Raw genomic sequence first — 135,662 nt, 5'->3', positions numbered from 1 at the left:
AATGGTTGTTTTGGAGTCTTGTCTGAAATGTAATGATTTTTTTTTTTACTAAAAATTTGACATTTTAACTAGAAATAAGACAAATATTCTTGTTAAGATTTTGAGTTTTTGCAGTGTATAATAACTAGTGAAATCGATCATGTTGTTCTGATTTGCATTTGTAGTTATTCTATATTAAGTAATAGAATAATCAATACAAATAGACACAGAGTAATTCCATAAATGTATTTAAAAAACAAACATTTACATTTTCCCTTGAAGCCGAGGTGTGGCGGCTGCCGTACCTTGGCCTACCCAATTGACGCCCCTGCTCTCTTCACTGGCTCCCTGTTAAACAAAGAGTAGATTTTAAAGTACTTCTTATTATCTTTAAATCTATGAATGGCTTAGCTCCCTCCTACATAATTGACATGCTCACTGAATACATACCTGACAGATCCATCAGGGGTGTCCAAAGTGGGTCCTCGAGGGCCGGTGTCCTGCATGTTTTAGATGTGTCCCTTTTTCTATCAAACCGTGATACAAGGAGCTTGGTCATCAGAACTATCCAGACTTTGATGACAAGTTGGTGACGACCGTTAATTAGAATCAGGTGTGTTGATGCAGGGAAACAACTAAAACATGCAGGACTGCGGCCCTCGAGGACCGACTTTGGACAGCCCTGCCTTAGATCATCAAATATAAGAGTCTTCTCATCATACCTAGAATTCACACTATCTGCTCATGGTGCTTTCAGTCACTACTACACTCTCTGGAATTCCTTGCCGCAGGAACTAAGGTTTGCTCCAACAGTGCCCTCTTTCAAAAGCAGACTAAAAACTCACCTTTTTGCACAGGCGTTTGAGTAAACTACATGGTTGGCTGGGTGATCGCACTTTTGTTAAAATGGAATTATGGTTGTTATTGTTGTTTTTCTCTTGACATACTTTTGTCTGTTTCTGTTATTGTAAACCTGTAATTGTGTCTGTTTATTTGTTTATGTATTTGAGCACATTGATTCCATGCTCATCATGTGAAATGTGCTTTATAAATACATTTGCCTTGCCTTGAACAAGACTATTCACTATGGAAACGGTTTAAGTTTCTAAATCTTAATCAAATCATGTGTAATTATCAATAAATCACCACAGAAAAACATAAAACCCTGTTGTTTGCATGTGTTTTCTTTTCTTCCTACGGATTGCAACTACAGCTTGTTTATTTTCAATTTTAAATGGTCTAATTTAATAGTCAAATTGTACCCTATAAAAGGAAAAACCAAGAAACGTTTTAAAAAACTTAAATTACTATGTAAACACAGATTTTATTTATTTATTTATTTTCAAGAAGAGCTCAGTAGGAAAGAAAGACGAGTCATAATCATGAAGTTTTAGAGAGCTCACCTGTCGGCTCCTGCGCATCAGCTTCTGGACTGAATCAGAACCAGAACACTTTATTAACCCCAGATGGGCAGTTGTTATTTTGTGCAGCTCCAACTCCTAAAAAGAGAAATCACCAAAAGTAGGCAAAAGAGTGTCTTTGTATATGCGCATGTGTGTGTGTGTATACAAAGACAAACGTATTAATAGTTTGTATACCTATACACATATGTTACACACATTGTACACTAGGATATAGGCCTATTTTATTTGTTATATTATGGTGCCGCTTTACTTAGATAGGTGTTAGGTAAAGTGCTTTTATACAATTTTGCACCATGATGTCTGACTAAAATAAATAAGTAAAAGTGATGGTGGAGATGTGATGAGTTCGGTAAATTCCGAGCGTCTGCCGCTCCGAGGGAGGAGCTGTAACGTCTGATGGCCACAGGCAGGAGTGACTTCTCGTGGCGCTCTCGCCGTGCATCCTGGGAGAAGGAGTGCTGAAAGTGCTCCTGTGTTTAGCCAGCACCTCGTGAAATGGGTGAGAGATATCAACCAAGATGTGCTGCACCTTGGCCAACACCCTCCTCCCTAACACCACCCACTCCAACAACATTACTGGCCTTACGCATCAATTCACTGACGCCTGCTATGAGCCTGGTGCCCTAGTACACAACAGCAAACATAGCACTGGCAACCCCATGTACGGCAGACGTTGAAGGAGCTCAGCCTCCTCAGAAAGTAGCTTTGGCCCCTCTTGTAGACGGCGTCACTCTTTCTTGTCCAGTCCAGTTTGTCTTTACTCCGAGGTATTTATGCCTCCACCGTGTCCACAAAGACCCCCTGATGGGAACAGGGCTCACCGATGTTTTGGTTTATCTCAGATCCACAACCAGTTCCCTTGTCTTTGTCAGGCTGAGCTGTGGATGGTTTTTCTCCTACCACGTGGCAGAGTTTTTGACCACAGCCCTGTACTCAGTCTCCTCACTCTTGTTGATTCAGCCAACGATTGCAGAGTCATCAAAAAAACCTCTGAAGATAGTGTAGAGGGCGAAGAGGAAGGGAGAGAGGACAGTTCCCTGTGGGGCCCCAGTGTTGCTGACCGCTCTGTCTGACACACAGTGTTGCAATCCCACATACTGTAGATACTGTGGTCAGCCAGTCCGGTAATCCACAACCCATGGGACACAAGGCATCCACTTGCGTTCCTGTGAGTTTCTCGCCCATAGAGCTGGACGGGTCGTATTGAACGTCTGAACTCGTCCAGATGGGTATAGATGCGGTTAAGCAGACAGATGATGGCGTCCTCAACTCTCAGTCTGGCCTTGGATCAGTGAGGGACCTGATCATTGGCCTAAACTGCTCCCGCATTAGCCTCTCCAGGGTCTACGTCAGGGGTTGGCAACCCAAAATGTTGAAAGAGCCATATTGGACCAAAAACACAAAAAACAAATATGTCTGGAGCTGCAAAAAATGAAAAGTCTTGGAAGCTTTGGAATGAAGGCAAATGGAGAAAGGCGAAATGTCGAGAAAAAAGTCGAAATGTTGAGAAAAAAGTCGAAATGTCGAGATTAATGTTGAAGTACAATCTCGAGAAAAAAGTCGAAATGTTGAGAAAAAAGTCGAAATGTCGAGAAAAAAGTCGAAATGTCGAGAAAAAAGTCGAAATGTCGAGATTAAAAAGGAAAGGAAAAAGGAAGAAAAAAAGAGAAAAAGGGAAAAAAGGAAAAAAAAGAAGAAAAAAAGGAAAAAAAAGAGAAAAAAAGAAGAAAAAAAGGAAAAAAAAAAGGTCAAACATTTTTAAAAAAAAAGCTCCAGGGAGCCACTAGGGCGGCGCTAAAGAGCCGCATGCGGCTCTAGAGCCGCGGGTTGCCGACCCCTGGTCTAGGTGATGTGCGAGGTCAATGCCACGGGTGTGTAATCCTTGTTATACATCACATTTAACTTCAGAAAAGTTGTACCTGGTCCCTAAGGTGATTCTGGGTGGCTTACATGTCCATGGAGAAGGAATATTTAACAGAGATTTGATTCTAGTTTTAATTATGACACTTTGCTTCTGCTCAAACGCACTAATCAGATTCTCAAGCCCTGTACGACCCCAGTCCTATTAATTACGCCCAGTCTAATGGAAACAAATACAAATCATGTTTTTATGGGACTTATACACCTCTGTGTCAGGAGCATCCACCCAGAGGAGTGAATCGTGTTGTTTTTATAGAGTTTTCACTCACCGACCATGCTAATACAAGAGTAGAGCCAAGGAAGGAGTTTTATTCTCGTCTATAATTTCACAGTACAGCCCCTCTTCACAAATCTTACCACTTCCCCTCTTCATAGTCACAATGAGCAGGATAAAAGCCACAGAGATGAGCCTGTGATTGAGACTAAACATTTGAAATACAAATGAGCGTCTGCTGATATTTCTGCAGCCGGCCCTGAATGGAAGACGAGAACGCAGGGTGTAGCATTTTGTGTCCATCCAACTCACATCACCAGACATTACAAGACCAGTAAGCTGAGATAATATAACCCCATTTATAAAATGAGACAGCAAATCAAATCACTCTCAGCCTAATCGAGAGGAGTCGTGCGCAGCAGAGCGTGAGCTCTGTTCCTAAAAGTCAAATAGGGCTGGACTAACTGGAACTTGAGCATCGTCTTGACAAAAGAGGCGGATTTTATTCCACCTCTGAGTCATTATCGCGCAAAACTTCTTCAAGTTTTTTTCTTCACAAGAAATTCTTCCTTGTGAAATGCGACACCGATGCTGATACACACAGGAGAGCTGCAGGCGGTCATCATGTGTTTGGTTAGAGGCTGGAACAGTGTGTGGAAGTTTCACAGTTTTTGGTGGAAATAAGTGGTTTAATCTGAAATCCAAACTGGATTTTTTTTTTTTATTGCATTTAGCCATATGGATGAGAATGAGTGACATAATGTAGGATATTTGGAGTCCACTTTTCCTTTTCAATGACAACCAGGACAGTGAGGGAGAAGTGAATGAAATGGTCAAATCAATAATATTACAATAAAAGAATGGGGTATTTGCAAGTAAACCAAAGCAATGCTTTCTTGGAGGGATTTCATAGACTTCTGCTTTCTTTTTCCTCATCGGCGCGCTGCTCTCTCCACTTTCCTCCATGATCTCCGGGGATCATGTATTATGCAGTCTCAGAAATAATTTAGCAAAACTTCTGCTTTTAAAAGCCTCCTCACTCGACCAAGCTGTTTCACTTTAATGTAAAAAGGCCTCTGACAAACAGTCTCCCAACTCGTGCGGAGGGTCACGCCAGTCGACGAGATGCAACCAGTCAGCTTATTTTAAATGGGCTTTTCATTGATCCCCACTCAGATAGGACTCAAATGATTTGTCCCTCGTTTGTCGGTGAAAGCCCAACTTGATTAGGCCTGATGGGGGAACATCAACATCATGTTTTTTTGTCGTTTTTCTTATCTTGTCAGCTTAATTAAACCAGTGAGTGAGAAAGAAACCCAAGTACAAAGTGTGCCGCATCAGCAAGTCTGAAATCAGAAAAAGGTATTCTAAAATAACATGGGATTTTTTTTTAACATTGAGGTTTGCAATAGTTTCCTGTGGCAGGATGTCAGCCATGGCTGCAAGCAGCTCGGCACCACCCCCCTCCAGCTGCAGCAGCTGGCAGCTTGAGACGGATGGATCTGCCATCGCTGAACCTTCGGGCCTCCAACCCGCCGGGTTCACCTTTGCTGTTGCAGCCGTCTACCAGATGAATGAAGACGCCGTGAAGTCCTCCCTTGTTTCACATTCAATAGTTCACTTTGTTTTGCCAGTTCCTCCCCCGCTGGCTTTACATCTCGTGAGCAATGTTCACAGCATCATGTTGTTGCTGTTTCCAGATCCACGACATGATACCAAGACAACAGTGAAACCAAACATCGACCAGTACACTTTTATCTATAAATTGTACGAGTGAATGACGAGATGTGAAAGAGCTGCTGGGGACTGGAGGGTGTGTCTTCCTTAGCTTTGTAAGCGCACTTCCTGTGCTTGCTCATGTGTTTATCGGTACAAAAGGAACTGAAACCGTGAGCGGACAGCGTTCTGTGTTTTTCTCAGCTGTGCTGCTTCTTCCTCTGTAGTCTAAATTCACATTTCAAATAAAATGTTGTCTTCACCACAAGAAAAACCCCCACAACTGGCTCTTTACACGCGACGGAATGACGCTGTGTATCATTTTAATCCCTTGTCTAAAGAAACACATATATTTTCACGGATGATTAAAATGAATATTGTTCATTATAGTGTATTACATATCAAATTAGCAACCTGAAAGTCCCTCAAATAACATCTCAAATGGGGAAAATTTATTTTTTAGTTTATATTCCCAAATTGAGTTACCGCCTCTCATTAATGGCTTACATCATCTTGACACACGTTTTAAGCTGATTCACACTAATTTAGCTTTACATACATAATTTGGATTGGATGGAAGCTGAATGAATTGATCTGATGTAATTTGATGCCTCATGTGTTCATATGACACAGTCAGTAATATATGATCGTACTTGATCTCATAACTTGGAAATATGTGCCATAATAAAATGATGTTTATGTGTTTTGAGTGCAGCAGGAGTAATTCACACACACATTCACAGATACATGCTGTAAGAGTATGATATGGGGATGACTGAGTACCATTTATTGGACTTTACTGACATCTAGTGGTGACTTATGTGAGCCAGAAAAAGCATAAACTCACACAGCAATACTGCTTAATGCCGGTTGTAAAGCTGCTGCAGGTTGTCGTCGGGGTTTGCTTGGGACGCACGCAATTACTTGAAAGTGCAAAGTGAGGTCAACATGAGCAATTAAAAACAAGTGGAAAAGATGGAGAGAATTAACCCCCCCCCCCCCCCCCCCCCAAAAAAAAACAAACTAAAACACACACACACTCAGGACCCCATCATGTGGTCATTATCGGTGTGACTGAATCTCAGACTATGCTCATTTCTGTGGGAGGTGGGTGTTATGTTTGACATGTTTGATACCTTACTGGGACCTCTGCACCATCCCCAGAATCAAAGCCATCATGATAAAAAAACATTTCTACAATTAGAAAATTCTTAACAATAGGTACGATAAATAGAAAAATAAATTAAAGGTACAATTAAGGTACAAAAAATATATTAACTGGAAAACGTTTAAAAACAGAATTGGAGGTGTTTTTAATTTTAATATACAGGACTGTCTCAGAAAATTAGAATATTGTGATTTTCTGTAATGCAATTACAAAAACAAAGATGTCATACATTCTGGATTCATTACAAATCAACTGAAATATTGCAAGCCTTTTATTATTTTAATATTGCTGATCATGGCTTACAGCTTAAGAAAACTCAAATATCATATCTCAAAAAATTTGAATATTCTGGGAATCTTAATCTTAAAATGTAAGCCATAATCAGCAATATTAAAATAATAAAAGGATTGCAATATTTCAGTTGATTTGTAATGAATCCAGAATATATGACGTTTTTGTTTTTTTAATTGGTATTACAGAAAATAAAGAACTTTATCACAATATTCTAATTTTCTGAGACAGTCCTGTATAAAAAACACTTTCAATAAATACAAAGAAACTAAAAAAACAAACATATATATATTTATGTGTATTATTTCATACATAATGGCATCAAGGGGATAAACCAGTGGTTGTAAATAAAATAAAATGTGGAGGCCATTTTTATATTTGTAAAGCTCTTGAAATATTATAAAAATGGTGCTTACAACAATTATAATTATTGTTATAAAAAATCCCCCAATAAAACCAAAAAAACTATTATTAGTTGTTAAGAAGTATAAACTATGACTAGAGACCAAAATTGAATCAGTTTTAAGAAAGAAATGAATGTGAGGTAACTAAGTATTTTGGGGGCCAATGTGATCTTTTATAGTTGAAAAAACAATAATTTCATGCCTTATTTCAATGCACTTGGATGCTTTTGAGCAGAGTAGTAAGAGTAGCATCAACATTAGGGGGGCAACAGGGAGGCAAGGCTCCAGCTGCCCTCCCTTTCCCCCCTGTAGATGCGCCCCTGGATAGAGTCGATCAGGTTCCTACAGACTAATTAGGGCCCTTCTAACTTTGGCCGAAGTGCAAACGCTTGTTGCCTTTCACTATAATATTTATTCCATTCTAACTCAAAAATGCTTTGATTTTCATCGTTTTGGTCCCTGACAAAAGTTTACACACCTTATCATCTCATAATAGTCGTAATTGTTTTAACTCCAGAATGTTCTTTTCATTGTGCTTTTTACTCCAAAAGACAATAAATAAATAACCATCTTTGGTTCTTATGCCTCTTTGAGGGACAATGCTGCAGGAAAACATCTTAATTACAATCTAAAACAGCACTCCTCATATGGCAACTCCATTTCAACGCTCTTGCAATGAATGCATATTAGTATAAGAGCAATAACCTGGTACTTACCTGACCTCTGGGATCCATCTCACCTGAAATTACTCTCACCAACTCACATGCATTTTAGCCCTTTGACGCGGTGGTCTGCACATTAAGTACAAGTATTTAAAATAAGCCAGGAAAGCAGTACACTCTAATCAGCCTTAAAAACAAGTTTTTCATCTGAGAACGCAGGCAGAGCATTCCTGACATTTGAAAACTGATAATGAAAATCATTTAAGCGGTAACTAGTCACATTTTATTGAATTCCATGCAAATTAAATTTCCTTATCTTCCCCCAGCATAACACGAGACCCAATTGGCATTTAAACATCCCCGAGGCGCACACGCAGACGCACATGCAGTGCAGTGCTTCTCACGTCCGCCAGGGGGCAGAAACGAGCCTGAGTGAACCCTTCACACTCACCGGTTTTCACGGACAGATATTGATTGAGTATTTTCTACTTTCACTGCATTTGAAAACAAATAATATTAGGAAGCAAAAGTCTTACAAAGATGAATGATATATTGCTGTGGTTTCATGTGCCTGACAATTTCACCAAAGTCTGTACAGCTTAGTATTTTTGTTACCTGCTTTAAAAGTCTGTACAGCTTAGTTTTTTTGTTACCTGCTTTAAAATTCTCTTGAAGTTGCTTTTTTCATATGAAACGTGTTGTATTGTATAATACTGCAATATGATAGCATGTGATCATGTAAAACTACATATTTGTTAATATTCGGTGTGTGACATAGAGGGTAGAGGAGGGTTGCCCTCCAACCTGGAAGGACGCTGCGTTCATCCCCAGACTCAACACTAACACTTTCCGAGCCAAAGTGTCAATGGGCAGGACACTGAACCCCACAATGCCCCCGTTGTCCCCCAGTTACCCAAAGTGGCAGTCTAAAACCTGAAAGAAAAAATTAGGAGGGTTGGGTAGTTTTTCCCCATTGATACAAAAAGTGGATTCGACCAACCACCAGATCCAGAAGCTACTACCTCTGGACGCCACTGGATAGAGATACAAGCAATAAGACAAATCAAATATGTGACAAAGCAGAGTGATAACCAGACGGATCTCAGGAAAAGATGTAAAAAGGACAAAAATGGCATGCAGTTAAGTAGGAACACGTTGGTTTTGCAGTAAAACCCCTGTTGATCTTTGATTTTTTTTGTAATTCTGGAGACATCCTGATTGCTGAATAGTGGCTCTTGGGGCTTATCTTCAATGTATCATCACTCTGCCCCATTGCAATTGGCTTGGTACGGTTTGTACCGGTGGAAATGACCGTTAAGGACATTCATTTCAACAGAGAATGTTCGCACAGTGGATGTGGCTGGCCAGGCTAATCAGACATAAAGCTGGGTAAAGGGGTAGGCAACCCTGGTCCCAAAGAGCCACAGTCCTGCATATTTTAGATGTCTCCTTGCATCACCACACCTGATTCTAATTATTGGCCACCATCAGCTTCTCATCCAGGTCTGTACAAGTCTCTAAATGACACAATCCTTTGCACCATGTTGTGATGAAGCAGGGAATCACCTAAAACATGCAGGAGTTTGGCTCTCTACGACCACGGTTTCCTACCCCTGACCTATGCTAAATAAATATGCCAGACACGATGACCTGCTGTGGCGATCTCTGCAAAGGGGGAAAAAAAAAAAGACAGAGAACAAAAACAAAAAGGTAACAATTTAAAATAATTATCCGTTCTTCAATTTGTACGTTGAAGCTCACAGAGGTCAAAATGCATTAAAATGCAAACCTCCACTTTAATAAACATGTTTAACCGCATACCCACATCCTCGCTGCAAGGTACATCCATCAGTTATCTATATACCGAGGGCAAATTATCACTTATTCATTTCAATAGCAGAAGCCTACACGCAAATTTCAACAACATAAGCAATTATTTACACACATTTGATAAACCATTCAGTATAATAGCAATATCGGAAACATGGATTGACAGGGAAAAAGGTGAAGACTTTCAACTAGAGGGGTATGAATTCAGGTATGAAAACAGAAAAAATAAGGGTGGTGGAGGAGTGGCTATGTTCATTCATAAATCCTTAGAACTCAGGGTACTGGAGGAAATGACAACTGTGGTTGATAATTTACTTGAATGCTTGACAATTGAACTTTGCATGGGAAAAAATAAAAATGTTATTGTTAGCTGTATTTATAGAGCACCGGGGTCAAATATGAATGCATTCAATGAGTGGATGGAAAGCACATTCTCAAAAAGAAGCAATAAAACAATTTTCGTATGTGGGGACTTCAACATAGATATATTGAATCCCAATCAACATCACACTACTGATGAATTTATAAATACAGTACACAGTATGGGTCTATGCCCAAGAATTACCAGACCTAGCAGAATAACATCTCATTCTGCCACTCTCATTGATAATATTTTCACTAATGACATTGAGAGCAAAACAATTAGTGGATTGCTAATCAATGACATAAGTGACCACTTGCCAGTGTTTACAGTTTATAATATCAATCACAGTATAAGATCAAAAAAGCAAACAGTATCTAGACGAGTGAAAACGGAAGAAGCCATTAACACTCTTAAAAAGGAATTAGTGGAGTATAACTGGGAAGTGATTTACAGAGAAAAGGATGTAAACCGTGCATATAATGAATTTCTGAGAATATTCTCCTCATTGTATGATAAGCATTGTCCAATCAAAAAATACAACCGAAAATGCAGCACCAATTGTCCTTGGATTACAAAAGGTCTACAAAATGCCTGTAAAAAGAAAAATACACTTTACATAGATTTCATAAAAAAGAGAACTAAAGAGGCAGAATATAGATATAAAAAATATAAAAATAAGTTAACCACTATTATAAGAGCAAGTAAGAAAGATTATTATAAGAGGTTATTAGATGATAATAAAAATAACATTAAAGGAATATGGAAAATATTAAATAATATAATAAATAGGGGCTCTAAACATAATAGTTTGCCTAACTATTTTATGGATAAGGATATTAAAAACTATAACATGAAAGAGGTGGCACACAGCCTCAATGAGTTTTTTGTAAGGGTGGGACCTGACCTTGCAAAAGAAATCCCTGACTCAGGTACATATGATGAATCCGTGGTAGAGAGGAATCATAACTCATTATTCCTACAAGCAGTGAATGAAAATGAAATTTTGAGTGTTGTTAAGAAGTGTAAGCATAAAGAGTCTACTGACTTAAATGATATTAATATGTCACTAGTTAAAAGCGTCATTGGGGGAATTTCAAAGCCCTTAACATACATCTGTAACTTATCATTTCAAACTGGTTCATTCCCTCAAAAAATGAAAATAGCTAAAGTCATACCTCTGTACAAAGCTGGAAACAAGCATCAATTCACAAACTACAGACCTGTCTCCTTGTTACCACAATTCTCAAAAATTCTGGAAAAACTCTTTAACAATAGACTGGATTCATTTTTAGAGAAGAACAGAATACTTGTGGAGAATCAGTATGGGTTTCGATCAAACAGATCTACATCATTGGCACTAATAGAGGCAATAGAAGAAATAACAAATGCAATAGATCGCAAACAGTATGCCGTTGGGATATTCATTGATTTAAAAAAGGCTTTCGATACGATCAATCATGAAATACTAATCAAGAAACTGGATAAAATATGGCATCAGGGGAATAGTGTTGGATTGGGTGAAAAGTTATTTAAGCGGGAGACAGCAGTTTGTGAAATTGGGTGACTGTGTTTCTCCATGCTTGGACATTGCATTTGGGGTACCCCAGGGGTCAGTTTTGGGCCCTACATTTTTCATTTTGTACATCAATGATATATGTCAGATCTCTAAGTTATTGCATTTTGTGTTATTTGCAGACGACACTAATATTTCTTGTTCCGGGGATAATTTACAAAAGCTACAAGAGGATATTACCATAGAAATTAACAAACTGAAAGAATGGTTCGACAGAAACAGATTATCATTAAATTTGAGTAAGACTAAAATAATGTTGTTTGGCAATTATACATTAAATACTAAGGTAATAATAAAAATAGATGGAGTTGAAATAGAAAGAGTTAATGAAATACAAATTTTGGGAGTAATCATAGATCATAGAATCATAGAATCAACTGGAAATCACACATCAAACATGTACAAAGTAAAGTATCAAGAACCATTGCCATTATAAATAAAGTTAAAAAGGTCTTGGATCAGAAATCACTCCACACTCTTTATTGTTCCCTGGTCTCACCATATTTTGAATACTGTGCAGAAATCTGGGGCAACAATTACAAAACATCTCTACAGCCATTAACCATTATGCAAAAAAGAGCAATAAGAATAATCCACAATGCTGACTACAAGGAACACACAAACCCATTACTCCTGAAGTCCAAAATACTCAAATTTATGGATATTGTTGGCTATCAAACAGCGCAAATAATATTCAAATGAAAAAAAATGATCTGTTACCAACAAATATACAGGAATTATTTAGTATTCATGAGGGAAGATATGGTTTAAGGGGCAAAAGTCATTTTAATGTCACATTAATACGCACAAACAGGAAAGGTTTTTGTGTTTCAGTCAGCGGGGTGAGGCTATGGAACAAGTTTTCAATGGAATTAAAGCAATGTCCAAATATTAAACCGTTTAAAATAAAATACAAAGATATTATTTTTCAGAGGTACAGGGATGAGCAAAATGCTTGGGTGAAATGATACCAGTGTTTATTTTATTTTATTTCATTTTTTTTATTTATTTATTTTTATCCTTATTTTCTTACACTAGTCAGTAGCTTATGTTGCTACAATGTTTTTATTGTCTTGTTTGTTTTTTTTTGGTTGTTTGTTTTTCTCTTTTTGTCCTATATGCAGTATGTGTCCCTATGTATACATGTATGTAGGTACTAGTGTGTGTGTGTAATTATTGTGTATAGGCAATATTATGTTTGCATAATGTTATGTTCGCATGTGTTAGCTAGTCATATTTAAGGAGAGGGGGTGAGAGTTTATAAGTTTTACTTCTTCTCACTCCCTTTCGAATATGTACTTTGTTTCGTCTCATGTTAAGACGATTGTCTTATTTCTTTCTTTTTTTATATGATTCATATTCGAAATAAACACCACTACTACTACTACTACTACTACCATCTCCAGTCTTGCTCAGGGTCACGGGTAAATGCTGTTCATGGTACCCTTGATGCTTGTGTTCTGTACCCAGTTAAACTGGGTTCATTCTTGTTCACGTCGCATCATCTGCACATCCAAAAGAAAGAGAAAAAAACTACCAGGCATCTTCAGATTTAGTTAAATTTATTTATAAAACTTTATTTCATTATTTTCAACTCAACAGCTGTGTTTCTTGGAAAACCTCCAAGTGATAAAACCCAAACCACAAACATGGTACAAACATCAAACGACACACAGCGCCATCTACATTACTGAAAAATACACCGTCTACAGTGGAACCAACGATGAGATGGACGGTGACGAGGGGCCGCAGAACCGCCCACGGGGCCTGACATTTCCACGAAGTCGAGGAAAAGAAGATCAAGAAAAAAAGAGTACAGAGGACATGAGAGAGGATTTTTTTTTGTTTTAAATATTGTGGTGCTGCTGGAGAATTTGAACGACATAAAAATACATAAATTCTTTTCTGACCTCAAGTTGCAGCTTAAAGCTGTGAAGGTTTTTTTTTTCACGTAAATCCTCCTAAAGCACTTCCATTTGTTTGGGGAATTCCAAAGAGACAATAATAAAATAAAATCATATGACGGAAAAAATAGATTCATTATCTTCTCCATACACGGACGACTTTCTCATTGGCGACACTAAACAATTCCTTCCTGAGGTGCGAGACTGTTTCAGACCTTCCAACGCGAATGAGTCTGAGCCACGACGAAACAAAGTGACACAAGTCGACAGGGGTTGTGAACGCGCTCGTGGGTCCGCGTGAGCGTGCAAAGCTTGACGCAGACACACGCGGAGGACCAGGCGCACCGGCCACATGTACGATCCTTCTCCACCCCGGGAGTCTACATGTGAGGGGTTTCAAGCATGAAAACAGCTGGCGAGAGTTAAGCCGTGCAGCGAGGATCTTCTCCCAGCACATGTTTACGAGAACGACATCCACACGACCACAGAACCATCAGTAACAACGCGCGTCGGCGGAATAAAGCGAGGTAGCATCGATGAAGGGGGGACCTGAGAGGACAAGCAGGCAGCGCCGGGTAAATGCTGACATTTGCATTTCTGTGTACAAACAGAAGACGGATAGCCCTGTGAGAGGGAGGGAGGTGCATACACTCCTCTCCGTTACAGCTGGTGAACAAATCAGAACAACGAAATCTTAAGCCTATGCTGATGTGTGCGCCGTCAGTCTGCCGTTAGGTTAGTGTATACGCGCTTCCATAACTGACAAGCGATGACTCGAATGATGTTCTTCAGAACCAAAGCAAAACTCTCTTTAAAGTCTTTTTTTTCTTCTTTCTTTTTTTTTTGTGTCCAAGAACAGGATCGATGACGCAATCAGGTAAAGATAACCCATTTACAAAGCAGGAGATATAAAATAAAATCATTCAGCTCCTAAAGTACCGTCACACAGTAGTATAGTTTTCAAATCACTTTAAAAGAATTTGAAAATGCATGCGCGTGTGCATGAACAATACTTCTTATCCAATACTTCTTCTTTCCTTGTTTCACAAAACTGTAACATTGTAGGTTTATTATACCTCGCCTGTTTTACAAAGACTCAAATGGACACAAACTATAAGAAATCACGGACGTGCACGTTTTCATGCCGAAAAGGAAAAAAAATAAAAAATAAAATAAACGATCACAACCATTATTAACAATTTCACATTATAGCAATATGATAAAATGTGAGATGAGAGGAATTAAACCATGTCAACATGAGTAGGGGTAAGTTTGGAGGCAGGACTTGTTTTGTGGTGTCGCATGTCAAAGGGTCAAGGGTCAGGACTGCTGGCCGCCCCACTGGCTCTCCACAGGCCGTCGGAGGAGCTCCTCCACATGTCTCGCCACATCCATGGTGTCATCCAGGTCAAAGTCTCCGTCTGGATCCAGCATCGAGTCGCTCCTGCCGCGGGGCACAGACACAGGCACACTCAGACCGGCGCATCGCCGACAAAACACACGCAGAACAGCTCGCACTGCACGTTTCCATTAGACAACCTACATGGGTGGATATATGCCGTAGGAGTGATGGTGATTGACAGGTGCTGGGGAGGCACCTTGATCCATATAGGTTGGGTTTCCAGTGGCTGGGTCTGGATTAGGGGTAGCAAAGCTGCACACACAAAGAAAACACAGATGTAAACCTAGGTTAAAAGCCCACGAGGCTTTGTTGAGCAGTTGCCCCAGCAACCGTCCTCAGCGTGTTTCCCAGGCCTTTGTGCATCATTACAGCCGCTCTCTCCGCTGCGGGTGAACCGACCGAGGAGACGGGCGGGCAGCACGGCTTGCTAACTAACAAGCCTAACTCTAATGATGAGTGGAGGAAAAGCTCACGCAGGAACCCTGGCCACCCTTAATTTGCCTCATCCAACTGTAACAGCTAACTAATGGCTGATCTGAATTCAGGGTCCAGTATTTAGTGATTACCTCTAAAGGCTGCTTCAGAGTCAAATCCGCTGTGTGTGGATGGAGGAGGAGGAGAAGGAGCTGAGAGACATAACAGATATGGAGGAAGAGGAGAACAAGGATGGATGGGAAGCTGGGTACTTACTCAGGCACCACTTGTTTAATCTGTGGCTTCACATAACCATCCACCGCCTTGGCTGCAAAACAAACAAGCGCAGGAAGACAAAATAACTCAAAGAGCCGTCATCCATCAGCGTCGGAGACAACTCTGAGCCACGGAAGGCTCCGCAGCTGTGCCGTCAATTTCTGGGAGACAATTCAACAGGGCGCTGCTTACAAAGAGGCGGGGTGTAATATTTGGAGAAGACCTCATCCTTGGGTCGGTCAGGGTAGAGGAACAGGAGGTGGTTGAGATCGCTGATTCGGTCAGCCAGAGAGCGGATGGAGAAGTCTTTGGTCGTGTAGGGCATTAGGTTCCACACCATCCTTTCCCCTGCAGGGACACAGAAATATCAAGCACAGCAGCAACACCATCAAAACCATCCAGATTGAATTTTTTTTTATTAAAGAGCAACATTAGAGCTGATTTAAAGGTGTCAATCTGACCACCTGAGACGGCGGGCTTCGTTAAATAAGTCACTGGAGTCACTTTGGAGGCATACTGCTAAATAATAAACTGGATCTTAAAACAGCTTCATTCGTTTTATGCAGGTTCCTCAGTGTTGTCGTCTGTCTTGTTGTTGCAGCTGGTTGTCGAGGATACCATCTTTGATGCTTTTACGCAAAGATGCTGCCAGCACACCAACTAACACAAACTCATTAAAAATGTACCTCCCCCTCACCGCTCTGATCTGTGCTGATTCACTAAAACTAATAGGATGTGACGTTTTGTTGTACCTGCTTTGTTGGGATTTTCTGCCACCCATGCGATTGTGATCCCTCCGATCTCAGAGTCACTGAAGCGCAGGAGGAAGGTACCGTTGGGTTTGGACATCAGCATGTCCTGAGCCTGCTGCTTGTTCACGAAGCCCAAGATAGCGCTACAAAGAGAGGGGGATAGATAAAAAAAAGAGAATTTCAGATTTCTCTAATTTTACTGGCATGAAAAAGTCCAGAAACTGGGGCTTTAGTCAGGTTTGCTAATGGGAACAACAAAAAATTGATTCACACAACATCAACAGCAGCGCACTTTTCAGTTCATAAAATTAAAAAAAAAGGAGCTGCTTTCACAAAATTTATGGCCAAAGATTGAAATTTGATGGGAATAAAAACCCCCAAACCCGCAGCAGCTGCTTACCCATCATTCCAGTGTGGTTTCAGATGCTTCTTTGTGAGTTCCATCACGCCATCAAACCACTGCCAAAACGTGAAATTCCTGCCGGGGAGGCTTTCCTGTAGAAGACAGAAACCTTGAAGAAAGCATTTTCACCAAAGCATGTGCACGATTCAAGCGGACATCTTTAAAGAGGTTTTCAGATTGCATCGAGTCGAGAACTCTCTCCTCTGCCTTTTGAACTCGCCCCGGCTGCAGTTATGATGAACAAGCTGCACGTGCTGCGTGGCTTTTTGCAGACTGCATGTTTCATGCATTTGAGAAGTGGCTGAAACGTTAAGTTCCCATTATCCATTAAAAATAATGGCGTGTACTAAATGTGAGAGCGTGTCCTGTCTTCTGCAGCTGCTGAAAACGATGCCTCCAGTATTTTTCTAAGTGGAGGAAACCAGCCCGTTGAGATGAAGATCTACCGATGAGGCAGTTTCGGTCTAATGAACCACAACGCAGTAAGAAGGAGGCTCCTCTTTTTTTTCTTTAAATGCATCTCTAAAAACAAAAGTCCATTTATGAAGACTGATATCAACAGATAAGGAGATTGTTGCATGCTTGCGCGGAGGATCACGGGGGCGGCTGCTGACCCTGTTAAACTGTGACCAGGTCATGGTCATGCTCCGGTAGTCGTCGGGGTTGTTGCTGGAGCTGCTGAAGGCCTTCTGGGCCAGGAAGACCAGGTTCTCCTCGGACAGGCCCCGGTTGCTCTGCACCTCCGCCTTGTACTTCATGTTGATGGCATCGCACAGCTGCGGCCAAAGCACTTTATCTGGCACGAGGAAAGGCACCCGTCCCTGCAAACACAGAGCAGGCAGCAGAGGATGTCCGTGAGCTTTGCTAAATGTGGTATAAAAAATAAAAAAATGCAACCATGAACGCTTAAATAAAAACATGAACTGTAGTGATGTGATGCATGGCTTTCATTCACACGGGCATCGACTCACCGGCTCTGCAAAAGCATTGTCCCACAGCACAGTTGCTGTGGCATTATTGTCTTGGCTACCGTGAACTATCACCACTACAGGAAGCGAAAGCGTCTGTTCAGAGGAGAAAAGGGCCGTTATCAGATTTAACTCCAAGTATGAGTTTTAAGTCGTCATAAAGCTGATGTCTGACAAAAAGTTTGTTTGTGTAACACACACAACTCTGTGTTGTTATACAGTACATTCAAACATTTCTGTGTGTTATATATCTGATCTGTGCACCTCCTTACCTTCACTTGGAAGACGAGCTCATTGCTTCCGACACTAAACTGGGACTCGAACAGAATGGTGAACTTCTCTTCCGTGACCGATTCTGCTCCTCGTCTGTCCGACCGTTTGATCCTCTTTAAAGACTGCGCAGAAACACCACGAGTGAGAATGAAGCGGACACACTGATGCTGTGATTGTACACACGGCAGAAATGGATGCGTGATTCACTCTCCGTAACCGGCGTTATCCATGCGGGGCTCCGGAGGACTGCTGCTGATTACATTTATGACATAACGAGGGTTTCTACTCTGGTTCAGGCCGAGTCTGACGGGTCGCCCGAGCTGGCTACCAGTCACCAGACATCAGCCATGTATGCTGCGGTACGCCGCAAACTCAACTTCCTGACTTCAGCAGTTTCAACTCATTTATGTTGCAGCTACGTTAAAACCTGATGTAATGTTTCAAAACACTGGAACTGATGTTTTGCTGTCTTTATTCATTTTTTTCTCCCTGGTTCCACTAAGACTGCCTTGTTTTCACTTTGCACACACACAGTTACACAGACATACACACCTGCTCACTCACCTACATACTCACCCCACAGTTTTGGGGGACAGATAATCGCAGTAGTCTAGTCCTGATTCAGTTTTAGAGACCTGAAATGGTTGCTGTTTGTGTCTCTGCCTGTTCTCGTGTCTGTTTGTTTGTTTTCTCTCCTGCAGATTCCAAACGCTTGTGTTTTCCTGTGTTTCTCTCATTTCAGACTGGTATCTATTATACGACGGAGTATTAGGGCCAAACTAAGACAATAAAAAATTGGAAATTACGAGAATAAAGTCGTAAAATTACGATAATAAAGTCATAATGTTGCGAGAATAAAGTCGTAATAGAATAAAGTCGTAATATTACGAGAATAAAGTTGTAATATTACAAGAATAAAGTCGTAATATTACGAGAATAAAGTCGTAATAATTACGAGAATAAAGTCGTAACATTACGAGAATAAAGTCGTAATATTACGAGAATAAAGTCTTAATATTACGAGAATAAAGTCGTAATATTACGAGAATAAAGTCGTAATTTATGAGAATAAAGTCGTAACATTACGAGAATAAAGTCGTAATATTACGAGAATAAAGTCTTAATATTACGAGAATAAAGTCGTAATATTACGAGAATAAAGTCGTAATTTATGAGAATAAAGTCGTAATATTATGAGAATATAATTTATGAGAACTCTAACAGGAAGAGTCTTCTCCCTTTGTTAAATTGAGGAATATTGAGCATCTTGTGAAGTTATATTTATATATTTATATTATATTTAATATTACGACTTTATTCTCATAATATTTCGACTTTATTCTCAGTTAACAATATATCTGCTGATACACAAACTTGGACAGATCATCAGTGTTGTATCCTGGACTCACTGGGTGTTTCGGGTCTTGCAACAGACATCCTCATCCAGGCGACCAAATATATTACGACTTTATTCTCGTAATATAATGACTTTATTCTCGTAATTTTACGACTTTATTCTCGTAATTTTATGACTTTATTGTCATATTATTATGACTTTATTCTCGTAATTTCCATTTTTTTTGTCTTAGTTTGGCCCTAATACTCCGTCGTACTATTAGTATTAGAAAAAAAAAAAAAAAAAAAAAAGCCCTATGTACTGTTTCAAAACACTGCAGCTGCACCTGATGTTTTACTGTCTTTATTTATTTTTTTCTCCCTGGTTCCACTAAAACTGCTTTAATCCCTTCAGGGCATGAAGACGGGGCTCCCGGATCTGTCTAGTGTGGCAGATGAATGAGGGGGGGTCTCCATGGATTTCTTTTTTAAATTTTCAGTGGCATTTTCAATTTCAATTTCAAATTTTCAGCTGGGTTGAGATCTGGGGAGCGTGGTGGCCAGATCAATGAGCAGTTGTCGCACAACTGACAGCTCGGGGGGCTCAGCTGTTGGAGAGAAGCATTGGATGCAGGATGCTTCAAGTTTTGGCTCGTTGTTTGATCCTTGAATTCCCAATTTCATTAAAAAGACATTTCTCACCTTTTTTGGGGGGAGGGGGGGTCAGTAGTCTATATTCTTTATAGTCTTTATTTATTGAGGCAAAGGAAGGCAGTAAGGGGAAGGGTGAAATATGGAGAGTTTTGCCATTTTAAGCACTTTCTGCAGCATACGAGGCGTAAAAAGTATTTTATTTTACGTTCAGACTATTCTATACTCGCAACGTTAATCTGTTTATCCAGACCGTCGAAACCCGACTCACCATGTTCCTGAAATGTGCGCTGAGCGTGCCTGTAGTCTGGTGGTACTCCATCACACAATTGTTGTTGAGAATCTCTCCGCTGCTTTCACTGCGGAAGAGAGACGATTACGGGGTGAGTTATTCAGCTCTCCCGTCTGCCGCGGTGCGCTCCGGTGCCGAGAGTGATTTATTCCCCAGATTACATCCATGTATGGCCCCAGATAACGTTCACGCTCATTTACTGTTGCGGTCGGAGAGCGGAGCTACCGCTATCTTCTTCACAAACACCAAGCAGATGCTGCAACCTCGCTCTCAGCAGGTGAGAGCGACCAGATGATGGTCCAGCTGTTGCACCGGCCCACCCCTGTTCCCACCACCTGCTGAGCTGACCCGGTGAGGCTTCTGCAAGCCAGGAGGAACGTTGAATGAAGTTATAAAACTGAGTACGGAGGACGGAGTTCACCCTGAGATCCAACCGCCCTGGCCAGAAGTCATAAAAGGCTCCATCAGACTTACTTCCTTGTGTTTTCATTCTTCAGCAGGGCCTTGGCTTGTTGCTCACTGATGATGGTGGCTTTGACTTGTGGAGGGTTCATGTGCACATTTAACTTCCCGCCAACCAGGAGGCGGACCGTGGCGGCAAACTTAGTTTGGGTTTTGAGAACCTGGGGAGGCTGCTTCTCGATGATGAACGTGCTGTGGAGACAAAGGAAAGGAGTTAACCTGCATTTCTTAAAGCCAAACATCGTGTTAAATTGCAGGTGCGTTATGTGATGAAGCCCAAATCAGTAGTCTCTGCTTGCCTCGTATTACAGTTACAGACACCTAAAACCTGGGATTTCATTGTGTGGTAGCCTGGTACACATTCCTCCCCCTGGACAGGTCGGAAACCCACCTCAGGACCACACGGAGACCATCAGTGAGTTTATACTCACTCCTGCGGAGAATCTAAAAATGCCAATCCCACACAGGAACCCATGAGCCTCTGGTCTCTCGTGAAACGGGTGCGGTAATCTTCTCATTCAAGATAAACTTCCACTGGTACAGAACGTACCAAAGCAGTGGTAACGGGGCAGAGACGGGCTTCATGCAGTGACATGAGGATCCAAAACCTACAACCAAGGTGGTTGCAGAATCGCTAATAACTAGGGATCAGGTTTTTTTGGCGCCGATCCGAGTCATTTGACTTTGAGTATCTGCCGATACCCGTCCCGATCCGATACTTTCGTTACACATTAAAAGAAAATTAACAAATGCAAAATAGACAGATCCAGGTTGTCCCCTATTTTTATTTTAATCACCTTATTTCATCATTTTGCACTTAAACAGTGCAGTTCTCTTTGAGGCAGCTTGAACAATCAAGTTATAATAATGCAACTATTAACTAGTAAAATAGTGCAAATTTAAACATAATTTGAATTAAATAAAAACAGCAGCTCAAACTAAAACTCAAACTTTATTGACTCACTTTACGTGACACAGCCCACATTCCTCACCCCCACCTCCCCCACAGCTTTCTTCTTATTAGCAGCGTTGTCATGCAACATCATGTGGACCCGTTGCTTGTTGGTACACCAGTTGTTTAGCCTTTTTTCCATAGTTTGTTTGATGCGCTGAACAAAATAATGAGAATAAAATATAGATCCGATCCCTGATCGGGATGCAACGTTCAATTTCGATCAAGTCTGAAACATTGTGATCAGATCGGGACATCCCTACTAATAACCCTTTGACTCAACAAGTTTTCAGCGCAGCAGTGACAGCAGTCCTCCAACGGCGTTCCCACCGCTCTGCACTCGTCTGCTCGCTGCTCTGCCAGGGTATCGTGCTTCATTTCCCTGACTGGTTGCATGCCCATCCCATCCGGAGCCAGTCATCCTCCAGAGGAGCCAGACTAATTCTTCGTTCTGAAGACGGTCGGCCAGCCAGTACGTGTGCCGCTACAGACTTTACCCACAGGCACGTTTCTTTCAATCTAATAAACGTACCAAGAAAACTGCTTTCAATCTTCACATCTATGTGTCTAACATCACCTGTTGCAGACAAAAAGCTGACGCGATCCAGTGTGCTGGTCCCATTCTAGTCTACTGGAAAGAATATGAGCTGAATAAACCACGGCAGAGGAGTAACTGTGGGCTCTGAGCCATCACCAACTCCTCCAAATATTGCATGCAAACTTTAAAGGATCCAAGACAAATAGATATCTATCATACTTGTTTTGACACGTTGGCAGTAGGTCACGTTAACGATCACTTCGGTAAACCCACCAGCTTAACGAGAGCTTTCTACCAAAACGATCGGCTTTCGTTTCTCTGTGGATGACTTTTGACTGAACATGAAAACGTTTGACGTCACATCAAAACGAGCCCCCCTCCAGGCTCATGGGGAGCGTCGCTGTGAACCTGGACTAAGTGGTTGAGAAGATGTCCCTTTCTGAGGGTTTTTTTTGTTGTTGTTTTTACTCTGTGGTTGGGAGGGAGTGGATATGGAGAGGATGTTGAGGAAACATAAGCTGCGTTTGAGCTGCGTGTGATAATAATGCATTACTGTCTGCTCCACAAGCTTGTCAGTAGCCTATCAGAAATCGCCGTGACAATGACATGCCTCCTCAGTGTGCCGTCGGTCCCCACGGGGATTATCTTTTAGCAAAGTGGCAGAGGACACTGTCAAAACCTTCAGAGCACTTTTTCTCAGAGTTGCTGAGGGGCTGAAGAGCAAGAGTAGATCTTCCCTCAGGGACTGCAGTAATGGACTGAAACAAGCTGCACGTGTCTCCGCTCTCCTTTAAATTCCTGCACAATACAAGTTCTTTTGTCTCCGTAGATCTCTTCGGGCGGATTCGAACTCGTGTCCTCGCACTGTCGGCACATCTGCGGCCGCGGCTCTCTCACAAATCCCTGACGGGTTACAAAAACACAGGTCTGTTTGGCTACACTGCAAATGGATGCGCCGGTTGCTCCTTTACAAACAAACCGCCTGCTCGGTGGGAGTAATACAACGCACACTGAGCCACGAAATCATCCGGACTATTAGTTTATAACTAAAGTAACGTGCTCTGACTTCAGCAGAAGTTCCCTGTTACCAGCACATCAACCAGAGAAGGCAACATTTCAGCGTTCCTCATGTGGATTCAATCATTACGTGGATACATCTAAATCTAATTTTGGACAGAGATGATATCTCCCACTCTGAGTGTGTGTGGAGGACTTACTTGGACAAAGATGTCAGATTTGGTCAGGAAAGGGAAATGCCCTGGATATGCTAAATAAACCCTCTATGATGGAGAATGACCTCTTAGAGTTTTAAAGGAGTTTTGAAAAGAAAAAAACACACAGGTACCCACCTGGTGACCAGTGCTGAGATGATGTCGGTGATGGTACTGTTGAGTTCATTGAGCAGCTCCTCAATCGGTCCGGGGATGGGGAGCTGCTGTCTGAGGTGCTCTGCCCTCCGGATCTGCTGCCTGTTTTGCCAAATGGTTTCTGCCAGCTTCTCGCACCTGACGCGTACCCAAGGCCACACAGAAACACACAAAAAAAAAGTTAACCTTTGGAGAAATGTGTTCTCAAAGTTCACGTTACAAAATAACAGCGTGATGTTGCATCAGGGAGTAGAAGTCACTGTGAGATATTCTGGCTCCTCTCTTCGTACGTTTTTTTCTCAGAAGACACGACGAACTTAAGAAAGACACTGAATTGTGACTCAGTGCCAGCTGGTAAAAGAGTCACGAGCTGCGTTGCTAGTGTGGGGTGGGAAACAAAAAAGAAAACTCACCAGGACTGAAGGATGTCCAGGCCTCCCTCCGGTGGGCCTCCGTTCCCCGCCAGCTGTTGCCGTCTCTTCCACTGGATCAACTCGTCATCCAGAATGAGCGTCTGCTGCTTCCTCAACAGCTGCAGTGTTTTCTGGTGCTTCTCTGCCAGGTCCTGCTCACAGGGACGACACGGGGAAGGCGTGAGAACCAGGCGGATGGGCGTCCGTCCGCGCAGACACACGCAGCCACTGCCGGAGCGACGGGCGCTACTGGCTCACCAGTCTGTACTTCTGTAGTGTGTTGGCCTCTCTTGTCAGCCAGGCCTCCACGGTGGCTCTCTTGCTGAGGAGGGCCGGCTCCCGGAGCTGCCGGTCAGCAGGGGGCAGTGTGGCCAGGCTGGTCAGCTGAGCTGAGGAGGGTGTGGACCAGTTTAAAAAAAACACACACAAAAAGAGAGGAGGGAGAGCATTTTACCTGTGCACTTACACCCTATGTTATACACCAGTTTGCTCTTGTAAAGCTTCTCTAATCAGACGTTTATTGTAACTCTTGCCGTAAAGATTTAATAAAGTTAATTTTGTCCATGGCTTTACAATTTAACTTGCTGATTCTTTTCGTCGGGCAAGAATTTCTTGTTTTTTTAAATACCTGACATGTTTCTTCGATTACTTCCACCTTCATCATTCATCATCATTTTAAATACCTGACATGTTTCTGCGATTACTTCGCCTTCATCATGATGATGAATGATGAAGGCGGAAGTAATCGCCGAAACATGTCGGGTATTTAAAAAAACCTAAATATTCTTGCAGAAAAGCTTTTGGGTCACAGAAACCCTAGAAATGTGTGCCTAAACTCTAGAAATCTGTGCCCTAAGAGCATGCGTTATTGTCTCATTATATACAGTCTAAAATAAAGTATGATGTTGAAAACACTTTTAAACTCTGAATAAACAAAACACTTTCTGGAAAACACCCGTTTAATCGAGCTGCGAAGCACCTGGGCCGTGAAGTAAAGATGGCTCGTTTTCCGATTTTTCCGATTTTCAAACCGGGCAGGTGCTCATTCGACGGTTAAACCATCGCAACAACGACATGCAGGCCCCTCCGCTCTTACCCTGGATGCGGAGGCTCTCCTGGTACTGGATGATGAAGTACTCCTGGTTGTGCTGGAGCTTGCGCAGGTCATTTTCAGTGTCTTGGGTGAGCAAGCGAAGCTCCTCGAAAGCCTGGTTGATCTGCTGGTATTTCTGAGACATGCTGTCCATCATCCCGCCAACCGGAGAGCTCGACTAACAAGAACAGAGCGGGATCGATAGGGAGGGAGGAAAGGTGAGGTTTCAGAAGTGTGATTGTTTTTTTTTTTCCAGAACATGTTAAACGCTCATGCTTGGAAGAAAAGGGCTGATCACGATGATTGTGAAGGGAAGCGAATGGTGAGCTGAAATCTGAGACAGATCTGATGCATTGGGATCCCCGACCCCACCTCCCGCCCTTTTCATGTTGCATTTGGACTATTTGACGACAAAATCCCCGGTGACTAAATGAAAACATGGTGGAAAATGGATGTGCATGTGCAGGGGGGGGGGGGCTGCACGGTCACTCAAGGACCGAATCAAAGGTTCGGGCTAAACAGGGTGAAATTCAGTCAGTCTAAATATAATCCTCTAATAGAAAAGGCATGTTGACTGAAAATCAATTCACATCAGGAGTTGCTGAGAGTCAGATGTTTTACGCACTGATGGCTTTATGGTTATACAACTCAGTGCAAGTTATAAACCGTGAAATAGTCAACCCCCCTTTTCTTTTCTCTTTGCCCCCCCCTCATATGGCAGCATTATAGAGAGGAAAAACTATTTGAGTAAGGTATAGCATTTATAAAAGTCCTGTGGAATCTGTGGACATGCGTTGGATGAACAGAGGGAACAGAGAGTTGTTCCCCGACTGCTTGTTTCGTCATTCAAGACGGGGGTGTGGCTGGTGCACAGAGGTGTTTCCAAAGGTGATGGCTTGTGAGTTAAATATGCAACGCAGACTTACATTGGTGGCCTCTCTGACGAGCCGCTGCTCTGTGTAGAGGATGTGTTTGATACATCGCACCAGCTCCAAGGGACAGCGATCATACGTGCTCTGAAAGATTAGGAGCACATGAGCCACGTTAGGGCCCGTTAGTCCCTGTTAGTCGCCAGCGAGCGAAGCCGCCGCCGTACACGGGACACAGCAGTTTAGTTGCATCAAAGGAAACCGGCTAAGTTCTGGAGCCAGCGTTTCCGACATGCTAAAACCCATTAGCCTAATGAAACCCGGCACGGCACGCTTCAGGGGCATGACTTGGTCATGTACACACAGCTGAGTGCTTCATGTCTTACCGCGGTATCTTCTCTGCTGATAAATCATTTATCAAACTGGTGGTTCACATTTTGGTTTCTGCATGCGGGCCAAACTTTGGTTACGCATTGAAGCGAAGCAGTTTTGAGTTGAAACAGAATTTGTGCAAGATGCAGTTCATGTTAGAACAGGAGGAAACAGAGAAGTGTGAAAATAAAATGCTGTTCGTCTGAGTAGTTCCAGGTGGGGGCTGCACTCCACTTCTTTAGCAACAATTCTGTTCGGAACTTCGATGGAGAATATTTAGCCCAGGTAGGATGGACCAACTGCTTGGCACCTCCGTCTCCTCCGCCCCTTCTCTCCATGTCCCGTTGGTGTCATCGGCGGGGAACCAGGAGAGATTCGCAGAAGTGGTGAGGTTCAAATCTGACACCACGGCTCTCAGTTGGGTGTGTGTTAAAGGGTAAGACTCTGTTTACCAGTTGATCTTTGCTGTTGCCCACACCAACTGTGGGTGCTGAATAAAATCGCAGATGTCAGCGGCTGAACACGAGTTTCCCTCCGTAGGGAGCCTGGTCTCTCCCGTAGAGAAACGGTGAGAAGTCCAGTCATCCGAGAGGGACTCGGAGTCGCTGCTCCTCCACACCGAGAGGAGACGGCCGAGGCATCTTCGGGCATCTCCCCGGGGAGACGACCAGGATGCCTCTGGTCTTCTCCCTGGGGAGTTGTTCCCGGCCCGTCTAATCGGGACAAGGCCTCGAGGGAGACCGCGCGGAGAGAAGAGAAGAGAAGAGATTTCTCTCGGCTGGGCTGGAAAGCCTCAGTGTCCTCCCAGAGGAGCTGGAAGAGGTGGCTGGGGAGAAGGTTTATCTGGGCCTCTTTGCTTAAAGACCCAAATCTGGATATGTAACCAAGTATAAGTAAATACAGTTTTTGGCTGTTTACAAAGTTAAATTTACCCGGGTTTCTCTGTGGGGTCCCTATCCACAGTTTTATTTAAGTGCAATCTGCATTTCTTTACTCTTCCAAGAGGCTTCAAATAGCATTTTATGCTGCTCTGGGGTAACCTTAAGGTGTATTACTGCAAACACAACTTCTGCTCCAACTAAAAACCACCTTGATTCCCATCGTTTGAGTCCCCAACAGAACTTTACACTCCCTGCCATCGAGCAGCGTTATTTACGCTCCAGAATTCTCCTTTAAGTGAATTTTTTTTCTTTTATCACCCTGAACATCACATTTCGGCAAAAGAACTTTGCACAACATTTAATTCCCTCTGTTTCTCCACCTGGTTTTGGGGAAGCGACAAGACAAACAGAGGAGCAGACATGGGAGCCGGATGTTCGACCGTAAATAGCAGCGCTGGCTGGCTACCTCAGCACCCACGTGGGCCGTGGTCTTAGTTTGTTTTCTCTTTTTAATCAGAAAGGACAGACCTGTTCTCAAAACACTTTGGACTCTAAGAAATATTGTAAGTTAGGCGAATGAGCCGCACAGTTGTGCATTCATAACACTTATTTTGCTTGATGCCGAGCGGCCGAGGCGTTCACTGACAACGGGGTTACAGTCAGACCATTCAGCGTAGGCAAAGAGAAGGGAACCAGTTTTTTCTTAATGTTTAGTCTCCTTGGACTATGAGACATGTATAAATGTGACAAAAGACTGTCAAGTCTCTTTCACTTGTATTAAGAAACATCTCACAGGCATCCGTGAAGTGATACACAGCAAAGTAGTGTGAAAAAGGTTTTTGGTTTTTTGGTTTTTAGTATTGTAATTATTATTATTATTATTATTATTATTATTACCCTATTATTATTCCCTTCAGGAAACATGTACCGGTAGCTGTTTTTTTTTGTATTTTATGTCTTAATTGCATATGTATATTTTATTGTCTTTTATATGAACCTTATTTGTGCTGTCTTGACCAGGACTCTCTGGAAGAAGAGATCTTGTATCTCAATGGGACATTTCCCACATAAATAAAGGCTAAATAAAAAAATAAATAAAAATATATATTTTTTTAAAATTCTAAATCATGTTTTTATGCGTTATCACTCTTTTGAATCATTCATTTTCTCTCCCTTTTGCTGTAAACTGATTTTTTTTTTTTTTTCAAGCATCTTAAAAGCCTTGAACGACTTCATGTTTCTGGTCTTTTTGATGTACGACTTGTCAGGCGTCCTGCGTGTGCCGATTATGTTTCACAGTACGACATAATTGTGAGCGCCCGCGCCACAAACTAACACTCGACTGAGCAAATTCTGATTGCACTATTGTTCGAGTGGAGAAAGACAGTTTGAGTGTTTTGAATCCGAACGTGAACGCTGTGTGCCGGGTATAATTGCCGCCCTGTTGTCTGGAACATGTGCCGTTTCGTTGTTTATCAGGTAAACAACGTCAATACATTCAATGAATGGAAATCAGTCCAGCAGAATCTGCCCAACTGTGGCAGATATGTACTTATAATCAAACTCAACACCACGTAGAAGCCTTGGTTATGTCTCAAACATTCAAACCTCACGCCGATGGATTTTTAAAGCTCTTCACAGCCCTCGTCTTATCACAGCCTGGTAGAGGGTTTTTGTTTACATAGGTTGCAGGCTGGACTCCAGTCCTATCTGGGCTATCACTGATAAGATACAGCATTCTTCTGAGGATAAAGCTTTCATAAAGAACGCACCTTGAGCTGGTTGGCGTAGTGTCCCAGTTTGATTTTAAGCAGGAAGCCATCCTCTCCGACCTGGTGCTCAGCTTTGTTTTGCAGCTCCTGTATGAGGCTGTCCAGCAGGCGTTTGGCCTTGAACTCTTCCTGGGGGTTCTCCAGGTCTATGGCATCCCTGACGATGGACATTAATACATACCACTGAGATGAATATAACATCTGGAGCCAATGCGAATAACGAGAATGAAGCAAACGAAATGCAACAGAACTCACCAGAGCTGGCCCTCTATCCAATGGGACAGGTAATGTCGCACCTCGATGGGAAAGTGTTGACCGTACAGCGACTGCATCTGGTGCAGGGCATCTCCCTGAAGCTGCTGGGCCTGGATCCACACAGCCATCTTCAACACCCTGAAGCTGCAAAAACAACGTGGTCATTTAGAGGAAAGTCCGAAAAACCGATAAAAGATGAGAGGAAATAAATGCACGTTAAATGATGAGGGAAAAGTAGAAGAAAACAAAACCACACTTTTAAAGTCATATAAGTGAAGTAATTGTGATATTCTCTGCAGAAAATGTGCTTCATCTTAAGGAATAATGACCATAGGAGCATCTACAGTCAGGGTTTAAGGAGTTAGGAGGAGCATACAGAGACATGCTGAGTTCTTTGTGATTATAATGATTTTAATAAACATGATAAACTGCAAAAATAGAGCATAGAGCAGCGGTATTGTGCCAATGTTAAACAGAAACACAGTCTAAAGCGTTCAAAACTGAAAGGGCTCTCAAATGTGGAACACACTGCCAACTGAGATAAAAACAACAAGATTTTAAGGTTTTTACTAAAAATGTCAAAGACTGGTTGAAGCAAAATCTGAAATGTACGCATTTTTAATCACCTGTAACCGCTAATAGGGTGCTCTCTTGCAAGCTGAGAATTGTAAATAGGATATAGCTTTGCATGTTGAAAATTGAATTTATTTTTGTATTCTTTTTCTCCTTTCTTTCGTTTTCTTTTATTAAAAGCCTAACTAGGGACAGGAGATGGAAACTATCAATAGCTATACTCTCTGTATGCAGAACATCAGTCACATTGGCTTGTTTGTAATGAGTGAATGTGATCACATGTAAACCTGCATTGTCCCTATTTAAAAAAAAAATCACCATATTTGATGTAAATCTTAATGATCTGGTTCCTCCTGGTTACACAAATGGCTTAGAAAAAAGATTCGTCACAAGTATTTCTTTTTTTCGAGGAAGTCCAGGTGAGCTTTTAACTACATTTCAAACCCTTATAACCAAACTCCCAGCCGCGTTGCCTTCCCTGCTACGTCAGCCCTTTTGTTCTCCCTCTGCGACTGCAGCTCCGAGCTGCTCGCTCCTCTTTGCTCTGAACATGTCGAGCGTTTAGACAGGCACACACTACAAGGCTCCGCGTTGGGTCACCGACACTTGTTTCCAGTCAACACACCTACTCTCCCTTTCTCAAAAGTGGCACAGTCGATGTCAGTAAAAGACAGGCAGAAATGAGTGTGCGGGAAGTTTGTGGTCTGTGTTTGTCACTGTTTGTGTGCGTTTGCGTATTTGTAGGTGCTTGTGGTGTCAGTGGTTCTAGCTTGACGAAGTCAAGTCAAGCATCGTTTGTGTATCAACACACACACACACACGTAAGCGAAGCAAACCTACTCATAGCTCCTTTACATCAACACAGTTATTAAGAATAGGAAGTTTCTTCTCTGTGTAACTGACTCTTTCACTTTTTTTTCCTCTCCCTGCAGCTCATTTCCTTAATCATAGCTCTGCTTTACTCTGTCTACACGACTCACAAGGCATTCTCCAGGCTGCTGCCGTTGCTGAATTAGGGGTTTCCTTTATTCTTCTCTCTTTTAGACCCCATTTCCCCTTTAAGAATGGAGCGTAGCCAATAATCGAGGCGTGCGCACAAGTAACATTCTGTATAAAACCGTAAAGAGACACATTTTGCAGAGGACACCGTGACTTATACATGTGGCCTTCAGCCGTCTGTCTAATAATTGAGCCACATGGGTAATAAATTAAATGGAGAAAAAAATAAACTCCTTTCGCTTTCATGCAATCGTGATTAAAGGCTGTATGTTGTGTGTTTGTGTGTTAAACAATCCTCCTTTCGTAGCTGGGCTCAAATGTATATAAATACACATTTGGGTGTGTAGAGTATTTGCTGGTGCAGCAAGGTGAAATAAGCTGAGAAAAGTATTTACGTCTTTAGACACTAATCCTGACAAGGCTATGCTAATGCTCCTTCACCCGTATCACTTTGAATGTGTCCTGGACCTTAACCCTTGACCTCCCAGATTATTCACGCCCACTGGAGACTGACTTTTGATTAAAGTATGATTTTCAAAAATAAAAGAAAAGCAGCCGGCTGAAGTGGCCGAGATTTCCGCGGACAGGCTCATCGCTCCGTGTGCTTTGATCCACCAGTCTTGACAGATGGCTTCGTTAAACTGTGAGCAGAAATCACCGCGGCTGCACTTGGCAGTTGAGTTCAAGGGATTTGCAAGTGCCACGCAAAAGGGAACTTGCACCGATAAAACAAAGGGGAAAAAATCTAAATAAAAGCACAGACAGTCTGAGTGATGCACAAGCCAACAAGGACATTGTGGAGTTACAATCCACAATTTATGGGATATGAAATCTAAACTGAATACACACCAAGTAAATATTGCTTTAGATCTATAATTTCTAATATTCTTAAAATGATATATTCTCTTCATCCCTTCCCAAGGCCAACACTCTTATCTGGAGTTTGAACTGACATAGAAGAAATATTTCACTGCTTTTATGAAATCGTAAACGTGTCAGACGGCCGGTTGTTTGAGGTTAAAACTGCACAAACGCAATAATAAATCCTCTGTAGTCACTTCCACGGGCATGGACGCGAACGCTTGCGCGTTCTGCACGATTGCAAAAATGAATGAAAACAGCATCAAGATACAAACCCAAAAAGACGCCAAGTGAAACTCGAATGTGCAACCTCCACATTTTTATCTGAGGGGGCATCAGCAGCAAGCATCAGCACTTGAACTATTAGCTGATTGGAGGAGGAGCAGAACAGGAAAAGCAGAAAAAAGTTCTGCAGCAGGTCTTTCTGGGACACCCACTTGTAGGTTGTAGGATCAGCCGGCATCACGCAGACACACAAACAGGCCCACACAGAGGAGCCGATGCTTACGGCGTTTGTTGTGAGACGGCGAGAAGCGCCGGTGTTCACTCGCCTGCCTGCTCCTTTTATAAGCAAAAAATGCAGGCTGCAGGTGCTGTTCGCTCCCCATCACTCCCGCCGTTCTCACCTCCAAGAGGGAAGTGAGATGCTTCCCGGCATTTGCTGCACTCTGTCCTCACTTGTCCTGAAGTGAACCTCATACACACTGAGGAAGTCAGCAGCTTTATCTTTTTTACTTTACTACACAGACAAGAAAGTCTCCACTTGGCAGCACCTTCCTCATATCATCAGTGATCTCACCGATGTGTAAGACGAGTAACTTACTGACAATCCGCCTTACCTTCAGATCTGTGTTACCGTGTAACAGCAGGAAACTCTAGAGTGGAGCGGCAAAAAAAAAAAAAAAAAAAGGAGAGAGAGAGAGAGACAGAAAACAAGAGAAAGAAAGGCAGAAAAGAAAGAGAGAGAGAGACCAAAAGGAGGAAATGAGTCAACCATACTCAAAGCTTCTGAGGAAGCTTTCTATTCTCACAGGGACCAGAACGTTAACAAAAAAAGGCTGGAGGGTTGCGAGGAGGGTGAAAGGGAAAGTCCGGTGAACAGATTTCTCTTTATTCCCGTCCCCCTCGGACGTGTCAACATGCTAACTTGATTTATGGAGATGAGCAAATTCTTCCCAAAGCCACGACATACACAGACAAAGCTCTCTCAGTGATACTGCGGAGGACTGTTGAAGATGCAGCTACTTAAAAGACTTTTTTGGATAAACAACAGAGGCCATAAAGATATAACAGATATGGATATGAAACTGTTGCCTTTGTAAATGTGTGGGGATTGGGGGGGGTGGGGCGGCAGGCAGAGCTTTTCTACCAGCGGCTTTCTCTCTGGTTGCTCATCTTGAATGCAAAGCCTGTTCACAAAACACAGAAGTTGTAGAGAGCATTAAATATATATATATATATTTAAACAAAAAATCTTCCAAAAGCTTCATAAAACCTGGTAAACAGATATTTAAAGCTATTTGAGGATGATTTTAACTTCACATTTGCTTTCTTTTCCTCACAATAGAAACAGAAAGTGATCCACATAAGAAAAACTTTCTAAAAGGAAAAGTTACAACAATAACAACCTGAGCTCTCTTTTATTAGACTATAAACTTTAGTTAGGGAGAAAATAAAAGCAGTTTTGATATGTGTTTGCAGTAACGGTGCTACATCAAAATAAACTGCTATTTTAAGCTTCTGACAAAAGCCCCCAACGAAAGTTTACTCTCTTTCCATCTAATAACAGTAACAGGAATTTGGCTTTAAGGGTTTGGATGAGACGACACAAATCCCCCCCAGATACTCTCTAGTTTGAAAAGTCACTTATTCTTCTTTTGACAACAAAAAAAAGGGAAACCCTGGATCTTTTTGTGAGCTCTTTCCAAATTTGAATAGAAAAGCTAGATGTGATACATTTTCTGTGAAAAAACAAAAGTAATCTCCTGAGACTGCTTTGTGCTCAGTTTACTAATGTTTCATCAGTTTAGAGGAAACATATTAACAGCCTCTTTCTTTTTATCAATAAATATGCTTGACAGACCTGAGGCTATTATTGCCGGAGTCGCCTTCGTTTCATTCGCCGCCGTTATCGTTTCCCCACTCGGGGAGCGCATGGGGGCAAATTGGCACATTAGGAATGACTAACTGAAGGCAGCAATTAACTGAAGACAAATTAATTTCCGGACAAATGCTTATATTCTTATTCCTAATAACTTATCTACTTGCTTTTAGGACACAATGATTGAAAAGTTGAAAAAGAGTTGAGTGTTAAAACTAATGGAACGTCACGTCGGTGGAAGATGCAGAGGCTCTGAAGTTGGGTTTATGACGGTGCTCCATCCTGGATGAACTCTGAAAAGGTGGAACATCAGGAACCCACATGCTCGCAGGACAATGCAGACAAAAATGTAGCTTTATTTATTTGACTATTTTGTTGCTTTTTATTCTTCTTTTTAAAGAGGTGTTGTGTGAATGATGGATGTCTGTTCTTGCCTGCGGTAGACAACCCTCACGGTGCCAGGGAGGAATCCTAACAGGGAAACAGCTTCACATGCTAAACTTGCCATTGATGACCGAAATGGCGCTAAACGATAATCCCAAATGATTAGTCTTGCATCATACAATTATTTACTTTGTGACTGAATTTTGAAGAGCATAAATTTTGAATAGTTTGACTGAGTTGCGACACAGTCAGGGTCCACATTGCAGAACATTCATGTTGCAACACAGTGTTGTAATGAACACCATATTACACATACTTAACAAAATAAAATAAAAAATACACAATAGAGCATTTCTTGAGCCACTATGAAATTTATGAAGTCTGAATTGATTTATAAGAAAATCAAATCCTATGTGGCCCACATTCTGAGTAGCTGTTAGCCTAGCTCCCCACGAGGAGTTCCTCCCTGCAGGGGGCTGATGTAAGATTTTTCTGATCAAGAGTACACATTCCTCACAGAGGGCCCAAATATTTGTGCCACGTCCTTGCATACAATCCTCTTTTTTGATCAGGTGTAAATATGTTTCACCAGCCACACCTATACCAAAGATATAGAAAGTCTTTCCTTCCAACTGCTGTTAGACTCCACAACAAACGCTCTTAATATTATCTCTTATTTTATGTTATTGCAAACTGCCATTTCCCCATTGAGGGACAAATAAACGTTTACTTATCTTATCTTGTCTTTAAGCTTAGTCAAAAATTACATTAATATTTTCTTCCTTACTTTGCATTGACAAGACACTTTCAAAAACAGCGCAGGAGCTCATCAATTGGCATTAAATGTATTGACAACAGTGAAATGGTCCCATTCATGCCAAAACACAAGTAATGGCCCTTTCGCACTAGTATCACCTCAGCTCGGTTCTACCCGCCACGGCCCCGTCTTGCGCTTTTGCACTAGGGGCTGAGACCGGTAGAGCCGCCCCAAGCCGATACTTTTTCCGTAACCATTCTGGCGAGGTTCTAACCGGGCTGAGCCGGGACTATTTCTGACGTCACCACCCTCCGCGCCACTGATTGGTCGGGGGGCGGGGCCGTCAGACGTTTGAATCAGGAAGCGGGAGTCAGCGCGAGCGCAACTCGCGGCTCGCAGCGATTTTATTATAAAGCGCAAAACGTCTGTTTGGTGATCCAACTCTGAGGTGCAGATGTTCATAAACCTGGTGGCTGAGGAGAGAATTAAAAAAGGGATGTAGACGGGCTGTTTTACTCTCAGCCGCTCGCGGCTCCAGCTGATTTCTCATCAGCGCCGACATGAACAAAGCGGTTGCGCAATCGAGTATGTCACAGCAGCTTCACCCCAACCCCCCCACTTCTCACCTGGCTGTGGAAAAACAAACGGGGACAAAACGGGTAGAGGCGGGTAGAGGCGTGACGAGCCGAGTCGGGCCGAGTAAGGACTAGTGCAAAAGGGCCATAAGTTACCGTTAAAGGTCCCATACGATGCAATTTTGATCCGTTTGTAATGATTACATATCACAATAGTAGTTTGACTTTGATCGTGACTAAAAGAAGACTCACTCTTAGATCGTGTAGCTTTAATCCCCTAAATCTTCTACTCTGTGTGCTGTGGTGAGCCCCATGCTCCTGTTCCTCCACGCTCACCTACCTAAACCAATCAGGCATGATGCAGCCAGTCACGTGCCACAGTGTCAGGAGAGAACTGGAGGATATTTCTGACTCCATGTGGGGGTATATATATATATATATATATATATATATATATATATATATATATATATATATATATATATATATATATATATATATATGTGTGTGTGTGTGTGTACACACACACACACACACACACACACACACACACACACACACACACACACACACACACACACACACACACACACACACACACACACACACACACACACACACACACACACACACACACACACACACACACACACACACACACACACACACACGCGCGCACGCACGAAAGCTCCGGGAATGCCTGCCCTTTCAAAACTTTTATTTCAATCGTGTTTCTTAACTGACAACTACAAAACTGGGGAGGCTATATTAGATTTCAAGTCAATTTTGAACTTTTGAAAGATCAGGAAAAGGATAATAAGGGGCCTTTGTCTTAGCTAGAGACTGCTGGCTGCAGCATAGACGAAGCATTCGGTCACGTGACCCATTGGTTCCGGAAGACCGGTTTTGAAGCCCATTTTTCCTTGTTCAAGGCGCAGCCAGGTTGCCCAGCAAGTTGATGGGAACACCTACTGTATGTTAATCAATCAAGTTAGTAAGATCAAAAATGACCGCCGCGTTAAGCTGAGGCTGGGTTCGTAAAAGTGGCTGGTTGCTTCGTTAAGCGTGGTAGCGTGTAAAAGTAAGTACAGACCCTGCAGATCAGACAGTTTGGTAGTTCATTCCACCATCGGGGAACAATAGAGGAGAAGAGTCTGGCTACTGATTTCATGCCACGATGAAGCACCAGGCGTCTTTCACTGGTTGAGCTGTCGAGAGGGAGTGTAGTGGTGCATGAAGTAGTGAGGGTATTGAGGAGCCGTTTGGGTAATTGTTTGGTAACCCAGAAGCAGAGCTTTGAACTTGATGTGCGCTGCAACTGGAAGCCAGTGCAGAGAGATTATATTATTATTACAGACGTGCATTAGTTCCCTTAACTGACAAAGCAAAGGACAGACGAGTGATGGGACAAAGGTCCATCTGGAGGCCAGTCAGATTTCAGCCCTGGCCAGTCCCCCAACAGCCACCGAAGCACCCGCGAACCTGGTTCTCCAAAGTGAGAGCGCTGTGGCTGCTGTCTATTGCACATGACATATAAACTCAAAGCATGAAAAACACACATACAGTACAGACTAGGGGTGGGCAAAAATATCGATATGGCAATATATCGCGATACTTTTCCAGCCGATTCAATATCGATATTAATAATTTGAATATCGATTTATTTTTTTTTTTTTTAAATATTTTTTATCCCCGATTTATTCCCATTATATCACCCAGTGCTCCTACCTAAGTGACAGTCCTGGGCATTGCCACTCTCTACCAACCCTGGGAGGGCCCTGCACTGAGCTCAGGTTTTATTTCACGTTTTATTTCATTTTATAATTTATTTTTTATATAACACAATTGCCTGTCCTTAAAAAATGAAAAATAATGGACAGAGGTTTATTTATTATGGATTTATATCTATACTGACTGATCACTGTGCCTGTCCTTGGTTTTAGTACCCATCTTTCTTGTGTTTATTATCATTTGCCACATAATTAAAGCAACCTCATACTAAATTTAATGTTAATTTCATATTATGTAAATAATATGAAAAACATATACAAATATGTTGTAACTTTAGCTTGTATAGTTATAATAAAACATTGTTTTGACTCAGTTTGTCCCATGAATTGTCACTATAATCTGATGAACGTGCAACTCGGATTTTAAGATCCATCACTATCATCTGATGTACATATATACAACTTGGATTTTAAGATGTGTAATGCATTTTTTAATTTTTCGGTGAACTATGTAGAATATAATAATCGGGATATCGCATAATCAGGATATCGCAATGTGTATCGTATCGTGGCTCAAGTATCGTGATGCGTATCGTATCGCAAGGTCCTTCCCAATACCCACCCCTAGTACAGACCAAAGGTTTGGACACACCTTCTCATTCAAACAAATGGGGACGCGTGTCCAAACTTTTGGTCTGTACTATACATATTATATGGAGAGTGAGAGAGAGAGCGAAAAAGGAAAAGGGGGGGAAGTGACTGGCTTATCAAGTCTTTTGTTTGGTTTAAAGTGTGGTTTAACCCACTTACTTACACCCACGCCAGAGTTGCTCAACTGGCCGTCATCACAACAAATGATGAAAGGTGATACAGCGATGAAAGAAGAAAGTGCAGAATGTACTGAGGAGGATGAGTCGCTACTTTTCAAACCGTTTTCCTCATCTGATTATTTGCTTTTTGTCTTAAAAGGTTAATCTCGCAAATAGATTCTGATAGTGTCAACCGAGCTTGGGGACTGCGTCCATTTCAAGTCTCTTATGCTAAAGGGCAGCGAACTCTGAGGCTGCTTCATATTTACACGTCACATGTTTACTATTCACTACCTTACAACCAGAACCAGCTGAGTACACGACTTGTCACTCATCCCCAGTATACTCATCCACCCCAACATTATTGTATGCTGGTCTGATGATGAGTCCAGCCGTCATTTCACTGAGCCAGTGGGCAGAGGACCAAAGCTCAGTAAACAAAGCTCCAGGACTAATTATCTTATCAGATAGCTTATTAAAACTCAAAGTATAATTTGACTCAAAGCCAGGACACACAATCAAATTCTTTTACAGTCTCATGAAACAGCCGTCCAGCTACATTTTACAGATTCATATTAAATGGAGAGGATTACTGAGGCGGTAACATCATTAAAGATGGTCTTTGGATTGTCCTGATGAGTCTCACATGTTCAGTAATCTGTTTCTCTTCCCATAATCAAAACTGGGAAGCACTGTTGACTCAGTTTTCTTGACAAAGTGCTGCCACTCGAGAGGAAAAGCCTTTTAAGTCTTCACAAGAGCTTACAAACCCCAGCTGGCTGACTCACTCGTCTTCACACTCTCAGAGAGCGGAAAGGGACGAATAAATAAAGCACAAATGAGGACAAAAGCCCTGCAATAAAGCCTGCATTAGTGAAATTATAATGGATCAGTTATTGTGTCAGTGTGAGAGAGGCGCTCCAGACCAGAGTCTGCTGTGTTTATATTTGAACCGCAGAATAACATATCTGAGGAAGGTTTAACCCAGGTGATCTCTGCAAGCTTGAGATGTTTCCCAAACATCTCATGCAGGCCATCAGTTGTTGTGAAAGCACACGTACAGCGAACGGTGTGGGCAGTTAAAGGATCAGATCTAAAACTAACACCCGAACAACATGAAAGCTCTGAGATTGAGCCACACACATAGACAACCATCAGTACTTCAAAGCTTTGCACACCGGTTGGGAATTTATGTGCAGCAGCGGGTGTTAGGTGACACAGCAGCAATTTACACATGCTCCCTAAACGCACCACCCACAGCCAATCAATAGTTGTGAAATGAAAAACACAACATCCAAACAAAACATGAGTCCTTCATTCTCAATAGTTTAAACTCAGAACTAAGGAGTATAAACCTGAGATAGGCTTAGAAAACTGAAGAAGGCCTACATCCATAAAACTATTTGACTTTTACACCAGCCCACCCATCAGAGATCATCAGTAGCCAGTAGTCTCTTATTTTCAGTGCCATTCTTTCGGAAAAGAACGAGAATAACCTTGGCATCAACTTCAAAGCCATTCTCACACCAACACATATTTTAGCCGTCCACTCTGAATTTACTGCAGACTGCAGAGCCAACAGATTTTTTTCCCATCCTTTCCTTCTGTCTCCGTCTCTCAGACACAAAAAAACGTTGAAGTAATTTCAACACTCATTTCAGTCAGCTGATGGACTGGCTGTTGGGTAAATGCTCCAGTTTTAGGTTTTTTGTTGCTTCTTGTTCATACGAAACAGCATCAGATTCGGACTTCAAGTTAGTCAGTGTCTCTCATCCCCAGTGAAAGGTATTTTCAAAAAAGGAAAAACTGAATGTCTTTCTGATGGAGCCGTTCTGTGAAATTATGACAAATCTTTGAGCTGGTCGGGGAGTGGGGAGTGAGGGGCATTGCAAAACTTTAGCATTCTTAAAGGAAACAGGCTCAAAGAGGCAAAAACAATAAATCCATGATTTTTTTTTTGTCTTTATTTTTTCAGGTCCTCTGAATGCACTTGAGGTCCAAATGTCCGTAGTTAAGCTGACTGTTCGACTTCTAGCTGATGTGATAATGTGAATATGTTTGGTCTCGTGCCATTTGGTGAGAGCAGTTTAGGAGATGTCCGTCAAACCTGGGAAACCGTCACGTATTTGAGTTTTGTACCATTTTATCTTGAAAGTGTATTTCTTGGTTTCTTAAGTTCCCGCTTGACTTTCCTTGAACCATCAACCCTGTGTCTCTTCAGCCCTGTGAGCTTATCATCCTTCTCCTCCACCCTGCTGGTCCGTCTGTTTTTGCATCCCGTTTGTTTGTCTGTCTTCCCAGTTGTCATTTGGCTCATCTTCGTTTTCCTGTTGAGGCCTTTTGTGATCATTTTTGGATTCTTGTCTTTTTGCTTATATTGAAGAGTTGCTCTGCCACCTTGCCACCTCTTGCATTTGGGTCCTCCAACTCGACCCATAACAGAAATTGTACTGTGACTCCGGATATTCAGTGACACGGTGAAAATCCAACATCTTGATCCCCTGACAGACTCTATAACTCTGCCTATCATTGCTTTTGGCCTCTGGACTTCCTTTGGGAATTTTTCTCATTTCTGGAAAGCTACCCCCCAGAGTTAGCTACTGCGATACGACCCTCATTCATTTTTCATGTGATGGCTCCTTAAACGGTTGACAAGATTTCCTGGAGCTATTTTCAGCAGCATTCGTAACACTTCTGGAAACCGCAGTCACGGTTTTCCTGGTGGGATATTCCTTAATGCTAAAGGTATATAGCTAATGCTGTCAGACAGCATGCACGCCGCTGCTTCACCACATGGCGATTCAAAACAGGAAGTTGCAAGGCACTGTTGTCTAACTTCCTGTGCCGGCTTCTTGAAAGTTACGCGGTATCACATGGTGCGTAGAAGTAAATACTCGCAGAGGCCGATATCCCATATCCAGCAGAATTGGCAAGTATTTCCAGGGCTAGTATCAGAACAGGGAAAACTCAGTTATGCCGGTAAACACACCCTGAAAATGTGACTCCAAGTAGGTCGAAGCAGATTTTTGGAATCTACAAAAATATTAGTAATCAAAGCCAACTTGAGCATATAGCAATGGGGGGGGGGGGTGTCAAAACTTTTCAATAAATCTCTTTCTATAAATTAGTTCACAAAAATAAATGACATGGTTTAGATAAACGCTTCTGAGATTGCTCTGCCATTCAAACACAAGTAGCCTACAGTCAGCTTCACAACAAGGAAAAATAAAATTCACATACTCCTCTCCTGACTGACTTGTTCCTATTACCTTCAATTGCGTCTCAAAACAATCGTCTTTTAAAGCCCAGCCGAGAGGTTTTCGGCATCTTTGTACATGCTGGCGTTTATCTAACTGCAACACTGAAATGAAGCGCACACGCTCGTCACCCACTCTTTCCTCCGAGGAAAACTGCTATTCATCGGCGCTTCCTGTGAGGAAACTGAAGTGCCACCCACCACTCACAGCCATCGTACCCGCGACCACAGAGAAGGAAGGTAACAAACACAGATGTGACGTGATGCCGCAGGTACAGTTGGGCGAGTTTTCATTGAATCACACTGATGTTTTTGATTCATAAACAGGATTCAGAACTGTCTCGGTGAGCTCATCAAAGGCTTTTGGGCGGATCGTAAAGGTCTTTTTACGTCACGCTCTTGTAATGTCAGCACAGCCTTGACGAGGAAATGTACATTCCTAATTTTCACATACAAAGGTGTCCTTTTCAAAAAAATTATTGAAGAAATATCACCAACGTGAGGCTGCGTGTGTGGATCACAAAAGCAAAACACCCCTCAGCTGTCTATGAAAGAAATTGTTTGATCTCTTGTACACAACAGGAAGCGCTCATTTACAGTAGTCACCTGTGTGGCACAGACATACTTTTAAGATACTGCCTCCTTTTAAAACTCTGGCCTGCGTAAATCGTCTAAATTAAGTTATTCAAGTCAAAGCTCCATCAAGGTTCTTTCAACAAAGATTTGAACCTGTCTGAGGCAACAAGCTTCCAGCATTACACCTTCCTGTTTGCTTATTTTTACGGGTTTCACTCGGTGCACGATGCATTCAGAGGGTTTGAAGGGTCCTTCAGATTTTTCAAATTGTGTTTCAGCCTCGAATCTCCTTTTTTCAGAAAGGCCTTCCTGAGGCATGCTGCAGTGATCCCGCACATTTGACAGGAAGCTTGCAGGTAATGAGGTGATGCTGACTGCCTGTTTGCCTCCACACATGCCCTTGGGAAATGTGGTTCAATAGTTCAATCTGTCTAACTAGATCAGAGGATTTTAGCTTCTCCAAGTTGCTGAAGTGTGTTTTGGCAAACTCCCGGGAGACTGTCATGTGCCTTTTTCAGTGAGCAATAGCTTGGATGTGGCAAGTCTATTCATTGTATAAAGACCTGACAGGTGCAGCACTGAATGTTGTCTTTCTGTAATGTTCCACGCATGTATACGAAGGAAGGACCAGGCTTTTAGATACCTGTCAGACTACGGGCCTCCTTCCTGGATTATTAAGTTGGGCAGATCTGGGAAACTTATATTTATACTCGAGTATATGGTCAGTCTTGTAAGCTAAGAGTCACCACAACAACGTTAACATCTTCAGCTGATGCTAAAATCACATAACAGTTCCCTCCCGTGGTGACTCCGCAGGAGGCCGTGCCCATGGAGGGGGGGTGCCCAACTGAGTTGGTTTGGGAATCTGTTTGGGAATCTGTTTGGGATGCCTCCTGAATGACCCCCTGGTAGGGCTGTTCGATTAATCGATTTTAAATCGTAATCGCGATTATGTAATTAGAACGATGTTAAAACGTGAAAATCGTAAAATCGATTTTTAATTTATTTTTTATTTATTTTTTATTTTTTTAACCTTGTCTGCACACATATTAATGATTGATACCATATTAATGATTGATGGAAATACCTCTCAATACCTGCGACAAGTGCCCCATTGGAGAGGCTCTTTAGTGTAGGAGGGGGCGTTGGAACATGCCACCGGGCATCCCTCAAGCCAGATGCCGTAGACTGGCTCCTGTTCCTTGCAAAAAACTTGCAAATGTGAATAGCAAATGTAATGACTGACATTACACACCTCTACCTCCTTCATGGGTTGCATTATTATTTAGCATGCAAAAACCCAGTTTAGTTTAATTAGAAAATGTTTTATTTAATTGGAAATATAACTTACTGTATGTTTGCAAGTGCTGATTTGCTGATTTTTTTTTTTTTCAGAGATAAAACTTTATATTTTATTATATTTTTTAAAACTTTTTTTCAACTTATTTTACAGAGTTTTGCACTTTATTCATTCATTTTTGGTTTAATAAGAGCAAAGTTTGCACTTAAAGCCCAATGGGGCAAATGTTCAATAAAAAAACAGCATATTTGAAATCATTTCTTTGCCTTTTGTCAATTCACAAAATAATCGTAATCGTAATCGAAAAATCGGATTTTGAGAGAAAAAAAATCGAGATTTTATTTTTGGGCAAAATCGAACAGCCCTACCCCCTGGTGAGGTGCATCGGCCAAGCTAGATGAGGTGACAAGGGAAGTCTGGGTCTTTCTGGTTAGGCCGCTGCCACCTGCAACCCGAACCCGTAGCAGGGATGGATGGATGGATGGATGGATGGATGGATGGATGGATGGATGGATGGATGGATGGATGGATGGATGGATGGATGGATGGATGGATGGATGGATGGATGGATGGATGGATGGATGGATGGATGGATGGATGGATGGATGGATATGGACATGACATGCTGCAGTTCTGCTACTCACTATCCAAATGTAATGAAAATTACAGAGCAAAATGAAGAAAAGCCAGAAATTTAATTTCAAAATCTAATATTCAGAACCCTAATAGAGCAGTAAACAACCGCTTTCTGCATGGATACATTGGAGTGTGATATACTTCCCACCAGGGAGCATAAACACCACTCTTCCTCTGTGTGGGTTGTATTTCAAGATACTCTGGCTTGTGCCGAGGCAACTGGAGAGCTGCACCATATTAGTGCATGCAAGTCCTTTCAATAAAACCTGCCCCGAGCCGTCAAACCTCCAGATTTCACTCCATCGAACAAACCACATTCTGCAGTTAAAAAGACCAGATTGGACTGTTTTTTCCCTCCATCGCAGAATCTGCAAAGTGCCAGGATGGCTCCAATTCAGCACTTGCTTATGCTACGTTTACTTTAGACAGCCCTATTGTTTAAAACAGTTATTTTCCAAGGTTATATACATACACATTGTAAATACATTGTGCCTTTAAGCATTCATTTAATGTAATGCAAATACAAGAGAAAACACAATGAAGCTGTATTTTTTCTGCTCTGAGCTGACTCACTGACTCTCTGACCTTTGGATCATGGATTTAAGTTTTCATTACCACCAGCAACAATATGGCAACACAAGGTGGTAGTTTTCCTTAAGAGATTTAAGAGATTTTTTCTGTGAGTAATAATCATTGCATTAATATTTTGAATTACATTTGCACCAATTTTCAGTCTCAAGAGTAGGTCCGGAAGAGTAAGAGAAAGCTAATCAGTTACAAGGGAAACACACTTAGATAACTATCTTTGACCTATTATTGGTATAAATGTTAACAAAAGATACCCTAAATAAACAGATTGCTTCCGCTCTTCCTCGTGTCTCAGTCATACTGTCATACTCCTCTATCCTCCTCCCTCTGTTTCTCCCACAGTCCAGCTGCTCCATGGCAGAGGCTATGCATTATCACACCCACCCAGAGCCAGCGTTTATAAATAACATTTCAGAGTTTAGCTGCAGAGGGTAAAATGAAGCCCATAACTTACTTATGGTTTTATGTCCAGCACACATAGTTACATCACATGCTCCTCGTGCATTTGAGGATATTTTTAAAGACAGAGACAAAGCACTTTTAAAGGCTGCTCAAATATGTCATCTGCTGTTGTATTTGTGACCAAAAACAGACATCAGAATTCACTGCAAACAGGCAGGAAACAAGCGACTAGGAAACCTGAAATGAAGAAATCTGCAGTTCCTCAACTGACCACTGGAGGCTGGCTCCAAATCCACCAACCCCCGCAGAAATGAACATTTTTACAGCTTGATTCAAAGAGCTGACTTGTGTGCTGGGAATTAGAGACCTTACATGCTCACTTACACTCATTCCTATTTTAAAGATAACATGTTTTGTTGCACTGATAACTGTACTAACAGACTAAGTGGCCGGTTGGTTGGCGTGAAAGGGAAGAAGCTTAGCTAAGAAGCAGACAGCCGGGGAAAATCGGGCCAATTGATCGCAGCTTGCGATCCCCCGAGCCTACGTCATAGCTGTGTCCCGGCTCCTCCAGCGCAGACATCCCCAGGCTGTGGTCAGTTCTGACGTCACCACGGAAACAACATTTGAAATGAGTAATGTCCGATTTTAAACAAGGACTGTCACTCCAAATGGGCGGGACCCTCACTGTTGAGTGGTGGGACTTTATTTGATCAGGATAAATGTAAGGTAGCGTTAACTAGCACCGCAGCTCAGCATGGGCTAAGCTAATCTGTGGTACCTGAGCTACGGTGGGCGGGCTCAAGGTGGCCTCCAGGTGGCCTGCAGGTTTGCTCGTTTTGCCCATTGACTAGCGTTCCCACCTTTCAGAAATAGAAATAAGGGACACCCGATTTCAGCAGCGCAGGAGCCAAAAAAAAGCCCCAAAACTTCTAAACTGCATAAAAAAGTGTTTACTTATGAAAAAACAAAATGCTTTGATTTAAAGTTTAAAGTGCTTTAATAGCATTGAACTTGCATGACTGTACAGACAGCCAACCATACTAGTAACTGAAATATCCTCCTATTCTATGTATGTCCACATCAGCCCAGATGTAGAATATAGATACAAGTGAAGAATATGGTGTAAAAGTTAAATTATTTCAATAATTCAACTTGAATATGGTGTAAAAGTTAATTTATTTCAATCATTCAACTAGAAAATAGTGTAAAAGTTAATTTATTTCAATAATCCAACTAGAATATGGTGTAAAAGTTATTAACTTATTTCAATAATTCAACTATAATATACAGAGCGCAGCAGGTCCTGTTGTCCTGCCACAAAGATTTTGCTGGCCTTAATGTTTCCTGTGTTTTATTTTGTTCATTATTGCTAAATTTAGTGTTGATGTGTGTGTGACAGACTTGTCCATGGGGCGTTAATGAAAATACAGGACAACATTTTTTCTCAAATAAAGAACAATTCCGTATTTTACGGGACGGGTGGCAACCCTACCATTGACCCACTTATGAATGAATCAGGGTGGGACAGAGTCCCTCTAGCCGATGGCAACAACACAGCACCTGCCTTCACTTAACGTTGAACACGTGCACCGCGGTTGACGCCACTCGCCACAACACTGAGCGGCGTGAAAACGGCCAGTTGGGCCCTTTAGAAAAATATAATTTTGCTTACAGGACAACAAACAAGAAGAGGAAAAGGATGTTGATAAATCCGTTACACCTTAAAGACCGATGGGCCGGTTTCTATAAACAAATACAACTGCTCAGTAAATCTCCCATTTCAACATTCACATATTAAACAGGTAAATGTTAGCGACCAGCAGTGAACCAGCTACGAAGTTAAGAATAAGTGCGTATATTGGCTATGGCTTAAACATTTGCATGTGAGCTAGATGGTAAAAACCTCAACAGTTCAGTGACGTTAACTCAAAGTTTCGGCTTCAGCACATCAGGGCTCCTTTTCAGCTCAAAATGAGCGCCAAAACACCAGAAATTCTGCAAATTGCCGACCAACCTCAGTGCAGGGCCGTCCACGCTCATTAAGAGAGTATCTATCTGGTATTGAATATGTTCCCGGGTATCAAATTTGACATTTTAGCATCTTGCCAACCCCACTATGGCTTAAACACATCTTATCAGCTTTATACACAAATACACAAAGAATTAGAAGAGGACATGGGAGACTGGTTGTCACAGAGAAGCACATGACAAAGATTTAAAAAAAAAGTGCCATAAACTCTAAGGGAGGGACGGATGACTACAAGAGGGTCTTTATGCTGTCCAACCTGCCTTGAGGTCATGTTGCTATGCTCCAGCCCACATCCCATCACGCTGTCAACATGCAGAAGATCACTCATTAGCCCCACAATGTGATTGTGTGTGTGCATGCACATGCATGCTCGCTTGTCCTTTGATGACACATGGCTCATGTTTTGTAACACATTTGAATGTGGAGAAACTTCAATTAAATGTGTCTCACAAGACTAAATGAAGACCAAAAAAAGGAACACATTGACGGGTAAATCGCATTAGGGGCTGAACATCTTTGTCCTGCAGGCTCTTCCCATCAGCCAGCTTTCGCTGTGATTTCTCCACGCAACAGGCTAAACAAGAAACAGAGCTGACTACTGTCACCATCACATTAGCACATTAGCCAGATGAGCTTATTTTTGAGCGGTCACCGGCAAATGAACCAGCATTGTGTTGGAAACCACTTAGTCAGATTCTGCATCTGGCAGAAACGGGTAAATTGTGTGTTTTGCGTCTTGGCTTATGGTGGAGTGTGAGTCCTTTTAGAAATTGAAGATAATAAATGATTCACTGAGATAAGAATTAAAATAATCGGATTAATGGCAAATTGCTGCATTAAGAACACATTCACTAAATAGCTGCTATAGTAAATGATACCAGCCAGAGAAGAGATCAATTTATAGACAAATGCAGGATATTGGAATATAGTATAAGATGAAATATACAGTAAATTCAAAGGTACAACATTACCCAAACACCAAAATTAAATACAAATGGTTTGTTGATGTTATTACAATGTTATTACAATATTTACTAAAGAAATAAACTTAAGCCGATAGAAATAATGATTAAAGAAACTGATTGACTGGTGGACCTGACTGAAGGACATGTGTCACTCAGTCTGAGGAAAAAGCTTGCACAACAGCAATTACTGTACAGTACGATCAAAAAGAACAAAAAGAAAAGAAAAAAACTACCTTGCACATGCCCCCAGGTTGCCAGTTCCCCACAGCGCCGATCTGGAAGCCTGGGGGCTTTCTGTCTGCCGGCTTTGATGACGAGCAACAGCAAATAAAAGGAGAAGAATATCTCTGACAGGTCTGATAAAACCGATCTCACACAGGTGATCAATGCACAGCGGGGGGATTGTGTATTCACTGTCCGGACTGGGTAACGGGGTCAAGCTGCCAGAAATAACGCTCCTTTCAACTTTCAAAAGTCAGATACTGCGAGTCCCCTGGAAATGACTCTTCCCAATTTGCCCTTTCAACCCGTTCAAAGCTTTTAGCAACGTAACCAGACGTCAACAGAGTTTGTTTGGGTGCTAAGGAAATAAAACTTGTATTTCTGCACTGATTTCTGGATATTTATTAGCACGCTATGTAACCTGTCCACACGTTCAGAGATTCTTGCGTCATTACTCAAAAACGTCTGCTGTAAAGCGGCCGTACACAATCAGGCAGAATATGGAAGGACGTTCTGGTCACGCAGATCTGTCATCACAGACCCGTTTCTGGAGTCACAGGAAGGACGGTGAGATCCTTTCTTTCTGCCTCTGAAGGAATAGCTTACGTGACCTTTTCAAATCTCATGGCCTGCTCATGAAAAGATTGTTTCATATGGGCCTTTAGATGTTTGTTCTCAATGTTCAAGGCTGATCAAATTCTCATGGCAAGAAAAATCCCCCCCCGGGTTGACTATTTTAATCTGGTAAAAGGCCATTTACTAAGACTAACAAAAGAATATGTTGTCAAACTGTAGATCATCTAGTTGCTTTTATACATAATTCTCGTTCAACTGTATTGGATCAGCTAGAAACATCCGGTGATTATAATATTAATCACTTGGATGACCTGGGATGACAGCACCAGAGAAATCAAGGACTTCTGAGATGAGTAAATCCAGTAAATGTCTATAGTATCGAGGGGCGCTTTAGAAAACCATCACAGAATGAGCAACAGGTCTTTGCAGTCAGCTAAAAACAAACAATATCAAATTTCCCAGTTAGTGAAAGTCAATTACTTAATCTTATCAAGTCTGAGGGAGAAGTAGTCTTTTGATTATTTTAGATGGGCAACAGAGAAACATGAAGAAGAGTTAAGGTTTGTGTAGAGTCTTTGTGTGGAGCAAACTTAAAATAAAAGTGCAACCACACCTCTTTCTTCCTGCTCTGACTCCATCAAGAGAGCAGCTGAGTCTCACAAGAAACTGTTAAAGAATAGTCTTTAACATACCAAAACACAAAGATCCACACTTATGGAGGTACATCAGCAGGAACCACGTGCACTGATAAAGCGTCTTTAACTGTCAACCCTGACCATTCACAAGTGGGAGATAAGTAGAAGCCTAAAAGAACCTTGGAAACTGTTTGGTCAGATGGTTGTCGATCCTGTGGCCTCTGGTCTGGAAGTCAGCGAAGTAACATAATCCCCACCCAACCCGCCTCCATCCACCCCCACCTACTTGTTCTTCTCAGCATCCAAATCAACAGTGTCAAACATTTACAATGTCAAGTACCTACTGTAGTCATAGCGACATGCATGACGGTGATATTTAATGCCATGTTACTGCATCACTCTCTCTCTCTCTTTTTTTGAAGGAACTGCAGGTTTGCACCACTTTGACTTTCCAATAATGGCATATGCATTTTAGAGTAACTAGAGGGATAAAACTGAAATTATAAAAAAAATAGTTGGGGAGAAATATTTTTCATTGATATTATCTTATTGTTTTGAGGAAGGTACGACTCATCGTGGAAGTAAAATCCAACTTTCACTGCAGGAGAAATATTTCTCCTCAGCAGCAGAAAACCACAATCACAAGGCCGCTGATCATGGACCGCACTGATGAATGCAGAGATATGGCTTTTTTAAAGCTTTTTTCTTTTCCTTTTCAAATGTTATTCAATGTAATGTGATGTAATGTAATATTGCAAGGCTTCAATGCAAAGTCACTTCTCTGCAGACAGGGCACTTCGCTGCACACGCAGGGACAGTGTGCATCGTCTCAACCGCGCTCTTTGTCCAACTTATTTGAAATTCCCAAGCCCCCTTTTAATTGGATGACATTAGAAGTGTCGGAGTTAGGAGAGAAACCCAGGAGATTGAATGCGTGCAACATTAGCCACCAGACATTTAACAATGTGTCAGCCAAGTGTGTATGAGAGTGTGAGACCACTCCACTACATGCCCTCTTGTGATGCCATGCCAGTTTATCACCAGACAAGCATGAGGAGATTATGATTAGCCCATCACGATGGGATGAGAAGAACTGGGAGGAATGGAAAAACTCTTTAATTTAAGAAAAGGCTGTACGTTATATATCTGTGTTAGTAACTGGGGCTGTGACCGAGCAGAGGAACCAGCGGGCTGACTGACATGAACTGGAGTTAATCACGCAGTCTCACACTGGATGACACTATCTGACCTAAAACTGTAAATTAACACTAAATGCAATCCGTCTGCCATACACTGACGAGAGAAACAGTACACAGCTGCCTGGGATGTGATTCTACTACAGGAAGACCTTGAGCGTGTGCCTGTCACTTTAAGAAACGTTATGAAGAAGTACAGCCGCTGCACGCTGTTTCTGGTAAAGAGGAGACTTCCTTTACAAGTGATGCTGTGAGACACTGCTGGACTTTTGTAATCATGTTAGTGCAAAAGACTATTTAAAGATTAGGTCCTCTGGAGGGAAAAACTGTGCTTGCATAAGACGAACACGTTATGACACACATACACAAAAACAAGTACATACAATGAATTGTGTCAATCATAACATCTCAGGGAGAGAATAAACGCCTCCTGCGTCTGTGTTCAGCGAGTTCCTGCCAGTGCATGGTCCTCAGCTGGGCTGCGAATCTCTGAACCGCTTTGACGAGACGCTTAGCAAACACTATCTAACCAGTTATCACACTTTACACCTCAGCTCACACGATCCAAAGCTGGTCCCATGGAGTACGAGCTGTTGCAGCATTTGTTTAATCACACGATCATACAAAGCTACTGATAGAAACAGTCAGGGTGCACGTTCCAAGCAGTGACCAATCACTGTTTTTGTGTGTGTGTGTGCATGTTTATCATAAAGCAGCAGATGAAAGCAGAAGGTAAGAGCTGTAGCGATAACTAGCTAGAGCCAGCTGCATTATCACATCTTTTTATTTCTTGATGCTATCACTCTATAATTAACACATTAGCCTTCTTTTAAAAAAACAAAAGAGATACACACACACCAAAAATCTGCTGAAGGCTCCTGCCATAGCGATGTTAATTGCTATAATAGTTTTTCTACAAATTAACTGATTTGAAAAATTGAGCTTTCTTTCAGGGGCCTGTCTCACAAAAGGAGGTTCAACAAACTCTGATTTAAGAAACTCAGAGTTTTCGGTTTCAGGAAAGGTCAATCAATGGAGCTCAGACTCAGTGATTCACCACGACAACGCCAAGTCAGTGGAAGTGATCTTCCTATTTCAGTTCCCCAACTGAACATATTATTGCAATCGTATGATGAGTACAAGCACATATTCAAACAGAAGTGCAACACGGCTACTGCGGCGAAGGAACAAGAGCTGACGCTGGAGAATATTGTAGAGTGAGTGAAGGTTCAGACGAACTGAAATATTTAACCACTGTTTCGCATTAATGACAAATGAATGTAGTACATTGTTCTCGATGTCATGTAGACGCAATCCTGGTGGAGTTGCCTAAAACACATTTCAGACAGGTAACTCAAACGTAACGTAGAAATAAAGAGGTCCTCAGATGAACAACATACGGAGCATATTGCGTGTTACACCATGTATGTTACGTTATCAGTCTCTGAAACTGCTTTTCAGTTGAGTTTAGTCTGGACTTTGTGTGGACCGTTGCAAAACCTCCACTCTTTCCTTTCACAGCCATCCTGCTGCACATTTGGACAGAAAATCCAATCCTATAACTGGCAGCAGTTGTGCACTTTTTCAAATATATCAATGAGCTTTCTTGATGCTGACACATCACAACCTGTTTGGAAATAGCCAGAAAAGGCCGCTTTAATAAAAACGGTATCTTTCTCACATTATTACAAGCTTGTTTTTCTCTCCTCCTCCTCTCCGTTATTCACCTTAATGACAACCCACTGAGCTTTGTTCCTCCCTCCTGGCAGTCGAATTAGGCCTTTGCCACATTTCTGCAATCGTACACTAAAATCTGCATTTGTTAATCGATGTCTACGCAAATTGTATGTGTGCATTCATGCGTGCTGTTCTCAAACAGAGACCCAGTGGATGACATTATATAATCTCTGGCCCCGGGGAGGCGGGGGGTTAAATGTGGACACAGCCTCCAGCTCAAACGAGGGACGGCAGGAAAAACCAGCATTTTTGAAGCCGGGCCTTTCTGGAGCCGAACTCCGGAGCCAGAAAAAACCACCGAACCAAGACGAGAGTGGAGAGGGGAACCAGTCGCCGCTGTCCGGCAGCAACATCCATACGCAGCCCATCGGCACCTACAGATCATGTCTTTACCTTTGGCCTGAAACGACTCCAACCAGTCGAGAGGACATAACGAAAGGTGTCGTTATCCAGCAGCAGCGACTACTTTTTAGAAACGAAAAGTAACTCGTGAAACTTGTAAACCTTTCTTGGACTATTTTATTCATAAAAAGAGTGAGTGTTTATAAAAGATAAACATGTACTCCACTGCTTTTTTATTTTTTTGCCACAACCACAAAGAAGCATATTTTTCCAGAGCCACAACTAATTATCCGTATTATCTAATGATATATCCATTACGGAGTGTTTTTCTGAACCACTAACTTAACGAGAACCCATATATTTGTATTTCTCATGACAACTTTACTCTGAATGAAATCTTCAAGATGATTTTATTTTTTCATTTTTTTTTATGTCTGGAAAAGAATTACATGAAACTATTATTAACGCGTTAGTTTCAAGGCTATCAGTTAACTTTAGGTTGCAAATGTAAATAGCTGCTTTGCCTTTTGTGATAAACAAACGTCTCAAATGTGATTAATGAGCATTTCTTCAAAGAGATGATGCGTTTCTTCGTGGAAAGTCTTGTGAAACTATTCAAAGCCTGAACTGAATTACATCACTCACTTGGATGCCGGGGCGGGGACGATTTTCTGTCAAAGTTTTCAAAATAAAATTAATTTTAAAAATAAAATAAAACAAAGCACAGAAATCACAGCAGGATGCCAGAAAATGACACATCTATCACTGCTCCATCCGGCATCCTGTTTGATACATTTTCAGGAATAAAATCTTAATGTTTTTTTTTTTAAATTTCCATCCTTCACTTCTGAGCTCAAAGGAAATCGAGTCAAAGCAGGCTATTGACAAGCGTTGTTTCTAACCCATGGTTATTGAATGAATATCCAGCAGAGCAGCTGAACAACACGCTCTGGGATAACAATGTGCAGGAAACATAATGCCTATTCTTGAAAAAGAAAAAAAAATCTGAAATAATCACCCCGCAAGAAGCTTAACCTACATACAGCCTGAATTGGAAACCATGCAGCAGATCCAGATGAGTAAGTTCACTGTGTTAGCTCAGGGCATTTGGATACTTGTCATTAGGTCTTGTTCTGATTGATTTCTAGGGAATGGTAATCTGAAAATGCAGACTTTTTCCAATGTGTGGCTCAGAAACCCCAAATACTGTCAAATGCAAGCAGGATAACTTAAAATACTGAATATGATATAACCTTCAAATACATGTTTATTCATTTCCATACGTTACTCTTCTTCAGTAACACCTACATAATTACCAAAGAGAGACAAAGATCCTTATGAAAATGATGCCAGTTCGGTCAAACTGGCATATCCCTGTTTAGACTTGAATTACTTTCCTCAGCTGGTGCAGCAGAGTGGAGCGTCAGCATTGAAACTCGTGTTCAGAGTCAGCACCCGCTGCAGGGGTCCCCAGGCTTACTGGCAGGGGGCCCCTAAAGAAAAGAACCAGCCAATTTAGTGCCTGACACATACAAAGACACACAAAGACTCTCATACTTCAGGTTTGTTGATCTCACAGTTGCGTGCACACGAAACAAGACTGTGCTTCTTGTACTTTGTCATGAAATTCTCCATATTCTCATTTCCATTGTGAGAAAATGTGTCAAATGACTGAAGATACCATCTACATTGATTTCTATAAAATATACGTGATATATGCAAGAAGTATTTATCATGTTTTTATGTTTTAAAACATATCCACAGCAGAAAGTTTAAGCTAAGCACCTTTACTATCTGCTCTGACCAATCATTCGCTGCCCTCAATTACCCTGATTTTCCCAACTAAGCACTTCGGTGAGACATTTTCTTTCCTCCAACATTATCTTTTGCAATGGCTAATAACTTGTGGTACAAACAGCATTTTTATATCAAAAATGATTTAATAAGAGATAGTTATGTCCCTTCATGACTAAAGGGCAAGTACAGAGCAGCTTTTGCACATGTTCAGTTATCCCAGTGACTGATATTTATAGCAGACGACCATGATCAGGGACAGTTTTAGATATTACTATTAAAAGAACAGGTTCACGCACTTTTGTGCAAGAAGTCTTGTGTCTTTTAACAGTTTATATGCTTCAGGTTACAAGGTTTAATCTTGATACAAAATGCTCTCCCATTCACATATCCTCTTGGTTCCACCTCTGTAGAAGCTTTATTCCACCCTGAGTGAAATAGGGGTGTGAGGACGGCTAGTTTTATTAACTCTGCCACAAAAATTGACACACTGGCTACTGCTTGAACCCTGGTTCTGTGCTTAGCAACCTTGAGCGGTTTCCATCAACTGAAGTTGGGCCATTATCTTACTTCTGCTGAAGCCGGCCGGCATCTCCATCCTGCAACTGAGGTAGCACCACCAATATCGCCAGAAACTGAGGCTAGCGGTACTGCCTGTGTCCTGAAAGGAACAACCGTGTAGAAATTTTTCTTTTACTTCTTTATTGCATTTTTTGAGGGTTTTTTGAGTGACTACAGATATTAGAGACCCGTTGCTGATGGTGGACCTTGAAGTAGAGGAAAGGGACAGTCTTCAGACTTCCGAATGCTGCAACGCTTTGTCAAAGTGCACACCGAGGAGGGAATAGCGCACCTTGGTGCGATCAGTCAGTGTGGTTACATGCAAATCTACAGTAAATCAAGCTATTGGCAACAATCCAGCTAAAGATTAAACTGGACATTCAGAGAAATCCAAGTATACATGCGCGAGAAGACAATCGATTATTGAGTGAGGTGCGTTCGTCTCCGTGAGGCTAGGTGGCGCCACATGCACTTTCCCGTTGGCGTTCTTCTGGGAACAATTAGTAAACAAGCACGAAGGACGACAACAACATGCGAAACAATGGACGCTGATGATGCAGCAGCTCTGTAGATTTTATACATACTAAGCGTGATCATGTTGCAGGTAAGATGCAGCAAAGTCTCCCTCTTCTTCTTCTGGTACCGTGTTGTTGTGATGCCGTTACTCTTATTATTCCTGCTCCTGCGGTGTCTTCACTTCCGGGCAGTCAGTAACTCGGTTCAGCGTGGGTTGCATATACATGCCGGAATAACTCGAATTAGGACCGCATTATCTGGCACTAAAAACTCAATCTCAAGAGCTTCAGTTCGGCCCAGCTAAGGTGTATACATGGCTTTTAAAAATTCGAAATCGGTTGGATTAAGGCAAGAATTCGACTTTCTGTTATTGCATGTAAACATACTGACTGTCAATGCACAGCTGGAGAGCGCAGGCTAAATGGAGAGGGGATCTCCAGTGTGTCTTTATGCTGTGATAACTGTGTGAATATGGCAAATGACCCTATTAATCAGAAACCTCCACAGAAATATGCTAACTCCCATCTCCGTCCAGTTCCAGCTTCATTGTCTCTCCAAAGACCATAAGGGACACACATGGAGCAGCGAGGGGGGGCTGTGGATTCCCAACAGGCTTTGCGGGAGGGAGTTCTGGGCTGTAATGAGCTCTGATGGGATCCTACATCAGGGTGTAGTTTACACATTCCTGCAAAAATGCAAATTAAGAGGCCCAATCATAAATACCCTGAACTGAATGCTGAAGTTTCGCCTTAGAGTAGCTACTCTCTGATCTTCAGAGGCCATGGAAAATGATACCTTAGGGTAAGTAGTATGACATAGAAAAGGTAGTTTGTCCTTACAATATTAGGATTTAAAGTTTGTACAGGCTGGAAATAGCAATTTTTCTATATTAAATCTGTCAGCATGTGTCTGTGCACTACAGCTGTGCCAGCAGTCAGAAATCTCACAGGCAAAAACAAGACGCTCCTGTTGGATTAGAGTGACGGGATTTTAACAGCCCCCCGCCATCACTGCATATTCATCCATTTAATGGCAATGCTTTACTTTTAATCAGTTCAGTTCAGTTTATTTGAGTCGTGCCAGTTCACACAAAAAGTCAACCTGAGGCGCTTTTTATGTTCTGAGATCAACTCTGCTTATCAGAAATGAAAATATGTGGAGATTTTTAGCAAATCGATTTATCATCTTTATTAACTATCTGACTGCCTCTTTAAGTTTCCCTGTCAGGGATTCCAACTTTTCCTCTCAGGGATCCACTTGGTCCCACCGGCTCTGTTTAGACCTGGTATTAACATCTGCCCTGGGTGATCTGATCACATATGGACAGACTTAATGAGTACTCTTACTACTATAACATACAGTGCATATTATTCATCTGTTAAATAAACAGACAGAAAAGGTGTCCTTTTTTACTTTTTCTTTGTGACTGGACACAGTTTTGTGCATGGCTGCCTCCCACAGGTACAAAAGATACAAAATAGGGACAAATGTAAGTAAGTAAGTAAGTAAAGTTTATTTATATAGCACCTTTCACAGATATAAAATCACAAAGTGCTTTACATTTAAAAAAAGGCACACAAATTAAAAGATATTAAAAAGAAAAGATACCAATAGTATACATATATATAAAAACCTAGATAAAATTAACAAGGTACAGAAAACAGCACTGGGCTGGCATGTTAAAAACATAGTCGCAACGCACAATTAAAAACATAGCAGCAACGCAGAGACACAATAAACGGTTAACCAAAAGCCTGTCTGAATAAAAACGTTTTCAGCTGCTTCATAAAGCCTTCACAAGAGTCCAGAGAACGCAGTTGTGAGGGGAGAGCATTCCATAATTTTGGCGCAACAGCTTGAAAAGCACGGTCACCTCTGGATTTGTAACGAGTTTGAGGGACAGACAGTAATGATTGGTGTGCTGATCTAAGAGCCCGATTTGGCGCATAAGGTAGGAGGAGGTCAGCGATGTATTTTGGTGGTGGTAAATGTGTGGATTAGATTCAAAAATTATGTACTTGCTAATTCCCACAAGTGACCACTTGTGATCAGATCAATCAGGACGAATGTTAATACCAGGTCCATTGTGTTGACATGCCCAGTTTATTTGCCTATTTTTTGTGTTTCCTTTGAACGGCGTTTTGCAAATGGGTGTAGGTATCCTGAAATGTCGTCCCACAATACTTCATAACTCTCCTGCGAGACTTGTCATCAAAACAAATAAGAGGATTATTTTGAATTGAAGAAGGTAGACGGACACATCGTTAGTTTTGGACAAATCATTGGAACTGCTGCTACCGTTGTTGGGAAAATAGTTGGCGGAAGACAAAGGCAGCTTGTGATCATTCAAGCGGTCACATGATCGACTACCTACATCCAGTGCTGCCAGAGATGCCCAACTGCAAATAAAGTGTTTCTGTTACATTTTTGCACTAAACTGGACAACCAACACGTCTGAAAAACCACCTCATTCAAGCATGAAAAGGTCTTTGTGATATTTGAGAGTTTTCTTTTCAAATTCAAGGTGTTTCCATTGCAGGTTTTCCTTTGCGATATTTAGGTTTTGTGCAAATCTGGTGGTAATGGAAACTCACTCAATGACACTGGGTCAATTAAACAGAGAATTGAAACGCAAAGCTCATCTCCTCTGAATGCAGATATTCAAAGTGAATTTCAGGTTGCAGAGTAAATCTTGCCTTTTTTATTATCCTTTTAATTATTATAATAATAATAATTATTATTATTATTATTTTATAAAAAAAAAGGAAACAGCTGATGAGAGTAACAACAGCAAAAGGATGTAACAGGTAGAATCTATATTTGAAAGACGAGTAACTGGGGAGACGAGGACATCCCCGAGCTACTCAGCCTTGGAGCCTCGGACGCCATAAACCACCGTATGTCCAAAACCACAAAAGACGGTCCATTGTTTGAACAAGTGGAGACAAAAATGACAAACCGGGGCTTTACCAGAAGCAAAACCCGGCCAAGAAACACTCATCCCGATGTTCATCCATCCTTGTTTTGAAAATTAAACCTGTCTGACAGAGTATAAATGGGAACAATACGTCATACTACACGCCCACACAGTTAAAAACGCATTCATCATCCAGCGATTATAGCGGGATCCAGCTAAAAACGCCTAAAGGGTACCCAGTGAGCCAGGGGCAGGTTTGAGACCGAGGCTTCCTCTGCCCCGTGGTGGAGCTAGTAAGACACGGATCAAACACGTAATGCAAACATCAGCGATGAACTCTGTCCCTGCTGCCTGTGAGAATGAAAGACAGATCTTTATTAATCTACCAGCTGACACAATACAATATTCCACTGACGGAGGTCAGCCGATGGCCTGCACCACCTCTCTGATGTTGATAAGGCAGCTCCTTTCCAGTTTTTAATCCCACAGTTTATCCTGCCATTTATATACAAATATCTTTCTACCGTGTAACACGGCATAATTGTCAGAGAGCGGTTGCCGGGCATATGTAAGAGGATCTCGCTGCATACCCCCGGCTGGTGCGGACTTTGCCTTCCAGCAGGCGTGTGGAGATAGGACGAGACCAGACCAGACAACTACACACTGCACAAACTCAATATCCACGAGGAGAACGATTGGACACATGCAGCCAGATCGATGCTATAAATCAGACGGGAAAAAAAAGAGACTATTTTACACAAGTACATTAACACCATTCAGTGTTACACTTGGTTTTGTCAGCTTCCTCTCAGCTGCAAGAGTCTGTTTGGCAGTTTGAACACTGCAAGTATACCCAAAAGTGTGTGTGTGTGTGTGTGTGTGTGTGTGTGTGTGTGTGTGTGTGTGTGTGTGTGTGTGTGTGTGTGTGTGTGTGTGTGTGTGTGTGTCGTGAAGCAAATAAGGGTTATATGTTGTTTCAACATCTTTAAACTGGTCTGATGACATACAGGTGGGAATGTTTCTGTCAGTAAAGGTTCGTGCCGAGGATCTCGGCTCTGTTGTCTCCTGTTACTCTGCCAGTGGCATGGAGTCCCCGTTTTACCTTTTCCCGACACTGATGCAGGCAACTTTCGTGAACTGTGTCCTTTGATCTTTCTCGCTTGTCATGTGTCAGAGGTCAGATAGCTGCAGTTTCTCAAACACAGTATCTAAGCCCGTCACCAGAGCTCTGGACCCATCCCCCCGCCGCACCGATGCTCCCCTAAGCATAGCCTCCCCCTCTTTGCCCACACAAACATACACAAACATACCCCACTCCCCTTCATGGCGAGCTCAGTGCTGTCAGTAAAGGTCAACTCCACCTTTACCCCACAGAGGTCTTTGCCCCACAGCACCAGAGCCTTTGCACATAGAGAGAGGGTTTTAAAGAACTGAAAGAGCCTGCAGCTGCAATCTATTGTGCCAAAAGCCTGCATTTATTTCTCTTTATATCGCTTTCCATGATACAACCATTAACTGAGGATCACTGGTGCCAAACATCTTTTAGCTTATACCATGTCAAAGAACTTCAAAAGCTTTTTTTCATTTACAAAATTTTCATTTTCATAATTTAAAAAAGCTGCAACGAGACATGAAGATTTCTCGTTCATTTCCTTCACAGCCTTTTGAGAAAAAGTTTTGAAACAAGCGCCACCCAGTCCTCTTAGACCCCATAATTTATTTGATTTAAATGACTACGTTTACATGGACAACAATAATCTGATTATTGACCTTAATCTAATTAAGATAATATTCAGATTAAACCATTTACATGATTTGCCTTAAGAATATTCACTTCATAATCCGGGTTTACATGTTAAAGAGCAACGTTAGATTGATGGGATGTAATACGTCACTACCAGGGTTGCTACGGCTGGTTATTACGAGCGACTTTGGACTTTTGATTTGATTAAATTTTGAATTTGATTAGATATTCCTTTATTGTCCCACAATGGGAAAATTCGCAACCTTTTTGGATTTTTCGGCACTGTAGCTTGTTTTAGGTTTGGTAATATTATTCTTTTGCCTCAAGGAGAATCTCTACACACGGCATCGGCCCGAGCTCGAAAGGCAACAAGCAACCAGGAAGCACGTGAAAATCAATGCAACATATGGCCAGCTCTTTATGATGGGGCCTTTAAATCTCACACTTTGTACTGTTACTACTGTACAGGCACTACACGCGCCTCACTCTCTCTCCTCCCTGACCTGATGCCCTGGGCCATTCCATAAGGACTTTCAACTGTCAATTTTATAAATCAATTCCATCGTTTCAAAGGTCAAATGACTTGAATTCAGTTTTGCATAACGGATAGTTTATTTGAGCAGAAGGACTGAAGGACGTGTTAGCTGCCACTGTTGTTCAATCACAATAAATAGAGCTAATTAATTTCTTTTTTTTTTGCTTATTTTTCTCCATATCTGGCAACCCTGGTCACTACGCCTTACGTTGTCCACTCCCTCCAGAAAATTAAATAACACTAATATGTCCACCAGTGAAAGGATCCTTTATATCCTTCTCATTTGTTAGTTCTTTTTTCAGACAAAAACATTTTGGTTATTTAAATACTTTAAATACGTTTTGGCAATTCTTTGTGTCACAAGATGGTGTGTGTGTGACCCGTCATTTATCAGCTGATGTTAAAAAAGAACTAGCTAATGAAATTGTAATCTAAAGACAAAATGAACTTTATTAAATCATGATCCTTTATATCGTTTATCGTTTGAGTCTTTTGCTTCAGATCGACATCGGCAGATTCGCTTTTTAACAGCAATGGATCGCTGTACTGTCATTCTGAAACTTTTCTCCACCCCCACAAAGATCTCAGCAGTACTGGACGAGGATGAGAAGTAAAGACTGGTGGGGAAAAAGTTGACTCTGTGGAATTTATTGGTGACAAAATGCAGTGAAAACGCCAACGGGATCTCATACTTCAATGAAGGCGTTTACATGACTTCATCATGCGGCTATGATTGGCATTGGCATACTGTCTATTTAATTCCCTGTCTTGTTTGACCTGACTCAGCCAATAAACCTGATTCTGATTCTGATACAGCACACACCTTCATGTGATTATTGCTTAGTCTGATTAGATTAAGGTTACAGTTTATATAGCAGAGTATTGTCTAAATCTGATTGGATAATTGTGCTCCATGTCAAATTTACGGGCTGATGTACTGTACCTATGATGAGCATGTCTGCATGTAGTTGCAAATCGTTAACAGCGCCAACGGAAGTGTCCCGTCCTCCAGGTGATGTTTGAGAGCTGCACAGATCTACAAACACAGGTGTACCAGAATAGGAGGAGCGGCTCAGGTTGGTGTCGTCTCAAAGACAAGCAGACGTGTTGATGATCAGCACAGCGCAGCTTGTTTACAGTAGCAACACGGCCCATGTGAGCATCCGCTCACATGACTATCTGCTCGGTTCAACTATAAGTCGCATCATTTAGCTCAGATCAAATGAGTCATTAAGAGCAGAAATGTCACGTCTCAACAATAAGGGAAACCTTCACAGTTTACACAGCACAAAGATCCAGAAGGACAAGCGTACGGCTCCCCGCTTGATCATAACAGATCAACTTACTAACCTGAAAACAGCTTTTATTCCTGAGAATAACAGAATATGAATATAGACGTGCAATTTATGACCAAGTCATTGCCTTTTGGCAAGATTATGCTTCTTTGCACTTGAGGACAACATATTGAAAATGTGCCAAATGAAATTAACCTCACGATAAAGTGAACTGATCCATCTGCTCTAATTATCAACTGTATTCACTTCACTTTCTATTGGTAACCCTGTTCATTACATTTCCTATTCATCTGTAAATATCATTCATTTAATCTTTTCTCATCCATTTCTCTCAATATAAATTTTAAATCTCCATACATTTCATTGTATTTATGTCTCCCCATTGATTGATTTTTCATTTCATATTTTTTCAAATTGTACAACACATTTTCCCCAGTTATAGATGCATTTATTTTTTTGAATGTCATTCCAATAACTAAAGTAATATAACTTTTGTAATTTAGTGCATAATTGCTTCGTGGATGAATCATTTTTCATAGTCCCCAAAGGCTGCATTTACAACTCTTTATCTTTGCATAAAGCTTCATAGTAAATTTGTGTGAATGACATGTTGTTGTGTAATGTGTGCAGGGATTGAAGTCGAGACACTTGTTCTTCAGAACACGCTCAGACGCTGGATGCCAGTGATGTGCTGAAATGAGCCGCGGTGGTCCTGCCCACATCAAAAGGACAGAAGAATCCGGCTCAACAAAAATGTTCCTCCATACCCCCAGGATTTAAAAATACTGCTCCTGAGAGCTTTAATAGACTTCTTCTCCAGAGGTCCAGCTGCCTCCGAGCTCTTAGGATTACCGCGACCCGGATGACTAAGAATCAACACTAAAAATATTGGTGTTAAAGTCGTGACCGAAGGCAGACTGTCGGCAACGTCCTGACCACGTCTGGTTTTGGCCTGGACAGACAAACCTCTGGACCACAGAGCCAAATCATCGACAAGTGACTCTTTTATCCATTCAATAAATAGCATAGGTATGGATAAACAACAACAACACGTGACATACCATGTCATTATTTAACAGAAGCTGAGTCAAAACGCAGAACCAGTGAGTGAAAAACTCTTCAGCAACGATGGCTCAAAGTCGTCGTTTTCTCATCAGTCAGACATCATCAGCCTTTTTACATCACCGTAAATGCATTTTGACCTCCATTTCAATACGGTGTTGCCCCATATCTCCGCGGTTTACAGGCATTCGTTACGTCTCTTTGCACATGACCTCCGTGTCGCCTCGATTCTTCTCCGTTTCTGTTTCTGCTGAGGGTGTGTGGGGTCGTTCCCCATGCCGCTTCAGCCAACATCAGCCAGGCTTCGGGGACGGATGACCTTGCATTTGACTCCAAGCTACATTGGTAAATAAAGATGTTCGTTTTTGACTCAAAGACTTGAAGATGCCCACATCCTGTGGCTTCAAAAACAAGCACAAAACATCAAACCTCACAGTTGGTACGAGGCGTTTCCAGTGATGTGATGTGTTTTGTTTTTGTCAGACGCGGCGCCGCCCTTTTTGGCTAAACATCAGCATTTCGTTCTCATCTGCTCAAAGGATATTATTCCAAAAGTCTTGTTTTGTTCACACTTTGATGTGTTATAGAGAAGCTGCTTTTCTCCTGACAAACAACAAACAAGCCATATTTCTACAGTATTTTCCCTACTGTACAGTCATAAACTATGTCTGAGATCTTAAGCTCTTGCCTTTTTTTTCTTCTTTTATATGGCTTCTGTGATGCCTGAACTTTTTATTCTTCACTTAACTTTTAATTTACCAGGATGTCCCTTGAGATAAAATCTCTTTTCGAGGGAGACCTGGTCTAGAGGCACACCAGTAAAGTAAGTAAACAGAATAAAAAAACGTACATACCATTAAGACGTCATAAAGCCATCGGTATTCATTAAAACCAGAAAAATGGTACAGGAGACCGCAGCCAGACGACACTTTGTAAAAGTAAATCAAATGTTTCTTCAAATTAATTCCTTTGTGGTTGGAGGTTCAGCAAAACATAGAAAAAGTCCCAGCATGCCTCACAAATGCTAAATCTAGTCCTGTATCACGCTAGAAGAACCTTGGTAACCGATGAAAATGAGCCATGACAACATGCGTTGAATAAAAGACAATTGCTGTTGGGTGGTACAAAGGTTCGCTCTGCTGCCTCACGGCCAGAAAAGTTCTGGTTTGGATCTTGGCTGGGGACTGTCTGGAGTTTGCAGGTTCTCCGCGAGTTTAAAAGCAGTCAGTTTAGGTTAACTGGATACTGTCAAGTGTCCCTGAGTGCGAGTGTGCAGGCGTGTTTGACTCCGCGCGGTACCGCAGTGGAACGGCAACCCTGCCTGCCACCCGATGACAGCCGCGACAGTCTCCAGACCATCGGCGACCCCGACCGAGGCGCTCAGAAAACAGATGGATGGAGTTTTATTGTTATCAAACAGCTTAGTCCAGGCCTGTGAATTCAGACGAAGAAACACTACTCCAGGGCAAAGAGGAGCAGAGCAGATACGCTAGACTGAGAAGCGCTTTCAAAAGCCTCACATACAGCATTCTCTGTGGCATAAAAGGTGTCTTTCACCGCAGATAAAACTTCTTCTCTACTTATAGTCCAGTAGTCAAAAAGTGCACTCTCCTTTCTTGTAACCCCACCTCTCTGTACGTATTTAGACAATGCACGTGGCTGGCTCAGAAAGCCAAATGCATTGAAGAGGTTGCAGTGGACAATGCAGACAACAACAGATGGGGTCTAATAGTCAAACATGTCAGACAGATTAGAGGAGTGAAGGCTGGACAGCTGAGCTTACGCTGCACTCCTTTTTATAGTTAAACTCCTTCATCACAGTCCTGTAGGTTACATGTGTTTGATCTTACTGCCCAGGATGGCAACAAAGATAAACCACTTTGGGCCCCTGAGCAAGGCCCTTCCCCCTAATTGCACGCCAGAGTCAGGAGCAGCACAAACGCCTTAAGAAAAGGGCTGAACTGAATCTGTGTTGTTTTCTTAAGTGAAAATTTGGGATTTGAAAGTAAAATCCGCACCGATGAAAGTAAATTGAAATAACTTTTAAGACAGCAGGAAGGCAAGCGAGACTATACTTGTTTTGTTCGCCGGAGATGTTGTGCCCAGTTCATCTGAGAACCTTGTTAGGCAGACGCTGCCGTGGGCGCGGATGAGCTCAGGGGATCAATACGGGATAACGGCAGCACAAATCCCAATCCTGACTTTGCATTATATTGTGCAAGTGCCTCTGCAAACAAGAAAGAAGCACAGAGAACATGCACTTCCCCATTCCTGTGGCGCATAAAAGAAAGTAGCAGAAAGGGAAAGAATAGTTGCACTCTTCTGAAATAACAATACAAAAAACAAAGCATTAGTTGGATGAAACGAGACGTTTTTAAATCATACTTTCCTAATCCAACACACTTTCATCCACCATCTGCAGAAATATAAATTAATAAGAAGCTTGAATAATTAAGAAATCTTTTTTCCTCTCCTTTTTTAAGCCCTGTTAATCACTTATTAATCAAATGCTCCTTAAAGAGGCCTTGCAGAAATCAGATCTTCTCCCGGACACAAGGGAACGTCAAAGACCTCAGTTTAGTTGTTTAAAACCGCTTCGTACATACTTACGCGGGCAACTCGTTACGATGGATCTGGTGACTTTATTCAATTGTTTTAAAACTGCTTTAGACACGATCATCCTGGAGAAAGAATAGGCATTTATTCATTAGTGAGGGATCCATCGGTTTGATCTAATTTGGTGTAAGCCTGTTACGGGCTTGAAGATGCAACAGCACCACTGAACGCTCGTCCTGCTCGACTGAAACTGCAGCATTGCGTTAACTACGGTGCTGTTGTGCATAAACTGAAGAAATATATACATATATTATTATAATGGTAATAATAAACTGTTGTTTTTTGACAAAATCATTAAACCTGCATATATGTCGTATATAGCAAATGAAATTGAGTATAATAATCATAACTAGAAAATTTCTGGAAATTTTGATATGGGCATGCCCTACCGCCCATTCGTCCCCTCTCGCTGCTTTGGTTTGGGGCTGTAGTGGTTGTGTTTAGGGTGGTTCTATGTCAGTTTGAGGTGTTTTTACGCTTGTATTTAATTAATTCCTGTGCTCCCAATAGTTATTAATGGGGCGCGCTTTTTGGCATCTAGCGTTGCCACGGTAACGCTTTTGACTGAGAATAGTAATGCCCATCGAGGCAAGATGGAGACGCATCTAACGATGTATGCCGTGCATGGGTGCACGTTCCGGTTCAGGCTACGTTAACGGATAGGTTTTTTTTTTCACCATGGTACAAAACCCCATCCGAATGAATGGGGCCATTTGGCCTGGATTTTGACATAAAATTTCCTTAAATCCCAGCTTCATGAAATTTGAGTATGTTTAAGTCCACAGCGTGCCGAGTCAGGGGACATTTGTACGATGTCTCTACGATAACCTGTTGCCTAGCAACAAGCGTCCAAATTCAAACAGAAATTAAAAAAAAAATGAAAGGTCAATATCGCGAAAACTGTAGTAATTAGCATAATAAGGTTGTAGGGTCCGTTAGTGCCAATGGGGCCGAGTGTTTGAAAGTTTCAACGATGTCTCTACGATAAAGTTCGGCCGAGCAATAAGCGTCCGAATTTTCGCCATTTTTTTTGCTTTTTGGCGTCTAGCGTTGCCACGGTAACACTTTTTACTGAGAAAAGTAATGCCCATCGAGGAACGATGGAGACGCATCCAACGATGTATGCCATGTATGGGTGCATGTTCCGGTTCAGGCTATGTTAAAGGATAGGTTTTTTTTTCACCATGGTACAAAACCCCATCCGAATGAATGGGGCCATGTGGCCTGGACTTTGACATAAAATTTCCTTAAATCCCAGCTTCATGAAATTTGAATATGTTGAAGTCCACAGCGTGCCGAGTCGGGAAACATTTGTACGATGTCTCTACGATAACCTGTTGCCTAGCAACAAGCGTCCAAAGTCAAACGGAAAAAAAAAAAAAAATGAAAGGTCAATATCACAGAAACTGTAATATTTGGCATAATGAGCTTGTACGTACCATTAGGGACAATCGGGCCGAGTGTTTGAAAGTTTGAACAATGTCTCTACGATAAAGTTCGGCCGAGCAATAAGCGTGGGAATTTTCGCCTTTTTTTTTGCTTTTTGGCAACTAGCGTTGCCACGGTAACCCCTATTACGGAGAAAAGTAATGCCCATCGAGGCATGATGGAGACGCATCCAACGATGTATGCCATGCATGGGTGCACGTTCCGGTTCGGGCCGTATTAACGGACGAAAAAAAGTGCGGAATAAGAATAATAATAAGAAAAGGGAAACCTTTTCTAGATACTAATATATCGCCTTCATTTTCATGTTTTTCCTCGTTTTTCCGGCCGTGTTTTAGTTTTTGGGGATTTTTTTTTTCCACATCCGAGCGGGGTCATGCTGTACACCCGCTGGTGCGCAGTGGGACTTTTGCGACTTTAGCTTGTTAGCAACATTGCCTTTTGGGCCATTCTGGACGATTGCAATATGGTCATGCCATTACTTGGCATGCCCATAATAATAAGAAAAGGGAAACCTTTCTAGATACTAATTTAACGCCTTCATTTTTCAGGTTTTCTCGGCCGTGTTTCATTTTTTGGGGATTTTTTTTTTCCACAACAGAGCGGGGTCATGCTTTACAGCCGCTGGTGCGCAGTGGGACCTTTGCGACTTTAGCATGTTAGCGAAACGCTAGCAACATTGCCTTTTGGGCCATTCTGGACGATTGCAATATGGTCATGCCATTACTTGGCATGCCCATAATAAGAAAAGGGAAACCTTTTCTAGATACTAATATATCGCCTTCATTTTCATGTTTTTCCTCATTTTTTCGGGCGTGTTTTATTTTTTGGGGATTTTTTTTTTCCACATCCGAGCGGGGTCATGCTGTACACCCGCTGGTGTGACGTGGGACTTTTGCGACTTTAGCTTGTTAGCAACATTGCACTTTGGGCCATTCTGGACGATTGCAATATGGTCATGCCATTACTTGGCATGCCCATAATTAATTAGTCCTCCATCTTCCATCTTGGCCCAACAGAGCAGAAGTTGTGGTCAAAAAACTGATAAACAGGAGTGACACAGTGGCAGACTGCTTTCTTTCCTGTCTGCCTCCCGTATGTGACATCACAAGCAGTTCACATCAGGTTACCGTACGTACGTCAGCACAGAAACTCCAATGTAGTGACAAATGTTAGGTTAGAAAATTATTGAAATAAGTGACAAAAATTATACTTTCCTTTAACCTGCAACATACAGGACTGTGTCAGAAAATTAGAATATTGTGAAAAAGTCCTTTATTTTCTGTAATGCAAAAATGTCATACATTATGGATTCATTACAAATCAACTGAAATATTGCAAGCCTTTTATTATTTTAATATTGCTGATCATGGCTTACAGCTTAAGAAAACTCAAATATCCTATCTCAAAAAATTAGAATATTCTGGGAATCTTAATCTTAAACTGTAAGCCATAATCAGCAATATTAAAATAATAAAAGGCTTACAATATTTCAGTTGATTTGTAATGAATCCAGAATGTATGACATTTTTGTTTTTTTAATTGCATTACAGAAAATAAAGAACTTTATCACAATATTCTAATTTTCTGAGACAGTCCTGTATAAAACAACCGGTTCTTCTATTAACCTGTTGCTGCTTCAGATTATTATAATTCAACACTCTACCTGCATGCAATGAGAGTATCTTCCTTAAAAAATGAGCTACCCTAACCTGCTTTCAAAACGTGGCCAATTAAGATATTTTTTTACGCCTCCAGGTTCAGAACCGATCCACATTCACGGCCGTTGGGGCAGCAGTGGCTTTTGTCATCCCGGGGTTTTCTTATCAGTCGTCTCAGACTCGAATTACGCTGCATCTCAGGTTTGGAAATCCTGCGAGAGAGTGCAAGGGTGTGAACATAAGCCAATAAGGATAAAGAGACGAGGACAGAACTGCACTTTTCACAGCCTCAAAAAAGTGAGGTCATTTCTTGTGAATATGAATCAGGTTTAAGTATTATTGCCGACACTTGTCACCCACTGAACTGAGATGAGCAATGACACAGGACGGCAATCAAATATGTAAATTCTAAAAAAAATAAATCCATATGCAACAGGCTGCCTCTGCGTGTGTTACGCACCTGTAACATCTTATTGGACATAACTGCACTCCAAACATTTCAAAAACGTTATAATCTATGGGAGTCTGCAGTTTAAATGATATTGCCATAGACGTTATATTACTGCATTTCACGTATTCATATTAGCTCAAAGCTATCGTTTTCACTTTAGATGCCAATTCCAGCTGACACATGTTGAAGGCAGCGCCCACCCGGGTCCGTCTGTGTGTGAGAAACCACACTGACTCCTTAAGTAGGCCAGCGGGTCACCTAAATAGAGTCATGACCAACAGTGTGAATGTGGCTTTGGCACTGAAGTATAAATAAAAGGCTTTGTGCATTTGTTCCAACAAGCTTGTCAGGAATGACGCGAAGGTGTTCCCGCTCCTTTACTTGCGACATGCGATGCCAGTCTGACCACGTGCATGTAAACATCCCTTTAAGTGGTTTGTATTTGCAAATCACACTAAAGGACAACTTTAACTGTCATTAAAAGGGAGCTGAGCGTCTTTTGAAAACACAGCAAATGATTTCATGATCACGCTTCCTATCAGTGCCTATACTTGCTGCGCGCAGCCCTCACTTAAGAATTAAAGCATCTCTTCCCTTATTTCATGTTTGAAACCTCACATGATGCAATGTTCTTCAGGGCACAGATGAAGCCGCTCGTTTACATAATCCATGCATGAGAAACGGAGCATGACTCGAGGCCTGGGGCATTAATAAGAGATGCAAGTCGTTGTCCAGTGTTACTTCCAACACCACGGTGACAAAATTCTTGGTAGATCAGCTTCCAAACCGACAAATCCAACATTCTCCAACAAACCGGTCTTGAATGAAATCGTGTTATAATAGTCCGAGCTTTTAAGCAACGAATGTGAAGGTTCTCAGTCAGCTACAAAGATATATTATGGGGTCAGCTTACTTTGGATGGAGAGGGGGGCAAAACTACAACTCACTCTTTCATTATATTCCCCAACTACTTGAGGAAATCCCTAAAAATGGCAACGTATAGGTTACTGACAAGCTGGTCTTCACTACAAATGCTCAGCTGTATGTGTGTTTAACTAAGGCAAAACATGGCGAATCGCACATTGTTCAAGGGGTCAGAATTTTCAGTCATCTATGCCTAAGATGAATGTAGAAGCCCGAAGACATGAAACAAGCACGATACTTTAAAGCCTTTCCAGCCAGGCCCGGTGCAACGGCGCCAGAGCAGAAAGTTGTGTTTCCTTGTGTTTAGGCTTCCAGCGGAGTATTTGGTTCACATGAGAAAATCTTTATCTGCTCCAACGGAGCTGAGAGCAGACGTTTGATCAACGTGCGACGCGTCAGAGGGAACTGTGCTCAACTACGTTCATACTTTCCTGATTTGCGTCTTCTTTCATACGCTGCCAAACACTCATCTTAGAATATTTGTGCTATTCTTGTGCCGCGGAGATAATAACCAAAAGTCTTATCACGCTTCTCAGTGTCTGGGAGAGCTGGCCGCCATCCCCCTCCCATCTACTCAACGCAGTGAGGAGAATGCACTCAAAGTTGGGCAAAAGATAGACTGAGAAGGAGACAGGATAACAAAGACACTTTTTTTTTTTTTTTTAAACGATGCACGGTGGCCAAAGTTAATGAAAATGCAAAACAATAAAACCCTGCAGAAGTAATTGGCTGATGAAAACCAAGTTTTATGCAGCAGTCAGTGTGGCAGAAGTACAGACTGTTGATGCCAACAATCAGCACCCTTATTCGACAGATGGATCAGAGCAGTCCTGGCCTCAACCAGGCTGAAAGCCCATGGTCACGTGACCGCTGGATTAGCGTTAGCCCAACTGAAAGGGGGAGGAGGTCGGCGTGCATTACACCACATGCTTCCTGATCACTTCCCCATGCATATGTTTCCCTTTCTCTTTCGCTCCGCACAGATCTGACCCCCGTTCGTCCACATCAGCTTATGATCTGGTCGTCACATGACTGCGATATTTTGCCCTGGCAGAGTTTCAACGGAGAACTGGGTCGCAGGCAAAAAAAAAAAGGAAATTGCCGGCGTCCTTCCATTTAAATCTATCAGTCCATCTACTGAGCAGTTCAGAGCGACGAGAAACCCCATGCTAAGTACAGTCATTAGCGCATAACTGATTGTGACACCTCACTTTCGACTCACAGCTCAGTCAGATCAAAACCAATCTAATCTGCCAATTTCCAGCTACTCACCATGTGAGATCAAGGGAAATACATTTGCAGCAAATCAGCACACATGAGGCAGTTTAAAGTGCTTAACAAAACACATTTCAATCTGAAAATAACAGTAACTTGCACAAAACATCCAACCATGGGGCTTAATAAATAAAAAGATAAAGAGATAGATTAAAAAATGCAATTTAAATACATTTACAAAGCAGGTAAATGATGCTTTGACCATGTGTCCCGTGTTAGCATTCCCAACCAGCCTCACTACTTAAAACACTCCAATTTTCTCTTGTGATTTTGCGAGCTTGCCTACATATGACTTGCTGTGGCTCGTGCAGACGTAACAGTGCACACAAGCTAAAGGACATGTCATACCGCGTAAGCACATGGAACAGTGGCTTTGTGGGATAAAACGCTGGGTTCCCCTACGTCCCTTGCCGCCACCCGTCCTGAATCTGGCTCTTGCTGTCAGAGACACCATGTGTCAGTCGATTCAAGTCTGCTCAGCAAGCCACGGTCGCAATCCAACCCGAAATAGAAGATATAATAATTCAAAGAAGGAAAAAAAAGTCAGTGAATCAGGGAAAACCCTCCAATTTTGTGCACTGCAGAGAAACAGAGATGCAGGGTAACGTGGCGCTCGCCAACGGGGTCAAATGCTACAAAGGGTATTGGAAATGATTTCCTAGAGATTACAGCCTGGCTGAAATGTTTTAAAGATTTAATGAATGGGGACTCAAAGTTATCAATAACGAAATAACTTGAGACAGAAGGAAGAGGAGTCTGGAGTTATATACTTTAGTCTGTAATATATAAAAGATGAAAAACAAACTACACACAAAATAAATAACATTCCATTCTCTGTTTCTTAGAGCCTGATGATAATATCAAATCCCTTAAATGTAGCAGCCTCAAACGATGACGTGATGAATCAAATCACTGAGGCGGCTGATGATTTAGGGGAGAATTCAAGTAATTGAGCAACAACCTTTAAAACAGCGAGCTAAAAGAAGAGCCTCTGTCTGTCTTATTTATCTATTTCTTACATTTGTTTGGGGGTTTTTGTGTTCGGTGAGCAACACGTTGACAAGATATCAAGGAGGTGTCATTACTGCAGGTAAAGTCATCGGTACAGTCACAGGTAAACGGGGGCAAGCGCACTCTCGCGCAGCACACAGTATTCTGGGGACTGAGGAAGACACATCAAAGCATCTGTGACATTTGAATTCTGTTTGTCAGATCCGCCACACACCAGGGTCTTTATTCGTGAGTCGTGCCTTCCAGCTTCAACACGCTGCTGCGCTTTAACGGTAATCAACCATCCTTTCAGGCCCTTTCAGACCACATATCAAAACGCCGCTGCAAACACACAAGGCCTGATCTGTTTTCCGCTGTTTTACATTTAGAAGCTATTGAATTTGACAAACCTCATGAAGGAGACCGCTGCCCTTTAAAGTTTTACATGTACAGATTCACAGTTTAAACAAGTATTATTTTTATTCACTTCTTGAAATAACATTAACCACTATGAATAGCTGGGTAGGTAAAAAAAACAAAAACCTTTTTCTCCAATCCTGTCAATTTGCTTGTGGTGGCCTAAACATCGTTTAGGCCCGTTTAAACACGCTGCTTTGAACAAAATATGGTTAAAAACTGAGCTCTTGTACTGGATCTCTTTGGGGACTTCTTGATATACATAAACAATATTGTACATTTCTTAGAACTATCTGAATCAATAAATATTCAATCTTCTTTCCTTACAAAAAAAAAAAAGGAAAGCCATGGCAACAAAAACTATCAACATAGAGGGGTAGGACAGTGCATCATTGGCCCCAAAGCTCATATTTACAGGCTTATTATTTGTATTCACTTCTTGAAATAACATTAACCCATATAAATAGCTGGGTAGGTAAAAAAAAAAAACACTTTTTCTCCAATCCTGTCACTTTGCTTGTGGGGGCCTAAACGTCTGATCGTTTCTCCCTCGGTGAGACTTGCAGCGTTCTGTGACATCACAGACCCAGATAGGATCAGAACTGTCCCACTTCTTCGTCTGCATCACCTCCCAACCTCCCATCATCTTGTAGTCTACTTGCTGTTCCTCTGAAGTGGGTAAAAAGAGCTGTAATACCAATGTCACAAAAGACAGATGGGTGGAGTTTCACGTCTATAGCGACTAACTCGCCCCTTTAAACATGCTGCTTTGAACAAAATATGGTTCAAAACTGACCTCTTGTACTGGATCTCTTTGGAGACTTCTTGATATACATAAACAATATTGTACATGTGTTTCTTAGAACTATCTGAATCAATAAATATTCAATCTTCTTTCCTTACAAAAAAGGAAAGCCGTAGCAACAAAAACTATCAACATAGAGAGGTGGGACAGGGGGTCCCTGGCCCCAAAGTTCATATTTACAGGCTTATTATTTGTATTCACTTCTTGAAATAACATTAACCACTATAAATAGCTGGGTAGGTAAAAAAACAACAACACTTTTTCTCCAATCCTGTCACTTTGCTAATGGTGGCCTAAACGTCTGATCATTTCTCCCTCTGTGAGATTTGCAGCGTTCTGTGACATCACAGACCCAGATAAGATCAGAACTGTCCCAATTCTTCTTCTGCATCACCTCCCAACCTGGATCTCTTTGGGGACTTCTTGATATATAGATATAAACAATAATATGCGTTTCTTAGAACTATCCGAATCAATCAATATTCAATCTTCTTTCCTTACAAAAAGAAAAAAGGAAAGCCATGGCAACAAAAACTATCAACATAGAGAGGCTTGACAGTGCGTCACTGGCCCCAAAGTTCATATTTACAGGCTTATAGCAGGTAGTAAGATCTTATTCCACCTCCAGACCTGATGCCTCGTGTAGAGCCTGTTGCTGTTGGATTCGCCTAATAATATGAAGCAGCTAGGGAGGGTGGCTTTGCCCCAAAAAAGACAAACTTTTTGATGAATATCAAATTACTACAGCCAGGTTGCAATATTCACACGCGTTATTATGTTACTACTATAGAAACACCGACGAGAGATGGTGAAAATAAAAATATGAAACCTAGTATCCAGGGGCGAAAATCCCGGGGGGGACAGGGGGGACAAGTCCCCCCCATTAGTAAAGCTGTCCCCCCCTAGAATAATTTGAGACAGAATTAATAATTTTGGAACAATGCAGTAGTATTTAGTAGTGATGCACCAACATGAAAATTGTGTCCGAAACCGAAATCGAAAATAATAATAAACAGTAAAATCTCATTACACTTAAAACAAGAGTCATCACCAGAAAAATAACTTGTTATTTAACAATTTTCACCTGTTTCAAGTAAATTTTCACTTGAAATAAGTAGAAAAATCTGCCAGTGGGGCAAGATTTATCTTATAAGCAAAACAATCTTGTTCCACTGGCAGATTTTTAAGTGAAAATCTACTTGAAACAGGTGAAAATTGTTGTTTTTTTCCAGTGATGAGTCTTGTTTTAAGTGTAATGAGATTTTTTTTAGCTAAAAATGAGACATTTTAACTAGAAATAAGACAAATATTCTTGTTAAGATTTGGGGTTTTTGCAGTGTATTATGTCAGATGTGCTGTATTATTGCCACCTTCCACCTAATACCATTGTTTTGTATTACTCTAAGAAAGGTCTTCTGCCTGTTTGCGAGATAGAGTTAAAAATGTCAAAATGCTGTATTAAAGGAAGGCTAAAACTTTTATTCCTTGTCCCCCCCTGGATTTATTCTCTAAAATTTTACTGTTTACCAACTATGAAACGGGATTTTCGCCCCTGCTAGTATCCCCTTGGTGTGATCAAGCTGCGCAGACAAACTGTCAGTCCAGCAGAAAGACGGACAGACGCGCAGAAGAAGCTCAAAAATACCGAGATTCGCCTCTTAGGAGAACCTGCCTGTTGATTCAAAAGTCAACGAAAGAGGGGAAAGAGGGAAAGTGAATAAATATAAGAGCATAAATATAAGCCCGTGCATCCCCGCGGTCTCACGGAGGAGCGCTGGCGCACTCGCAGTTTGTTTACAAAGCGCTGTCAGAATGTTATTTCGCAAGGGGAGCGTCACGGGCACGCGCAGAGGACGCTCGCGTCCCCCGAAAAACGCGCTCCCGCGGCGGCCGCGACTCACCTCTGCCGGAGCGACCAAAGTTGACGTCCTGTCTCATACAAACGAGGCGAGAGTCCGCGGCGGGCGAGAGGGCGGCCGGCAGCGAGCAGGGGTCTGTCCGCCAGTCACTTCCCAACAGTTCGCTGCTCAGTTCAGGCTTCACTGTCTCTCCGCCTGGCTCTCCGACACGCCGCCCACTTCCGGCGGCTCCTCCGCGTCTGTCAAGTCTGAATTAATGCTGCGTTCCATTTACCTCGGAAGTCGGAACTCGGAACTGGGAATGACGTCACAGCCGAGTTATCAGCGTTCCAGTTACAAAGTAGGTAAACCAGTTTGTAGTTCGCATATACCACTTGAAAAATGTAAATTACACTATAGCAGCATATATATGCCGAACAATACTTGTATACGACTGATTTAGTGTGACCAAAACTAGAATGAAGTGCTACGAAGCTCTCTTCTACTGTTTACAACCGGGGCAGCCATCTCGGAATGTGAACTCGGGGGTGGTGAAGACTCTCCCACTTTCCCAGTGGGAAATCCCACTTCGAGGGGCGTTCCAGTTGAAAAATACGACTGGGAACTGGGAAATCCCCACTTCCGAGGACAAATGGAACGCGGCATGGTTCTGCGTTAAATCGACGCGTGGCCTACGCCGTAGGCTCTGCGTTGCTGTGACGCGGAACCTTAAATCAGCCTTCAGGGCAAAGCAGTCACAATCTGCCTCTGCAAACACGAGTCCCGGCCCAGGCACAGCCCCCCCTGTTATTTATAACGCCTTATAAATGTTGCTATTTAACATAAACTAAACCAAAACTTCATTTTGAAATACAGTTCATAAATGACTGTGTCGTCCATAGTGACCGCCAACACTAGTTGCAAGTTTGCGATTATAATAACAAGTATAATAACAACACTGATAATAATAATTTTGTAGAATCGTTTTACTTGATTTGGTTTCTTTTATTCGTGGATAAAGTCTACTAAACCTCTAATTGAGCTCGGATCAGTTCCCTCGAGAAGGAAAACGGCGACACCTTCTGGTGGCGTTCAGCTGAACTCTACTTTTAGCCTACATCTTTTATTATTTTATTTTACTGCCCTTATTTTTAACAGCTTGTGCTTTTTATTATTTTACTTCTTTTCTTATCATCTTATTCAATCATATTTGTTATTTACTGTCTAATTATGTCGAATTATTTACTGTCTAATTATGTCTTGCCGCTTTTAATGTCAATGTAAAGCACTTTGAATTACCTTGTGTTGAATTGTGCTATACAAATAAATTTGCCTTGCCTTTATCAGCTCTAAAGAATGAATTATGTAATTATTAATCTCTAGATAACCCATCTCGGTTTCGTTCTCACTTTATTTTCTTATTTAAGTTTACAGTCATTGCACTACTACTACTTTTATGTCACTATATTAGTATCTTTTTATTTTTATTTATTTACTATTTTTTTTTAAGTTTATTGTTATTATTTGTTTTATTTTTTGTTTATTTTTATTTAGTTTTTGCTATTCCCAAAGGAAACTTAATGATGATAACCATGGGGGAAGGGATGGGGAGAGGGAGAAAAAAAAAGGTATGTTCATCTGTTTTGCTCTGTATTGTGGAAACAATCTGCCAATAAAAACATATATCAAAAAAAAAAAAAAGAATGAATTATGGTTCTGCGTTAAATCGACGCAGAGCCTACGCCGTAGGGTACGCCGTAGGCTCTGCGTTGGTGTAACGCGGAACCATAAATCAGCCTTAGGGAGAGTTCAGGGACCGGGTCTACCATATGGGGTCAGACAAATCACCATGCACTCCCACAATCACTCCCTAAGAGCAGTGTCATTCAAACCATGTCAGCCTGCTGTCTCTATCAGAATACATCTCATACATTGTGAAAACCCTTCAGAATAATAGAAATTCCTCAGTGTGAAATTGCAAACAATTTTAATATCTACATCTAGTACTGAAGTCCTTGAATATTTGTATCATCTAAAGGTTCAGAGAAACTGGAGATATCTATGTGCATATTGGGCTAAGTAGAAAATAAATTACATCCAGGCTCTCAGTGGGCACTGCATTCAAAATTCTGTTTTGGAAATCCTTGCTTGAGATGAGGAGTACTTCTGGATATACTTAAGGACGCAATTTACAATGCTATCCACAATATGTAGATTACAGCTCTGTCATGTGAAGAAGAAGCCATATGTGACATGATCCAGAAAAGCTGCTGTCAAAGCTTGTTTGAAATGGACTGAGGTGATGTGGAAAACTGTCCGGTGGCCAGACAAATTGAAATTCTTACTTAATTTACTCGTCCTAACTAAAGAGAGACCTCATCTGAATTGTTATCAGTACAGTTCAAAATCCTGCATCTCTGGTGGTGCATAAGTTATGTAGTCTTTATGTGTGGAAAGAAAACTGACGAAAGATATGAACAACTGGTTTCTGCCTTAGAGAAGTTTGATGTTTTTGACATTATTTTGTCTGGTTTCTACTGAAACGGCTCTGCTTAAGGTGTCTAGTGACATTATGATGTCTGCAGACTCTGGGAATTGCACTGTCGTCTTGTTAGATTTGTCTTCAGCATTTGATCCTGTCGATCATCACATCTTGTTAACAAGACTGCATGACCTGGTCGGAATCTCAGGTCCTGTTCTAGTGTGGTTCGTTACTTATCGGGTTGGAGCTCTAGTGTCTTGGCAAACCAGATCCTGTTTGACCGCGCCGACTTGCTGTGCGGACGGAGTACCCCAAGCCTCCGTTTCAGGCCCGGTTCTGTTTTGTTGTTTTGTTCTCCCTTATGAAAAGTAATCCAGGAGTACGAGGGTGTCTCTTGCCACCTGTTTGCTGATGATATCCAGCTCTATTGTTCTTTTAAGGCCTCTCAGACCCAGAAGTTAGACTGTTTATAGAACTGTATTGTGCAAATTTAAAAAATGGCTAGGCGCAAAGTCGCTGCCACTAAATTCAGATGAGACTAAAATGCTGATGATGGCCCCTGATGATTCCAGGGATCAACCAGTACGGTACTTGGGTTATCTGAGCTTGAACGAGAAATCTTGCTGTTATCTTTGATAAGGCAATGTCATCAGAGCATCAATCTAAACAGCTGATGAGAAATTGTTTCTTCCAGTTGAGAAATATCTTCAAACTCAGAAGAATTTTATCTCCAGTTGATCTGGACCTAGTTATCCATGCATTTGTGTCTTCTCGTTTACACTATTGTAACAGTTTGTTTTGTTACCTCAATAAAAAAAGAGCTGTCCCATCTGCAGCAGGTTCAAAACTCTGCTGCGAGGTTGTTGTCTGACGCCAATAGAAGGACTCATATTACTCAGATTCTCAAAGCCCTTCGTTGGCTCCCAGTCACGTTTAATTTAAAAATCCTGACCTTCAGAGCCTTATTGTATTTGCATTTTATTGTTCTTTTGTGAAGCACTTTGTGACGTCCGTCTGTGAAGGTGCTATATAAATAAACTTTGACTGACTTACTTACTTATGTACTGGTATTAGAGCAACACAAGCTCCCATCTGTCTCACTCCAGGGGAGGCCTTGCCTTGCAGACCACCTACTTCATCCATTACAAAAACATGGCTTCATAGGAGAAGAGTCCGGGAGCTGAACTAGCCTGCCTGCTGCCCAGGCCTTCCACCAACTCAAATAATGAAAATAAATATATGGCAAACGACACCCAGAACTATACTGAGCCGCTCCCATCCTGTATCAGACAAGAATGGGACAATATTCCTGTCCAGAAAGCTCCAGCAGCCGCGCTCCTCCGTTCCCAGACGGACCTGGACTGCTGTTACAAGAACAGAGGATGCTCCACAGCTGAAACATCACCAGGTCCCAAAGTGTTTGTGGACCTGTTGCTGCCAATAAATCACATTCCCTATGCTCTATTCTGGGTTTATGAGACTTTTTTTTTTTTACATCAAACACAGCCTCATTTTAATTGGGTTGTTTTGTTCAAATGGTAGGTTCATTGAGGTGTATTCAGCACGTCCTTGTCTTTGTTTCCCATCATTATTAGTCTGTGGAACGAAGCCAAAAATTAAATGGGGTGACTAATATAAAAAGATAAACCTGAAAATTAATATTTGTTTTAATAAGCATCAGAAATACACGTTTATTTCTGAACAGACACAGTAAAGGGAACTAGCCACATCTATTCTATACAACATTTACTTATCTACAGACTTAATTGGGGGCATAATTTGTATTCTTCATTCATGTAGGTTTATCAATTACCTTTTCATATTGACTATAGCCTACTTTCTTTTGAATTCTAAAAATGCAGATCAAGTGCACTGCTCGTAACAGCATTTCTCGCTTGTGGTTTGTGGAGGGGAAAAGTCCAGGTTTTGTTGTAGCTGGTGTTGTTGACTGTGACTAACCTGAAACCCCCTCGATGCAGAACTTGATGAGCTCATGTTCTTATGTCAAAACACACACACACACACTGAATTTATTGTTTAAGCCAAATTTTAGTTGTGAAAATGACATTTCACTGGTAAAAGTCCAGTGTAGAACTTTGACGTCACCATCCTCACTATAACATGTAATTATAGTTATTTTCCATATTGCATACTTGTCTTGAACTCGTTTGATTTATCAATCCATGTGAGGACACCTGGAACCAAAGTGAAGACAATGTGACTCAAAATAGATATACTGTATGCTGTATTTCCTTCATCTAACACTTGTACATCAGCGAGCCTGATGAGAACAGAAGGGGCTTCAGGTTGAAATATGCGGGAACAAACCAGTCATCACATCATCGGCGGAGTTTCCATCAGGGAAGTCCAGAGAACATGTGTTAGGAGATCTGTCATCGCAAATTAGGAACTGGAAGACACTTCTTACCCCCCACCCAAAAAAAAAACAGCCACCATTCTGGGAGTGAGTCAATGTTAATCAGTTCATCTTTCATCATGTGACACAACTTTACCTTTTGTATGTTGTTTAAAACAGAATAAAAGGGAGCTTAATGCATAAGCAGTCTTTCCCCTTTACGTTGCTGGAACCCACAACAGATAGGAACAAATGAGCACTTAAACTTCATGTTCAGTTTTATCAAGGCTCTCAGACTTGGATTAAAGGCTTCTTTTCCTCAGCAACTCCCTGTAAGCAAACAGCAGAAGCCCTGGATTTGGTGTAAATCAAAATATTCATTCCTGCATATTATACTTATTATTTTTATTTACTGAGCATTCATCAGAGGTAACTTCTTCACAGTGAGGAGAATCTAGGAAACAGTAGAAATTCCCTGGGATGGGCTCACATCCAACTGGCCTGTGCCGTAGACAGAGCTACACTCAAGACTGCACCAACTAAAAACATCTCAAGGGACAGCTTCTCCAGGAACAAAAACGGGATGGCTGTGTGGATGGATTTCAAATAAGGTCATAGTGACTGCATGATTTACTAAGGTTAAAAGGTGTGTCACATTTCCTTTAGAGGCCTGCAGGATATAATCATGTGAGAGTGAGACAAATGTAAAAATACAAGTTAAGAACGGTAAATATCTTTAAATTAAAATCCAAAGTCTTTATTTCGAATATGATAGTGGGGTAACACACATGCTTGAACATTTGAACAATGATTGCTAGAGAGACTTTTGTTTTGGTAGCAGCAGCAGTCAGGACATGCTCGAAAAGGAGGAAAAAATACGTCTGAAGTCCAACCCCTGAACTCAATGCTATTCTTTCAGATGGCCCTTTGTTATTAGATATCAAAAAGCTTTTAGTAGTTACATAAATTAATAGTAAGAATTTTACACAGTATAAATATATATTTTGGTATACCTGAGTATAAATTAGCGGATACCTAAGTAATTATTGCAATCGCATTTATATGTCACTATAAACACCCTGTATTCATCTACACATAAAATCACATTATTTACGTTGTGAATTTAGATTCTCCTGAGTACAATCTTATTCATTACAAGTATTCTTACTCAAAGATATTTCTATGCAACATTTCTATGCAACAAAGCATACATATACATATGTACTTACTGTTACTGTCCATATATGTATAGATACACGCATGTCCACATACATATCTATAACGAACCATGCAAGCTATCTATCTATCTATCTATCTATCTATCTATCTATCTATCTATGGGTTGGGGCACCCTTCCAACCCTTCCAACATCTTGGTCAGGAAAAAAACAGGCTCAAGCAGAGGCAGAAGAAAAGACCTCATGATGCAAGCGTGTTGCAGTGTATTTTATTCTGGTGACAAGGTTTGCTCATCTGTGTAAAAGGTTGAAGGTAAATACAGAACATTTCATATTGGATCATAACTGGTGAAATCAGGCACAAAAAATAAGAATAAACTGCAAATTTCTGAAACAGATCTAATACATATGATTCCTCACCCTTGTATCTAAAGAGAGAGAGAGAGAGAAAGAGAGAGAGAATCTAAACCATATTTTACACTTACAGTTACATATTTCACATAAAACTATGACAAAAGGAAAAAGTTTACAAGATCATGACCTCATTAGTGCCAGAGATCCCTGGTCTCCTCGCCTCTCTTCACCTTTATAATACTTGAAATGGCTCTGAGAAATAACATGTTCTATTTTCTGTTAAAATTGAAAATAAGGAGAAACCTTTTTTTTTATTAAATGAAAAAATAATGTGAACCGCTGACACTATACATTTGGCAGGGACACGCGAAGAAGACCAGTTACATCAAAACCCTCACAAATCGAAAGCAACACTTAGCTTATACAACATTTTGTCCCATCGCATTTTCTTATTCAAAAAAGAAAAGACATTAATTTAAAAGGTCAAAGTTTTCAAAAATACTTTTTCTGATGATTAAAGGTTTTAAGATATTTAAAAACATAAAGAAGTGGAAGCAAGATGTTGCCTAAAAGACAAAAACCGACAGCTTCTCATACATGGAAGCAGTAGTTAAAATTTCCGACAATTGTCTCTTCTTTTCTTTTCTTTTTTAAAATAACACTTTTAATGTTTTTATTCTGTGAAAATTGGTAATTTGTACATAGAAACAAACTATACAAGGAGATTGTGAACACAGAGAAATAAATCAATCTTTAAGTTGTCAAAAATTACGTCAGATCCCAACAAAAAGAAAGCAACTAAAGACGCTGAGGATGACTTTCACATCGGTGATGCTACATCCATGTCCAAAGTGAGTGAATCTATGAATTAAAAAGAAAAAAAAAGGCAGAAAACAAGTAATTAAAATGAGTTCATCCTAAATAATGTCTGCAATAGAGGATTCGATTTTGACATTTACATAAAGAGACCTACCCATCTTCGCGGAGTCTGAGATCTTAAACGTATAGATGTGTTGATGCAGACTTTGTAACTCACCCAGATGTCCTTGATTAACTTCAGGTTCGGTATTGTGCATGAGGGAGTCCAGGGTGCGAGGTGACATGGGGAACAGGTCACTGGTGTTTCCAGAGTTTGTGCTGTGAAAACACACAAAGGAGAGAGAACTAACTGCATCAGTCTGAAAAGTACACATCCAAAAAGTGCACCGATACAGTCCTAGCTGGGAGTGTTAGTCCAGGCACGGAGGAGATGGGTGAAATGCAGGGGAACCTTTTGGTTTCTTTCAGCATTTTAAGACCATACTGGACATTATAAATGAAACAACTTTTCTACTTTCATGGTTTTATGAGGCAGTGGTGAACAATGGTAAAAAGAAAAAGGGCACTTTGAATCTCTTATAAAGGGAGCTGCTCTGCAGTCTGAAAGCACTTAATGGATCCAACAGGCAATTACTCAAGCTGGTCTTCACGTTTAACATTATCCTTTTTTGTTACCTTCTTTTGTTCGGCTGAATAACTGATTTTTCACTGAATAACTGATGTAGAAATAACACCAATAATATCTGAACTCTTCAATCACTTCCCCTCAAACCATTACAGCGAAGGTAATTTGGACTGTCTAACCTTTGCAGCTGGCTACGGATGGAGGATTTTGACATTAAGATCTGGCAGGTAGAAGTGTGACCTGAACTAAACGGAAAACAGATGAATGGTAGTGAGATGCTGCTTTATTAGAACCAGGACAAGTGGCTGTGAGTTGGAACACAAAAACAGAAATGATGTAGATGCAGCTACTGCAGCAACATCCATGAAATCCATTCCATCAAACACACAAGGCAACAAGATGCACACAAAGCCCTACATGCCACCTCCCCCCCCAATCCGCCTACCATGGGAATCCGTTCCCAAGCAGCTCACTGTCCGGCAAGTCCATGAACACGGAGGGACACCTACGGAGACAGGTCAGGATCTCACTGAGCAGAGCTCGCAACCCAAACCCACTCTGTTAAACCCACAACTAACCAAAGTGAACATGGCTCACGTGCTACGTTGTCCTGGCGCGGGCCAACCTCGCACTACCCACTCACCTGCATCTGATGCTGCATTCCTCTGCCTTCCTCATTCTTGTTAGCTTTATCGAGAGCAGTTCAATATAGTTAACTAGTGCTTAACTAGTCCTCTGATTATTGTGCTAACGCGCAGTGTGAGCCACAAACAAACTGCAGATACATGAACAGCGAGTCATAAGGGCTGACACAGGTGGAGGTCACTGGGGGAATACACTGTGAATATGATGTAAAGGCTTACAGATAAGAAAAGGTGTGAAAGATACTTACGGGGTAACACAAATGAACTTTGTCTTCAGGTACGGCTGGATAGCTGGCGGAGAGGGAAAAAAAACTGTTAGCAGAAAACCAGAGCTTTAAATAAGAGACATATGAGCTTCTTTTAAAAACAGCCTGACAAAGGCAACAGTGACTTACTGCTCGTCGAGTCTCCTCCTGCGTCGGGCTCGTGAGCTGCTTCTGGCCTGCAGTATTTCCCGAAAGCTTCCTCTTTGGGGATATCAGGATAGAGGTAAACGAGAGGCGAAACCAGGATGTTGGTGGCATCCATGATCTTGTAACCCATGATGATGTCGGCAAAAGACATGCTGTTGAGCTGCTGCTTGGTGTACGGCTCCACTGACTGGATCTGGGTTTTTCCTGTAAGTGAAAACTCAGCGTCAGAACACAAAAATCCTGAAGGTATAACAAGAAGAGTTCAGAAGACTCCCAAGGTCCTACTTACCGCTGATGTCCTTCTCCACCCAAGTAAACGTGATGCCTCCCTCCTTGCTGCTCTCGCTGAAGCGCAGCAGGAAGGTGCCAGGGGGCTTTGGACTCAGTATGGCTCTCTCCCTCTCCTTACTGATAAAACCCATGATATACCTGTGAACGGGAAAGAGGATGTCAAAACAGTCTCATTGCATGTTACATCATGTTTCCCAAATGTAACAGGAAGTCAACCAGAGCAAATCCAGTCACTGCCTTTGAAACAGCCACTCACCCTTCATTCCACAGGGCAAGAATATACTTCTTCACCAGGTCAATGATGTTATCCAACCACACCCAGAAGGAAAAGCCTTTCCCGGCCATGTTTTCCTGTAAAGAGGGAGGAAAAATAACGTTTGTTTTTGTGTGAGTTAAGACAGAAACGCTTGTGTGTATTAATAGCAAAGTGAAGTACCTTGCAGAACTTGGCCCATGTGATCTGACATCCAGAGTAGTTGACACAAGGCCCTAAATGGAAGGTGCCAGGAGATGACTTATTAGTACAAAGGAAATATTAATAGGTAAGGAGACGTTCAGGCTTAACATCCTACCGAGTAATTTCTCAGCGAGAGTGGTGAGCTGCTCGATGGTCAGGCCTCTCTTGGTGGTTGAGGAGAACTGCCAGCTCAGAACCTCAGCCACCTGGTCCCATGTTCCCACTGGAGGCTTGGTGAAGAAGTTCACATTCTGTGCAAGGAGATGCAAGGCAACATCTGCTGAAAAACGCTCAACTCTTCAACTGAAAACAGCTGCGTCTCTACAGTCAACTTTCTGCTCCTGCAGAGTTCAGATCTTTCCACCTGAGGGCGCTGCCTTACCTTTGGGTGATTCGTGAGCATGTTATACCACAGGATGGAAGCCCAAGCGTTGGGCATCTGGCAGATGTTTGAAATGACCACCACAGGCAGGGAGTGAGTCTGCAGACAGTGGGCAACGCTTAGTTTACTACTGAGATTAAGATTCAATCTGATGCAAATATGCAGAAAAAAATACACACCTCCAGATCTATCTTCAGGCCTTGGTGATAGACTTCTGTCTCAAAGGTGATAAGATGAAGTTCCTCTGTTACAATCAGAGAGGCCTTAAAATAAAACAAGAGGGACATATTTGTTTTTTATCCTCTAAATGTAAGCGGTCGAGGAAATAATGATTTAGACAAATACAAGCAAAGGTTGCATCCTTACAGCTCGCATTCTAAGAGTTTTGATTACTACAGAACATTATCTGACAACATATCAGATATCACCATAACATAGAACTTACATCGCTGTTGGTCCGGCCGCCATTTCCGCACCTCTGTTCACGTAGAGTCTGCGGCAAACAGGAAGTCAGTACTCCAGATCTCCAGACCAGGCCACAATCAAACAACTTTATCAAGTCTTGGATGTTTGCGTCCATAACTCACCAAGTGTTTAAACTCTGCTGACAGGCTGCCGTTGTTGGATTCCTCCATGTTCATGACTTTTGTGTTAGTGCCAAGGATGTTAAATTTTCTTGACCTAAGAAAGTCGAGCAACAGCAACAACTGAGACTCGTCTCTGAAATAACGCCTATTAAATATTCTGGCCTTAATAGATGTCAAAGTCTTACCCTCTAATTGCAGCCACATCGCCAGATTCCCTGAAAAAAACAGTTGAAAATCAGTAAAACATGTTCTCCTAAGTTGTTCAATCAAATTATATCCCAGTATTACAATATAAAATACCAGATTTTATATTTAAAACAAACTCACTTGTCAATGCAAACTTTAATTTTCAGCTGGTAATTGAGTTCAGGAAATTTTACCAGTAATCTTGAAAGAAAAAGGACAAAAGAGCAAAGAGACAAAATAATAAGAATACAAAGTCTTATCATAAATGTTTAGGAATATGCAAGTTAGATCTGATGAGGTATTGTGAGTATTACCTGACTTTATTTGTGAACTGCACTCCTGTTTTTATGACCAGAGGTCTGTCTGGATGCATCGGCATACACGGCTGCCTTTCCACCACAAACGCACTAAAATTTTAAGTAAATCATGTTTCAGATATTTACAGAAAACATCACAAAATATTTACTCTACGAGTCTATTCTAAGAATCTCAAAATTTTAATTGCATCTTGCAGCCTTCATTCAAAGACTGAAAGTCATTTAAAAGTCAAAACATCTCCTAAATAAAGGTTGTGAAGCAGGATAGAACCCCCCGAATCATTTTTAAGAGGAACTCGGATACACAAGAACGGTTCATCATTTCATATACCTCTTCATGAGATTTCTGAACAAATCCACTATCTTCTCTTCCAGGGCAGGCCGATGCTGAATGATTGGGTCTCCTTTGTAAGACACTTTCTGCTGAAGCTCCTCCAGCTTCTTAATCTGCTGACGGATCTGGAGCTGGGACTCAGCCAAGGACGTGATCCTGATTTAAAAAATGAGTTCACATTTCATGAGATAAATAGTGATGGATGAGCCCTGTGAATAAGAAACCTTAAGATTGATTAAGGGAGATCACCAAGAGGACGATAAAACCAAAGAGGAGGCTGACGTCCGGTGTCAGCTACCAAATTTCTTGATTTATAAATGCAAAAGACATCTATTTTCTTAGGTTAAGTTACTTTCACTGTAACCTTTGCACTTGGAAAAATAATTTAACTGCACTTTTTACATCATGCAGCTTCATCATCTCTTAAATTTGACTCGAAAGAGAGTGAATTTGATTGAAGGGGTGAATACGTTTTTTAAAGCATGTTTACCATGTTTCAAGGCGATCGAGGCAGATGTTTGGTGGGCCTCCGATACAGGCGATTTGTTGTCTTCTCTTCCAGTCTGCAAGCTCTTCATCTGTTAGATTCTTCTGAACGTAATCCATGGCAGTCAGCAGGCCCCCCATCTCTGTCACGATTTGCTACAAGATCACAAGAAAAGCACAGGTTAATCATGGACATAATCGGCGATCAGTGTCCAGAAGAGACTTACTATCAGTGTTAAGGATTCAACCGAGACAATATCCAGACGTAAGACCGAAATCTTTAGCGCGCAACATACTCACTATAATGCAATTCTCCACATGTTTAATGACCCTTATGTTGAGAAATTAGACATAGCAAATGTTTATAATGTAATGGATGTGAAATAATACGAGTTTAAACTTGTTTTCATCCTCACTTTATGTGAAAGGATGAGCACCCACCCTTCTGAGCTGGTCCAGAGCACTCAACATCTGCTCCAGCTGGGCCATCTTCTGTCTCGCAGCAGCAGCTTGGCTATTTCCATTTAGGTCCTGGGACAACTCTGGACACAGGATGAACATGTAGTAGATCAGCTAAAACTTCTCCATGTTTTTTTTATCTAGTTTTTATCTGATTTCCCTTTGGGGGATAAATAAAGTATTGATGGACTGAAATAAACTGATCACATTCAAATATATACCTCCTTGGCTTTTCAGGGTTTTGTAGTTAAAGTCAAAGTCGTCTTGCAAGTTTTCAAGCATTTTCATCTTCTGTTCCATATCCTGTTAAAATCAGAAAACAGTAAACATTTATTCATGTCAAAATGAACTGATTACATGGGGATAAAATAGCCGTCAGTGTCCTCAATACTACATTTTTCCAATATTTGTGAGTAAGCTTTTGATAGAACTAACCTGCACCCGCTTCCTGATGTCTTGAAGGTTGTGCTCCAGGATTTGCTGCTTTTCTGTCACTACTGTCCCTGTGGGATGGGCTGCCTGGCCGTCCTGCAGGAGAATGGCCATATAGATCAATTGTGCCAAGTCATGTTTATCAATTATGCTTTTCAAATAGCACCATAAGGTATAAAGCTAAGCTGGTGTACTACTATGTACCTGTGAAGCAGAGGTGGCAGTCTGCAAAAGTCGTTGTTCCTCCCACAAGCAGCGGGCAACAATGCGGGCAATATCCATGGGCTTCTCCAGGTACTTGCTCTGCAGATGCTGTTTAATCCTGCGCAGGTTATGCTGGTAAAGTACGTTGTTCTCCTGCAGGAAACGGCTATACTGCTGGTCTATTTCTCCCAAGAGGTTGTGGAACACCAGCGTGGCATGTGATTCCTTGTTGGCAGCGTAGGCCCTTGTAAAAAGACAGGGTAAAGTGATAAGGTTATAAGGATTAATACTTTCTACCCACACAAGAGTTCCATGTTCCAGAAAGTATTTGTTTCACTGAAAATGTTCCAAGAATACTTTTTATATTTTCACCTGCAACACGGGTCGTGTTGTCTTGCACCTGAACAGTTTTGTGTTGGGTAATTGCACTTTCTTGGAGTATTTCATTTTGTCCGATCATTTGAAGTGTAAAAGTACTTTAATTTCATGAAAACATGCAAAACTTTTAAGGACATAATACTGCTCAGGTGCATTGTGACCAGAGCGAAAGATGGGCACGCATTAAGAGCATTGTCGACTGCAATAACACAGTAGGCTGTAAGGTGTGACATTAGTATGAGAATGACTGCAAAAATCACAGTAGCTTTCTGTGTTGCAAGTTATTAAGAAGTCACGGCTCAGTGCCAGTATGGAGGGAGTGGAAGACGAACAGTTTTATGAGTTACACCGGCAATAAGAGAAGCAACATGTAATAGTACAGTAATTCAAATCCAATGGTTTCAAATATCCCTTACCAGTCCTGACTTTCAATCCAGGGGGCAAGAAACTGCCGTAGCTCCATGGGAAAGCTGTCACTGTACAGGTGGTAGAGTTGCTCCAGATATCTGGTCTCCAGTTGCTGCAACTGGTTCCACTGCGCCATCCTGACATAAACTGTCTTAAACCTACAAAAAAAAGAAACTAATTTAGTCACTGAAATGGATAAAGCCGTGATACGCGATAAACATCTCTTTAAAGACACAACAATAATGGTTTAAAGACGATATCACATGCCTTAACAGAACAAAGCGTGCCAGGAAATGGCTAAATATCACATTTTCTCTGAAAAAGATGACAGGCCCAAGTGAGGCGACATAATCAGCACAGTCACTTCCTGTTCACTGAAATGTTACGCCTCCACCAAGAAACCCAGGCCTTCACGAACAGCTGTTAGCACTCTAAGCGGGGACGAGCTACGCTGGACGAGGTTTTGCCCCAACGGTAGACAATGAAAAACAACACTTCCCTTTCTCACATATCAGAAATGTACAGAAATGAAGGTGATGGGGGACTCTTTGTGTGATGATTCATTTCATATGAATTTGTGAAAACTGTTACGCAACATGAGCAGTTTTCTTTTATTGTCAACAACCTGCTTGCAGCAGTATTATCCATCAGATCCGATTTGCATGTCCTGCAAACCTTCAGATCTGATCAAAAGCAGTGTCTGGTGCTTTCTTCTGGATTCCCTAACAAAGGGCTTTTATAGCAACCATATCAAGCACACTAGATGTATTTATCTGCATAAGACTGTGGATTCAGTCATATTATTACAGAAATTCTGATTGAACTCAGTGGTTGACTTAACATTGTTATTGTGCAATACCAGACTGTGCAATAAAGTTTGCTGAGATAAGTTAAAGACACAGTAGCATCACTTTCCTCGTAATGCAGAAAGTTCACTTTCTGTTTTCAGCAGGTACTCTTCCTGGTACAGAGCACTGGTGGAGGACCTAAAAATGTGTGTAAAACATGTAACTTGGATCAAAATCAGCATTTTATTCCTGTCAAATATCAATACTTCATTTCTGAACTTATTATTTACACTATTTAAGAGTAATAGAACATTAATCTATAGATTTGCATAAAACTGCATGGCTACGCGTGATGGACTAATAAATCATTGCAAAGGTGTTGCATTTTATATATCTTATACTTAAGGGCTTGTTTTTGTAAATAAATAGTCCATATCCAGAGGAGGAAAAACAAAAATAAAAAACTCTTGCAAAAATAAACATTTTGTGGCTCCAATTAATAAAAGAGACTTACAACTATTTGTCACACCAAGCATACAGTTTCCATATGAACCCTCTTCCTCTTTCACTGACAAGTGAAAAAGATGCTTGTCCACATTCTGATATTCTGATCATGTGAAAGGTCTGTCACATCAAAGGATGCTAACTCACCCGGAAAACAATAAAACATTTCTAATAGTTCAGAAAATACAAACAGATCCTAAACTAGGCATTACATTTAACAGTGATATCAAAAACAGGATCAGACACATGAGTCCTCCATCCTCTCTTGGTATAACTGTTATGACGCTAAAAGATCTGTGAAAACTCACTGATCAGAGGTATTAGTGTGTATATTCGCAGAATGAACACAGTGCTGTTTCAGTATTACCTATATAATACATTAATGACTTCAAGGATTTAGGCCAGAAAAGTAAAAACAACATCCTAGATCAAATTTGTAAAGTAAGCTGATGCAGTAATGGGGCACCGCAGTATGAACATTTTGTCTGCTGATCACATTACCAACATATTTTGTCAAGGTCACACACATTTTAAATGATACAAGGCAGACACCACTTAAGTGATGCTCAGGTTTCATAAATATTGACTATTAAGTCGGACAAGCAGGATATTCTTGAAAACATCATCCATTTCATTGAGTTTTTGTTTAGGTCCACTAGGTTACTACTACTACTGTCATTTAACAGACGCTTTTATCCAAAGAGACTTACATCTGAGAGAACTGTACACTATACATACAGAACATATTTCCTTTAAAAATTGTTTTTTTCTTCTTTATATTTATATTTATATTTACGATTTGCACAGTATGTCTTTTTTTTGTTTAGCTGCTGCACCATAAGGCCTTTGAGGATGACAATTCCGATACTGTATTGTGTTGCACGTGTCAGAATTGAAAGTTCAAAGTTGACTTGATTTGACTTGACTTGAACAACACAAGCAAGAAATCACATATAACATAGGTTAGTCAACATGAGTTAGCAAAACTAAACCTGGCACACCAGCCAGGTACTTTTCTTCACCCTTCAGTGCCTGATATAGTGGTTTGCCACTTACTGGTAAAGGACAATGTCATTCCATAAATCATGTCAGTGATATTCCAGGAAGAACTACGTGACAAGTACAAAGGAAACCAGAAACCGTGCCACGTTTCCTTCTTTTTTTTATGACTGTGAATATGTGTGACTGAACACAATGAAAGTGAAAATTATGGGATTTTTCATGCTTGTCATGCTCTGCATTAAAAAAAAAAGAAGATGTATCTCAATATTATAAGAGACTAATAAAGTATATACCAAGAACTCTGCCATAGGACTCCAAATGAAAATGTTGTGATTGTAAATGGATGTCCATTATGAGGTCTGGAGGGATTGATCCCCTGGGGTGGGTGTCTGGGATGTTTGTCTGCAGATGGGATGGAGATGGGCGTAACAAATAAAGGAAAACAACAAAGCTTCACCTTTCACTGGGTCAACATGGGTAAACTTAACAAGTGAACATGAATGACATGGCCATCCAGTGCAAAAAAAACCCTAAAAACATAAATAAACTGAGCATTCTGGTGTAATACTAGTACTACTAATTCAAAAGCCACGGTCGAAAATGTAATATCCCTTTAATAACTTATGTAACAGCGCTTGCATATACTGTTTCCTGGGCATGAATAACTTATGACCTACTACATTGAGTATAGTTTCCTGGCGTTATTAGTACATCCAGCCATGCATTATTGTGTCCTACTGGAATACCAACCATTGCTTGAAGGGTTCATAAAAGAAAAAACAAAAACAAAACAAAAAACACATCTCAAACATCAAATTCAGAAATCGACGCATCGTCGCTTACCTGAATCGTTGTCTCTGCTTTGGAAAGTTTTGTCGTCAAAAATATTCTTTTTGACTAACCTATACCGACAATGAAAGGCAGCAACAACCTTTCTGGGAAATTAATCTACACAAAAGAGGAAAAAAATACCCACAGAATTTTTTTTGCAACTTGTTCCCTTCCTAACACGAGAAACGCCAGTACTCGTTGCCCTGCCCATCAACTACACTGCAGTTTTTCCAGCCAATCAAACCTCACTATCTGCTTGATTGGCTCTTCAGGCGACCAATAGGAGCCCGCGGCTCAGTCACAGCCAATCACAATTGCTCTTTTAGGATAAAGAGGCGGGGCATTGCAGTGAGGTTGGTTGACAATTCTGTGTTTACTGCTGTCGCAATTGAGCTGTTCCCTTCGTCAAACCCTCCCAGCGAGAGGACCATAGAAAAGACCGTATGCGTGGTTGTTCCGGAGGGAGGAACAGCGTTTCAAGAGAACAGCGAGCCTGGAAGTCATCTGAGTTACTGGCAATACTGACGTCATCGCCTTTAATGACACTAGTGCTGTTCTTTATTGATTTCCCGCTGACGAAATTCATTGATAGATTTATTCATACTATACGTCCTCACTTGAAGCATGAACAATATATATATATATATATATATATATATATATATATATATATATATATATATATATATATATATATATATATATATATATATATATATATATATATATATATATATATATATATACATATATATATATATATACATATATATATATATATGTGTATATATGTATATATGTATATATAAGTCAAGTATCAAATTTGACTTATACTGAGTCTTATTGATAAGTATCAAATTCATTGATAGATTTATTCATACTATACGTCCTCACTTCACTTGAAGCATGAACAATATATATATATATATATATATATATATATATATATATATATATATATATATATATATGTATATATATATGTATATGTATATATGTATATATATATATATATGTATATATGTATATATATATGTATATGTATATATATATATGTATATATATGTATATGTATATATATGTATATATATATATATATATATATATATATATATATATGTGTATATATGTATATGTATATATTGTTCATGCTTCAAGTGAGGACGTATAGTATGAATAAATCTATCAATGAATTTCGTCAGCGGGAAATCAATAAAGAACAGCACTAGTGTCATTAAATGCGATGACAAATATATGTGTATATATGTATATGTATATGAACGCCCATCACTCATAGAGTCTCAGAGTAATCAACCATATATACGTTTTGTAAAACTCAGGAATATAAGAGACAAGGCAGTTATTAATAAGCATTTATTTATGTTGAACAGTAAGGAACAATAAGGCTTGAACACAATATAATCCGGTAATCTGGTAAGAAGCTGGCAAGGTGAGTTAATTACAACAAAGAGCTGTTATGTGTTTTCATCATGTTGCTACAAATCTGTATAAACCCTACTTGGACTACAACAAACTATGAGGTGTCTCGTAAAACAGTTTTGACAGTTTTGTCAAAAATCAATACAACAAGAAAGATATAAAAATGACATTTCCTGTTGGTTCTATTAGTATTTCATCTGCACACACTTATTCTTCACCATTACTTTATCATACATACATATGCTTTCCTTGTCTCTATTCCCTGTCACGTTCAATGTTCTGAGTGACCACTCTCTTTAATTGCATTTCCCCACCCATTGATTATTTAAATGGTGTTCCTTGCCACACAGTGAGCATCTCAGTGCCTGCAACACAACAAAGTCACATCAGAAACAGAGGCCATCACCTTCAGCTCGGCTGGAGCCTTGTGTGCTCGTCTTTTACGATCTACTTATTATTCTGAAAAAGCACACATGATTGCAACTAGTCACTGCAAAAAGGTTTGTAGACTGGATTAAAGTATTGCACTGTTCTGACATTTATTCAAATGACATGTCATTTACAATACCTGGGAATTTGCAGTCTCTCTTTAACTACATTCTAAATGCAGCTTCCTCTCATGTAAGTAATTTAAATGTCATCTTCTTTTCAGACCGTCCTTTTTCAGCTTGCGTTACACCAGGAACTTTTTACCAGTGACGTGTAAATTCACTGTGATGCAGGGTTTCTATGGTGACACAGTTCTTTTAATACTCCTATGTACAGAAGGAAGCTCAAAAAACTTAGTGAGTCCATGTCAAGGTGCAACAAACAGAACACGGTGAATGTGCCTAAACACATAACACTAATAACATGCTTTCAAGCATATGGCATCTTATCAAAATGCACTCTAGCAAAGATCAATTTTAAACTGCAAGCTCCATCTCAAGTGTTGGATTATCGAAAGCAGATACTTTATTTAGTGACCACTTAAGGATACAGAGTAGAGTCGCAAGAAAGAGCTCTCACACAAGTATATAGCAGGCTATGACTATTTCTCTTATCAAAGCACAGTATATATACAGTACATATTCTTCGAATTATCTTCAAAAAACAAACACAAGTTTTTTGATAGTGTAAGCTACATTTGGTAAAGTTTTTGAGTAACTGGTAGTAAATCGTTTTTTTTTGCCCCACTGCTTTTATACAGGGCATAAAAAACCCTATTTTTTAAAGAAGCTTGTCTAAGTTCAGTCTCAGTATTCTTCCTTGCTTTTACACATTCATTTCTTTATTAGGCCCAGAAAATGCACATATTTCTCATGCACACTACAGAAAATTAAAGACAAAAAACATTCATTATCCCATAAATCTTGTGATATACTTCCCATTGCCATATAAATGGTAATGTGCTCGTCAAACACAGGAGAAACACAGAGAGATATATGTACATGTTTTTGTTTGTTTTCGTTTTGCAGTGGACTTCTTCGAACGACTTATGTCCTTGACATAAGTAGGAGGGTTGACAAAGCAAACAAAACTCACGTCTTAGAAAAGAAACTTGAAGAACATTTATCCATTGAAAAGATGTCAAATCAAACTATGTATAAGCGTGAAACCTGTGGAATTTTTACACAGATATAAAATTGTTGTTAACCTTTTCTCAACAGTTGGTTTAGTTGAGAAAATCTAGTGACAACGTAAATAACTTCCTGAAGCCCCCCCCACCCCAAAATACAACAATTACTAAAATGGCTATGATATTTTTGAGATAAGAGTAGAAAAGTAGTTGTCAGCTTGACTTGCATGTCAGCCATTTTCTCTACTTCCCCCGAACGGCGAGCCCGGTCAGCCACTGACTACCAATAACTATTTAACAATTGCTTCAAAAGAAAACCCAAATATCCCTTTAACATAACCTTATAATAACAAAGCCCTTTTCCCCTTATAAGCGAATAAGTAATCAAATCAACAACAAACAGCAAATCCGCCAGACCAGTCAGCATGAAGGATATTTCAAAAGCCAGCTTTGTTTTTGCTTTGTTTCTTTTTTTTCTTTTTAATGGTAAATATGAGTACATTTTAAATTCATTCTTGTCTGGTACGATAAAAAGAGAATAGAGAACAAATAAACTGCAATCACCCCCAGAAATTCCCCACAACCACGACTGTGTTTTTCAGATCAGACTCATTCATCAAGACGTCTTCATCCTTGTATACCTCTTCACTCTTCTGCAGAGCCAGGGACTTTATTGGCCCTTTTCGACTAGTACCTACTCAGCGTGTATTGTGATGACGTCAGATACAGGGCCGACGCAGCACGCTCAGAACCTCGGCAGAAAAGGTACAGAAAAAGTATCTACTTGGCACGCCTTTACCCGTCTCGGTCCGTAGTGGAGAAGCGCAAGACGGGGGCGTGGCGAGTAGAAGCGCGCAGAGTATGTACTGGTGGAAAAGGGCCATATGTCTCTTGGCTCTGTAGAGCCGGGAGCCTTTATTCACTTGTGGCCTTCTTTAGATGGTCTGGCTCCACGGAGACCAGCTGGGAGCCCTCCGTCATCTCCAGAAGAGCGTGCATCTCTGGGCCGTCTACAGTCACCAACTCCCCTTCCTCCACCTCCACGTGTACGTCGAGCCCGTTCTCCTCTCCGTCTGAATGGGCCTCCGCGTCGGCCACCTCCACCATCTCCGTGTTCTGCACCACCTCCTCATCGCCTTCTCGGATCTTCTTAACGTGGAAGGTGAAGGGGGGGACTCGATACACGGTGGTCTTGGAGCGGCGGTGGACTTTGTGATCAGGGTTGAGGGACTTCTTTATCTTGTCCTTGGAGCTTCTTATCTTATTTCTGCGTTCCATGTTGGGTGTCATGCGGGTCCCAAGTTTGCCAATCTTTTGTTTCGTCTTCTCCAGGTTGTCGCGGGTTTTCTGCCTCGTCTTCTCCAGGTTTTCACGGGTGCGCTGCTTGGTCTTCTCCAAGTTTTCCTTGGTCTTTAGTTTGTTCTTCTCCATTTGCTCTTTGGAGAAGACTTTCTTTATGTTATCCACCTGCTGCTTGGTGGTGCGTTGGAGGCGCTTTGTGCGGGACTCTTCAATAATCTCCTCAATCTCAACCTCTTCATCGGAATTGAGGTTGGCTTTCACCGCTTCTTGTTCCTCCTCGGGTATTTGCTCGAGGCCCTCCACTGGGTTACCCTCAACTGACTGTGCTGTCTTGGCTTTGGCTTCCTTTGGCACCTTCACTTGATCCTGAGGGATGCAAAATAAAAAAAAAGGGGAAGAGAGACAGAAACCTATTAAAACACAGAATCAAATCAATAACCTTTTTCAAGTTCACAATCTAGCTGACTGTCTTATTGTACGGTTAATGTAAACAATCACATTTACTTTCATACACAATAAAAATTGTGTGCCCAAAAACGTGAGGGAGATGGACTTCGGTCAGGAATTAAACAATAAAGTATGTGATTATGGTACTTTGCAGTGTCATGCATCGTTTAAACCGCTAACCGTACAGTAGTTGGTGCAGAGTGCCATCTGGTGGTAGCAATCGCATAAACAGGAACAAACTCCATTTATTTAAAATTTCAAGTCTCAGAAACATTAAAGCATGCGTGGATACAGAAATATGTTTCATATGAAGCATAAATGAAACAATAATAAAGCAATAGGGCTTTTATTATCTACTACTCCACTCATAGTGAAACCAAAACCAACTGTAGTTCAGTTGTTCTTGACATCTGTCATTATTTCCTTGTAAAAAAGCACAGCCTTGCCTTCTGTTGGGTATTAAATATCCACCACAGTTATTAGTGAACCATTGTAAATTGAAATATATTTTCAAAATTATTAAACCATGCAAACATGCAAGTTAGGCTGTTTGGATTTTATTGAAAAGACTCAGCAGTTAGTACAGCTTTAGTTTTAAGATCTGCAGTGTATACACACACACACACACACACACACACACACACACACACACACACACACACACACACACACACACACATATATATATATATATATATATATATATATATATATATATATATATATATATATATATATATATATATATATATATATATATATATATATATATATATATATATATATATATATATATATATCCACTCTGAGAAGTAAAGGAGTAATGTCTTTATTTTGTTCAATAGCAAGGAAATTTAGTCCCTACATTATGTTGGCTCATAAGTTAATTCCCTTGTAATCCCTTACTTCAGGTCTTAAAGAATCAAACTATGAAGTTTTCACTGAATTCACAAGGAATGTCTATGTCTTTGTCACAATCACATAAAAAAACAAAACTACAGGATACTGCTGTAATCAAACAGCTTTAAACGAGCCAGTATACTGAGGTAATATGCAGCTGTTTGGCGAAACATTGTGCGTGCAGACGTGCATGACGGCGTCAACGAGTGAGAAAAATTAGACTGATATTTAAAAATGATGTCCTAAAAAGTCAGATTTTTTTAACAATTTAAATAATCTTAAATTTTTACAATTTTTACAGACGGAAGTGGAAAATTTGTATTTATAATAATAATGCAATTTTTTATGTTACTTTGTTCTTATCAGAGTAATACATCCTTTCACTCATTGCCTTTGAATATTCTTTCTTTTCCACTTGAATTATTTTCTTTTTTGTGCCTTTTTTACCTTTTATTTTCTTGTATTGTAAACACAGATACTGTTAAAGCTACATTAATATAACTGCTTGTTTATTCATTATTTATATTTCCAAAATAAAATACATTTCACTTGGTTTTATTCAAAATTGCCTCAAGGGAGCAATGCAGTCAACAAAGATGTCTCTTATTTGAATACTGTCAAATATAAATATAAATATTAATATATACAGTACAGACGCTCTTGTTTGGACACGCTTTCCCATTTGTTTGAATGAGAAGGTGTGTCCAAACTTTTGGTCTGTACTGTATATGTGTATATATATATATATATATATATATATATATATATATATATATATATATATATATATATATATACATATATATATATATATATATATATATATATATATATATATATATATATATATATATATATATATATGTGTGTGTTTTTCTTAAGTTGAACACAGGCTCACTTGAAACAGATTTGAACAATTGCTGATATGTTTCTCTCCTCCATCCTAACACCCAACACTAGGAAAAATGTAAAGACAAATGGCGGAGTGAGGAAACCATGGTGTAATAAATCAACCATTATTGGCACGTAAACAGATCCTTTCAGACATGTGAGCATCTTCATCGTCCAATTTCACTCGAAGCGTCGCTTCAAATTTAATCATTGCCGGTTCTACCCTTCAACACCTTTCTCTTTTATTTAAAGGCACTGCTTTCTTGACAGCAGACTCTTACAATGGAGAGGGACCATACAATTTGGCATAAACTAGTTTGTTGTATTTAGAAAGAAAGATAATAGCTTTTATTCCTAATATATCACTTCTAAATGACAAAGACCTGACAGATCACATATACAACGCAGATTCACACCCGAAAGAGTGCAATCACATGGTGCTCCCATAAGACGGACATCACGTCTTCATCAAGTTCTGCGTGTAGTGGACCCGGCCAACTCCAACTGTGTGCGTTTATTTTGAGCTGGCCTTTCCCTGTCTCTGAATTCCTATTGCCATTCACGGGCTCGGGGCCACCGCATAGTACGGATGCCCCCCTTCCTGTAGGGCAACAGATCAACACAGCTCTCCGTCGCCATGGCAACCACCTCCTCACGTTGTCCCTGTGGGTGGTGCAGTTTAGCTGGACTAACAGCTGAAATCCCCACAACAATGTACCCATGTCATTTACTGCAATTAAACAAAAATAAACCGTCTGTGCACGTCGAGAGAAGGTTGAGTTATAATAACACGCATGAGAGCTATTTTAAAATGCACGTGCACGCAATCTGATGCCATATTTTCCATGCGTAATTATCCAGCGTTTTAGCAGATTTTACCATCATTTTTATCGATTAAAAGGAAAAAAAGAAGAAGAAGAAGCAGGATTGTACATGAGCGGTGGCAGGAGGAAGCCCCTGAAAGTCGGCCTACATCTCAAAAGATCCCTAATTAAAACCATAATGAACAATACTGCAGGGGTGGGAGTAAGTTACTCCACAGCTGGAAGGTGGCAGGAGCATTCAATATCTGTCAGGTGCGTTTGTGATTTCCCATCTAAGCAGTCTGCTTCAGTTATAAATAACCCAGCTTGGCGTCTACTTCCCCTCTTAGAGCCTTTCATTTGATCTGGTCGGAGTTCTGTCAGCCGGCTCAGTTCTGTCCAAACATTTACTACAAAATCTGATGTCACACAGCTATAGAGTGCAAAACGACTAATACAAATGTTTGTCTTTTATTCATGCTTTGATTATCGGATGTTTTAGATGACTATAATGTTCAGAGTATCTCTATATAATTGTGACATACTATATATACCATAATAAGGTAACAAAAATAGTTTGGACATATCATTACATCAGCCTTTGTTCAAACTTTCAATGCTCAAAGGAAAATTTCCTGCTTTAATCAAAACCAAGAGGAAGTTGTGATGATATCAGTGAGAGTTGCTTGGGTTTCCTGCCTGATTACAAAACACAAGAGTGAAAGCTTGAGGATGAAAACGCTAACTCCACCGTCGCACCCGTGTTACTTCCCTCTCCTTCCCATTTCCCAACAGTGGAAAAACTGGGCTAACTACCAGGTGTCAGCAGAATGGCATCCAGTGAGTATAAAGCGCTCTTGTTAAGGTTTCTTTCCTGCAAAAGTGACATAAAGGCCCCTCGTGGAAAGCTTGGTTGTAAAATGTATTTTTTGGAGTGTCTGTGTGTGTTTAATTGGATGTAAGAAGCCATACTCTCTCAGGAATCATAAAACATGAAATAATAATTGAAAAATATTACATTTATATAATTGAGACAGAATATGGGAAGCCAGCTGAGTCAGAAGCCAGGCCACAGTGCTGGTCCTAAGCCTGGATAAATGGGGAGGGGTGTGTCAGGAAGGCATTATCTCTACCAAATCAATAGGTGGAACACAATGATCCCCTGTGGCAACACCTATAAAGGGAAAAGTCAAAAGAAATTGGTTTACACATGTGAGGCAAAAAAAAAAAAAAAAAAAGTAAGAGCATCAAGAAGCAGCAACCCCTCGCTTTGAACTCACAACCCTCCCGGGAGCTGGATACTAATCTTCCATCCCGAATCTCAACCAACAGTGTAAATCTGTCGTCAGAAATAACACAACAGCCACGCTGTTCACTGATGGCACATTAACAGAAGCATGGAAATTCTGTCCGACTCCAACAAGGGCTTTGTAGTAAAGTAATCCACAGTTGCCATGGGCAACGGAGGAAACAGTGCCCTCCCTCAGCACTGTACTGAGACGGCAGCGGCTCTGACAAAATCCGCAGGCATCCGTCTGTCTCCGTTCCCATCGCTGTCCCGCTATCTTCCGTTACAAGACCGCAGTAATCCGCAGACATGTACAGTTGTCGTGAGTGACAGCAATTCAGACAGTATGTGACGGGTTGTTAAAGGACAAAGTGCTTTGAATTATTACTTCAAAAGCTTCATGCTCACTAAAATACCTGTTACAGATACTTTCCCTTTTTCCTGACTGTAAAGGAGTTATTATAGAGAAAAATATTGCAGCATAACAATCATAATCTAACTCAGATATATTGTAAATGCTAGGACGCATATGACTTATGGATGCTTTTAATGACAGTATACAAACAAGCACGTCATCTAACTGTAATACATTCATGAGGTTTAATATCAAAGTCACAGTTTTACTACAAAGGTGATCCCAATAAAGCAATATTCCTGATTACAATCTGCTTTTAAAGACCCAAAAACATTTCATTATTTTCCATTTTTCGGATTAATAAGAATGAATAAATGTTGGATAGTCTCAAATAGCATGGTTACTTGCAAGACTGAAAAGTTGCAGCTTGCTAGAAAAATGCAGCAAGTCTCTGTAATATCTATATAAGGAATCCATGCCCGATAATTGATGATCCAACTACATGCGCTCAAATATTTAGGAGGCTTGTAGATAAACAGAGATACTCCATTCCTTATGAGGCAGTGTGATGAAAGGCCGCTCTGGTGAGTCACCGGAGCAGCTGTCGTACCCCATCCCGTCCTCGCAGCTGTGCACTTAGCTTTCACAATGAGTGATATCACTGACCCATGCGCCCATTGAGGAAGGGAGAAGGCCAAATGAGTGGGAAGCATGAGGCAGAGGTGGAGGTCTGCATGTTAGAGCCCTGCGGTCATGCTTTGATCTCCCAAGAGGTGCCTGATGCCTAGAAGAAGGACACTAATATGCTCCGGTTAGTGATGTTGATGCGTCCATACTCTCTCCTAAATAAAGCTCAAATAACTCAGAGGACCAGCCACCGCCTACTACCTTGGGCATTTTGCCGGGTGAGTCATATGGCAGAGGGTGAAAGGCTAATTCTGCCTCATGAAGCCACATTTTAATGGAAAGAAACAAAAACTACACCTATAGATTTACATTTAAGTGTCATAATTTAAATGGATGCATCAAGCTCACTGTCTGAAGGCAGTGTCATTCAAGTAAAGGAACTTTTACACATCACTTGGTCATGTCAGGGAATGGTTCACACCACTGGAAGGAATTTCTTCAGGAAAGCCCTTTTCCATAGTTTCCATAGTCCATAGTTCCCACATCCAGGACTATAAAACCCCTGGAATCTCTGCGTGGCCAATCCCTTGCAATGGGCGGGAAATGACTTTTCCACTGCTGGAATATATTACACAAATATTCCTTTCTCTCTCGTGTCATGATCCATAGTAACCAGTGAAGTCAGTTCTGCGCTTTCAGCCGAATACTCATTCCTTCTCCAGCTTTTCCTTTTAATTTAAATCCAAAACGGGGATTTGTGTTGCCTCCTTTCCATACGTGTCACGGAAGAAGTTGCTCTGTGAGAGAATAACTTCTGACTCAGAACTTATTGATTGGTTGACACAAGTTGGTGAGACAAGACATACTGCTAATCGTTCATTATTGTTGCTTTGCTCGGAATCAAGCTGTTAAAGCTGTTTAAGTCATATAACTGACATTTATTATGAGTTAATTTCCACCTTACATTATGTTTTCATTCCTTTTTTTTCCAGCTGTTTCTCTTCGTAGGGGTCGCCACAGCAGATCACTGCGCTCTGGATATTGATTCGACATAGATTTTAACATTGGATGCCTTTCCTGACATAACTGTCCCCATTTATCTGGTCTTGTGACTGGGACCATGAGACGGTAGGGCAACAGGAGCACTGTGGGGATCAGTGTCCTGCCCCGGAGCACAACCACCCCCTACGACTGAAAGGTCTCAGTATCTATGCAGCCATAGTCTTCCTGGTGGAATGACTCACCTGCTAGGTTTAATTAAAACAGCTCTTAATTTAAACTACATTTCCAGAACTTCTTTAGAAAATGTGCATCGGATACCATGAACGTTTACGCAAGCAGTAAACCTTATTACAGCTTTCATGTTTCAAGTCTATTCAGAGAAAATAAGTCATTGAACTGCTGCAAGTAGCTCTACATCTGCATGCAAAAGCAACGTTTGCAGTTTGGACTGGATGTAATTAAGGCACATATTATTTATAGACGAATCATGATAAATGTCTATGTGGGTGCAAAATGTAAAAGCTAGGTTACATTTAACCTACAGTGTGCTGGCATGCTCCCTGCAGCAGCCAATAATTCACATACCAGCTTCAAGAACAGCGAGCTGTCGCAGCGGCAGTGAAATACACCACCGTGGTAACCTGACGGAGGGGCTGCACAGAGGCTTTTACTTTCACAGCAACGCGGCAGGATTGTAACGGTTGGTCCTTAAAACTACAGGGCTGGACCTTTATTGGCTTTTTATTAGCGTTAGAAAATTAAAAAAGGTTATTAAATAGTTGTTTGTAGTAGTCCCAAAAAGAATGATACTTCAGCTGCAGTAACTTGTGGCGTATACATGACAGCTTCCTTTAATAAAGCATCTAAGAAAGAACATGTGTCACGTTTGTTAGTTAGTGAAGAGGGAGGACGGCTACAACAGTTAAACTTGAGTGTCTCGGCCCCCCAGGGTGGTAAATCCTGTTTAGTGCTGTGATGTAGGGATATTGAGATGATGATGTGTGAGATGAGTGGGCAGCTGCAGCCGGAGATCTGGGATCTAGACTTTTAAGAGGTGCAACTCAGACTCAGAGCGAGCTCTTGTGGACCAAGATAAAGCACTCAGCAGGGTAAAACACGATGAAATGTCAACGCGGCCATTTACTGAGAGGTGCTTCGTGGTTTAAGTGCAACTCAAATACGCCGCAGTGTGGTTTCGGATCCGTAAGCCATGGCTAATTTATTAAATTAGAGCAGAAATAATATTAGATAATCCTAAAGAATGTATCAGACATATGTGCAGCTGTTTCACGTGTTAACGTGGCGTGGGTCATCTTTCTCCTGCTCTTTTTAGAGTAAAACAAGAACAGGAAAGGATAAAGTAACACTATCAGATATTACACCTCCTGGCTCCCCCACACACACACACACACACACACACACACACACACACACACACACACACACACACACACACACACACACACACACACACACACACACACACACACACACACACACACACACACACACAAAAGCACCAGAGCGTTGTATACTTGATCTAAAAAAGCAGAAAGTAACTTCTCTGTCTGCCGGTGGTGCATTTGTCCGTTCATTCAGCACAACTAGCATCGAATGAGCATTCAAAATGCTCATCCCTATCCACATAACTGTATATTTAATGTTAGTCCCGGAGAATGATGTAGGATGCAAGAACAACGTGCTTAAGCATTCTAAATCATAAAGTGAAATGAAGAATGAAGTGAAAAAGAAAGTTCTTTGCTTTGATCTAATTACTTATCGTGGACAAAATTAAGTGAAAAAGAATGTTTTTTGCTTTGAGCTGATCTAATTTCTTATCGTGGACAAATATGTGCGTGCGAAAGCAGCCTGCACCCAGATTTGGCAAAACAAGCCGAAAGAAATAATAAACTGGCTCCATGATGTCGCTGGCTGCTGCTGAGCAACATGGCAGAGAAATAAAAGCAGAGGAAACGCTGATGTTTAGATATTAAAGAAGTCATTTGTCCTTTTCTTTCTGACACTGCGACGAAAAGATGATAACAGTCATGTCTGTATAGAAAATGTAAGAAAGCTGTATCTGCTGTGACAAAAAAAGTACAAATTTGTTTGTTGGCCAACCCCACACATTTAATTCACTCAACCTACAAGCTTTGTTTTCAAAGTCTTCAATAGTTCAAATTCCTCAATTAGTTATTAGATTTGTTTGGGCAGAACCACTCGTGGATGCTCAGTGACGAGCGAGTCTGAGTGCTTCCTTGCTATATTTGCATATTCAGCATAGAAATGTGACAGTAAATATGGTAACTGTAATATCTAAAACCTTTGATTCATTTCCTGAGGCCTTCACAGCACCGCCGTTCATGAAGTGGACCTGGTTGGAGCTCAGTTGAAGAATCAAGCACTTGTCTTTTGAGTGACAGCTGCCCTGCAGTCTGCAGCCGCGGATAGTTATCACTTTATTAACCTTTCACACTTTCTGTGAACTTGAAGCCGTGAATAAAACCAAACAGAGCAAACCGTCCTTACTTTAAAAGGTAATGTGGCTGCTTGTGCTTTGATCAGCTCAGATCAGTCTGAGATCGGTTCAGAACTGAACTGAACTGAATTAAAATGGATTGAATTTAACAGAACTGAATCCAGAACTGCTAAAGCTGCATGAGCTCATCCAAATTTGGTTTACTTTACCTACTGATGAGAATTTGATGTCAATAGCAAAACAAACTAAAAGAAAAAGCAAATAAGTGTTAAATTCCAACCTGTGAGATGCAATAAATACAGGTTTGAAGTTAAAATTTTAACAAATGTGTGATCGAACAATACTCTGGAAATCTGAATTTCCAACACCTCAAATATAGCAGTGACCGTTTTTCCAAATATACTATGTATTATAATTCATGACAATCTGCATAAAAGACATCTTCAGTATAACACTCCTTCTGAGCCCTGGCCTGTAAATGGTTCCTGGGGTGGTTACGGTTTCTGCTGGGTTTATGGTCCCAGGCAGCTGTGCTTTCTGCGGGTCTGTGGAGCATCACACCCGCTGCTCGGTGGTAATCAGGCACGGCTAAAAGCCTGCACCATCCCGGAGTCTGATGCCAGATTATTACCTCGCTTGGATGGAACACAGAAGCCTGCTTGGTTGCCCCTCAGCCCGCTCGACCCTCGCCTAACCCAGCTCAGCAGCCCACCTTGGAGCCTCCTGGACCCTCCTGGACCCCCCTGGACCCCCTGGACCCCCCCTGGACCCCCCTGGACCCTCCTGGACCCTCCTGGACCCCCCTGGACTCTCCTCTCTGCCCTTCCACCTGGACCACAGATACACCCGGGGCTTCCTGCTGCCTCCACTCCCCCTCTACCTAAATAAATCCCTTTAAGTCCTTCATCCCACAGTCTTGTGTTTGCTTTTGGGTCCCGACATCACCAAAGCCTCAACAGGTTTTGGTCAAAAAGCATTTGTCCATATATCTTTTTGAAATATAGATGAAGATATCTTTTATTTCGAACATAAGCACAAAAAATAAAATAAATAAAGCAGCAAAACAATAAATCAATAAAATAAAAAGAACAATAATAATCAATAAATAATACATCTACCATTGTAAACAAAGTAGATGAGAATTAATAAATATAATGTGTCATGCTCGAAAAAGGAGTAGGCAGAAGTAAAAACATATTACTTCCTACCCATTGAACTCAATACTATTTTTTCAGTTGGACCCTTGTTATTAAATATGAAAGAAAAGAAGAAACTTGACATAGTTAAAGGTTGCACAAATTAATAGTAATAATTTTATACATTTAAATTGTGTTATACTCGAGTATTAATCACTTATTTATTTTGAGTTATTTACCTTGAGTCCCTGTATTCATCTATACGTAAAAGCATACATTAATACTTGAAAAGATTCTTTCAAAGTATTTTTTTTTCCAATTTTTTCTTTTTATGCTGATCCCCTCGCTGTAATGCTGCTCGTAAACATGAACGACTGAACAGAACTTGACATATGTGGGCCCACGTGAAGCTTAACTTAGAAGTGGCTTAACGTGACAGTTGACACGCAGGAGTGAAATGAAGAGCCTCCTCGGTGCACTTTTTCCACCCACCCAGGTAAAAGAGGGTCAGTGCGCCGAGTGTCGTGGCAAATGCTGAATGAGCCTCGCCCTTCGGTCTAGATTAGACTTCTGAGTGGGAGTGAAATGCACCACGTTAATAGTGGGAGCGATAAGGGAGAGAATCTGAGAAGGGAGGAGAGCAAGCGCCAGCGGGAGGGGCAGAGATGCCAGCCGGATGAATCAGAACACCAACTTGGTGCTGCCGGTCGAGTGCTTTTCAGCTGAGTCTGTTGCTCTGGCCTGTGTGTATCAGTGATGTTTGTAACTACTCTTTTGTTGTGATCCTGACATCTGATCCAGGCCTGGAAACAAAGATTTAGTTAGATGTTGCCAAGGGATTTCCCACTGACTCACTTTATCCAATGTCTCACTGCAGAAACATCTTTTTTTTATTTTTAAAAGTTGCTTGGAGCTGCTGCTGAGGGGTCCGCTGGCCGTGGTCCAAGCTCTGGGAGATCTCTGATCCTGGTTCAGTCTAAGCAGGCCGTAACTAAGAAGGCATCGCCCCCTGATGAAGTTGGCTACATACCTATCACTGTGCTTGAGCTGAGGCCAGACGCGCCCAGATTCGCAGCAAGACCGTCTCACACTCTCGTGGACATACGCTATCATATTGCGTAAACCACATTCAGTCGCAGAATTACCGAGCTAAAGTGCATTACGAGTCCCAGATGAGGCCCAGCCTTGTTATACTTACAAATATCAATTAATTTTTAATCTCTTCTAAAAATGTTTCCACAGTCTTGTTACTTTGCTGTACTGAAAAGGAGCTGTTTAGTTATTGATTATGGAGTATTTATATTTAAATGATCCATCCTTTCATCCATTAACCCCCACTCAACCGAGTTTGGGGCGTGGCGGTCAGAAACTACTAGAAAAAAAAGACACTAGAAACTTTACTACTCATTGATTGTTCCCTATTTATCTTACTGTGTGGAATTGTGGGGATCCACCTTTAAAACCACCTTAAATTCAATAATAAAACGAGCCATACGTATCATCAATAAGGCTGATTACTACGCTCACACAGATCCACTTTTTCTAAATTCTCATGTTATTAAATTTTATGATTTGTTTTATTTTAAAATCATGCAAATTATGTTTAAAGCAAAATCAAAAATGCTCCCTGACCCAATACAGAGGTTCTTTTCAATTCAGGAGACTCGTTACACTCTTAGAGGTGTCTGCAATTTCACAGTACAAATAGCTAAAAAAGGTATGAAAAGGAGATGTGTCTCCATTACTGGAGTTAAATTCTGGAATGATGCCAACATAAATTTAAAAACATGTCATTCTTTTGTTGTATTTAAGAAAAAGGTTTGTAAAGCTATTTTTGAAGCTTATAAGTGCAAGTGACCATCTGTAAATGTTTCTTTGCTTTTCTATTGTTTCTTTGCCTTTTATTGTTTCTTTGCTTTTCTATTCTCTTTTTGGTTTTCTGGAGGTCGGTAGCCAAAAATAGAAAGTTGGTACTATAGGATAGGCTTTTATAAGCATTTTGCTTCAGCCTATGGCTTTTCAGTTATTGTTCAACACATTTTTTTTGGTTTTGTATGAAATGTTAATGCTGTGTACAATGTTTTTTTGGTGTTGTTTTGTGTTGCAATGACTGAATAAACTTCATTCATTCATTCAAACTTGAGCAAAAAGACCCTGATCTCTCTTCTTCCAACCTCCTCCTCTAGCTCCTCTTAGGAAATACTGCAGCATTCCCAGACCAGCCGAGAAATATAATCCAAGCAGTTTATCCTGGGTCTGCCCCAGGGCCTCGGCCCAGTTGGACATGCCCAAAACCCCTCCTGAGGGAGGATGTCGAGGAGGCATGGTCCGGATGCCTGAAAAACTCTTACTGGCTCCTCTTGATGTAGAGGAGCAGTGTGAGGGCCACGTCCAGCCACCCTTCACAGGGAACTCAAGCCAGATCCCGCCGCACCTTTGTTGCCCCTACAAAAGTTATGAACTTAGTTGATGAGAGAGGACGGGCCGCACAGAGTCCCAGTGGAAACTAATCCAGTTACCTCTATTTGTAAAGCCTGGACCAAGCACTCCATACTCCTGGACCACGCCACACCCCCACGAGATACCCCAAGGGGACACGGTCACATGACTTCCCCAAGTTTTCACAAAACATGTTGACTGATAAACGTTAAATGTATAGATTTGTTGATGCTTTAGTTGAGATACCATAAACTGAACTGATTTCATGTCAGTAAACTTGAGTTCTTATCAGCTGTGTTCCTTTGTCTGTACAAACAAAACTATCTCCAGCAACACCCCGCGCTATCTGCCAAACGTTTTTACTGAGCCTTTTTGTGACAAACCTGACTGCTTGAATCTTAGATGAAGTATCTGTGAAGACAAGAGTCCTGGGAGTCGCACCTCGGCAGACTTTCTCCACCAACAGCTGACAGTTATCGGACCCTGACAGTTATCGGACCCTGCCATCGCTGCGCCTGGATTGTTGGAAGGTGAGCAGGAGGATAAGTGCAGCTTCACAACAAATACCTTCTTGCATTTCTAACCATCGCTGAGCTGAGAAACTGCAGGAAGAGATTCTTTTTTTAATTATACTGTTAACAGAAGCTAACTGATGTCATCTGTTCCAGAGAACCAGCGCAGCCTTCTAACTGCATGAATGTTGATTTTGTCACATTTATTTGCAAAAGTTAATACAGCCTCTTTAAATCTGATGATTTTGTTTTCTTTTTATCTAAAAAGGATATAATATTCTGATTGTTGTGGGTCTTAGTAAATGCAACCCCTGCCAAAAATTGTGTGGTACCAACAGAATCACTTGTAGATCCACTTATAGCAGGAATAATTCGCAGTAAAATCATGACCTGTATCACTTTATCAGTCTCTCAAATGGTTGTGGAAGAGTTTTAGTCCATCCTTCTTTAATCAGCTCTTGTCCTGCTGCAGCATTTCAATCGGGCTGACGTCTGGATTTTGACCCGGTCTTTCCAAAATCGTGATTTAAAATAAAAAATAAATTCATTTTTGAACCATTCAGATGTATGGGTAGTAAATATGGTCTTCTGCTGAAATTATGCGTTTAATTTTCACAAACATGGAGCGAGGCATGAATGCCAAACAACTGTGCTCTGGTCTCATCTGTCAGTTGGTAACTGTCTGACGTCTTGTGGTTTGTTCAGATTCAGTTTTTCAAATCTCGTTCATGCTTCCCTCAGTTTTTCTCCCGGCAAACCTTACAGACAAACACTTTTCTTCTAATTGTGGTGGACTTTAACATCCAACATGCTCAGTGAGGCCTGTGTGGTCTGAAATTGGAGATTTTTTTTTTTTCCAAGGCCGTTTAACTTTCTGAACTCTGGGTAAAATCGCTGGGACTCCACCGCTGCGAAGATTGGTAACTGGTTTGAATACTTTCCACTTGTGAATAACTTTTATCACTGTGGAGCTCTAAACTCCAAATTGTTTGAGAACAAGTTTATTACGCTTTCCAGAATGATACGCAGCAATAACTGCTTCTCCAAGACCACTGCTTGTTATTGGTGTAAAGGTATAAATCCGTTACTCAGTACATAACTCGGTTTTGAGGTCACAGTATGGTTCAATTTCGGTACAGTAAGGGGGAAAATAAAATAAAAAATAAATAAATTAAATACAAAACTTAAATGCTTTTTGTTTAATTTTCAACATTTGAAAACAATGGTTTACACATTTCCTTATAAAAATGAAACCAAAAAATTATATAGCCTACACTATATATATATATATATATATATATATATATATATATATATATATATATATATATATATATATATATATATATATATATATATATATATATATATATATATATATATATATATATATATAAATAAATAAATAGGAATAAAAAATAGAAAACTGCTCAAATTTATTACCAAGTCCTTAAATAAATAAAGTATTCTCAAATTAAACAAATATATTGGCTTGGTGCCGTTTAAAATGCGTTATGAGGTTTGACGTGTTACCAGAAACAAGCCTGGATGTGGGTGAACAACGTCGGCACACTGCTCTCGTCTTATCTTTGTTGGTTTCAATTTACCCACTAAAATCCTATAAAGCAGTAAGGCATATACTTAATGTTGCCCACATAATGTCTTTTGGCTTCATTTTTGTTAAGTAAGGGAAAATGATCAAAGTTATATGTTATGATTTGACTGAGGCTGTATTTGCCTAATATGCATCCACACAAAGGCACTAACATTTGCACACGACTGTAGATTACAGCATTAAAACCACCATTAGACAGCTGTAGTATAAAAGATTACTGTTTTTCTTCCATAATGACTCATAAATCTTGTGAAGCCAAAGAGGTGAAAAAGAAGTAGTAGTGATTCATGAAGGAAAGCGGTGTCATTTTCAACCCAGTCAGGGAGAAAACATGCCGTGTTGGTGCAGGACATTGACTCACTGGTCATTTGCTGCACCCCCAAAGCTCTGATGACAGCTTGATTGTACACCATGCTGAGACAAGGAGGACCCTGAGCTGCGACAAGGACGGACACAGCCGTGGTTGTAACTCTAAGAGCCCATGCATGCTCACATCTCCAGGATGACACCCCTTGATGTATACTCACAGCTGATATGTAATATGCATTTGGTAATTACTGCGGCTGTGCTGTTGCCTGGAGATCCTGCAAGCTACCGTCACTGTGGGTTTAAATATAAAGCATCCCCATGTTCCCAGACTGGAAATTTTGAACTATGTGGCTATTCTCAGACCGGGCAACTAGGGCGATGTGAGAGAAAGAAAAAACAGCACCTGCAGTTAAAACCGAATAAAGCCCTGCAGTGCAAAATGTTTCACTTGTCTTACTGAAATTCCCCTGACATTGTAGATGAAAACCAATAGCAGTGAGGAATGGACACACACATAAACACACGGGCACACACACACATTGGTAATTCCATGGGCGTTTGCCTTAACCTCCACATGCCGTACCCCAACCCTTACCACATCCTTAGTCTTCTAAACATATCCCTAACACGTTAACATGCAAAGAGACAGTGGAAAGTGTTGAGGTTGGTTTGCACTGCTGCCACTGTCGGACTAGTCTACCTGTCGGTCAGTTAACCTACCAGTCGGTCACACTCAAAAAATAGACGCCTGGAGACCAAAACAGCTTCTACAACCACTTCAGAAACGCTGCAGCGACATGGGCATTAAAAATAAAAGTTTTAAAATCGGGATTTGTTGTTCTCCTGCAGCATCTGTCACTCAGACGGTTGCACAGACAGGAGCTGCACACAACAAGAGACACCTGCTTTACAAAATAATTTATCGACGTCTAGTGTCTATGATTGGATTTCTTCTAGATGCCAATAGTGTAATTTGCTCCCACAGTGAGCATCTCAGGAGGGCGATGTGAAACGTTCGAGGCTGCCAAAATAGACCCCAGAGTAAGTTATACTCACGCGAAGCTTGCAACCTAAAGATCCTCTTTGATATGTGATTTTTAAAGACATATCCTCTTTAGCAATCAGCAAGTTTGATCAAAAGCATGACTGACGTTGGCTTGGATTTTCTTTTCGATCAATTTATCACATGGGCGAAACCCGTCATACAATAAAAACGATTAAAGCAAAGTTGCTTTCCCTTTAGTTTATTTTTTTTTCTAAGCAAGACATGACGGCATGTCTTGCTAAAAAAAGAGCCGTTGGCAGTCCTTTGACTGATTAGTTCCCATCATTTGCACACGTAAATTAATTTCACTCTCACTCAAGTTATTTGTAATAGTTTCACTCTGGAAAAAATAGCCGTGACACATAAGATAAACAAATGCTCCAGTTCTCATATTTTTTGAATCATTAACTCAAGCGTGGCTGTGAGAGCTGCTTTTAGAGTCACTGGGTCCCACTTCTGGGAAATATTCACGATAAACGCCGTATTTACACCTTGCATGACAGCAGCCTGCCAACTATCTGTCCTCATGGCACCTCAGAGGAAGGGCGTTGGTTCTCAAGTAGCCCCCCCATGCCAGTGTTTATGGGAATTATATTTTTATTTACACCCACAAATCTTTATATAGTTTCATTGGGTAACTGTGAAGGCCTGCCGAGTAGGAGAGATCACTTTGTATTTTCCATGGGAGCCGCTGGTTTTCCCTCCCCTGGTGCGAGGAGAAAGGAGGCTCTCACTGAGCGTGTGCAGAAGTTTGTGTCTATGTACTGTTTTGACACTTTGCAAACATTACAGTTGTTTACATTTTTGGAAGGGGTGAGTCAGACATCTGTGTCATGGAAACCAGAAAGCTTTGGCTGTCTCTCTCTACATCCTGAAAGGACTAGCTGTCCATGTTTCATTTTCAATAAACAAGGGGTCAACTCATGCCACGGTGTGACTTTAATGCTCTCTGGCGAGAAGATGCCAAGAGGTTGCTCTGACAGGTAAATTTCACACGTCTTGCCGAATTTCCTTTAAGATGTGGGGAATGCAACACGCCCGGTTCTGTACTAGCATGTACTCTGAGTGTCACTGCAATGTTAATGTTCACAGGTGAGATTTTAATTATTTTGTTATGATCTCCACATTCTCACACAAAGGTGATCTCTTATGGATAAATCCATGCAATCAAAGTGATTAAAACGACAACAACACAAAAAACAATCTCTCCCCACACTTCACCTGGTAGATGAGGACTTTGAAGTTGCGTCTCTTGAGCAGCTCCTTCTCGTTGCTCTCCAGCTTCTTGATCTGGCCCGCCTGCCTCTCCAGGTTGTTACGCACCGACTTGACGTTCACGCTGACCTTGCGCACTTTGTCCAGCATTTTGTTGACAGTGTTGGCCGTGTCGATGTGGTTCTTGGACAACTTAGTCAGCTCCCCTTGGATGGTTGACACGGACTTCTCCATGGTCTCCTGCCGGGCCTCGAGCCCATTCTGGGTCAGCTGGATGTTGTCTACGACCCCGATTATCTTGTCGAGCAGAGACAGAACCATGACCCCATTCATCTGAGCTTCACTCTTGCCTCCAGAACCAGTGGTGAGCACCGGATCCCTTTCCTCAGCGGGGTCATCGTCATCTAACGCTGGCTCAGTGGCAGCACCTACGAGAGCTACCTCGTCGTCATCATCATAAGGGACTTCTGCATGGACTGCATGCTCCTTTTTGACACCTGTATCCGCCATGACCGTCAAGTCACTATCAAAGCTATTTGCAGTTCACTACAGAAAACACTGCTGAAAACCTACCCGGCACAGCCGATCTGCTCAAAACCCAGTGACTAATCCTTTCCTTTCCGTTCGGACAACTTTACCGACCACTTGTTTGCCTCTTCTGAACTTACTTAACTCTTTAAAATGTCTATTCACGCCAGGTCTCTCACACTCAGCCCTCTCTGTCTCTGTCCGCCTCTGCTCTGGGATGCCAGCCAGCCAAGGGGAGTGGGGGCCTCTCACAGCTGAAGCATGTGTGCCCTGACTCCAAATGCCTCTGCACCCTGTGAAACCACCCAGTCAGACTTTTCCCTTCTTACACCGGGCCTCCACCCACCACCTCCCCTGCGGCTGCAGGACTCCACCCCATTCTGTCCCCAAACACAGGGCAGAATGTTTCCAGACCCCACCTCTCATGATGACATGAAACACTTTCATGGGATGGTGAGGACCACTGGGGGGGAAATCATACTGTGGAAGTGTAACAAGGTCCACATTCCCTGAAATAATATAGCTGTTCTGTACAAATCAAATCCCACCAATTACATGTTGTGTTGACGTCTGTTTTACTTAGTTTAAATTAAACTAACATAAAACAAAAGATGTTGTTTTAATATGTTGATAGCCAATTCAGTCATGCAAAATATTGAAAAGGGGGTCTAAATATATATCTGATAATTATCTGAAAAATAATGGCCAATTAAATATTTTGACAGGTCTCTACTACTAATAAAAATAATGATGATAATAATGATAAATATTTTTTTTTACAAACGTTGTGATGTAGTTCTCCATAACGACAACTAGAGGGTATATTCTCGCTTTTAGCCAAATGCACTACCAACTTTATAACTTTTTCTGATTTTATTGTATTTCTATGTAATTTCTGTAATTTTTTTTCTTTTCTATAGTTATATTTTTAGCATGATATGTTTTCTTTTGCACGTACATGCATCTCCTCCTGGCACAGGCTGAACTCACTTAGTCACTACTACCCAAAACAACATGTTGTTGTAGTCATCATGTAACTAATGATGCTATTTTTTATAAACTCGTCAAATATATTGCAACATTATGTAGTAATTATATATCTAATTTTATTTGTCTGTACGTCATTTACGACGCAGAGACATGTTGTTTAGTTTAAAATCACAAGACTTTAACGCCACCTCGTGGCCATAGTAAGAACACTATGCTGATTTCCGGTTTGAGATTTCAAAATAAGGCGTCAAACCATAACGAGTAATGTAAAACAACCTCACGATTTCCAAGTCTTCATTTTTTTCTCTCTCTCTCTCTCCCTCTTTACAGATATTGGTTAAGTTGTACCCTGTTCCAAATCTGGTTATTTTGTTTGTTATTATTATTATTATTATTATTATTATTATTATTATTATTATTATTATTATTATTAGTATTATTATTATTATTATTATTATTATTTTGTTTGTGTATATTTGTTTTATTGTTGCAACTGGGACTGACCTCCCATCTCTCCAGGACCTGCACGCCTCCAGGACCCTGAAGCGTGCAGGAAAGATTGCAGCAGAGCCCTCTCACCCCGGACACGAACTGTTTCAGACTCTTCCCTCTGGCAGGAGGCTGCGGTCCATCAGGACCAAAACCTCAGGCCATAAAAACAGTTTCTTGCCCAGGACTGTTACTTAGGTATGAGCACTGGGTGATGAAATGGGTAAAAAATCGTGGATAAAAAAAAATATTAAAAAAAACAAAAAACAGTTTCTTCCCGACTGCAGCTGTCCTCATCCAAAAGGCCCCGGACCCCCTTCTCCCCCGTCTACCACGGACTACCCCCCCATCCCACTCTACGTCACATTAACGTAAAGACTCCACTCCTGACCTTATGCGTCACATTAACGAACATCCTAGGTCACCTTTGTACAGACTCATTACTCTTTAAAACCAACATGTTGTACAATTTTTCTTTTAATATTATTTGTTCTTTTGTATTGCACCAATCACCACAACAAATTATTTGTATGTGTTAAACTACGTGGCAATACACTTCTTTCTGATTCTGATTCTGATTCTATTCTATTCTATTCTATTCTATTCTATTCTATTCTATTCTATTCTATTCTATTCTATTCTCTTAAATTAAATACTTACCTGCTGTACTCTACTACCCTTACCTTTTTTTTTTAAACTTGTGCTTTTTATTATTTTACCTCTTTTCTTATCATTTTATTTCATTGTATTTGTTATTTACTGTTTAATTGTCTTGTTGCTTTTAATGTTGATGTAAAGCACTTTGAATGACCTTGTGTTGAATTTTTTTTCTAGTTTTTCAATTTTATTTTATTCCTTTTGGGGTAATATTGTCTATTGCAGTTTTTTGTTGTTTTTTTTTTACCTTTATAATATATTATTGTAATATGTTACTATTTTATATATGTATATATATTTGTGTTTTGGGTGTTTTGTGTTTTGGGGGTTTATAAAAAAGAAAAAAGATATTTGTATTGTACTCTATTGTGAGCAATGCTGTACAGGATTTCTTTTTGAATAAACAAATCTTTTTAAAAAAAAAGAATTGTTTACAGGCGTAGGGCTATTTGACATTGTTTCAGTTGTCTTTTAAAGCTTGCTTTTGTTTTTTCTTTAGTAATCTGTCCCGGAATTGTGCTATACAAATAAATTTGCCTATTCTATTCTATTCTATTCTATTCTATTCTATTCTATTCTATTCTATTCCAATCTATTCTATTCTATTCTATTCTATTCTATTCTATTCTATTCTATTCTATTCTATTCTATTCTATTCTATTCTATTCTATTCTATCAAGGCAGACAGCGGCAGGTTAACCCTTCCGGTTACAAATTCCAAAATAAGACTCGGATTCGTGGAGCAGCGCAAGAAAGCAACAGGTTCAGCTGTTCAGAACATGAGACTCGGAGCCAATAGAAATCCGCTGTGGTCAGTCACGTGACCCGTGCAGCGTCGACCGAGACACTTCCGCTCGGAAAGGTCGTCAGAGTCTCTCAAACCTCCGACCAAAACAGAGAACCGCAGGGAGCCAGCACGCCAGAGGGGGGGAGAGGATCCGTCTGGAGACGTAGAGTACACAAACAGGTACGTTAATGAATAAATTCAGTAAAACTGAGTGTAGTTTTGACACCATTGCTGTGGCCTCAGTTCAACAGGTGTGCTGAATTGGCGTGAGCCGCACTCAGACTGCAGAGCTAGGTAGCTTTAGGATAACTGGGAGAGAAGCTGTCAATAAAGGTGCGCCCTCTGAAAATAATGTTATTATTTTCTCTCCATGCTAACAAATCCACCTCACACCCCACTTTAACTGTCAATTTGCCGACGTTAACTCGAGCTAATTGACTAATTAACACCTGGCTTCGCAGTTGATCACCTTCACCCTGTTTATGTATTTATGTCTAATGCAATATTAGCATTAACTTCACGTTTATTTGTTTTTTTCTTTTATTTTCTTTCATTTATTTTGTATTTGAGCTCTTATTTTGGAAATGACCGAATAGACAGACAAGCAAACCTTCATGGATCACTGGGCAGGTCATTTTTTCATTTTATTTATTTCAAACCACAACAAAACCACAACTCTCGTACTACAAAACAAGAACAGAAAGTTACAGGACACCATTGAACAGAACAAGCAACAATACCAACAACAGACACTATAACAAAACAAAACAAACACTGTTTGAAAAGGGGATGGCAGAAGCAAAGCTTATTAATTTCCATCCCCCTCCAACACACATATAACAAAGACAACCACAACACAAAGTTACTCCCTTAAGCCCCTCTTCCCCTCAATCATTTCATTTCTTTACATCAGATTATCCCCCCTAGTAAAGGTGGTTTGTGACTTTAGTGACTCGTCCTGAGCTGGTTACAGCAGCAGTTTGACTTGTTCTTCAGGGGGAAGGTGGATACTGTAAAAGGAGTGGCTTTGAGACTTTTCTGTAGCTGCCACAGAGTGTTACAGGTGCGTAAAGCGTAGTTAAAGCTTACTAGAGTTGCTGGTCACATGCTACCCTGTAATCCCGAGATTAGCCTCGTGTGGTCGATTTCCTAGTGGGATGTTATGCTGTTTAGCTGCGGTGCAGTCAGGGAATCTTCACAGCTTAACAGAAACAGCTTTTTAACACATTGTCTGTTAACCAGTGGTTTATGTTGAACCTTGTTATCATGATCACATACCTGCACTGGCTGTTGAGATCCAGGTGAAGCGCCAGAGTCCTTGCAAACACCAGGAAACCGGTCATGAAATCACTACACTGGCTTCCAGTGAGTCAAAGGATAGAGTTTAAAATCTTACTGCTGGTCTACAAAGACCTGAATGGTCTTGGACCAAAATACATGCTTGATCTGTTAGTTCCCTATGAAGCTCCCAGACCCCTGAGGTTCATCTGGATCTGGTTTGTTGTGGTTCCCAAGAACCAGAACCAAACAAAGTGAGGCAGCGTTCAGTTATTCTGCTCCTCACCGGTGGAAGAAACTTCCTGTAGACCTGAGGTCTGCTCCAACTGTAGATCCTTTAAATCAGGGCTAAAAACATTACTGTTTACTGAAACGTACTCTTAAATTAAATACTTACCTGCTGTACTCTACTGCCTTTAGTTTTTAACAACTTGTTATTGTGTCTTACTGCTTTTAAGGTTGATGTAAAGCACTCAGAATTACCTTGTGTTGAATTGTGCTATACAAGTAAACTTGCCTTGCTTTAAATATTTTATATTTCTTCTTCCACCTCCTTTTGGTGGGGGGCCCTAACATGCTTGCTTTTCACTGGTGTGTTAAACTAACACTCAGCTGTAAAATGCTTCCCTCATTGGTGTTTTTGAACATGGGTGCAATCCACAGCAGAGTAATACAATTTAATTATAATTTAAGTGTCAGTAATGAATATCACTGCTCAATTTCTGTGACTCCTGGTTGATTTTCAGGGGTGTTGAGCGCTCACAACCGCCGGCAACATGGGGGAACTCTTCAGAAGTGAAGAGATGACACTGGCTCAGCTATTCCTCCAGTCCGAAGCTGCCTACTGTTGTGTCAGTGAACTGGGAGAAATTGGGATGGTGCAGTTCCGTGATGTAAGTCTGTTTTTATATATCCATTAGTCTTTTGAATCATAACTTATTTCATACTTTTGGATTGGGTTTTGTAAGTCATTTTAACAAACCAAACAATAGTAGCTATCTTTATTTGCTGGGATGACAAAATCAGCCGGATTAGAATTGCTGTGGAGACGGTGCATGCCTTTTGGATCATGTGCTCACAGCTGACCCGCCATTCCAAGCATGAGAAAGTTTCCTGACAAGTCCCCAAGGCAAGCTTTGTGCTTGAATACAGGATGGTTTGTAATAGGAAAGGTCTGTGTATTGGAATTCTTATTCATGTAATCACATGCTTTGAACTTCCTCTGCCAGTTAAAAAAAATATTAATCTAGCAAATTATTTAACTTTGAAAATAATCATCTATGTTCTGTTTTTTTTTTCTTCCTCTTGCAGTTAAATCCTGATGTGAATGTGTTCCAGCGAAAGTTTGTCAATGAAGTACGACGATGTGAGGAGATGGATCGGAAACTGAGTCAGTTTGCTTGGATATTTCTTTACAGGAAACCTGCATTTCCTATTTTATGAATAATGTGTTGCTGACAGTTACACCTCTTTTACCAAAACATTATGTTAAAATTACACCCTTCAAAGCATAATAAAAGGCCCTTATCTTGATCTATTTTCGTCTCATTATGAAATAACGACATGCTCACCTGTCAACAATCTCACTTCTTCTTCTCAGGGTTTGTGGAAAAAGAAATCAAGAAAGCCAATATAGAAATACTCGACACAGGAGAGAACCCCGAAGTCCCTTTTCCAAGGGACATGATCGATCTAGAGGTGACTGTTGCATGTTAAATGAAAAAGCAGAGCAGCTCTGAGGCCTATGTTTCTCGGCTAACACTCTTCTTTTTTTTTAAACTCTGACAGGCAACTTTTGAGAAGCTTGAGAATGAACTGAAGGAAATAAACACAAACCAAGAGGCGCTAAAGAAGAACTTCCTGGAGCTGACTGAGCTCAAGCACATTTTGCGCCGAACTCAGCAGTTTTTTGATGAGGTCAGCTTCACTCTTTTAGAAGAGAGGATATAAATGTGTGCCCTTCTCTTTGTAATTTAGTTTCACTATAGTGACTTTTACTTCTGTAATTGTTTTTTGGTTTTAAATCCAGAATCCAGCATGTATAACATCAGAGGCAAATATATGTAAATGTGCTGAACTTAAATAAATGAAGGAACATGCTGCTTTTAGTTCTTTCAGGTAGATCAGAGTAAGTTCCTGTATTTTGCTAGTGGGGAATATGGCTTTTACAGATAAGCCGTCTGCACTCTCCACTCTCTTGGAAATACAAAGGCACATTTATTGCTGCTTGATTTGGCAAAAGGTGTTTTCACTCGTGATCTTTTCTAGTTGCTCACGTGGCTACTGCTCATTTAGTGTGCTGTGGTTCCACTGCTGTGTAATATTTTACTTGAGTATTCATTTAAACCTCAGTGTTGATAGACCAGAGTAACTCCTTGCTTGTCCACCTTTGCCCAGCATCAGATCCATTTCACTGCCTTTGCAAACAAACCTTGGGTCAGCTTAAATGGTCAAGTTGTCTTTTATAAGTTGTTATGAGCTTGGAGTGAGCGGAATCATTTAGCCAAATGAATAGCTGTTTAGACATTAACTGAACTAAGGAAAACAAAGTCTTGCTTTTTTTAAACATCCTGCTGTAAATGTCACCATTTTAATAGGGAATAAAATTGCATATACAGAACATGACACTTATATGATATACATAAAAATAGCTTTCACAAGTATGTAAAGTCTATAATTAAGTTCCAGCAGTGATAATGTTTGTTTAATATCTCGAGTTGTTTGTTGTTGTAGATGGAGGATCCAAGTATACTTGAAGAGTCATCCACTCTCATGGACCCCAATGAGCCTACCCGAGTGGCTCCACTTAGATTAGGGTAAGTTTGCTTTGTAGACCTCTGCAGTTTAAAGGTGTGTGTTTTGTGGTTGTTTCTTTTCTTTTGAAGAGCAACCAAAGAATAAAAACTTCATTGGACCCTCCTCTACATTGATGAAAACTGAGCACACAAAAAGTGACTAAATGGTTTTGTTTAACTCAAATTATGAAGCGAAGGTAATTTATCGTTATTCAATAGTTTGTTAAACAACGATTAAGTTGCAGAGTTTTCTCCCCTTTTGATAGATTTGTCGCTGGAGTCATTGGCAGGGAGCGTATCCCTACATTTGAGAGGATGCTGTGGAGAGTTTGCAGAGGAAATGTTTTTCTGCGGCAGGCGGACATTGAAGATCCTCTGGAGGATCCAACTTCAGTCAGTACTGTTCATAAACAACAATTACCGTATTTTCTGGACTATAAGCCGCTACTTTTTCCATAGGTTTTGAACCATGCGGCTTATACAAAGATGCAGCTATTCTGTGGATTTTTCTTCCACCGCTCGGGGCGCTTTAACCGGAATTAGAATCCAAACTAAGACAAAATAAATGCAAAAAAAAAACTCTACTTCTTCTTTAGCAGATAGAAGTAGGTAGAAGCAGATTTCAAACAGATAAATAAATAGCGGTTATTTTCTCTTGGTTCTGTCCCGTTTTAATCAGCAAAGTTGCTGCCGTGTTAAAAGACACTGTTAGGAAAGGATCTATTTAGGTACAAACATGTACATCATTTACAGTTCAAAATCCTTCTGTACATGTAGTCAATATCTAATCTAACAACATAAATATCTGCGGCTTGTATATTTTTTTTTTTTTAACTAGAGCGGATGCAGCTTGTATGCAGGTGCGGCTTGTATATCTTTTTTTTATTATTTAAAAAAAAAATTGAGCGGATGCGGCTTATATGCAGGTGCGGCTTATAGTCCAGAAATACGGTATGTTCTTTATTCTGTTAAAAGCTAATGACGAATATAGAAGTACGCAGATGATGAACAAAGAGTGGCTATGCATTGTCTTCACAGGGTGACCAGGTCCACAAGTCTGTCTTCATCATATATTTCCAGGGAGATCAGTTGAAGAATAGAGTCAAGAAAATCTGTGAGGGGTAAGTGACTGAAAAACATTGGTATAATCTAAAGTTTGTTTTGTTTGAGGGTTTTCCCCTTCTTTCTCTTCTGTTGACTTACATGTCTGACTGTACTCACTAATTCTTCTCCTCAGATTCAGGGCAACATTGTACCCGTGTCCAGAAACCCCACAGGAGAGGAAAGAGATGCTAGCAGGAGTAAATGCTCGCATTGAAGACCTGCAAATGGTAAATACTCATTTGGAAAAGTCACTTGCAGAAAGATGACAACTTAATACTGACATGCAGAAAAAAGTGGTTAGTTCTTCTTTCTTCATATTTCTGCTGGTTCAGCGGGATGGTTTTTTTTCCACTTTTTTTTTTCCAATATATGCAATGGATATTTCTTAAAGGGGACCTATTATGAAAAACACGTTTTTTCTTGTTTTAACATATATAAAGTGGTCTCCCCTCACCCTGCCAGCACAGGGGAGACAAAATACCATGAATTTCTGCAAGGTGTCTGACCCCTGCCGGCCAGAGTCCCCCAGTGTCACGTGGTTTTTTTTGAGCCGATGAGAATCTGCTCCCGTCGTTACGTAACGACGGGAGCAGATTTCCATAGGTTCAGCCTCCGCTGCTGAAACCACGCCCACAACCAGCTCTCTGGCTCAGGCTGGAGCGGTCCTTCCTTCAGCCAGTCGGACGCGGCGCCGCGGCGGAGCGGATCCAGGTTAAATCATCCAGGTTCCCGGGTGGTTTGGGAGCTGGGTCCTCGGGGATCTGTCCCAGGCAGGACCAGCTTCACCCTACGAGATTTTCAGGCAAATCTGTCGGTTTGATCCCCGGTAAGGGGCGATGCGCTGCGGATGCGCTCCGGAGCGGATCTGTGCGCCCGCCGTGGGCTTGCGGCGCCCGTCGCGCAGCATCCGCCGGGCAGATCCGGCTGAAATTCCGCTGGTCGGTCCCTGGGAGTCCCTGCTACCAGTCCAGGCCGGTTCCTGCGGTCCCGGCCGGTCGGAACCGCTCAGATTCCCTGGTTAAAGCCGCGGTGATGCGCGCTGCTCCAGTGCCACGCCGGAGCCACGCCGGGTGCCCGGCGTGGCTCCGGGGCCAGCGTTCAGCATCCGCCGGGCAGATCCGGCTTAAATAGTGCATAAATGTTATTTATATACAACTCATATTTTATTTTTTTAACAATAAAGTTTCCATTTGTGAAAATTCAGTGTTGTGATAATTTACAGGCTTGGGCTGCTCTGGCGGAGCGAGGTTTATGCTCCTCCCCTGCTACACGTCATTCAGGGAGCCAATCAGCACAGAGCCTCATTATCATACCCCCCCCTTCCCTAAAAATGAGGCGCAGAAAAAGAGGTTAGAAGCGGTAAAACTAGTGACATGGCCCACAGGCTGGATTTATGATTTATGTAGAAAAAACAAGCTTTAGATTGTTTTTAAGACATTCAAGGCCTGTTTAAAATATACATTAAATGCCATAATAGGTCACCTTTAAGGCCTAAAAATGGTGCCACATTTTCTCTATTGTTCAGATTTCTGACAAGCCTCTGATTCACTGAACAGTGAACACTGAACATTTCAAAACACTGCTGTTTTGAAATGATTTCACCGGGCTGTATATTTTAAATAAAACTAGTTTAAGCAGAACTATTACACAGAAAAATGTCCTGACAGAGGCAGTTTTTCCTCCTAACGCCACAGCTGCTGGTTTACTGTGTAGTGTCTTCCCCATCGCTTATCTACTTCAAGATAAAACAACCCAAGAAGATCCGTCCGTCCTTCTTCTTTGCTATCTTGTATTAACACATGCAGCCATGTGGAGGTTTTATAACACACCATAGAGCTAGTTTTGCCAGGTGTCAAATGCAGTCTCATATTATAGGATTACTAACAAAGCTGTAAACACAACTTGCGCAAGAGAATGCACGTACTTAATATGTGTTAAACAAAATGGCAGTTGTGTAACAAGAACCTCAGTGTTTGTGGATGTAGTGTTGTTTTGTTGCTGCTTGGGAAACTGAGCTGAATTACAGAGTGGCATGAACACAGAAGAATGTAAATCTTCTATGTGGAGCAACGTCAGCATCATTTGGAGACATCCTTGGCAACAGGCGACCTTGCAGCGGGGGACAGACGGCACAGACTTTGAACGTCTGACTGCTTGCTGGTCTTGGAGCTTAGTTTTGAATACAAGTCATACAGCTGGGTTCCTGGTACTGATATCCTGTATCCCTTTATGTAAACATCCAGTATTTATCCGAAACGTTACAGTATTTTATTTGTGCCAGTAGTAAATATAAACTAGCCATGATCAGCAATATTAAAATAATAAAAGGCTTGCAATATTTCAGTTGATTTGTAATGAATCCAGAATGTATAACGTTTTTGTAATTGCATTACAGAAAATCACAATATTCAAATTTTCTGAGACAGTCCTGTATGTCCCCTATTTTACTGAAGGGGACCTAACTCTCTCAGAATTAGTAGACCAGCACTTATCTGTGCTGTGCCCTCCTCTTGATATCTTGCTTGTGTTGTTCTCTCGGATGTAAGCCACTTTGGATAAAAGCTTCTGCTAAATAACGGTAGTAGTAGTGGCCTTTGAGGATCTGGATTGGGGAACATTGTTTTGAAAGAAGGGAGCCGCGTTCTGCTGTCGGGATGGAGCCTCTGCCACGATCTGATGGTCTGAACTCATCAGCATCATGAGAGGGACCAAAAATGTTCTGTCCCAGTTGCAGTAGACCGTCGTCTTTCAGCCAATGCTGCTTCAATCTCTATTTTCTCTCTAATATGGCCAAGATGATGGGTTTATCTTGTGTCTTCTTCCAGCTTTATTAGCAAATACTTCATTGTTTGTCATAGCTGTGTGTAACCTGGGTTACAGAACGCCACTCCACCTAGTTTTACTTCAAACCAATTCATGGAAATGAGCCTGATGTGCAGTTTCTGTGAAGTACTGTACCTGTTCAAGAGTTTGTTTGAACTCACTTTCCAACTTGATGGCAGTTTCAGCACTGTTGGGCTCTTTTCTGTGCTTAAAGGTGCTGAACCAGACTGAGGATCACAGGCAGAGGGTCCTGCAGGCTGCAGCCAAGACGGTCAGAGTGTGGTTCATCAAGGTGAGGAAGATGAAGGCCATCTACCACACCCTGAACCTCTGCAACATCGATGTCACTCAGAAGTGTCTGATCGCTGAGGTGTGGTGTCCTGTCTCCGACTTGGACGCCATCCAGTTTGCCCTGCGACGGGGGACGGTGAGTAAACAAGCACCCTCATGGTTAATGTTTAATGTCCCTTAACCAGCCAAGTTCATTGTAGTGTCCCAACCAATTAATCTCTTGTTCTGCTACATCAGTTTAGTTTTTTTCCCCCCATTTAAAATACACATTTTCCTACTTAGTGTAGCCATGGATTCTGTTATGCAATTTTAACGATTTTTATTGTGCTAGACCTGAACATTAAGACTATTTTATGTAAGAACTCTCTCTTTTTTTTTTTTAAATCAAGAAAGCAACTAAACATAATTTTGTTCCCACTCATTCTCTGCGTTCTCACATGATTCTCTGCTTGGAATGATTAAAGTTCAATGAAGCCTTGAGGATATGTCAGAGTAGTTTCATTGTTCTAGACTTTTCATTTCCAGTCGTTTCCATAATCTTTTACATCTGTGGAATAAACTAATGTGTAGTATAACCTTCCCTTCTTCCACACTGTTTCCCTCTCTCTAGGAGAAGAGCGGCTCCACTGTGCCTTCCATCCTCAACAGAATGCAGACCAAGCAGACCCCTCCCACATATAACAAGACAAACAAATTCACCTCAGGTTTCCAAAGCATTGTTGATGCCTATGGAATTGGCAGCTACCGTGAGATTAACCCAGGTTGGCACATGTCACACCTTTTCTCTACCTTTCTCAAGCGTTATAACTTCATTATCTTCATATCATTATCTATACCTCGTCATTACCTTGCACGTGCTGATGTGAGGTGGAATATTTTTGTTCAGTGTTTATCCAACTAGCTGAGGTGTTGAAAGAGTCAATGAAAGGCTTTTTCCAAGCTCTTTTTCAAGCCCTCATCATCCATTATCATCTTGTTAGGAAATGCTTGTTGACATTTTTCACTCCTTTGTTTCACACCCCACCCACCCCTTCATTTGCCTCCTTGTCTCCAGCACCATACACCATCATCACCTTCCCCTTCCTATTTGCGGTCATGTTTGGTGACCTGGGCCATGGGACGCTTATGACCTGTGCTGCTCTGTACCTTGTGTTGAGAGAGAGCAGGCTGATGGCCCAAAAGAATGATAATGAGGTATGGATCCCACCATGGCCGTCTCATCAGACCTTCAACCACCTAACTGATGATACATGAAGCTCTTGAGCTGCACAGGGCCTGCAGCCTTCTAGAAACCCTGTTTCTTTAATTGCATAAGCAATTTTTAACCCTGACTATAAAGATACGTTCATGATTTTCTTCCAATATTGTTTGTGTATTTTATTTATTTGTATTTTTTTTTTTTTTTGTGGCAGATATTTAACATGGTGTTTGCGGGGCGCTACATCATTCTGTTGATGGGAATGTTCTCAGTGTACACTGGCATTATTTACAATGACTGCTTCTCAAAGTCCCTGAATATCTTTGGTTCCGGATGGAGTGTGAGACCCATGTTTGGAGAAAGAGGAGGCAACTGGTCGTAAGTATCACGTGAAAGCAGAGATTATGGTTGATCCTTTGGTCATTACAAGCACAAATGGTGAGAGTCCCATACCTAGCAGTTTAAATGACTCGCTGCAGTCCTCACCTTAGTGGACGGTGTTGCTGTTGAGCAAATAATACCAGTTGAATAAGCGGTGCACATGGGATACAAAGGCCCTGTCCCAATACTACCACTACCCCTACTTTTCAGCCCTACCCGTAGATTTTGCGCGTTCCCGTGAGGGTAGTGGTGTCCCAATTCCTCTTTTCACCTAGGGGGAGTGGAGAAAACGAGGGTAGTGGCTATGAATCTGTCCCTACGGAGCGAGGGATTTCGGATGCACCCTAGCTGAACTAGGGCCAGAAAAATTTCCCAGAATGCTTTTCGTCATCATTTGTGGACTGAATCAAAAAAAAAAAAACATGGTGGACATTTCTTAAATGCGTTTTGATTACATTTCTAGCGAGAAATGTATATTTTACTTTCATAATATTCACTCAGTGAATGTACATAATCACTCGTTTGCCTGTTGTTGCGAAGTCTTCTTCAAACCTCGCCAGAATAAAGGCTGATTTATGGTTCCGCGTTAAACCAACGCAGAGCCTACGGCGTAGGTTATGCGGCGACGCGCACCATACGCTGTAGGCTCTGCGTCGATTTAACGCGGAACCACAAATCGGCTCCCGAGCCGGCTGTACTCATCTCTAAATTTTCGGAGCAAATTTCTTAACAGGCGTAGCTACAACTGTTAGATTTCATCTATTAAACCAACATTTATTTTCCTAAATGATTTATTTCCGCCATCGGTAATTCTCAACAGAGCTGCAGGTTTCTCCTCCGGGACGACGGCGCAGCGCGATCACGTCTGCACTCCGGCTGCTGCTGCTCCGAGCCGGCGGCTCTTATCATCTCCGAAAACATTGCAGCAAATTTCTTAACAGGCGTTATTTGGATAAACTGAGCCCAGGTTGGGGATCTTAACGGTTACTTTTATGCCTGAAAAATTATTAAAACTTAATAAAGTGGCATATTAACAGCGCTACTGCTGAAATTAAAATAGCTTTTTGCTCTCGGCTTTCTGATATGGTGTGACGTATGTGCAAACGTAACTACGCAGTTGCTTACGTACCCGAACGTAAACCACGCAGTGACGTAGCACGCAAAATTTAGGGGTGGTGCTGAAAAGTAGGGGTAGTGGGGGTATTGGGACAGGGCCCTGGGAAGATTTCAAGTGCCCTAAAATCTGTGGCTTCTTTTTTAGTGGTAAAAAGTAGGGGGTGTATTAGGATTGGCCCAAAGTCTATTGATTGCAGTACCAGCTACCAGTGGTACTGACACTAATGCTCGATCCACTGTGCACGGCTGTGTACAGCAGAATTAAAAAACGGAGGTTAGGTTCAAGTGAGAAAACTGATGTGTTGTCATCCCCTTCAGGTTTGACACACTTACTGGAAATGCGGCTTTACAGTTGGACCCTGCGGTAGATGGAGTCTTCAATGGCCCGTACCCCATCGGCATTGATCCAGTAAGTCTTTTTTTTTTTTAGATCTCATTGTTGGGCTAAATTCAAGTCAGCCCGGCTGCTGGTTATCCCACACAGATCATGTCTTTGGTCATAATCATCTATATCTTCATACATAATCTTTATATAACTTGATTTTATGAACCTGATTATTTTGTTTTTAGATATGGAGCATTTCTATCAACAAGCTGACATTTCTGAACTCCTTCAAGATGAAGATGTCTATTATTCTGGGAGTCATCCATATGATCTTTGGAGTCACTCTGAGCCTCTTCAACCATCTGTGAGATTTCAGTCCTCATCTAGTTGTTTTTCTGTCATTTGGTACGTCGTCGTCATAATGATGTGGTGTTTGTGGGTTTTTGCAGGTATTTCAATAAGCCACTGAATATCTACTTGGGGTTCATCCCAGAGATCCTCTTCATGTCCAGTCTGTTTGGCTACCTGGCCATTCTGATCTTTTATAAATGGTTGTCGTATGACGCACGCACCTCGTTGGACGCTCCCAGCCTTCTCATTGCCTTCATTAACATGTTCCTCTTCAACTACAACGACCCCACTAACAAACCTCTCTACAGGGGGCAGGTCAGTGTACATGCTTATCCTTCACTTTATTTGACATGAGACCAACAATCTAACTTTTCTTTTTGCTTTCCTCCCTGCCTTTGCAGATGGGCCTGCAGACATTCTTGGTGTTAATTGCCCTGGCCTGTGTTCCCTGCATGTTAATTGTAAAAACTCTAGTTATGCGGCGACAGTATTTGTGGCGGAGAAATCTGGTAAGACAATACAAATATTGCCCTCCATGCACCAACTTCATACTTAACTGTAGTTATAAATGTAAAAATTGATAATTTGTTGATTTGAATTGTGTTATTTTGCCCATCCCGTGTAACAGGGCACACAGAACTTTGGAGGAATCCGGGTGGGCAATGGTCCGACCGAGGACGAGGCTGAAATCATCCAGCATGACCAGCTCGCTCAGCAGTATGACGAAGAACCCGAGGTAAAAATGAACAATCTATCTACAATACTGCTATAAGACAGACTAAATTTTCTGCTCATTGCCCAAAAGCAGAAATGACCACAGAGCAGCAGTTTAAGAGCTCCAGGAACAGAGACTGTACGATCTTCATGCATCTTTGAATAATTCAGCCACCTGGCCATAGCTGGAAACAGAGGCTCACGTTTCCACTTCCAATTTCTTTTAATTATGGATGTGCCAGGTTGTTTAAGTCTGTCTTTATATTTAAACCAAAATGATCAACTGAAATGAAACTGACCTTTTGACCAGATGTGACTCTGAGTGTGTGTGTGAGCAGAATGTCAACATTCTCCAATACTGTTTCACCATATTTCTTTAAAATTGAGTAACTGGTTTCTCTTATTGCTTTCCTGTTTTGTTGACGTTTGTTCATGTGTGTGTGTTTTTAATAACCAAGCGTTGCCTTTTGTCACCTGCTTTCAAGGCGCGTGAGGAGGAAGAGGTAGGCCAGGAGCTCATGCTGCACCACCACCCTGCAAACTATCCCTTCCCGTCTATGCATGTCTAGCAGCTCTGTCTTTTAGCGGCTCTCCCTTGTTGTGTTAGCCACTGTCTGCTCCTCTTAGCTGTGGCATTGTGGCTATGTCTGTGTTAGTGTGTTCCAGGTGTTTCTGGTGGAAAAAGGGTTGCAGGTTTTCATAACATAGTGGGTGTCAGTGCTTCCCTATAAGCTTGGTGATGCATGACACATCAGCAGGGCCGCTTATTTGGTTTCACAAGGCCCAGAGATGACAAAGCGTCTTGTATTTTGAGGGTGGTTGCTTATCTACAATGGCTAATAACTCTTATTAATTACTTGAATGATCATGCATCCGCGGTGACCCGGAGTCCTCCGTTGAAGACTGAAGGCTCTGTTGTACAGAAAAGTTTTAGCACGTTACACTGACATGCAGATCCGTTTTCCTCCAGTTTAACTTCGGGGATGTGGCAGTGCATCAGGCGATTCACACCATAGAGTACTGTCTGGGCTGCATCTCCAACACTGCTTCATATCTGAGGCTTTGGGCTCTCAGTCTGGCTCATGCACGTAAGGCAGCAGCAACACATCTTTGCAAGAAATGAACAGTCAATAACTTCCTTGTGAAACCACTGTTAACTTTCTTGGTCTGGTGCGCAGAGCTGTCGGAGGTGCTGTGGTCCATGGTGATGCGTATCGGCCTTTCTTCGAGGAACCTTGGAGGCTTCATCCTTCTGGCCCTCGTCTTTTACTTCTTTGCTGTTCTCACAGTGGCCATTCTTCTCATCATGGAGGGTCTGTCAGCCTTTCTGCATGCACTGCGACTGCACTGGTAAGTTTTAATATGTGCTTCTCACTTTCTCTCGCAAGGATATCTTCTAACTGTAAATACTTCCTGTTTAAGATGGTCACTGGCGCTCCTCTCCTAGAAGCACATAGACGGAAACATTGTCAGTGTTACCATAAAAGGTGCCCTCCATGTAATAATGGGGACTAGTTACCTAACCAGGATGTCTCAATTAGTTTAAGAGAGAGGAAGTTAAAGCCTGGGAACTGTCAATGTGGGTGAGAAGGAGGAAAATTAAGACATTCTGTTGGGTATAATGTAGAGTTAATAAAACCCATGAAAACACTGTTTAAAAAAAAGAAATGAGGGAGGCAGTATAGAAAGAAATTGTAATAAAGCCAAAGGGCTTTAAAGTTGCAGACAGGTGGTGCAAATTAGTCCTTTAATTTTCAGTTTTTGCAGACTTGAATATACTGTTCATCAATTTGCAGGTTCAGTTTTGAAATGTGAGGTCTCCATTATACAGATTTACAGCGCCACCTGGTGGCCTCACCCCCACCACAGTCCAGTATTGTACAGATGCAGAGATGATCAAACGGTCAGATCATTGTTAAACTGATGGGGAAAAGTTCACAATTTCAGCAACTCCTCATTTTAATAAGTTAAATTATCTGGCAGACAATTGTCAGGACGGGCCCCTTTGGAGAGTCCAGAAAAAGGTGGTTTAGTTTAAAATATCAGATATCTTTACATGTAAATGAACTTGCCTGTCAGAATTGTATAGAAAAACTAAACTAACTTTAAATTAAACAGCTCTGTTGCTAAAATGTTTGATTCTCTACAGATGCAGCTAAACCTCTGCCAGGAGTTAAAACGTGTAATGTTTAGGACTTCATCTTTGCTGACCTGTGGCCAGGATTTGTCTCCTCTCTGTTTTGTTTATACGTGGCGTGTACAGGATTCTTGGACTCTGTTTAACACGCTGTGGGCGACCCTCAGTTGTCTCTTCAGACGTTTTTGCTAAATTATTAAAGTGGGATGATCTGTGGCATAGCGAGAGGGAGTATACTTCAATACTGATTGGGTTTCATGGGGATCCCCCCCCCCATAAGCCTGCAAGTAAATTATGTATGCTAACATCTTGTGAAATGACTATGCCAACCTCATTGACTTTCCTACACCAGAGAGGGTTAGGAATGACGTGGTTCCCTTGGCTCCTCAGTGAAAAGGTCATCCAGCCGTCACTTGGCATTGGATTTCTAAAAATAGATCATTTTCTGAAGGGCCGAGGCTTAGATGTCCTTCCCTGGGACCAGACCCAGGATGTAGACATGAGGGAGCACAGGTGCGTGTGGACTGGAATGAAATGCAGGGGTCATCGGCCAGGACTGCTCATCTCAGCTCTGCTCAGCCTGTCACCTGTTATCACTGCTGGGAAATGTTCTTGCTCTGCTCAATGGCTTTAACAGTATTTAAATTTTCTTTTCAGGGTGGAGTTCCAAAACAAGTTTTACGCAGGTCAGGGCTTCAAGTTCCTCCCATTTACCTTCGAAAGCATCCTGGATGGGAGATGTGAAGAATGAAGGAGCTCTACTTCTGTAAATGTTTGTCATCTGTGTGGAGTTGAGTTGTGATACACACACACACACACACACACACACACACACACACACACACACACACACACACACACACACACACACACACACACACACACACACACACAGACCCCTTCTTTCATTTGTGTCTGCAGCTAAGTGTTCACCTTCCCTGTGTTAGAGTAGTTCAGTAATACCCAATGACAACTTACTATTCATTCATTCAGCCTTGATTGTAATCTGTTTTGTTCTAGAAAAGCCTTTATTTGTTTTGAGTTATTATTTATGAAATCTTTTTCATCATTTCTTTTTCCTTGTACTGTTGCACAATAATGTATCGTGACCTGAACCTGCTACTTCCACATTTCTTTCATCAAACTTAGTGAGGATCTGAGCGTAAATCTTCACGTGGTTGTATGTTTTTCCTTGAGATCGTCTTTGTTCTTGAGCAACTGTCACCACCTTGTGCACTCTCTGGATTAGATGCTGCACACTGACTTTGCACACGGAGCTGTAGCGCTTAAAGGGAATGAAGCTGATTTTGCGTCAGGATGTAGGCCGTTCTCAGACCTTGTCTCATGACCTTCGTGTTTGTGTGTTGATCTTTGATGAGGAAGAGAAGGGGAAGCTATATCGATATGTGAATTATTCGTAGAAAACTAGCTCATTAAATGACATCAGTCTGGCTTTTGATTCTGGTTCCTTCTGAAGATTTCATTAGAAGTTTGTCAGACGTTTACGTTTAGAAGTTAGAACATCGTACAACATTTTCAATTTGTCAGAAATGTTTGAACATCCACATTAATTGAGCATGTTTTTGTCAATAAAATGGGAAAAGCTGGTTAAAGTTTGTTTTATGTTGGTTTTATTTACTCCTATTGACTTTCCTCCTACAAACCTTTGAATGTGCCAACTGGACTGACTTATGTAGAAAATCTTTTTTTTTTAATTCTTAACATAATTGTAAATGTAAGAATTCATTAAAAAAACCAACAACGTAGATCTGAATCATCAGATTAAACTTTGGACTTAACTTTTTCATGAGCTTTATAGATTTAGTAAATATACAAGTACCGAAATATTAGTAAATTCATGTTAAGTGGGACTGCAACCTAAAACCAGAGAGGCTGAGCAAATCTGGACATGACGGTTGATTTCACTCCTCTTGGTGGCGCTGTTGGATACCATTTTAACCATTGAGAGGAGTTCCATCAGAAAAGACAATCGCATCTCTCACCGTGTTAGAAGTCAAAATAAAAACCCAGTTTTGTGTTTTGGCGTATGAGGTATTTGGATAACCTGCACATTTCCCGTGAATTGGGTCACAGAACAGTATCTACTTTTATGAAGAAATTACCCTCAAGTGCCCTGAATGAACTGGAGGTCAGTATTCTGGTACATAATGGGCCTTTTCACAAACATGTAACTATGTCCAGTCTGTCAGGGTTCAAGTCCTAATAAAAGCCCACACATGTGTTCCCACCTGCTTACAATAGGCATGTTTGATTTTCTCCAAATACTTCAAATGTAAATGTTTACAGTGTGCAAAATGGTTCATTTACTTCACTTTTAATGTATTTGTTCAATATTTGTTCCAATACTCGTAACTTAAAAACTGAAATGCAGTGGAGTGGAAGTATCAGATGGCTATGAAACTATTCTCAGATGAAGTAGAGTTTGGAACAAGATGGTTTTACTCCCCAAGGAGCGACAAAGTATTTACCCAAAATACTGACCAATGATTGGACTTTTTAAAAACTTAGATTGGTAGCAGATCTTTTCTCTGCACGAAAGCTCCTATTTGGCTCATTTTTGAACGTAAGATGTATTCATACAAAATGCATTTGAAATGTAGGATTCTCTTCTGAAGAGCAGAAGTTGTGTTGTGATTGTCAGTGCGAAGCAAAAGGTTTGGTTAAGAAGCAACCTCGATGACACATGCCTGCGAAGATGATTGCTGCTGAGATGCTTCCTCCTGGACTGGATGTTTGGTGGAGGACTGTTGTGAGGACTCATCATCCAACAGCCACCTTTGAACATCTACAACACGGGGATGAAGGCTGTCCTTGGTCTGGTGATGCACATGCACGCTGCTTTGAGAAGTCTTCAACCCAGAAGTTCCCACAGGGTAAAATGCTGCGTCAGCCCCAGAGAACCTTGTTCGGGTGCATCGGATCATAAAATAAATAGAGGATTATGTTGATATTCTGAGTAAAATTGTTAAGAAATTATGCTCCAACAACAAAATAACTCAAAACAGATTTAAATGTATCCAAAATGTTTTGAACCCCAGAATGGAGTGGCCCTCCGAGAGCCCAGATCTCCATCTGACTGAACATGTGGTTAATGTCCATTCTCTGAGAGCCGAGTTTGGATGAGATGGAAGTATTTGCCGTGGAAGAATGGGCTTGGATCCCTCAAGAGACATCTTTCAACCGAGTTAACAAGTACAGTTAGATTGTTGTCAGATTTAAGTCCCAATTACCAGAAGACTGCTAATTTTGGTTAATCTAAAGTGCACGGGATCATAAAATGTATCTTTGTTCTTTTGTTTGTGATGACTTTGACCTTGACTTTATTTTTATGTGTTGGAAATTGACCCAATTTAAAAACAAAGGAGTGAGCTCCAACAAGATCCCTGAAACGGTGCCTCATCTGAGTGGCGACGTGGGAGGTCAAGCTATTAAAATCTTGAGCCACTCGGATGAAGAACATCATGTTCTCCAGTGACATGTTGTTCTTAGGGGGGGGCTTCTGTTTTACTACAGCCCGAGGTAATAATAGAGTCCTGTATTTACTTTCGTTTTTTTCTTTTTTTTCTTTGAAAAGCTCATTTAATTTGATATTTCCCAGCGTGCCATGTATAACCAGGGGTGAAAGCCAGCTTGCATAAGAGCCCCAGAAACCTGGCCGTGTTTACACTTCCAGAGACTTTAACTCTGCCGTTTCAAAGCAAAAATCCCGATGAGAGCGAGCTTATTATTGTGTTCCTTTATCTAAGGCAAACATTAAGTGCACTTTAGCTTGGCAGAAAACTGTCTCTAGGAATGCAATGGAATTTTTTTTTCTTTTTGTACGGTTACAGTAGATTTTTCATTGGGATAACAGAAATGCTTTTGCAGCTGTTCTCGTGCTCTGGGCTTTGGTGTCTTCTTGATCTTAGCGCATAAAACAGCTACAACAACATCCAGAGCTCCTGTAGCCTAAAGAGCACAAACAATAGAGTATCTCATGAATTTGGACTGAATTATAATCTTCCTGGCGTCTTCCTTGCACATCTTTGCGCGATGACTAATGAGCAGGATTTTTTTTTTTCTAAGGTGGAACAATATTGATGGTTTCTTTCTTCATCTGGTTTCCACCCA

At 41.1% G+C, this 135,662-nt stretch overlaps 4 protein-coding genes across 10 annotated transcripts; 1 reads left to right on the top strand and 3 right to left on the bottom strand.

The window, feature by feature from the left end:
• Positions 1 to 13,994: 13,994 nt before the first annotated feature.
• Positions 13,995 to 75,521, bottom strand: stat5a (signal transducer and activator of transcription 5a). Its single transcript, XM_061712772.1, has 19 exons — positions 75,352 to 75,521; positions 29,190 to 29,333; positions 28,935 to 29,091; positions 25,967 to 26,056; positions 25,044 to 25,218; positions 24,206 to 24,336; positions 23,948 to 24,099; positions 23,517 to 23,672; positions 20,690 to 20,869; positions 20,195 to 20,282; positions 17,937 to 18,059; positions 17,668 to 17,760; positions 17,311 to 17,517; positions 16,694 to 16,788; positions 16,294 to 16,436; positions 15,734 to 15,889; positions 15,542 to 15,593; positions 14,993 to 15,103; positions 13,995 to 14,893 (listed from the first exon to the last, which is right to left on the bottom strand). Exons 2-19 carry the CDS (start codon positions 29,315 to 29,317, stop codon positions 14,770 to 14,772), a joined length of 2,361 nt encoding a protein of 786 aa, XP_061568756.1. The 5' UTR covers positions 29,318 to 29,333; positions 75,352 to 75,521; the 3' UTR covers positions 13,995 to 14,769.
• A 6,615-nt stretch (positions 75,522 to 82,136) lies between these two features.
• stat3 (signal transducer and activator of transcription 3 (acute-phase response factor)) lies at positions 82,137 to 92,406 on the bottom strand. 4 transcript variants are annotated; one of them, XM_061712768.1, is made up of 24 exons: positions 92,217 to 92,406; positions 89,088 to 89,237; positions 88,294 to 88,537; positions 88,093 to 88,185; positions 87,879 to 87,960; positions 87,640 to 87,740; positions 87,203 to 87,354; positions 86,710 to 86,868; positions 86,376 to 86,468; positions 86,203 to 86,262; positions 86,061 to 86,090; positions 85,876 to 85,969; positions 85,734 to 85,781; positions 85,468 to 85,551; positions 85,289 to 85,387; positions 85,022 to 85,157; positions 84,886 to 84,938; positions 84,706 to 84,800; positions 84,448 to 84,587; positions 84,141 to 84,362; positions 83,994 to 84,036; positions 83,547 to 83,606; positions 82,631 to 82,794; positions 82,137 to 82,518 (listed from the first exon to the last, which is right to left on the bottom strand). In XM_061712768.1, exons 2-24 carry the CDS (start codon positions 89,213 to 89,215, stop codon positions 82,478 to 82,480), a joined length of 2,421 nt encoding a protein of 806 aa, XP_061568752.1. In that variant the 5' UTR covers positions 89,216 to 89,237; positions 92,217 to 92,406; the 3' UTR covers positions 82,137 to 82,477. The 4 variants fall into 4 exon arrangements, with proteins under 4 accessions (XP_061568752.1, XP_061568754.1, XP_061568753.1 ...); XM_061712770.1 differs by having other exon boundaries at positions 82,694 to 82,794; XM_061712769.1 differs by lacking the exon at positions 83,547 to 83,606.
• A 1,158-nt stretch (positions 92,407 to 93,564) lies between these two features.
• cavin1a (caveolae associated protein 1a) lies at positions 93,565 to 114,412 on the bottom strand. Its single transcript, XM_061711351.1, has 2 exons — positions 113,574 to 114,412; positions 93,565 to 96,870 (listed from the first exon to the last, which is right to left on the bottom strand). Exons 1-2 carry the CDS (start codon positions 114,075 to 114,077, stop codon positions 96,118 to 96,120), a joined length of 1,257 nt encoding a protein of 418 aa, XP_061567335.1. The 5' UTR covers positions 114,078 to 114,412; the 3' UTR covers positions 93,565 to 96,117.
• A 2,652-nt stretch (positions 114,413 to 117,064) lies between these two features.
• On the top strand, positions 117,065 to 133,144 carry atp6v0a1a (ATPase H+ transporting V0 subunit a1a). Of its 4 annotated transcripts, none has more exons than XM_061712775.1 (23): positions 117,065 to 117,198; positions 117,262 to 117,351; positions 119,043 to 119,189; positions 119,608 to 119,686; positions 119,897 to 119,994; positions 120,085 to 120,213; positions 121,030 to 121,112; positions 121,358 to 121,484; positions 122,130 to 122,212; positions 122,329 to 122,422; positions 125,233 to 125,445; positions 125,920 to 126,070; positions 126,364 to 126,503; positions 126,722 to 126,885; positions 128,323 to 128,413; positions 128,575 to 128,693; positions 128,779 to 128,995; positions 129,082 to 129,189; positions 129,309 to 129,416; positions 129,880 to 129,897; positions 130,365 to 130,482; positions 130,573 to 130,744; positions 132,189 to 133,144. In XM_061712775.1, the coding sequence occupies exons 3-23, from the start codon at positions 119,073 to 119,075 to the stop codon at positions 132,280 to 132,282; spliced, it is 2,523 nt and encodes an 840-aa protein (XP_061568759.1). In that variant the 5' UTR covers positions 117,065 to 117,198; positions 117,262 to 117,351; positions 119,043 to 119,072; the 3' UTR covers positions 132,283 to 133,144. The 4 variants fall into 4 exon arrangements, with proteins under 4 accessions (XP_061568759.1, XP_061568757.1, XP_061568758.1 ...); XM_061712773.1 differs by having other exon boundaries at positions 129,853 to 129,897; XM_061712774.1 differs by lacking the exon at positions 117,262 to 117,351 and having other exon boundaries at positions 129,853 to 129,897.
• Positions 133,145 to 135,662: the final 2,518 nt, after the last annotated feature.

This window comes from Cololabis saira, chromosome 21, assembly GCF_033807715.1.
Source record: "Cololabis saira isolate AMF1-May2022 chromosome 21, fColSai1.1, whole genome shotgun sequence".
Classification (NCBI taxonomy): domain Eukaryota; kingdom Metazoa; phylum Chordata; class Actinopteri; order Beloniformes; family Belonidae; genus Cololabis; species Cololabis saira.
This window is presented reverse-complemented; position numbering and strand designations above follow the sequence as displayed.

Coding starts and splice junctions, on each gene's coding strand:
- stat5a (XM_061712772.1), bottom strand. CDS start 29,317: ATGGCTGTGTGGATCCAGGCCCAGCAGCTTCAGGGAGATGCCCTGCAC. Junction 16,437..16,693: donor AAACCACACTGGAATGATGG/GTAAGCAGCTGC, acceptor CTCTCTTTGTAG/CGCTATCTTGGGCTTCGTGA. Junction 15,890..16,293: donor AGAAAATCCCAACAAAGCAG/GTACAACAAAAC, acceptor GTGTCCCTGCAG/GGGAAAGGATGGTGTGGAAC.
- stat3 (XM_061712768.1), bottom strand. CDS start 89,215: ATGGCGCAGTGGAACCAGTTGCAGCAACTGGAGACCAGATATCTGGAG. Junction 85,388..85,467: donor GCCTGAAGATAGATCTGGAG/GTGTGTATTTTT, acceptor CACTGTCTGCAG/ACTCACTCCCTGCCTGTGGT. Junction 84,939..85,021: donor TCTCGCTGAGAAATTACTCG/GTAGGATGTTAA, acceptor CCTTCCATTTAG/GGCCTTGTGTCAACTACTCT.
- cavin1a (XM_061711351.1), bottom strand. CDS start 114,077: ATGGCGGATACAGGTGTCAAAAAGGAGCATGCAGTCCATGCAGAAGTC. Junction 96,871..113,573: donor TCAAAGTCCTCATCTACCAG/GTGAAGTGTGGG, acceptor TGCATCCCTCAG/GATCAAGTGAAGGTGCCAAA.
- atp6v0a1a (XM_061712774.1), top strand. CDS start 119,073: ATGGGGGAACTCTTCAGAAGTGAAGAGATGACACTGGCTCAGCTATTC. Junction 129,417..129,852: donor AGTATGACGAAGAACCCGAG/GTAAAAATGAAC, acceptor TTAATAACCAAG/CGTTGCCTTTTGTCACCTGC. Junction 129,898..130,364: donor AGGCGCGTGAGGAGGAAGAG/GTAGGCCAGGAG, acceptor GTTTTCCTCCAG/TTTAACTTCGGGGATGTGGC.